Here is a 144,179-nt window from a genome sequence, read left to right as displayed (position 1 = left end):
ACTGGTTGTTAACTTTCTAAGCAGTTCAGAGAACCGGTTATTGGAAGAAATCTCATTTCGTTTTGTTGGAAGAAATGTCCATTTGGGTTCAGTTCCAAGTGTGGAAAAAAACACTGGAAACATGGAGGCTGCTTGGAAAGATGGTTTTAATCAGGGACGTGCAGTCAGGGGAGGCAGAGCCTCACCACTGTCATCATGAAAAGAAAAAAAATGTAAAAGGAAAAAGGCAAGAGCTGAGGTCAGGCTGAGCTAGTTGCTGCCCGAGTCACCATGGATGACTCTGCTTAACTGTTTAAAAAAGCCTCTAAAAAAGCGCCCTCTACAGGAGGCTGCAGGAGAACAACGTGCCTCATCTAGTCTGGGTTTTATGATCACTCGAGCAGAGTTAAGCAAGGGTTAAAGGCCGAAAAATTCCTGATGTAGATGAGGCACGTCATTCTCTTGCCTTCTCTTAGCAAAGGAGAAAAACAAATGCTGTCGCTTTAAATCGGAACTGAGCATGCCTGGCTGTGGAATTCTGGGAGTTGAAGTACACAAGTCTAAAAAAATTGCTGCCTCACCAGTCATAAACCTCACTGCACGTCACTGGTTTTAATGGTGGACAAGACCACATGGCTTGAGGTCCTAGGCAAAAAGGGCCCAAAGTCAATGCTTTGAAAATGTTGAATGAAGAAAAAGAAGCGAAGGGGCTTGCTGAGAGTTCCTGAGTTTTTTATACTCTCTCTTTGGCCCCACCTCTCTGTTTCCTGTTCCTATGTAAGAAATTCTGATTGGTTGTCAGACTTCCAGGAGTGGGGGTCTTAGCTAACTGTATAGGTTGTGTGTCTTTTGAGTCCCAAGCTTGGTTGTGTTCCCAGATGCCCTGTGGTGAGATGGGTAAAGGGCTAATACTATCATGCCTTAATCTCATCACCCTGGAGCTGAAGAGTGAAGATCTTTGTTATGTAGAATAGACTGACTCAGGCATTTTAATAGTCCATTGAAAAATTTGGGGGCTATTAAGAGTGAGTCTGTTTCCTGCCTAAAACTTGTTTCTCCATTTCTAATCCAGGGAAATATAATATTCTGCCTTCTTAATATTTCTCAGGATATTTCATTTTTCTAGCAGAGGGGTGGGTTTTAACTTCCTACAGGTTTTTTCCCACTTTACAGGGCTAATCCTGTAAGGAAGGTAGGAAGGAAACATTCTGGTGTTGTTTGCAGCCTAATTTTTGTTGCCCTGCTTACAGAAACTGCCTCTCCGGTTAACCTTTCTTACATTGTAACAGCTAAGGCGAAGCACCCATTGATGCGAAAGATGTTGAGTTGGCCACTCCTACCCAGTCACACGACCACCGAGCCCTGCCTACCCAGGTGGTCATTAGGGCAGAGAACCGGTTGTTTAATTATTTGAATCCTTCCGCTGCAATAGAGCTATGATGCACAGTTAGAAGACAGAACATCTGTGAGAAAAAATATCAGGGGCATTTCCATTTTATGAGAATGCAGAAGATATCAATGTCCATGAGTTCTGGACTGTTGCCAGTGGATTCAGACATGAAATTGATTCAAAACTGCCCTCATTTATATGAGGTTTGTCTCTGCCTCAGAGGCACAAATTACAATCTCTGTGGATGCACAAGAAACAAATTAGAGATTGAAAAGTCACCATCTGAATTTTTTAAGGCAGGCCCGCTTTGAAGTTCAGGTTAATGAGTTTGTAGACTGCTGCTATAAATACATCCGTGCACGGTCTTACAAATCAATTATTCAGTTGCTGGGAAACAAAAGGATATATAGGCAGGCCTAGTTTCTGAATTGCTCTTCTCTGTTGGAGACTTGCCTGGAGATTCTTCCCACTGGTTTAATTTTGCTGCTCTAATAAGGCTGGTGCTTGGCTCAAAGGGAAAAATAAGGATCATTCTGCCCTTTTGGATTAAGAAGTGCTAAAACGAGAATTCCTTAATTGAAAAATAAATGATAATATGGAAACTCTGGATATCAATCATTAGAATGAAGATGCTAGTTATTTAGACTAATGTACTCAATTGAGAGTGTTGGAAGAAATGTCCTTCTGGGTTCAGTTCCAAGTGGGGAAAAAGACACTGGAAACATGGAGGCTGCTTCGAAAGATGGTTTAATAGTGGACAGGATCACATGGTTTGAGATCCTGGGGAAAAGTGGGATCACATGCTTCAAGATGTTGGACGAAGAAGAAAAGAAGGGCTGAGATGCTGAAAGTCCCTGGTTCAACGCCCTCTCTGGGCTTTGAACTTGAGCTTGTTTTCTGATTGGTTGTCAGACTCCCATGGGGTCATGCAGGGGCAACTCTGTAGGCTGTGTTTTGAATCCAAGTTTGGTTGAGCATTGCTTCTTCCCAGGTGTCTGTGGTGAGATGGGTAAAGGGCTAGTACTATCATGCCTTAATCCCATCACCCTGGAGCTGAAGCGGGGAGAACTGTGTTATGTAGAATAGACTGGCCCAGGCCCATCATGGCCCATTGACAAAGGTGGGGGCTATTAAGAGTGAGTCTGTTTTCTACCTAAAAACATGTTTCTTCATTTCTTATCCAGGGAAATATAATATTCTGCCTTTTCAATATTTCCCAGGATGTTTCATTTTTCTAGGAGAGGGCTGGGTTTTAACTTCCTACAGGAGATGGAAGAGAGTCTTGTTTTTCTCTCTCTTCTGTATGGCTACAGCCATAGCACAGATGCCCAGAGAGGCCCCCTGCTTTGTTGGAATAAATTTATAATCTGGGATGCATTTAAATCCACAGTTATTAAAGGAGTATTAAGGAATCTTGTGACTAGAGAAGTCTCTTCCCATGTTCAGCTGGTTACATCCTTTCCAACACAGGTACAGCCTCATTATAAGGGTGCATGCATGGTTAATCTCATGATTGTACAATTGTATAGGTCTTCCTTGAGGTTGATGCAGAAGGTTCATCTAATATAAATTGTTGAACAATTCTTCTTCAACATTTTAGACCAGTTTACACTTGTTCTAAAGAAGCTGAGCTGTGTGATACTGAGATGGACAATTCTATTGACTTATAAAGCCATATATAAAGTCCTTCACATTTGATCATGAACTATCTAGACATTGTTGACTCCTAGGGGAAACACTTGATAGATTTCCTCCAGGGTGATTTATCCTTAATCTGGTCTTTCAGGTTCTCCAAAAGTGACCTCATCATTTTTATATCTGAGCCTATCCACATTATTTTTGTTGTTGTTTTTATTCCTTTACAAGAGTTAGGTCTTTGCATTATGTGTCCAAAGTAGGATAATTTGAGTCTGGTCATTTGTGCCACAAGTGAGAACTGAGTTGATTTGTTTGACGATTTATTTGTTTGTTTTCTGGGCTATTCATGGTACATCCAAAAGCAGTAATACTCTTTTCTATCCTGCTTCTTGAAGGCCCAACTTTTACTTCCATAGAGTGTCATAAGGAATACTAAGGAATGCACAATTCCAAACTTTGTAGGTATAGACACATCACAAATATCCTTTTTTATGGAAATCAACTTCTCAGTGATATCACCAGTATGACTTCATTCAGAAAGACGTTGTGTTAGGGTTCCAAATAGCATCCAAAAATAAATCAGAGTCCAAGGCAATGTATTGCTCAAAGTTCCAATTTATTAAGAGAGTCATGTTGGCACATCTGGGAAAACCCAAATCTGAAAGCTTCCAGGTTTTCCCCATCTAGTTGAAAGTTCAAGATCTTGCCCCCACACCCACAAGTCCATCACATGGTCCAATCTCCCACTGCCATGCTGGCAGTTCCACCCATCCAGTTCTGGTCAGGTGCAGAAGTGCAGAGACAAAGGATGACCTTGGCTTTCTAAAAGGAATTTTGTTTTGGCTACACATTAAGTAACTCTCTACAATGCCCCCTCCCAATTTCCCACAATAGAAAAAGACATAGTAGAATAATAAAAAGTGTGGCAGGCCAAAGATCCAAAAAAAAACTGCAGGCCTGACACATTGCTCACTGAAGCTTGTGTGCTCATGAAAAGCAAAGATATCACCCAACTAGTATATGAACGTCACAACATTCTTGACACTGATGTCCAGATTATAGAATTGCACCTCTGTCCTTTTAAGTGAGTTTTTTTCAACATCCATCGAAGACCTGCCCATTTATCTAGGTTATGGCTGAACTTATGCCGCAATTAAAAAACATGTGAGAAAACACAGTAAGTGATATTGAGCTGAATACTTGACCTTGTTTTAACAGTGCAGCAGCTACATGAGACACCATTTTGTACTTTACACAAGTTGCTTTCTTTCAACTATTTTCTGCAAGTACCGCCCAAAGCAATATGCACCAATAAAATGTGTTTTATAATGAAAATGAGACTGTTAGAAGATCAACAGTTCTGGATTAATTGGTTACCTTGAAAAATCAGGAAATGGATTTCAGATTTCTGCTACGTGCCCATTGGATACTAAGTCGGATCTCTGTAAAACAGTGAAAACAGGAACTGTTCTCTCTATCCTCTTTCATCACTCCATCACTGGCTCTAATGTGGGAATGGATACAGACCTACATTATCCTGCCTGAAATTTGGGGGAAAGATTCTGTGAGCTCCCTGTTACAGAACCTGAACAAACTGGGGAAGAGGAAATGAAGTGGCACTATTCACTGCCAAATCGTGAAAATCTCTGCTTGGCTAGAATAGTTTTGATGGAGTTTATGTTTCCTGATGGCAACCAAAAAGGCATGGTGTGAAGAATATGTACATGACTTGCTGGTTTAAAACTGCATCCATGAACACATGTACACTCATGTATACAAATGCATTTCCAATCACATTCTTAGAGATAGTGTTTTCCCAAAAATAAGACCCAATTGGAGAAAAAAACCCAGAATGATTTTTCAGGATGCTCGTAATATAAGCCCTACCCCCAAAATAAGCCCCAGTTAAGATCTTCAGCCAGATGGACACATTTGGTACTGTATTTCCCTGAAAATAAGATGCAACCAGAAAATAAGCCCTAATGAATCTTTTGGAGCAAAAATTAATATAAGACCTAGTTTTATTTTTGGAGAAACATGAATAGCTGCATTGTAAGGTTGTTGTAAATAATTTCTGAATCTTCAGTATGCATTGCTTTCTTCTGCTTTATCTCTAATGTCAACCTTTTTAAACACATTTTTTGAAATAGAGCATTTCAATGATGTTCTTGCTAAATGACTGCCGGCTAATGTGTGTTTCTAATGATATTCTGTGGTTTTTCAGAGCTTGACTTGTGATGATTGTTTAGATTGTCAAAGCAGACTACTGTGATATTCCCTGCACATGTGATAGGCCTTCAGGATAAGTCAGATAAAAAAACACAAAGCTATGTAGGTCAGTTCTGCTTTTATGATAAACCAACAGTCTAAATGCTCCTTTGTGACAAAGTTGCTGATCCCAATTTTGGTCATTAAGCAAGGACTATCTGTACTCATACTGCATTCTTGTCTTGGATCCAGGTTTCTTTTATCTGACCTTGGGGGTAGCTCTTCCTCCTTTACCTCAAGGCCATTCCATCTCCCCTCTATGGAATGTTTATACATATTATACAAATTTCTGTTTTATTTTCAATGAATGATAAACTGATGGTCCTAAAACACTTTCCTATTAATCTGGTTTCATTTTTTTTAATTCTGGCAGATAAAGCAGGTAGAGAAAGGTTTTATTGTTAATTTCTTCTTATTGATTTCTGTATCACGATGTGATTACAAAGCAAAGGAAAAAAAGAACAGATATTACGATAGTTAAAATAAGAATCTGGAAATGCAATAAGACAATAAGCTTGTAGAAAAGCAATTTGTGAGTCTTCTTCATTAAGCTTTGATCAATAAAAAACAGTAAACTGGACAGAACCTTATAATTTTAATAAACTTTTTTTAAAAAAAGTAAACATCAGAAAGAAACACACAAACATTATAAAAGAAAAATGGCTATGGTGAAGATTATCAAATAGCATGGAATAATTATCACTTGCAAAGTCAAATTCTTGCTTTAATAATCAGTTTTATAATTATGGAAAAACAACTGGGGGTCTTTTAATTAAGCAGCTTAGAAAGAGGGCTTTTTAAAAACTGCCATTATTTGTGCCTCATTTCAATTTTTGCCTAGTTGCCTCAGTTCTGCTGCATTAATTCTACATACAAAATTAATGTTGCCTATCCCTTTGAACTTCATATCTCATGATATATTTATGCCTGCATATGCAATTATATATATATGGAGTGACCGCAGATTGAACTGCACAACAGATCTACACATTCAATCTTGATTGTAGGTGACTGGCACCCTTGTTTTTGTCTGTCAAAACTGACACTATCCCAAACTAAATGAGTTTAGTTCTTCCATGAAAAAAGAGCTTCTTCCATTATGAATTTTCTCTTAAATTTAGTTGCAATGATAAGAGTTTATCAAAGAAAGAATAGCAATAATAGGTAAAGACTAGCTTTCTAGATCAGGGGTGTCAAACTCGATTTCATTGAGGGCCACATCAGGATTGTGTTTTACCTTAGGGGGCTCGGTGGGTGTGGCCAGGGTGGGTGTGGCCAGCTTGATGTCACTGGTATCAGGGGGTCTGTGGTGGCCCGAGCACTCTGCCAATGAAAATAGAGCTCAGGAGGACTGCATGCAGCCCTCCTAAGCTCTTTTTTTTTTTTTTTTTTGCTGGCAGAGGGTTTCAGGAGGCTGTCACAGCAAAAAATGGAGCTTTGGAAAACCATGTGCACCCATACTGAGCTCCATTTTCACTGGCAGAGGCATCACAGTCTGGTCTTTCGCTGTTTCCAGGGTGACCCCTCAGGCCAGATCTAAACACCCTGCGAGCCGGATCCAGCCCATGGGTCTTGAGTTTCACACCCATGTTCTAGATCATCTGAGAAAGGAGAGAAGACAATTCTGATTAGACCCAGAAGTTATAATAAATTGGTACAAACCAGAAGTGGGTTCCGGCAATAGGTCGGTAAGGGGTAAAGCCACCTTGGCAAATGATGGTATGAACTGATGGTAGAAGTTGGCAAACCGCAAGAAGCTCTGTAATTGTTTCCGAGTTCTTGGAGCCTGCCAGTCCATTACCACCTGTATCTTTGCCGGATCCATTTCTATTCCCGCCTTGGAAACACTATAGCCTAAGTAGTCCAAATGGGTCTGGTGGAATTCTCATTTGGATACTTTGACATACAATTGGGCTTTTAACAATTTGGTCAGAATGTCCCTTACCAATTTTATGTGCTGATCCATGGTCTTCGTGTAAATCAAAATATCATCCATGTAAATGAGTACACCTTTATAGAGATGTTCATGCAGTACCTCATTTATTAACTGCTTGAACACCACCGGTGCCCCCTGTAACCCGAATGGCATCACCTGATATTGGTAGCTCACCAGGGGACAGCTGTCTTCCACTCATCCCCTTCTCGGATCCTGACACGATAATAAACCTCCCTCAGATCTAACTTAGTGAAAACTCCCTCAGATAAAGGCGCCAGTATATCCTTTATGAGTGGCAGCAGGTACATATGCTCTACACACACTCCCTTTATACCCCGAAAGTCTACACATAGACGCAGACCACCATCCTTTTTCTCTCTGAATAACACAGGGGGTGCAATAGGGGATCTTGCTGGCTGTATAAAACCCCCTGCCAAGTTCTTGCCAATATATTTTCTCATATCTTCTAACTCTTTGGGTGTCATAGAGTACATCCTTGGCTTGGGGAGCTTGGTTCCTGACACGATTTTGATAGCACAGTCAGTAGAACGGTGTGGAGGGAGGATGTTGCACTCTTTTTCACTGAAAACCTCAGCTAAATTGGTGTATTCTTCTGGGACCCCTACCAATTCGTCCACACCCTTCGACGTCTCTACCTCCTGCTGCTGATCCCCAACGATCTCCTGGCCTTGTCCACTTCCAGGTGGCCAAGTATAGACTGGATGGCCACTAGATACTGCCTGTGGAGGCCAACGTTGACTTCTGTCATCACTTAGCGGTTCCCTTTGCTATTTGGGTGGAAGCTTTGAAGGCAACTGTGGGTCCAGCTCCCTGCCACTGGCCTGGGTATATTCCTGGGATGCACCCAACCTCAACTTTGGACTGGCTAGACGGAAGCTAGGGATAGCCTGGGAAGGGGGCTGTGATGTATTCCTGCTATCTGACCAGTGATCCCCTCTGTTCTCTTGATAACCAGAACTGCTATCACGGAAGCTAGCCTTCCCAAACCACTCCCTCAGACAATCCATTGTCCGGCTACCCAAGGCTCCATTAGCTCCAATCACCCTCTTCATCTTCAGTCACCCTCCTTTCTCCCCACCGAGTGAGGTGACTCTCCCCCCCCTAGGGAGAAGACACAGGTAGTTCTGAGCTGGTTGTTAACCCAGCACACTTCCACCACTCATTCACTGGCACCACTGGTTGACATGTAGGAATAGCCCCAGTGGCAGAGGCCTGGTCCCTACCAAGGGACTCTCCTTACGTCTTACAGCTACCCGTGTTTCCTCCTTCTGTGTTGGAATGACCAAAGGAGTGACCTCAGGTAGGACCACTGCTGCTGCCTCTGCTCTTTCAGACATCATTCAGACCAAACAGGAACTGTGCGAAGTGAAGTATTGATAGGAGGTGAGAACTGACTTTTCTGTCATGTTCCAGCATTCACGTTGCATAAAAACAGAGATTCAGTTTGGTGAAAAACTTTTATCTCTATCTAAGAAACTATGTGATAACCAGCACTAAATGACAATGATACAGAGGTAATCAAATCCAAGTCATTCTAACCAAGTTAACACCATCACCCATATATGTGTGTGTGTTGTATTTGTGCTGATAAATAAATAGAGACTAGTATAGATCTATTTCAAGCTATTTAGCTCTCATCAGCTAGCCATACCCTTACTGGGATTCGAACCTATTTGGGCATACCAGGGGTTGTGACTTTATATATATTATATTATATTATATTAATTATGTTATGTTATGTTATGTTATGTTATGTTATGTTATGTTATGTTATGTTATGTTATGTTATGTTATGTTATGTTATGTTATGTTATGTTATGTTATGTATGTTATATTATATTATATTACCAGGGGTATATATATATATATATATATATATATATATATATATATATATATATATATATATATATATAGTCACAACCCCTGGTATGCCCAAATAGGTTTGAATCCCAGTATCTCTATCTAAGAAACTATGTATATATTTAGTGTCACAACCCCTGGTAAGCCCCAATTATGGGAGGAAGCTAACAGCTTCCATTATCTGTCAATCGGCTCGTCACAAGAGTCCATCACGACAGAAACCCCACCCAGCTCTATATAATTACCCCACCCAGCTCTACCCACAACTCCACCCAGATGACACCCACCCACCCACCATCACCAATCACCATGACCCACACCCTCAGCCACACCCCCACTCAATGTCATCATAGCCTCTTTCCTGGTTAGCCACATCCGAGCAAAAGAGTTACATCAGACTAGGCAGTTGCACTTGAGTAGAAGAGCCACAGGCAGCTACAGGCTCAATCGACATCAGAGAGGCAACATCAACGTGGCAGCATTAGTGGCATGTAAGCATGGCCAAGGGACATGGTGATGGACAGGTTCCCCCTGGATGGCAGCCTGAGGGCTGACAGTTGCCCCCTGTGTTGGGTGTGAATTCTAGGACCTTTGTCAGTCCTTTCAAGTGGTCCAGCAAATGAGTACTAACATTATTTTTATTTTATTTAGTAACAGAATCTTGCAAACCTGAAAACATTTCTTCTCCTCCTTTACTTTTCCCAGAAAAGAAGGGTGGGTCCCTTCTAAAATGCTTCCCGTGCTCGTTTTGCTTCTGTGAGCTGAGATATCTTCTACATGACAGTTACCTAATCTATGGCTCTTCCTCCTGTCTCCCAAGGTCAATCTTACATATCACTATATTTGTAGACCTAACACATCAAACACTCAGCAGCTTAATGAGTTCAGCTGATGCTGGCATCTTGTCCTTGCCCTTACATTCCCCTCTGGGTGCCAGGTTTCCTGGATTAACTGTATGTCTTAATTATTACATTAAAAAAGATAATTATAACAAGGAAGCTACATTGCTCAAGAAGTATGAGAGCACTAATGACTTGTTTTCAAATTTTTAAATGTGTAGCAACAACATTTGCATACGTACACCAGGCAATCAATTCATTTAGCATATAATCTTAAAGCCTAATGTGGATGTTCCAGATTTATTTCTTAAGTTGAATGTAATAACCTATGGATGATGATCCAGTGTGTATACAAAGTAATCATTAAAATGATAGCATAAAGTGGAACTAGTACCGAAAGAGCCCATATATGTATGTACACTACACTGGTACATGCAGTATCAACATCAATGTAATTACACAAGCAAAGCTTAGCATCCTATAACCTTATGGAATCATACCTTTCTGTCGTGTACAGATCACAAAATATAGTTTTCAAAGAAGGAAAAATTATCATAAAAATCAAAAATTATGTGCTAGATTTTTTCTCTCCATTATTTCTTATTTCTATAAATGCATAGCTTTTGCTTGTTAAACAAAGCACCAGTTCAGAGCCGAGGTGGCGCAGTGGTTAAATGCAGCACTGTAGGCTACTTCAGCTGACTGCAGTTCTGCAATTCGGCTGTTCAAATCTCACCGGCTCAGGGTTGACTCAGCCTTCCATCCTTCCAAGGTGGGTAGAATGGGGACCTGGATTGTTGTTGGGGGCAATATGCTGACTCTGTAAACCGCTTAGAGAGGGCTGTTCTCGAGCCTGGATAGCTACAGTAAATATTTGTTTACATTCTGGCTTTTTTCAGCATATATCCTACAAAAATATTAAAAACTAGATTCAGTCTAAAGCCAATGGTTTCATTACCATTTCCTATGAAAAAAAATGTAATAGAATATATTGGGAGAAGAAAGATTCTAAATTTAATCAAAAGTTATTGCACAGCTTAACTTCATTATTATAAAGGATGGAAACCATTAGGATAACTATGTATTGGGAATTTGAACAATTTTTTTGTACATTGTAAGCATGACTGTGGTTAATTTTGAATTTGCAAGCTAGACCTCACTTTGCCAGAAGGTTCAGAGCTGGAAGGATTCCACATTTAAATAAACTTAGTAGTCTTTGAATGCAATATTCAGTAAGCTTTTGGGTGGTTAAAAATAAAATTAAAAGGAAGCATTATAATGCAAACATAACATTAGTGCATTAAATTTCAGAAACAGTAACTAGTTCTAGATTAAATATTTCTATATATACATCATTTCCTTTGGACTGAATAGTGATTAAATAGAAGAGAAATCTCTGATGAGGAAAACTCAAGTTTTGCATGTATTAATAATATGTTTTTAAACAGGGGGCAAAATGCATATGGAAGGGGAAACCATCCAAATTACAGTTCAATACATGAAATAATCAAATAGATCAGTATTTTTCATTCAAGGTAACACTGGTCACATAAATATACCAGAAATAATTAGTTTTTCCTTCACCCTTCCAATTATAGTTCTACTGACTTCAATGGACAAAAGAAAATTGGAAAAAAAAAGAGAGATGGCAACATGAAGACAGCTGGAGTCAAATGAACATCTTTCTGCCAAAGCTCTCACATCTTAAACACAAATTATCCAAAGCTAAAAATATATTGCAAATAAAAAACTCAGAGTGAGGCCTTATTGCAGTCAAAGTTTAAAACTTTAAAAAAAAAACATAGCAAAGACTCAGCTGCTGACATTTATAACATCTGTTACTCAGGTTACCATTTTTGGGTTGATGCTTGAAAGGAGATGAAATCTTATTTCTGAGGCCGGCAGTATCACCCCGCCCCCTGCCCCCATATGCTTCTGAAGTATGCAGGAAAATCATGACCCTAAACTTCCCTCTTCAGTTGTGCTACAGATACATTTTCAGCATTGCAGAGGTTTCAGATAGCACATGGAACTGATACCTCAAACAGAAAGCACTACTCAGCTAAATAAACTTGCTCTGGGGTCATGTTTCTTGCATGCCACTTATATCAGCAAATAATGTACAGCTGGGAATCTCCTGGGCCCCATGATAAAAAGCATATCTGCTGCCTATTGTGCATGAATATTTAAGCAATTCAGCCTCTGCGTCTTAAAACCTTCTGAAAAGCAATTCCCTCCTGCCCTCTGGGAAGGGGAAAATAAAAATCTATATGGAATCACTGCAAGGTTCAGGAAAAAGTAGGCAAAGAAGAATGTGGCTAGTGAAGAAATCAAGTTGGTGTCCATTTATTTTCTTTCATAGTTAATACAACTACAGCGACATGCAAAATAAATCTTGCCAATTTCATAACAGGGCATTAATGCAGATTCTACCAAACTTTGCTGAAGGGGGGAAAAGCCAGCAATGTTTGCAAATTACTTGTATCGCTTCCAGTATCAATGATTTGTCTAGATCTGTGATGGCGAACCTATAGCACGCCTCTACGGGCACGCCAGCCGTCACCCCAGCCTAGTTCCACCTCGTATGTGCGTGTGCCTCCTGCCGGCCAGATAGTCTTTGGGTCTCTGCCGTGCATGCGTGGGGGTAGGGCACATGCACGGGGGGCACTCACATTGCATTTTGGGGATACACACATATGCTCCCCCTGCATCCTATTTTGGACCTGGAAGGATTCCTGCACCAATCTGGAAGCCAAAGCAGGGTGTGGTGTAAGCCCCCACGCCCCATTTTGGGGCTGGAAAGCCTCCTGCACCAACCTGGAAGCCAAAAATGGGTGAGGGGGGATGCATGGGGATGGGGCCCATGCGCAGGGTTTGGGGGTTTTCGTGCATGCGTGCTTTGGGCACTCGGCACCAAAAAGGTTACCCATCACTGGCCTAGATTCTTTTGTAGTCTGGTTAAAAAAAAAAGAGCAGTTCTTCTCCCGTCTGCATTGTTCCTCTTTTACCTTTTTAGGTCATGGAGAAAATCTATATGGTGGCTAAAAGTCAGCAATGACTTGCTGCCACGTAATTAATCAATCCTAACTTTCTACATTAGACCTTATTAGAGAGTTCTCCTTTCAGGATCATTGCCCCACCTCTTGTCATCACTGAGACCTTCTGTAATGAATGTATAAAACTGAACAGATCACCACTGTCAATTTTTCCTACTGCACAAACAAAACCAGCAAATGTATGTTCTAAGGAGCTGGATACAATTGTTTCTATGGTTTCCCATCACAATGATGTAAAATCAGAGCGCAATACAGCTGTGTGATGATATATTTGTCAGCTCAACATAATCAAGGTGGTGGAAGGGAATTTACCCTGTTTCCCCAAAAACAAGACCTCCCCGGATAATAAGCCCAATTGGGCTTTTGAGTGCATGTGCTAAAATAAGCCCTCCCCCGGAAATAAACCCTCCCCAAAAATATTGCATCACAGCAGCAGCCATGAGGTAACCACGCTCACAACCTCTGCACTTCAAAAATAATAAGACCACGCCGAAAATAAGGCCAAGTGCTTATTTCGGGGGGGGGGGGTTCAAAAGAAAATAAGTCACTGTCTTATTTTCGGGAAAACACGGTAATTCAAAGGAAATTTAATTTAAAAATGAAGCTTTTCTCTCCCTCCAAACCAGGCCTGTCAAACTAGTGGCCCGTGGGCCCGATGCGTCATGGGATCCCAGCTCCGCCAAGGCAAAAAATTTTTTTGTGATATGCCATGATACGTCATGTGACGCGGTCAAGGTTGACACCCGTGTGCCAAACCATCTACTTCTGGTATAAAATATACCTGATCTACCTTTCCCCCCTGCAACTTATTTTAGTTTAGTTTTATTGAACTTGTATGCTGCCCTATTCCCCGAGGGGACTCAGGGCGGCTAACAAACTAAATAGGGAAAAAGGGGAAGTACAAACAACGAAAAGACAGACAAATACAAAACAGATTAAGAACTCATCAACAGCCGCAACAATTTGAGTGGGGCTGGGAACTCATCAGCCCCAGGCCTGCCGGAACAGCCAGGTTTTAACGGCTTTGCGGACAGCCCGAATCTCCATGGGGAGATCGTTCCAGAGGGCCGGCGCAGCCACAGAGAAGGTCCTCCCCCGGGGAGTCGACAATCAACACTGGCTAGTTGATGGAATCTGGATGGAACTTCTGCCTGTAGTACTCAAAAAAAGCACTCCAAGATGAAATTCACTATAGCTAATGTGCAGTAGGCAAACTCTTCTATGACAGATCCGAAAGGGAACCCACCCACTTTTCTGTTCCGTAGGAGAGAAGCCATCGTGCAAACTAACTGGCTACACAGATCGTATCACACTCGTGTTAGAAGTACCAAGGCATTTCCAGGTTGGAAGGATTAGCCGGTAACATCACCATTGCCTGGGGATGCCTAGTTGGGGTTCCATTCATGCCCCCAGCAGGAGTTGGAGCAATGGTTGGGACCTCATCCTGCCCCATCCCAGTGGCTGGGTCTCGAATGCGGGCTGGCTAACTTCCTACCCAGATCTTAACCATGTGAGCCACTGTGCTACTAGGTTACATAGATGAAGGAACTGGACCAGAAACAAGAGCATCTATTCTTCATGCAATGTGTTTAGGTCTCAAAGTGATTGGAAAGACTTCCGCCTAAATTCTTTTTAAAAAAACACTCTCCAGTAGATCATATTTGTCCAAATAATCTCATGTGGTATACAGATGTCTATGCAGTACAATCTGTACTTCTTGAAAAATACCAAACTTAGCCATCCAATATAATTATGAAGATTATTGAGCTTTAGCTGCAGGAAATCATCCTGTTTATAAGTCTGTTATAGGCTTTAAAACAAACTGAAAAATGAAGGATGGAGAACGTATCCTTATCTTATCTTCCCCCGAGCCTCAAGAAGCCTTTGATTTGTTTTTCCTCTTACAAATTCCTGCAGAGAAATATGTCTTTTATTTTCTTGTAAAGTCTCATGTTTTGTATATTCATTAATGGCCAGTTCCTTTTGATGCATACTATAAAAAAGGGGAGGGGGTTGGGAATAATTAAACATTTGGCTTCAGGCTGATTGGCTGATGTCCAGGTCATTATGAGAAAGAAAGATTGAGAAGAAATTCACCAACTGGCAAATGAATGGGATATTCATTGATGTTGGCAACTCTGTGAGCCTGAACATTTTTTGGGAATGACCCAGGGGTTCTGACACAACTAATTTCAGTAAACGAACAGATTCTTAGCATAATAATTGCCAAGACCATTTTTTTAAGATAAAAAAATGATCTTGCAAGTAAAACCATATTAGGATAATTGTACATACCAATGCAATAAACCGTTTTCAAGAACTTAATAGGTCACTCACATAGGTCTTATAATTATTGATTCAAAATAAAACAAAACAAAGCAAGAGAAGAAAAAAGAACAACTTTCCTCCATTTCATCAAGCATGTTGTTTGGTTACCAGTTTTTGTGCATCAATTCTTAAGATTAGGATTAACATCACTGGTTTACATTAAACATAACTGAATGTTTCACTGTCATTGAGCATTATGTGTTCAAGTTACTTTAAAGTATTATAGTATCACCTATCTCTAAGGAGGAAAAGCGAAGATTAGAACAAAGAATTCCTATTAATTTATAATATACATTCATATTTTCAATTGACCATAATGTCACCAATCATCCAGAATTCCAAGAATAGTTTCCCATTATTAATTATTAATCCATATAGTGGTTAAGTATATGTTTTTTTTGTTATACAATTATTTTACTAACTTTTAAATCTGTTCAGGAACAATGGAAAATCAAATATATAAACTCTCAGATGAAATTTAAATTCCTAAATAGTCATCTAGTTGGGATGTTGGTTCCAAACTGGATCAAGCAGCAATTTAAGCCACACTTTTCATGCTTCTTCTCCTTTGTTGTTGTTGTTAGTTGTGAAGTCGTGTCCAACCCAACACAACCCCATGGACAACATTCTTCCAGGCCTTCCTGTCCTCTACCATCCTCTGAAGTCCATTCAAGCTCATGCCTACTGCTTTGGTGACTCCATCCAGCTACCTCATTCTCTGTTTTCCCTTTCTTCTTTTGCCCTCAATCTTTCCCAGCATGAGGTTCTTCTCCAGTGAGTCCTTCTTTCTCATTAGGTGGCCAAAGTATATGAGTTTCATCTTCAGGATCTGGCCTTCTAAGGAGCAGTCATGGTTGATCTCCTCTAGGACTGACCTGTTTGATCACCTTGCAGTCCAAGGCTTCTTCTGCTACTCCTTTTTAAATGGATCAACCTCCAGTTTTTATGAAGCAAACTATGAGTATAGTTTCATGAGAAAAAGTCAACAATAATTATCACATCTTAAATCTAGCTCATATTCATCCGTGGCTTTTTTACATTCTATTTTGTTGTTGTTGAAAACTTGAGTCATATGAAGTGATCCAAGGCTATTGTCTCCTTAGACAATAGCTATTTCATATATTGGTTTTGTTTTGGAAAACTCATTGATTTTCGTAGACACTTAATTGTTTTGAATTTTAAATGTTCTGAATATGAAGAGAAATGAACATTTTGTCCTTTTAGGATTGTAGAACAATTGATTTAGCAAGATTGACAGACTGCTATTTTCTTCCTAGTGCATGATGAACTGAAGAATTCAGATTGCTTTTAGCAGCTGTTATTACTTCCAGGAGTATTACTTTCAGGGCTGTTCAGAAATCTGGAGTATATATATATATATATATAACTGTTTATATGCTTACTTTTCTGTTTTTTAGTTATAGTATCTGACTTAACATTTTTGAAATATTTTTCAAATCACACAAGATTTGAACTCCCGCACCCATTTTATATGATCTGGTTATAAGATGGAGGGGAGGAAAAGTGCAATCAGAGTTGCATTATCCTGCTACTATAGCCTCGCTCAATAAATGTTAGTCTTCCTATGTAGTTGATTTCCAGATTTGGTCTATTTTGTAGGGCTGACATTTTGCAAGAATTCACGTAAGAAAGTAAAAATGCACAACATTTGGCAAGCAAGAACTTTTGATTGTTCCTAATGATTTAATTAATCAATTATATGATCAAAATTATATTTACTTTTGAAGATTCACAGAATCTTCCTATGAAGTTTTTTTTTTTGCAACAACTTTGATTCCTGCAGAATGCATGTCCTATATAGCATTAGCAATAGTACTTAGTCTTATATACCACTTCACAGTGCTTTATAGCTCTAAGCGGTTTACAGAGTCAGCATATTTCCCTGAACAATCTGGGTTCTCATTTTACCGACCTCAGAAGGATGGAAGGCTGAGTCAACCTTGAGCCTGGTGAGATTCGAACTGCCAAATTGCAGTCAGCCGGCAGTGAGCAGAAATATTCTGCAGTACTGCATTCTAACTACTGCAGCTACTACTCGGCTCTTTATATGATTACCTGAAAGTAATGAATTAAAAAAGAATGAAAATGATCAAAAGGTTACATAAAAGTCACTTGACTTTTATGGCTAGTAGTTTGCAACCCATTTTCTTTCCTATAAGTAAAAATATTAATTCATACAAAGGAATGCTTCTATACTCTTATAATTCATCCAGAGAGCAAAACATTATAAGAATCTAATAACTGGACTTCAGCTTTTCCAATTCCTTCCACTGGCCATTTCAATTAGCACTCTTAGGATGCCCAAAACATCTGAATGGCACTAAGTTTCTGTCCTGGACTAATAAACTATCATTTTAGACTGGGCTGTCAAACTCGATTTCATTGAGGGCCACATCAGGATTGTATTTGACCTTGAAGGGGTTGGGGAGGGTGTGGCCAGCATGACATCACTCATGTCGGAGTGTGTGCCTGTGGTAACGCAAGGGCTGTGCCAGTGAAAACGGGCTTCCAAGGACCATTTTTGGCTGGGATGGTCTCCTGCAACCCTCTGCCAGTGAAAATGGAGCTTGGGAGACCCCCACATGGCCCTCACAAGCTCCATTTTCACTGGCAAAGGCACTGTAGGCCAGTCCTTCTCTGTTTCTAGGGCAGCTCCATGGGCCAGATCTAAGCACTTTATGGGCCAGATCTGGGCCCCAGGCCTTGAGTTTGGCACAAACATATTTTAAACAATGAAAACTACCCTTAAACTAATACAGATATGTTTAAGAAGAATCCAATTGTCCTGCAGATTCATTGAAGGAAGGGAGTACATGTAGCTTACATTATCCATGGGGTGAAATTGGAAAGAAAACAATGTGCAAAGGAACTTATAATTAGAAATATGACTCACGTTAGCCAGCTACGTTTTCAGAGTTAATGACTTTCCCAAACCTTCAGTGCCTTCGCTTCAACTTCTGCCTTACTCATTTTCTTTTTTTATCCTTTAGGAGCAAGCTATGATATCAAGCTTATTATCAGACTGAGGGAGGAAAGCAGAATGGATTCAGTCTCTGCCTTCATCTTTAAGCTCTCAGGAGGCAGGAGAACAATAACATCTACATTCCAATTTATTCTCAAGCAAGGGACACATAAACCTAAATAAAAGAGAACACAGAATGATTTTTATTTCAAGCTGCAATACAAATCCATATATTTTCCCATTACAGTCTTCTTCTCTACGGACTGAAACTGAAACTAATCCTCTGAACAGAATGATTTGGAAGAAGCAAGAGAAAAAACATCAGTGAAAAATTATTCAGTTTTAGAAATATATTTTGAGATGATAGACTAACTAACCATTAAAGTTATTTAAAAATTGCTGCATTTATGTTTGCTTTATATTGCTAGTGAAGAACAATCATGCCTGCTGAAAGAAAAGAAAAAACCCCAGGATGTCAGGTAAATTATCTAGCCACTATTGAATATCAGGTTATATCTGAATTTATAAAAATAATCTAATGTTACTTCCTTCTTTTCAAATTCAGTTCAATTGATTTCTCTATAAAATCAAGCTATGCTTCTTGTATTGTTTGAAGCAGCTTTGTGCTATATATTCCTGATAATATTCTCTCCAGAAATATGTAATAAAGCATTTCATTCATTCATTCATTCATTCATTCATTCATTCATTCATTCATTCATTCATTCATTCATTCACATTTCTACCTGCCTAAGTGATCCTGGGTGGTTGAACAAGAAAGGTCTTTAAAAAATGGTGTATTATTACTAAAATAGGTCAAAAAGGTCTTTACATAATCACCAGAAGTCAAACCTGATTTAATTTTTTATTAAATTAATGCAGTTATCTTGATTCCATAACAAAGATCTTTTTTTCTCTAGCAGGTTTAGTTTATGTTGCATAAATGTTTTATTATACAGTGGGATCACGATTTAGTAGGGATTGATTATATTATTGAATTGAATTATTGAATATTGACTATATTCAGCGGACCATCTTGCTGCAGTGATTGGTATAATTGGTATTATACCTTTTTTGGTGTGAATTGTTATATAGAACATAAACGGCTTCATCGGTGTTATTATTCAACTTATACAAATAGCTGTAACGACAAATTGCATATGTAATAGACATATAAGACACCATTGTTCCCAGCTAGTCTGCTAAAAAGAAGATGGAATGTATTATAAATATATCAATCATTTTAGGCCTCTTCATGTTGAAGAAATGATGTAATATTTATTCTTCTTCACCTAAAGTCATTTATAAACCTTTGAAAGTCATGTGTAACTGGAAGGGGAGCAAATGATATCATGCGCATTAAGGTATTGTACAGCAATATATGAGCATTTTACATATATAATTTATGTCACTTTGTCACTATGGCTTCTATCTGGATCCTATGTTGATAAAATAGTGCTTTTCATTTTCATATAATAAATGTAAATAATTCCATTCCCAAGCAAATATTTGTATTTCAGAACACAGTATGTTTATTTGATGTATAAACTTATACATTGGGGTGTTGTGTGTATATATTAAAGAGAAACAACCTATTTTGGGATAAGTCCAACTGCTTATCATTAGTTATGTCCAAAGATTCAATTAAAAACCAATGTATCATTTGAGGGGATAGTTTTGTCCAAAAGAATTAAATAATAAAACCAAGGGTCCTTATTACACTAATTCATATTATGTTAACTGATGAATACATGGATTCACAGTGAACCTCCAAAATGTGCATTTATTAACACTTTTGTTCTTTCCGAGAATTGAGCATTCATATTATTCAGATAAGCCATGATTGTAGTGGAGTATGGCCAATTGGCCAGAATAGTACAGTAGTCTTTTTTGGCCCCAAACAACAAAGAATATCCTGAAGAAATTTTGGTTTGGAAAAGTAAGCTTGTTCCAACATGCAATTCTGATCAAAATGCCATTCCTCGTGGCTGCATATCCTTAAAATATAAGTAAGGTAATCACAGATTTTCTATACAACAGAAAATTGAACAGCTTAAAATAGAAATTGGCCAAGGTAACTCAAATTTATTATGTAGGATCAATAGGGGTAGAAAACAGGGCTATTAGTGGACATTCTTCCATTCTTATGATCACTCTTCTTTTCTATACAGGTACAAGCAATGGGCTCTCATTCTCCATTTTAACAACTAGAAATGTATGGTGATAAAACTGAAGTTACCCTATTATTATGGGGATGAATATTTCATCATTTTTTGGATTAGTCAAAAAATAATGTCTTAAAACTCATCATGGCTGGTTTTATTCTGCACACTGAGTCAAAATCAAACTATGTAATAATTTACAATACATGAACCAAAGTAGGATTTAACCTTTTATCTTTGAGTTATCCATAATATACAATAAACACTTGATTCAACACAACACTAACAGTGAGATGTCAGATTAGAATTTGTCATTTATAATAATTTATATCACTTCCATATTTACATAATTAACACAAATTATTTGCAATAAATCCTCAATTTACAAACCTTAGTTAAATGGACAAAACCATGAATTAATGTATATTAAGTCTATCAACTGCAAGTAAAGCCTAAACCAGTGGTAGTCAACCTGGTCCCTACCACCCACTTGTGGGCGTTCCAGCTTTCATGGTGGGTGGTAGGGGTTTTGTCCGATTTATTTATTTATTTATTTAATTTATTTGTATGCCGCCCAGTCTCAGAGAGACTCAGGGCGGCTTACAAGTAAAAAAGGGGAAGGGAAGGACACACAAAAACAAGACAACATTAAAAAAAGCACAGCATTTACAACTTAGGATGGGGCTGGACAAATTCAACAGCCCCAGGCCTTCCGGAACAGCCAGGTCTTGGTCGCTTTGCGGAAGGCCGGAAGGTTAGTAAGGGTCCAGATCTCCACGGGGAGATCGTTCCATAGGGCCGGAGCAGCAACAGAGAAGGACCTCCCCCGGGGGGTCGCCAGCTGACATTGACTGGCAGATGGAATCCGGAGGAGGCCTAATCTGTGGGATCTTATAGGCCTCAGGGAGGTAATTGGCAAGAGGCGGTCTCTCAAGTAACCAGGTCCGATACCATATAGGGCTTTAAAAGTAACGACTAGCATTTTGAAGTGTGTCCGGAGACCAATGGGTAACCAGTGCAGCTCGCGGAGGATAGGTGTGACGTGGGTGTACCTAGGTACACCCACAATTGCTCGCGCGGCTGCGTTCTGGACTAACTGGAGTCTTCGAACACACTTCAAGGGTAGCCCCATGTAGAGATACTGAAGTGCCTTTTTTTTTAATTCAATTGACTTCCCTACTTTATAAATCACCATTACTGTGGAACTAGTGGGTGGTTAATTTTTTTTACTACTAACAGAGATACAAAAGTGGGGGGTAGGTATAAACAGGTTGACTAGCCCTGGCCTAAACAAAAATTATCCCACATTTCTAATGAACACAGTGTTCATTAGAATTGGTCCAAAATGAATCTTAATCCAGCATTTTATAAGGCATACTTAACAACCAGATTCTCGGATCCGGGGGGAGGAGCCTGTCGCCGAGGAGGGCTCAACCGAGCTCCTCTCAGAGATCTGGTCTGTATATCTAAATAAGATCATAGATATCACCCCTTTTTGGCATAAAGGGGCAGGGAGTAGCTCTGTGTGCTAGGGTCTATTCGTAATTCACAGCCTTTCTCTCTTTTTTTGGCTGTGGACAGAGATTAGATCCAGCGTGAGCGGAGCTTTTATCTCCAGCCAGTTCTTCTCAGCTGCCTTTTTTTGGCAGCCCTAGACAGGCGACCCCCCCCCCCCCAGGACAAAGCAAAGTTGTTTGAAGCTAAGATTAATACGGGCGGGTCCCACCCCTGTGAGATTTATGCTTTTATTACTATCGTAAATACCAGCACCATTTGTCTTAGAGGCTTCTTTGTTTAAACGGACTTCAAAATGGCGATTTCTCTCCGTTGGTGACTGATAGGGGATGTACGTAGCCGGTTTTACCTTCCTGCAGACCGCTCCTTAACAAAATAATTTTTTTTTTTTTTTTTTGGAAACAGAGGGGAGCGAAAGCGCTGTTTATTTGTTTATTTATAATGGCACCCAGGTCAAAATCGAAGCGTCTCTCTACAAATGTGCCTAAAGAATCTGTGAATGAACTTAAAGAATTTACACTGGCATCGCAGCCGTTGTCTCCTACGCCCTCTACTGGAGAATTCTTAACACAGGAATTTTTTTTTCAAATGTTTAATGATTTTAAACAAGAAATTAAGGAATTTGTATTGGAGCTATATGGTGATTTAAAGTCTAAAATTGACCAAATGAAGGCGAATACGTTTGCAGCCGTGTCTGCCCTGTCAGATTATACCGCTGAAATAGAGAATAAATTAGAAAGTTTGGAAGAGGCTAATTCTAATTTGACTACTAATATTCAAATATTACAACAAAAAATTAGAGACACTCAAGAACAGCTCGTTATGATAAACTTTAATAAGAAGGCATTCGCAATAAGAGTCAGAGGATTCCGCGAAAAGGAGCGAGAGAATCTGAAACAGACCTTTGTTGAAGCCCTCAGCCATGCGGTGGGAAGCCTGGGACTTAACTTTGATTGGCAGATTCGGAAAATTTATCGCCAGAATTCGTTGGTAGCGGAACAGCGACAGCTCCCGAGGGACATAATTATATATTTCTCCACAAAAGAATCCAGAAACGCGATCATGCAAAAATTTTACAATAATAATTTGAGAGTTGATGGCCAGGACTTGATTGTCTTCAAAGAAATACCATTTCAGATGTTAAAGGCAAGAAGGGACTATATCTTTTTAACTAAAGAGCTTAGAAATCATCAGATTCAATATAAATGGGAGGCCCCAGCCGGCATTATGGTCACATTTGAGAATCAAAGACTTCGTCTTAATTCTGTTTCGGAGGCTCGAGATTTCTATTACAAGACTTTGAAGGCGGGACTTCCTGATTCACTTGGAAAAGAGGAGAGACAAGCCGAAGGAGAAGGCAAGCAACAGACCACATGGCTGCAAGATGGAGGGGGTAGCTCCCCCTCCTTCGGAGAAGCAGAAAAGCGGAGTTTGAGGATTTAGACATTCTAAAATATTCACTAAAGTTGTGGATTGAATGGGGGTTTGCGACCTCTCTCCGGCAGAAAAAGCGGAATTTATTGGTGGGGTGATATTGAATGTATATATGTAAAATGCATGCAGAATGATTTACGCTGTTTAAATCTTGTTAGAAGGGAAAGTTTGAAGAGATTATTTTAAAATAGAAGGTAAACTGATTCTTGCTGAAACTATTATTTGAATATGTGGAATGATCTATGCTATTTAATTTTTATTAGAAGGGAAAGCTTGGTGAAATTATTTTGAGCTAGATTTTAAACTAATGTTTGCATAAATTTGATAGTGGCAAATATTTGAGAAGCAAGGGATGAGGGTAAAATGCATGCGGAATGATTTACGTATATTGGTGGGGTGATACTGAATGTATATACTGAATGATTTACGTTGTTTAAATCCTATTAGAAGGGAAAGCTGGTCGGGATCATTTCAAGATAGAATGCAAACTGATTTTTGTGTAAAGTAATACTTGATCCACGCTGCTTAAATTTTACTAAGAAGGGAAAGTTTGGTCAGATTATTTTGAATTATTGTTTGAAATTAAGGTTAAGAAAGGGAAAGTTTGATTATTCTTCTGTAAAGTAATATTTGAATATGTGGAATGATCCACGCTGCTTAAATTTTAATAGAAGGGATTATGTTTGAGTTAGATTGTATATTGATGTCTACACAAATTTGGATAAATGTTTATCTGAATACAAGGTTAAGGAAGAGGAATGGGAGAGTCTACAGGAGGTCGGGGTAAATAACAAAGAAGCAAGAGACAAGAATAAAATATAGATAGAATGACTTATACTATTTAAGCATAGATAAAGATGGGGGGCTGAGCTTAACACAAAGAGTTTCTTTTTTTTTCTTTTTCTTTTTTCTTTTTTCTTTGTTCTTTTCTTTTTTTTTCTTTTTCTTTTTTGGTTTTTTTTTCCTTTAATATATTACTTTTATTTTTAATCCATACGAACATAAGATACTTTAGATAGAAGGCAGTGCCAGGTGTGGGCCCTGGGAAGTTGGGAGGAGTAGGGATGGGGATTTATGGGGGGTGGGTGGGTGGGTGTTAACATAGTCGCAATAAGAACAAGAATGCACTTATATACGGTTGTTCTTTTTTTTTCCTTTTTTTCTCTTTTCTTTCTTTATATTTTTTTTTCCCTTGGTTTATTTTACTTTTTATCAGATTATAATAAACAACACTTTTTTTTTTTTTTATTCTCAACTTTTTTATTTTTCTTTAAAAAAAACAAACACAAATATGTCATCATTTGTCAATCATTAAGACATTGAAGTACAATTTTTTTTTTGTTGTGTGTATCCCTCCCTCCCTCCACCCCCCCACCCCCCCTCCTCCTTCCCCCCCCCCGACTTCCCAGAACCCGTACACGGTATGGATTTTTAACTAACACAGTCTAAAATCTATTGAGAAAAAAGAAATAAAGAAATTAATGACATTCTAGATTGACCTTAGCTTCTTCTTACTGAACTGACTTTTAACAGTTTAAATCATTTCTGATCTTAAGCATAGGCTAACTGGAATTTCTTAGTCCCGTATTTATTTTGTATATAGTCAATCCATTTTTTCCAGTCTCGTTTATATCTCTCATTTGAATGATCTTTGAGATATGCCGATATTTTAGCCATTTCAGCTAAGTTTGTTACTTTCAATGTCCATTCTTGGATTGTAGGCAAGTCTTCCTTCTTCCAATATTGCGCCACCAACAGTCTTGCTGCAGTTATCAGGTGCAGAGTCAAATTGGTCTCTACCACTGTAAAATCAGTACATATACCTAGTAAAAATAACTGAGGACTAAACTTTATCCTTCTTTTAAAAACATTTTGCATGACCCACCATATTTTTATCCAAAATGCCTTAACCTTTTGGCAGGTCCACCATATATGATAATATGTAGCATCGAGAGAACCACAATATAATAAACAACACTTGATAACAACCAGATTCTCCTGGGATGCTTGCAAACACCTTCACTATTTTTGCTCTGCACTCAGAAGTGCCCACAGAATGGAGGACTTTCATCAAGATGACAAAGTGACATGTTACACAGTGTGATGCAAGGACTATTTCTTTTGTATATCTGTGTGTGTAATATCATGACCTATATATAGAAGTACTGTATTGGTGCTGGCATGACTTCAGTGCAATTCTCCTTTCTCCTTCCCCACATTCTTTCTACTTTCCTCTCCCTACATTTAGAGACATGCTATCACCAAAGTAATGCATATGTATTATTTACGGCAATGCTTTCTACTCATAATACACAACTAACAATATAACGCTTCTGTATGACACCATAAATGGAATATGTAGACCAGAAGCAACATTTTTATGTGGAATAAAAAGTGACTATAAGTTTTCAATTTGATTATATTTCAAAACCCTCCATACAGCATGTTTCAACTATGCATCAGAATTTAGCTATCATTTATGCCCTTCTTTTAATAGGAGAACTAACATTTGATTTCGAAAGCTGTTCAAGAAAAGCTCAAGAAGCATAATATATTTGTACAGGTTACAGGTTTTGCATGCAGATTAATTGTGGACATCTTAACTTTTCAACATGGGAGACCACCTCTGAAACCCATAATCCCCACTTCCCTTTTAGCAGATGCCAGCACTCTACTTAAATCTTTGGTTTTGGTTTCCTGCCATCTTGAGATTCAGAAAATAGTAAAAATTATTCTGAGTTTGAGGTAGGCTGAACACTGAACACTGCTGGTTTGCTCAGGGACATGCTTTGGGCGGTGCATGCTTGATGTGAGTTACATGCGCATGCGAAGTACTGAAAAAATTGCTTCTGCGAATGAACAGAAGCAAAAAACAAGATGGAAATAGAACCAATTCAGATGCATGGACAGCCGAGTTGCTACCTACTCGGCCAAATTGGTCCGAACCAGTGGGAACCCACCTTTGCTACAAACCCCTCCTCCACCACACTACCCCCAAAGAAAATCCAGCCAGCCCTTGTGAAGAATGCAGACCAGGGGTGGTACTGATTTACCTTCCCTACTGGTTCGCAAATGTGATTGTGCATGTGCTCAGCCTTCCACGCATGTGCTTTGGCTAAAAAAAGTGCCTAAATGGGATGCCATAGAGCCGGGGTGGGTGGGTGGGCGGGGCCAGCCACAATTTCTGCTACTGGTTCAGGGGAACCAGTCCAAACTGGCAGAATACCACCTCTGATTCAGACCCATCATTACTTTGTCCACTGTTCTTAAACTCCCCTAAAACATTAATTGCAACCACCAAAAGGAAGCCATCTACCTCTAATATAGAGAGTAGCAAAACCTTTTGCTTCACTTTTTTTTTTCATTTTCCCTTTATTTGTATGCCGCCCTTTTCCCTGGGGGGACTCAGGGCGGCTCACAGTTCAAAAAGGGGGGGGGAAGGACAAACAATTTCTAACATAAAGGCAATATATCATTATTAAAAACACAACAGTCACACAATTCGAGTGGGTTTAGAATCTTAATCCCAGGCCAGCCGGGACAGCCAGATCTTTAGGGCGGCGCGGAAGGACTGGAGGGTGGTGAGGGTCCGAATCTCCATGGGGAATTCGTTCCAGAGGGTCGGAGCAGCCACCGAGAAGGCTCTCCTCCGGGTAGTTGCCAGTCTACACTGGCTGGATGATGGAATTCGGAGGAGGCCTAATCTATGCGATCGTATCGGTCTAGTGGAGGTAATTGGCAGTAGGCGGTCTCTCAAGTACCCAGGTCCACTACCATGAAGGGCTTTGTAGGTGATAAGTAGCACCTTGAATCGCACCCGGAGATCAACAGGCAGCCAGTGCAGCTCGCGGAGGATGGGTGTTACGTGGGTGAAACGAGGTGCACCCACGATCACTCGCATGGCCACATTCTGGACCAGCTGAAGTCGCCGAATGCTCTTCAAGGGCAGCCCCATGTAGAGCACATGAAAGAGCACTCCTAGAAAGCAGAGGTGATAGGCCTATAAGAATAAGAATAAAAAAGAATTCTAGGAGATGATCCAACACATCTGGAGGGCATCAGGTTAGCACAGGAAGCAAGTAAGGAGGAAAATCTGCCTTTGCTTGAAAGCAAGCTTACTCTGTCAGTACCAAGACAAGCTAGCATTAGGCACGCGTCAGAACAATAAAATCTGCCTACTCATGGTAATACTAGAATGGATGGATACCAGATTTTTCCTCTCTTCCTTGAACTTTAGAGAGTCCTTTAAAAAGAAATTAATTTTCCATCCTGTATTTTATATTATCAAATCAGCAATGAACAACTTCTACATTCTCAGTGGTCTGCTAATATGTATTATGTTGCACAGATTGACTCAATATATATATACCTCATTGTATAATATCTCTGATCTTAGACATAATTGTAGCATTAGGTACAAAACCAAAGAGAATATCAGCTTACCTTGTATTATAACTAATACAATTCTGTTGTATTTATTTTGTACAATGACAATAAAGATTATACTATACTTACCTCATTCTTTTAAAGATCAACAAAGTAGGCTCTATCCATCTCTTTTCATTTTTTTTTTGAATATTTTTAAAGGTTGTTATCACTCTCTGCAGTATTCAGAGGCAGATACAGTCTTCACAATTGGCTGGAAATTGTCCAAGGAAAAAGGTTGGCACAGAATATTATCTCAAACAAGAAGAATCTTGAAGTTCAATTTCTTTTTGGGGCAGCAGCTCTTCAATTCCAGGATGAGATGGTGGAAGAAACAGTTTTCAGAGATGAGAAGGGTGACCCAAGCTTTCTTGTTAGGAAGTGAGGTCTTTGAGAAGTTCTTGAGAATTCACAGGTTCTTGTAGTAGTAGACTAGCAGCTGTTTTAGGCTCAGGTCATCAGAAGCATTGCCACTTAGCAGCACAAGTAGCCTATCCTTTGCAGCTTTGAAGCCTAGCTTTATCTCCTCCTCCTAGTTGATATAGGTCCGTGATGACGAACTTGTGGCAAGTGGAGCCATTTCTTGCCCTGTCAGCTCCAGCTAATTTTGGCCTTCATTTCCGGCTTCAGGGAAGCCTCCTGAAGCCTCCGGAGGGAGAAAAACGGCCTAACGGGCAACCCAGAAGTCAGAAAATGGGCTGTTTCTGGCCTTTGGAGGGCCTCCGGGTGAGCAGGGGAGGCTGTTTTTACCCTCCCCAGGCTCCTAAAAAGCCCCTGGAGCCTGGGGAGGGCGAAAAATGGACCTACCAGGCCCACCGGAAGTTGGAAAATGGGCCTTTTCCAGCCGCCGGAGGGGTGGACGGAGGCTGTTTTCGCCCTCCCCAGGCTCTAAAAAAGCCGTGCGAGCATGCGCGGGTGAGCGTGTGTGTGTGTCCATATGTGCATGCACAGGGGGCATGATGTGGGGGGGGGTGTCATTAAGTTATGGGGCTGGGCAAGTGCGTGTAATAGCACGCATGCTCGTGCTTTTGGCATCCGAGGCAAAAACGGTTCCCCATCACTGATGTAGGTTGCTTGTCATGTTATTACAATATTTCATCTGAATATTTGTGAAGCAAATAATCACCTTCTTTAATGATGTACTTGAAGGTTCCAGGAACTCACTAGCTGCATTAGTGTCTGCATTTGCTGCCTTGTCACTCACTTCCATGACATGCAGATTTGTATGAGCCTTAAAATGCAGGAATCACCCATGATTTGCAACAAATATGTCTTTAGGAGTACCTTACCAGGCTTCTGGTACAAGTCATGGAATTAGCTCTTAGCCTTCTTCTTGATCAGCATTAGGCTAAGTGGCACACACCACTGATTCAATCCATAAGATGAATACCGTCCTCATATTTTCCATTCTTTTTCCTCTCCTCTTGTTTATTACTGTGAATTGCATAAGTATCAAATTTTTAACATATTCCATGATTTATTCTTTGCTCTTGATGATCTACCGTTGATGGAAAAATGTGACATTCAGGGTCTTTCCTCCTTCTCCATTTTATTCAATATCTCCATCTTTGTTTGCATTGTGATGGATTGATATGCCTTCTTCATCATCACACTTGAACCTAATTGCAAACATTTGCAGTTGCTACAGACAGCACACAACTAAACAGTATAACACCAAACAGTATATGAGTGGATATGTGAATGGTATAAGAGGTGAAGTTGAGAGAATGCAGGAAAGGAAGGCAAGAAAAGATAGGAAAAAAATGGGAAAGGGTTAATGTTCAGCATGCCACTTATGTATTTGACACGCTGGAAATGAACTTTCCCACTTTCTCCCAACTTCCAGAACTTCCTCATATAGATGGAACACTGGGCTCTATTTAACAAAATGAAATTCAGTGTAAAATAAGGTTTTACACTTAGGCAAGAAAAAACAAACGTACAGTTACAGATTAGGTCAGGGGTGTCAAACTCCCAGCCCATGGGCTGGATGCGTCACGTGTTGGCCATGCCCCCACCCAATTTAGCAAAGGAGGAAAAAGTCCAGATATGATACCACTGCGAGTTTGATAGCTCTGCATTACATGAAACCTGGCTCAATAGTATCTGTGAGAGGGATCTTGCAGTCCTAGTGGACAATCACTTAAATATGAGCCAGCAATATGCAGCAGCATCCAAAAAAAAAAAAAAAAAAACCAACAACAACACAGTGCAATCCTAGGTTGCATTAATAGAAAGATAGAATCAAGATCACCTGAAGTATTAGTACCACTTTAAAAAGCCTTAGTAAGGCCACACTTCCTAAGTTCAGGGGGCTGGAGGATAAAGCATATGAAGAACGGTTGCTGGAATTGGGTATGTCTAGTGAAAAGAAGGACTAGAGATGACATGATATCATTGTTCCAGTATTTAAGGGGCTGCTACAAAGAAGAGGGGTTTAAAGCACCAGAAGGCAGAACAAGAAACAATGGATAGACACTAATCAAGGAGAAAAGCAACCTAGAACGAAAGAGAAATTTCCTAATAGTAAGAACAATTAGCAATAGCAATAGCAATAGCAGTAGACTTATATACCGCTTCATAGGGCTTTCAGCCCTCTCTAAGCGGTTTACAGAGAGTCAGCATATTGCCCCCAACAATCTGGGTCCTCATTTTACCCACCTCGGAAGGATGGAAGGCTGAGTCAACCCTGAGCCGGTGAGATTTGAACCGCTGAACTGCTGATCTAGCAGTAGCCTGCAGTGCTGCATTTAACCACTGCGCCACCTTGGCTCATTAACCAGTAGAATGCCTTGCCTTCAGAAGTTTTGGGTGCTCCATCACTGGAGGATTTTAAGAAGAGACTGGGTGGCCACTTAAATGGAATGGTACAAGGTTTCCTGCTCCAGTAGTGGAAGAAGACTTCCAAGGTCCCTATTACTCTGTTAAGCTTCCATGTCGGAGTGTCAGACAAGTTTGTTTTGGCAAAAGGTCGTAATTTGAAAGTTCCTAAATGATGTTTATATATCCAGAATATTAAAAATTACTGATGAATGTCAATCTTGGCCTATTTGTATTTAATCTAGCACATGTACAGAAGCTAACGGAATGGTTCTGTGACTCCATAACCAGAGTCCTGAAGATAATTATTTGTTGTTCTCCAGCTGATAGTATTCAGCAAAGCAGTTTTCTTAGATCTGAAAGCTATTTCAATCTATGATAGAATACTGAATAATATATAGATACTGTGGATTTAAATAGCAATTTAAATCATCATCACTACTCTCTATTTCTACATGCATGAAATATTTAAAATAATGGCATTAAAAATCCATTAAGGGGGCATAAAAACTTGGATTGGATAGAAACAACTGAAAGACGGACATTACTCACTATAGTATGAAAAGTTCCATAATAGCATTGCATTATTTCACATTCAAATGTGGTTGCTGAGTCATTGGCATTTTCCTGCCAACACTGCAGAATCTTAACTGCTGCAGCTGTAAGTCCTTTGCTGCAGTACAGTTGCCAGCATAAGTAAACCCCAATTATTTGTTCAGGTTTATTAGACCTTCTCCTGTCTCTTTCTAACCTGATTCTTTATAGTTTTGCCCAATAACACCTGCTGATGATTACTCTGTGAGGTGATTCCAATTAAAAAACCTAAACAAACAAGCAGCCCCAGCCATTCAGAATCAAAGTGATTGCAAACACCTTAAAAAAAGGCCATCGGTTCCTTTGGTTTTATGCTAAAACCCACAAAATTGTACTGTACTTGGCTGCAGTTCTTGGTAGGGGTTCAAGATAGTGATTCAACACAGGTTTTTTCCACCATACTGGTCATACATGCTAATTTAAACCAGTCTTAAAGTAGCAACTCATCAGATGAATGTTGGAGTGAAATGCTATGCTTGGGGGTGGGGGGGAGATCTATCAAAATGGCATGAAGGATTAGGAAAGAGGAAAAGTAATTTTTCTTTTTTAAATTCTAGAGTAAGCAATTCAAACTTTCTGTGGCTGCACCTATTGCAGTAAGCCATGGTTTATAAACCACAATAATTAGCTTGAGGGAGACTTTTACACTCCAACTAAATAAATCACAATTGATCCCATCCTGTTGTAGCAGCACTGGGAATGGCTAATATTTTAGCATTAAACTCCTGAACTTTGCTAGCTGTCCTGATCGTGGAATTTTGGCATACAACTTTCATTCCACAATTTTCACCTGTCGAAATGCTGCTATGCAACTATTAAATAAAACAGGAGCTCCAAAAAGATGAGCTATTGGTTTGCTTTCCAGACAATCACTCAAAGTAGACGACTCAGGCTATAAAACTTATCTTCATATGGATGCGGATAAAGAAACAGCCAAACTATCATTGTATAATAGTTCTTACTGCAAAAATGTCAAACCTAATAAGTCAGGGCTTGAGATACAATCCCAAATTAATATATGTTGCATTTCATTTAATCAATCAATCAATCTATCAATCAATCAATCAGCTCAATACTGGTTTGAATCTGAAATTTAATTTTAAACAGCATTCTTTCATAATTGTTGATTCTGGTAATGTTACTATTATCTGGGATTTGTATATGTACAACTACTTGGAAGTATCTTGTCCCTGAGAGAAGAGTAGTACAGGGATTCATGTTTTAGCACTCTTTATAAACACTTCCAAAACTTACGAAGCCAGACAGGCATTTCTTATAATCTACTGTATATGCTATCAAAGTACTACTTTAAACATGAATTGATCTGCCGCATTAACTAAGCTCTAATGCAGCTCGTATGGTTTTGGCTGGGAATCAGAGGTGATATTCAGCAGGTTCTGACCAGTTCTGGAGAACCGGTAGCAGAAATTTTGAGTAGTCCAGGGAACCGGTAAATACCACCTCTGACTGGTCCTGCCCCCATCTATTCTCTGCCTCCTGAGTCCCAGCTGATTGGGAGGAAATGGAGATTTTGCAGTAACCTTCCTCTGGAGTGGAGAGGGAATGGAGATTTTACGGTATGCTCCCCCCTGCCATGCCCACCAAGCCATGCCCACAGAAGTGATAGTAAAAACTTTGAATCCCATCACTGCTGGGAATGCGATTCAACGAGGAGCCGAGGTGGCACAGTGGTTAAATGCAGCACTGCAGGCTACTTCAGTTCAAATCTCACCGGCTCAGGGTTGACTCAGCCTTCCATCCTTCCGAGGTGGGTAAAATGAGGACCCAGATTGTTGGGGGCAATATGCTGAGTCTGTAAACCGCTTAGAGAGGGCTGAAAGCCCTATGAAGCGGTATATAAGTCTAACTGCTATTGCTATTGCTAAATCTCTTGTAGTTTCAAAAGCATGCTTTATTGACTAGGTTAGTAAACCCTGCAAACTGTGATTTATTTCACAAACCAGGGTTTCACACAATGCGTGAATCCATTTGTTAAATGATTTCCAGATTTAATGAACAGTTGCCATACGTTCTATCAAGATTGATGATGGCTGGATGCAGATTTTATTCTAAGGATGCTCAGGTACCATCTACCAATAATTGGTGCTGTTATCTCCAAACTGCCAATGAAAAGTAAAAACAGATGCTCAAACCAGGTATCATAAATATCTTTGTTTCTTGCAAAACAGTTCATTCATAATTTACATCTCAGGTCAGAGGGAGATGTGGAAGAACAGATAACACAGGTACCGGTTCTTACTGTTTAGAAATTTTGCATAGGAAATTGTGACACTTTCATTGTAGCCACTGAGATAGTGACTGAGCTAAAAGAGAAGTGGCTTATTCATTCCTGATTGGGGAAGTTATCCTGAACATCTTGGCTAGAGCTACCGAACAGTATTTCCTTGTCTAAATAGAAAACAAAGCATAAGCAACGCAGCCATTTTCTAGGCCTACTTCATTTCCTTACCATTGAGAGTGTGTGGTTAGGAATGGAAGATTAGGTAATAATATTTTCATAAAGCAGAAGCTCTAAAATTTTATTTATTTAAGGGAAGCATGAAATGAATGGTGACTTGTGCTACTAATAAATCTCAGTGCAGTTTGCAAGAATGTTTCTGATTTGAAAAAAAAATCCACCTTAGAAAATACAATTCCTTTTCCTTAAATTCCCTTGTGTATATTGGTATTAAGATCATTATGTCATTATTGTGAGGAAACTGTTTTATTGGAAGAAGTTTGAAGTATAACAATATAAATCTTTCTTAATTAAAAATAGGTAGGCTATAACTATTCTTGTTTTTGCAAAAATAATGCCAAATAAAATGTTATAATTTTTTATTTTATTTGGACACAAATGTTAAACATATTACAGACTTTTGATACTTTCATATTGAATGGATACAATTACTGAAATGCCACTTTCATCTCTGCTTCTATTGATAATTTAACATTCTTTACATTCTATTCCAGATTACAAATAAAAGATACAGCTTTTTATTATAGCATACAAATCAGTTTTAAGAAATCTTTACCTAAGGAATGTTTCAATTTTCCTTTTGGAAATGCTAGGTACTATTTGAGATCAGGTACTATTTAAAATTATGAAGCCTCAATGGTTTTTTAAAGACATGACTAGATATGTATGTACTGTCAGTAAGTCCAATACATGCTTAGAAATAATACTAAAAGTAGGAGATCAAATATTATTCATTCATTGAGTAACATAACCAAGGTACAGTAGGTGATGAACTATTTGGTTTGTTTGCAATCTTAATTCTTGTATGAATTACGATATAAAGTGACATTTTATTTATTCTTCCATTTCTTTCCTTTTGTGTTTTGACTGTCTAGATTTTAAGTTGACTAGTAACTGTTTTTCTGTAAGGCTCAAAATAGTGAAAAATATAACAATAAGATAGAGCAGTGTTGCTGGGGAATTCTGGGAACTGAGGTTTACACACCTTAAAGTTGTCAAAATTGAGAAACACTGCAGTAGAAACTCAGTTTCTGTTGTCATATGTTGAAATCAAAACATTAGGGAATAAGCAGTTCATCGCAACCTTCCCACTTAGAATGCGCGGGGGTGCTCTCATTGCATTTGGGGGGTTTGCGCGTCTGCACTTTGGCCACTCAGCACCAAAAAGGTTAGCAATCACTGACCTAGGTTTTTAGGTGCTCCAAATATGAAATGAAGTATAGCTCTAGTGTGTGTGTGTGTGTGTGTGTGTGTGTTGCATTTGTGCTGATAAAGAAATAAATAAATAAAATAAATCAGCACAAATGCAACACAAATGTAACAAGGCAACATTAAAAAAAAGGCTTTCTGTCTGGATGGCTCCCAGAGTGGGTCAATAGACAGAAAAGGGAAGCAGTATGCTCCCTCCCATATTTGGGCATACCAGGGGTTGTGACACAATACACACACACACATATACACATATACATATATACATATATACATATATACATATATACATACATACATACATATGCTTTCAGAGGTAGGCTTAGGCTTGTTTTCTGATCTATGTACACTGCAGATATGATAGAACTGAACATAAATTCAAAGCTGTTCCTTTAAAAGCACATAGCAAGGGGAAGCTCACTGAAAATAGTAACACTTCTAAGTAGACTTACAGGAGCAACTGATTTTTGCATACTACACTGCATTTTTAATTGACATGGTTCTGAAAATGCATTCCCCAAGTGACATTATACTTGGCAGATTCTAAAAGCAAAAATAAAGGAAGTGGTTTTACACCTGTATACTTTGGTTAACCCCGCACTAGTCAAGAAAGAGCCCTCTTTTGTCCTGGGAATAAAGTTAAGGTTAGCTCTCAGAAGAATTTAGCTTCCCCATGCCTATTATGAAAAAGCAGGCAGTCCTTTGCGTTTTCTGCAAGCTGAACGAATACAATGCGGTATGGAGATGGGGTCGTTTATGTATGTGGCTCAGCAACAATAAAGAAACTCAATAAATACCCTTTTGTCATTTAGAAAACAACGGCCGTACAAGATTAGGGCATTTGTGTACGTACCCTCTGTTGTCAGGAGTCACACAGTGGTGGAGGGGAAATGAGTAACTGGCAAACCGTATGGAGGCGCGTCTGTTTGTGTGTGTGGTGTGTGTGTGTGTTTGTGTGTGAAGTGTGATACACCGGGGTCAGGATTCCTCCACGTTTCGCACCCAGCGAGCTGAGTGCTATAAACCCTGCAGCTGTCGCAGCCCGAAGGCAACGCCATCTGCTCCCTTTCCTTTTCCCTAGCCGCCCTCCGTTTGACCCTTTACTACTCAGGCCCTCCCCTCCACCGGCTCCCACCTCCCTCCTGCAGAGACTCCCCTCCCTCCCTCCGGCCTCCCTCGGTCCGTCCTCTTAGGGCGGTCCCTCCTTTTCCCCCATGTGCGGAACCGGCGGCGCGGCGCGGCGCTGGGTGGAGGAAAGCGCGAGGCCTGTCTTGATGCTGCGGCTAGTGGATTTTTAGCCTGCCTCCGGATAGGCGGGCGCCGCGGTGACTTTCAACAGCCTGCCCGTCACGGAAAGGAGGCTCGGCCCGCGAAGGAGGCCGGCGAGGAAGCTTGGAAGGGCATGTGAGTGAAGCTGGGGGGCGCGCACTTGGGGTGCCGCTTTGGAGAGCCGCCGGAGCCCCCGGCGCGTTCCAGGCGCCCCTGGCTGGAGCTGGTCTCTCGCCCCCGAGGATGGCGCTGCGGCTCTCGGCTGAATGGGGCGGGGAGTGGCTCCTGCTGCAGCAGCTTGGGAATGGCCGTTACCCGGCTACAATGGGAGCCGCGTTTCCTCGAGAGGATGATGTCCTGGGTCGGAAATATACCGTCGCTTGCTTCATAGCCCCGGGCTCTCCGTTTTCCTGCGGCAGGATCCCCAAACCGGGGCGCCGCCTCTGGTTGGCGACGTGACACATTGGGTGACAGTGGATCTTTATTGCCCAGCTTGCTATTGTAACCGTTGCTAAACTTGTGCTCTTCGGCTGTTTTGGAATTAAACCTGCCCTAATGTTGTCTGGGAATTATCTGGAAGAAGCACTTTAGAGGGTGGGATATATGTTTGTATCTGCATTGAACATTTCCATCTTGAGGTGTAGATTCAAGCCCCAAAACACACCCCAATATACATATACTGGATTTTAGGGTGGCCCAGGAGGTCTTCTCATAATTCTGTGTTTTGTTTCCCTGGGATCTTTAATGCTTAGTATAGTAGGGTTAAAGGAATATATGTGGATCTGTCTGTCTGTCTGTCTAATCTATCTAATCTATATATCATATATCATATCATATCATATCATATCTATCTATCTATCTATCTATCTATCTATCTATCTATCTATCTATCTCCATCCATCCATCCATCCATCCATCCATCCATCCATCTATCATCTACCTACCTACCTACCTACCTACTTACCTACCTACTTACCTACCTTGTAACATCTGGTATGAAAGGCCCACACCCACTTCTGCATTGTTACTCAGCTGATAGTGCTACTCCTGGCACTCTACCCTCCCCTCCTAATGATGCTTCTGCAGATTGGAGTAAAGAATAAATGCACACTCCTGGAGAATAAGAGACGAGATAATCCTCCTAGAGCGGAAAGGGCGCTAGAGAGGTTTGAGAGAAATTCCTTTCACGTTTGTAAGGGCGAAGAAACTTGGATTGAATGAGAAATGCTTGAAAGATGAAAAAATTGTATTGTATAAGCTGAAAGCTGATAGTTATACACAGCCATACAGCAGGAGATTATCTATTTGATGCATTTATATCCCATTTTCCTAGGAGTGTTTAAGGCAATAGGTAACTTTTAATAGGTAAGCACACCAGTGTGCCTACCATCCCTGTCCTACTGTCCCCATTTATTCGTCCCCATTTCCTGTGTTCATGTCCATGTTTATACTTATACCTTTTATATTTTACATATTTGATGAACGAAATAAATAAATAATAAATAAACAAACATCCTCCCCCCCCCCCCTCAAAAACCTCTGAAAATAGATCTGTGCAGTGCAAAGGCAATTCTGTAAAGCAGTTGTGTCAGTTTGGTAGCTGCCAAATTGTCCTGGGAAAAGATACGGTTGCTTTAAATCAGTGTTTCTCAACCTTGGAAACTTGAAGATGTCCGGACTTCAACTCCCAGAATTCCCCAGCCAGCATTCGTTGGCTGGGGAATTCTGGGAGTTGAAGTCCCGGACATCTTCAAGTTGCCAAGGTTGAGAAACACTGCTTTAAATGGTTTCAGACAGGTACTATGTCTGAGCCCCATGCGCTGAAAAGCATCTTCATGGAACAGAATCTGAACACATTTATGTTAAGTAGAGAAATACACCTGACCCAAAGTATAGGCCTCAAAGCCTGAGAGTAAACTTATACTTGGTTCGCTGTGCCACACTGATAGCTTGCAGTTGAATTTCCCATGTAAATATATTACAGTAGGCCTTCATTTAACAACCATTAGTTTACTAACTGTTCAAATCTACAACAGCACTGAAAAAAGTTCTCACACACTCTGAGAACTGTGCATCCCCACAGTCACATGATCAAAATTTAGGCGCTTGGCAGCCCACCATGTGTTTACGACAATTGTAGCATCCCATGTGGGCCATGTGGTTGCCATTTGCCGCCTTCCCAGCTAGCTTTTGACAAGCCAAGTCAATGGGAGAGACTGGATTTGCTTAACAACTGCAATACTCAACAGCTGCAGTGATTCATTTATCAACTGTGGCAAAAAAGATCATCAAATCAGGTATGACTCACTTAACAACCACCTTGCTTAGCAGTGGAAATTCTGATGCCAGTTGTGGTCCTGAGTCAAGATACAATTTTCTGTGTTTTCAATACATATTTCCCATACACATGTATGTTTTTATCATTATTTTTATGTATGCCTTGATGTTGCAAGTTTTGGGAACAATCGAAAGTTGAGGCAAATGTGCTGACAATCTATGAAACAAACAAAAACACAGTATATAAAGCTGGGCTGCCTTGATTCCTATTTTCTGTGGTTGTGACATAAATGTGAAAGATGTTCTGTTCAAATATAGTAAGGCTCTTCAAAATATTTTCTTAGTAATCTAATCCTTATTGATTGGTAGAATTTCACTGCTACTGCAGTGGTTTATTTTCACCTTTTTATTGTGCTTCCTTTTCATCAGAATACAGTAAACAATGGGCTTTTCTTTATTATTATTCTGACTGGCTGAAGATTTATGGTTACATTGCATACTTTTAAATGCTATAATTTCAGCACGTTGCCAATTTTTAGTAGCTTGTTGAGGTGTTTTAAGAAAAACACTTGGTTCTTATCTCCTGCAATTGTTTGCTTCATTTCTTACATTGTTGGGCATGGAAATTAATGTTTTCCTTTCCTAGGCTACTTAAGACATTTCTGTGTTAGGTGGAGAACACAAGCATTCTATTTTTCTGTTAAGTCTATTCAGTTATCTGCATATAATGCCTTGTTACCTATAGCTGCAGGCAAATTATTAAGTTCAATGTTTCCTTACTAACCCATACTGTTTAAACTTTTGTAAAGAGTTAGGAAAAGATCTTTTAGCTGTAGTTCAGTTTATAGAAAATTGAGGGGAAATAAATAGAATAAACAGTGTTGTGTATAAATTTTGCAATATTTTATCAGAATAGAATAGAATAGGCTGGAAGGGACCTTGGAGATCTTCTAGTCCAGCCCCCTACTCATGGCTTTTAAATACTGTGAGCTTTCCAGAGTTATTGTGATAAGATGAGCAGTCAATAAATTGAATGAATAAATGAAGGAAGGAAGGAATAGGAGATAGGAAATTTTGAATGTTGAAACAGCAAACACCATGATTATTTAGAATATATCCTTGGTGTGTTATATTTAAAATTATGGGATATGGCTCTGTGTGTGTGTGCGTATGTGTCAATGTCATACGCGCACGTGCGCACACGCACACACACACACACACACACAAAACTAAAACTGTTCTCATAATTTTTACCTGAGTGAAATGATGCATCATAGGGCAACATTTTTTTTAAGAAAGGTACCTCAAATGGGTTAATGTACAGAATGCATCCAAAATCTGGCATTCATGACTCTCAGGGGAATGAAATTAAGGAAAATTGTAACTGCTTTATTGCTACTGGACTGCAGCTGCAATGACACAATCATTTTCAACATTCTGTGACAGTTTCCCAGCCACTCTCTCAATTCCTTGCTCATTACCTCACCCAGCAGCAGCCACTTACCTGCCTAATGGGAAGGGGGAAGAAAGGGAGGGAGAGAGGAAGGGAGGGAGAGAGGAAGGGAGGGAGGGAAGGGAGGGAGGGAGGGAGGGAGGGAAGGAAGGAAGGAAGGAAGGAAGGAAGGAAGGAAGGAAGGAAGGAAGGAAGGAAGGAAGGAAGATTTCCTTACTAATTTCCCACAAGGAAATTCCCACTCCGACTGTGTTGATTTTTTTTTTGCCTACCATGGTTATTCTCTTTCTCTGTTTAGGTGAGGAAATATTTATGAAAAGACCCAATGGAGTATTGATTGTCTAATCACTGTTATACATTGGCATATTATTAATTGCCCTGGTTTAGAAATGATTGAACTGAAGGACATACGGAATGGAAAAATATGGTTACAATAGATTTGGAATACAGTTCTTTCAAAGAAAATTAAAAGATGCAGAAAGTATTTAACAAAAAATGCAAATATAGATGTCACAACAGATATTAAATTATTTATTACAAAAGTAGAAATAGAGAAATATTTTATTTGGGTTAAGAAGATAAATCTTACAATTATTGATAAGTTCTGAGAAAGATTACAAAAAAAAGCAGTTATCTCGAACCAGAGATTATAAAATGACATAATAAAAGGAACATGGTCTCATTTAACATTTTGTCAGTTGCTCTGCTCTCTCAAATCTCTGAAAACACACATGATAAATTTGTATTACCTTAGAAACCTAAAGTTTTAATTAAGTTATAATTAACTTAATTATCTCATAAAGTTAAAATGGATGATTGCATGCAATTGACTTCAAAACAGATGAAAAAAGTACTTTTAAAGACATAGCTTGTATCTAAAATTTATAGTAACTAGAACTGGATATCATGTTGGTTTCCATGGATATTAATATAAAAGAATTATGCATTGAGGGTTAAATGGCAGAAACCCAATTTACGAACTTTGCAAAGACTTTGGGAAGCTTATAAATGTGATTTGCTCACAGTGCTGTATTCGATGAGCCTTTAATCTGATAGTATTTATTTCTTCCTTGTTAATTAAGGTCCATCACAGTGATTGTTCTTCATGATTATGTGGGTTGCAGAACCTTTGAGGTACCTTATTCAACACATCTGGGAGCCATAAAAGAGTTAATTTATCTTGAAACGGGTTTTCCAGTAGCTGAGCAGTCTCTGTTCTACCAGGGAAGAGAGGTAAGGAAGAAGTTCCAATGGACATTCTCCCACCTGCAGTCAGAGGTTGGTTCCTACCGGTTCGGATCGGTTCGGCCGAATTGGTAGTGGTTTGACAGCCTGGGTCGCTGGAACCCACAGCGACCCAGACCTCCTACGCCCCCGAACCGGTTCTCCTACAGGGCCGCCATCTTGATTTTCAGTTCTGCGTATGTGCAGAACAATTGTAATTGCACAAATGTAATTTTTCTTTTTTTAATGTTTTGCACATGTGCAAACCTATTTTTGTGCAAATGCGCATGTGCACGTAGTTTGTATCTGGCAAGCATGCGAGTGAAGGGAGCGCACACGCGCAAAACTTTTGCACGCACCGAACCAGCAGAAATACCGGGAGCAACCCACCCATGCCTGAAGTCACATGCCTGTCCTTGGCACCATTGTCACATCTATGGCTGTTTGCAGCATCCCTTCACCTTGTTTTGTGATGGTTTTGCTGAAAACCACCCAGTTTTTGGCAAAAGCACATCATAGTGAACAGTGGGTTTGCTTAACAACTGTGGTGTTTCTACTTATAACGGCAGCTTTTGCTTAACAATTGTTGTAAAAAAAGGTAAAATGAGGTCGGTCACGTGATCAACTCATGATCATTACAACTTATGACTGTAATGGTGATGCTGCATTAGGGTCACAACTGAATGTGAAACAACTAGTCCTCAACTTGCAACCATTTGTTTAGTGACTGTTCAAAGTTACAACGGCACTCGAAAATGTGACTCATGACCGTTTTTTAAAGTTATGACCATTACAACATCCTCATGGTCACATGACAAAAAACTGGATCTTGGCAACTGGCATATATTTATGATGGTTGCAGTGTCCTGGGGTCATGTGATCACCTTTTGGGACTTTCTGACAAGCAAAGTTAATGGGGAAGCCAGATTCATAAGTTAGTGTTACTAACTTAGCAACTGCAGTGATTCACTTAACTGTGTCTAGAAAGGTTGTAAAATGAGGCAAAATTCAAGTAGTCTTCAATAATTTGTGCCAAAAGTTCTGTTGTGAAGCAAGAAGTTGTTAAACTTCTTGCTTCACAACAGAACTTTTGGCTCAGTTATGATTATAAGTTGAAGACTACTTGTATGGACATTTCTATCTTATTAACGGGCTTGTTGCTTCACAATATAAGCAATAAAAGTACTTTTTTATCAGCATATAATATTCTATATCTCAAAGATTATTTTAAAGGTGGCATTTGGTAACTGTAGCTATTTATTGATCGGTATCATATAAAGTAATTAATTGTTGATGCTTATTTAGGAACACAGAACGTGAAATAATGTTCTTTTTCTTGTAGTTGTTCAATTGGACCACGGTTGGGAACCTTCAATCTTCCCAGAATCAAGTATTTCTAAATCTTTTGTCCAAGGGCCTAAAAGGAGGAGGTATAGTAAATTATAATATGCTATCCATTCATTTCTTTACCTGTTTATCTTCCCTTATTCATGTTTTTGTAGTTTTAAAAATTGAAATATTCTAATGAAAAAATACAGTAGACATTCTTGTGTACTGTAAATGAAATTTATTTATTAGTAATTTGATATAGAAATAAATATCTCAAATTCTAGCAAAAGCTTTAGTCTGTTTCATGGGCGTGTGTTTAGTTTGATATTGCTGTTCAAATGTAACATCTTACAATTTTTTTTTTTTTGCCATAACCATTATTAAATTTTTAGGTGCCCATGCCAAAGTACTTGTCCTATACGTGTTTATGAGATTGGATTTGTACATCACATAAACCATAATATACATGATTCATTTTAGGATAGTAAACTAGTTTGAGGTCATAGTTATATTGGCTTTTGTATTGCTCCTATAGCAGTGATGGCAAACCTTTTCGGCATCGAGTGCCCAAACTGGAATGCATGCGCATGCAAGCGCCCCGGAGCACCGGAAACCCAAAGACCAGCTGGCCAGCGTGTGCATGCCTGTTTTTTGGCTGTTTATTGCCGTTTTGGGGGCTGTTTTCACGCCGAAAAGAGAAGAGCAGCTGGTGATGGCACGCGTGCCCACAGAGAGGGCTTTGCGTGCCACAGGTTTGCCATCATGGTCCTATAGCAAAGGCATTTATACGAATATGGACACTTAGATTTCTGATTTTCCAACTTATTCCTCCTTTGTTTTTATTCTACGCCAAGACCTTTATAATCAACCCTAAGAAGTATAAATGCAATTTCCATTTATATATATCTATATAAAAATAATTAAGTCAGGACTTGACAAAATAAGCTACAGATAATTTATTCATCTTTAATATTGGCTGTTTCTGGTGTTTTCAAGAAACCATGGCTTTACAGGCTGTAGCTTTCTGTAATGAGTGTGGATGTTACTGTGTATTATTTTTATGCAGGTTTCAACATTGGATTTCTCTAGGGAAATGTTTGCCCTGGATTTCCTTTTTAAAATATATCTGGGTTTGATCCCACTATTTTTAATCTCCACAATACAGCTCATACAGTAGTGGCTCTGGAGCAATATGAAAAATTAAGATGAGGCGTATCCATTTACTTGGCTTTGATTCATAAGTGTTCATGAGAACTACAAGAACACTCATGTTGCTCATAATAGGGAAGCAGATTTGGGATTTAAAGGGTTATTTCTTTTTTCACTTTTGTTTATACGTTTTATTTTAATTCTCTGATTGTTATTACTATTTACTTGATTTTTAACCAGCCTTTTCACAGAACAGCTTCCAGTAAGTGAGATTGAGCTGTTACTGAGATTCTTCCTATAAACACCTGAGATCAATTCTGTAATGAAAAGTATGTTTTCCAGTATTTCAAATGCAGGAGTACCAGTTTTATTTTATTTTATTTAGGTCGCTTTGGGCAAACTACTCCTCCACTTGTTGATTTTCTTAAAGATATTCTAAGAAGATACCCAGAAGGAGGGCAAATTCTCAAGGTAATTAAAAGTATTGTACCTATCTAATATTGTTGTTGTTTGTTAGTTATGTAACGTTGTTTGTCAGTTCAATCTTTCTACTATTTCCAAAAAAATGTAGCGAAAGGGGCATAGACATTAAAGCAGTGGTTCCCAAACGTTCTCAGCCCACCGCCCCCTTGGTGCTACAAACTGATCCTCAGTGCCCCCTATCCAATGGTGGAATTCAATTTATTTTACTACTGGTTCTGTGGGCGTGGCTTAGGGAGGTCATGTGACTAGGCAGTTTGCATGATGGAAGGAAGATAGTAACAGTAAAATTCAAAACTAACAATTAATTGCACATTTATTCAAAATCCAATTTAAAAACCTTTTTAGTTAATGTTAATTCAACAACATTGTTGAACATGATCCAGTGATACCAGGTTTTCAAAGTCTGATAGTCATTTATCAAGAAGCTTAGTCACTAGTAACTTAGTAAACTCAGTAAAATTTAGTAACTACTTCACTGTTCAGTAAATTCTTAATATGATGGATGGGCTTGATGAAGTGATACCAGAAAAAAATGTCTTTTCAAAGGAAGTGGCCATGCAGGAAGGCCTCTGCCGTTGCATCACTAGGTCTCCCTGCAGCCCCCTTTGCGTGCTCGCCTTCCCTCAAAACCTGCTCCGCCTCACCTTTGGCCTGCTCCGCACTTAATGAAACCGCCGGGGCCTGGGCCGAAGCAGCCGGGGGATGCTGCAAGCTTGACATGCAGTGCGTGGGTGGGAGAGAAATAGAGGCTCTAACGGCGGGTTGGGTGGCGCCCTTCTTCCGTGCTGCAAGCTGGCAAGGGCTGCTGCTTCAGCGCAGACCGACAGAAAAAGAGAGGCAGCCCGTCTTCTGCCTCCTCTTGCAAAGAGACTCCTTAGCCCTCCAGGACCCTCCTCTCTCTCTCTCTCTCCCCCTCTCTCTCCCTCCCTCCCTCCCTCCTGGGCTTAGGAACCCACCTCTCCGCTCTCCCACTTCTGGGCTGCAAAGCAGACGGGGGGGGGGGGGCAATACGCTCTGGCTTTAGCCTCAACTCCCCGAAGGAAGCTCGGCTCCTATGTTGACTCTGAATCGCTTTTTTCAATCCAGGTTTTTAAAAAGTAAATAAATCAGGGAGGAGGGGCAGAAAACGGAATAGCCAGGCAAAGCCCTTGCTTTGTGGGTAAGGATTTTGAGACGAGCTCCCAAGCTGGGAGAAGGAGCCTTGGGAAAGAAACGAGTTGGCTTCTCTGCTTTGCTTTTAAATGCGTTTCTCTGTTTTCTTCCCTATCGCTGGTATGAGGCTCTCGCTGGAGGCTGGATGGCCTTTCTGGGGCTTGTTATTCACATACGCACTCTATCCCCTTCTATGGCCCTGTCATTCCAAGTAGAGTCTTGCACCCTGCTAGGGGGCCACCTCCAGCACTCCTCTGCCACCTTCCTTGCCTCTTAGTGTCCCCCTGCCACCCCCCTTGCCTCTTAGCGCCCCACTTCCACCCCCCTTGCCTCTTAGCGCCCCCCCCCTAAGTCATCTCCCCCCCAGGGGCAGTACCACACACTTTGGGAACCACTGCATTAAAGGATATTAAGTTTAGAATTCTAGATGGTTGTTAAATTTAAAAAAATAGCAATAATGCTAATAGGAACAGGGAGCTGAGCATGCTGGCTGGGGACTTCTGGGAGTTGAAGTCCACAAGTCTTAAAGTTCCCAAGTTTGGACACCCTTGCACTAACCTGAATAGCACTGTGTATCCTAGATAGATTTATAAATGCACTTTCCCCACAGAACTAGCTATTATTTGCATACCTAAAATTTGGTACTAAGATTTCATAACAAAATTTTGAGAATCATAACTTACTGATTTGTCATATAAAGGGTATTGTTTCATTTCAATGTTTACTTTAAATGTAGAAGCAGCATTATAAAGAGAAGGTAAAAAACAACCTTTTTCCACACGTAAATGTTTTGAAAAGAAGCAGAAGAATTTGAAGTACTGATAAGAAAATATTTGACCCATAGAAAATATTTGTGGCAAAGAGAGAAGATAAAGACAGTGCCAGCACTGACCTTCCATAAGGTTTTGCCTTATCTAAGGATTTATGTAAAGTTGTGATTAGTTACCAGATTAATATCCTTAAACGGATTCTTACCGAATAGCCAACAAATGTTATTTGTCACTCTAAAGGGCAGGGTATAGCCCAGTTTAATTTATAGTAAAGCAAATGCCAGCTGGAAGTTATAGAGTATTTTCTAGCAGAAAGATCAGTTAATCGGTGGAACCAGTTATCCAAGAATGACCAAAATACCTATCCAAACCTATTTTGTTTTGGCAGCAATCTTGGTTGAAAAGTTTTTGTGTTCATGTATGTGTATCTTCAGATGATGAAAGGAAGACCTCACAGTATGTACACCAGTGTTTTTTTAACTTGGCAACTTTAAGATGTGTGGACTCTTTAAGAATTCCTCAGCCAGCTAGTTTGTTGCCAAGTTTGAAAAACATTGATCTACAGTAAGTATCCAAGAAGATGGGGGTCTTTGGGGGGGGGCAGAGGAAGGGTGTTCAGAGGTTGCTTTTTAAAATCATTCCTCTAAACCAGTGGTTCCCAACCTTTTTTTGGCCATGCCCCACCTAAGCATCTCTAAAATCCTGATGCCCTCCTGTGACATATAATTCTTACTTTACTCAAAAAGTGAACTCTACTCATGCGGAGGAAGCCTAAGAGGCCATTAACTTGGTTTAAACAAGGTTCAAATTTCCCCCATTAAAAATCAAATTGCCCCCCCTGTGGGGCCTGGGCACGTTGGGAACGACTGCTCTAAATACTTTGCTTAGCCCTAGTGAATAAATATGTGTTGTGGATATTTTAATTCAGATCATGGAGTATAGAGTTTGATTCAGCAATCTCACTGACCTTTCAATTCTATTATTCTTCTGTGATTCATGATTAAGTACTTGAATATTCTTGCTTTCTTTTCCTGTGCATTCCTTTCCCTTTTATAATTTTTAGATTGCAAGATTGAGATCATGGACTACCCTTTTTTTAAAGTTACAAACTGTCTTGCATTTCCAGCTGCAAATCAATCATTTAATCACTCAGTCAATAATCTGAGGTAAAATATTTTTCCAAATGTGTCATCATCGCCTTTGACAAAAGAGATGCCTATTGGTAATTTTAATACAATTTTAGTGTAAGTGTGTTTTGCAACTTTGCTTCTTCATCTTTGTCCCTGTGTCACAACTGTAGTACTCTAATCAATTGACCTTTGGATTAATATGAATTAGAATGTTTTAATGTAATATTTGATCCATTCTGTTTCCAGGAATTAATTCAGAATGCAGAAGATGCTGGGGCTACAGAAGTTAGGTTTCTCTATGATGAAACTCAATATGGAACAGAGAGCCTCTGGTCTAAAGACATGGCTCAATACCAGGGTAAGATCTCTTTTTCAATTCTATTTTCATGTCTGAATTATTTGTTTTCTTACATCATCATGAAAATATGCAGCAGCTGCCAAAAAAGCCAACACAGTTCTAGGCTGCATAAATAGAGGGATAGAATTAAGATCATGTGAAGTTTTAATATCACTTTATAATGCCTTGGTAAGGCCACACTTGGAATACTGCATCCAGTTTTGGTCGCCTTGATATAAAAAAGATGTGGAGACTCTAGAAAGAGTGCAGAGAAGAGCAACAAAGATAATTAGGGGACTGGAGGCTAAAAAATATGAAGAACGGTTGCAGGAACTGGATATATCTAGTTTAATGAAAAGAAGGACTAGGGGAGATATGATAGCAATGTTCCAATATCTCAGAGGTTGCCACAAAGAAGAGGGAGTCAAACTATTCTCCAAGGCACCTGAGTGTAGAACAAGAAGCAATGGGTGGAAATAATCAAAGAGAGAAGCAACTTAGAACAAAGGAGAAATTTCCTGGCAGTTAGAACAATAGCAATAGCAGTTAGACTTATATACCGTTTCATAGGGCTTTCAGCCCTCTCTAAGCGGTTTACAGAGTCAGCATATCACCCCCACAGTCTGGGTCCTCATTTCACTCACCTTGGAAGGATGGAAGGCTGAGTCAACCTTGAGCCGGTGAGATTTGAACCGCTGAACTGCAGATAACAGTCAGCTGAAGTGGCCTGCAGTACTGCACCCTAACTACTTGCCTCCAGAAGTTTTTAAGACACAGGGAGTTGGACTAGAAGACCTTGAAGGTCCCTTCCAACTCTGTTAATCTATTCTATCATAGCAAATTGTAAAATTCCTTATGTGGGAGGGCTCTGCCCGTAAAGATAGCAAGCGTAGCTCCTTGAGGATGTGCTCCAGCACAAATCCAAAAACTTGGAAGACAAAACCTCTAGTTCCAGTGACCAACCCAGATTGGATCCTGCAACATTAATTTGGGACATATATTCATCTTCATTCGTGAAAGATAGTAATATTGAAAGAGAAGCTCATAGACGATTGTACTATAATTCCCTTTGAGATATACATAGTTATACTTCTCCTAACCCCATTTCTAGTCTGATGGAAGAATCTTACATTGAGATTTTACTAGCAGGTAAGGAGCCCAAAATAACTCTTGCCATTGCAAAATTCATTTTCACAGCTTGTAAAATTTGCACATTGTTAAAATACCTTATGCTGCATTGGTAACCTAACATTTTTGAGTGTACGTTGCTCTTTTCCCTCTCTAGGTCCTGCACTTTATGTGTACAACAATGCTGTTTTCACTCCCGAGGACTGGCATGGTATTCAAGAGATAGCAAGGAGCAGGAAAAAAGATGATCCCCTCAAAGTGGGGAGATTTGGAATTGGTTTTAATTCAGTTTACCACATTACTGGTATTTGCGATTATGTTTTTGAATGCTTTAGAATTAACATTAAGCCGTATTATCTCTGTATGCACTGGGATTTGCGCTGGTTTTTTTAGAAGTTTATTTTAACATGAATTTAGTAAGAAAAAAATGTCTACCAGAAGATCTCTTTAAAGACAAGAGTGAATAGAAGATGTCTAAAGTATTGGAAGACCTGAGAAATTAGGAATAGACCTTCATGAAGAAAAAGTCTCTGTGTGGTTGCCAGTTGTGGCACATAGTTTAAAAAAAAGGGAGAGGGGGATAAGGCTTCTGAATTGTTTTGTCATTCTTAATGGGGTTAGAGCCAGTATGGTCTAATGCTGTGAGGGTGAACCCATGGCACACATGCCCAAAGCGGCATGTGAAGCCATGTCGCCTGGCACACGTGGTCTTGTCTGTTTGTCTTCCTGGTTTTTGGTGTGCATGCATGCATGATGATCAGCTGTCCTTCGTGCGCTTGGCAGTGCCGAAAACCGGTGTGTGCGTGCATGCTGGCCAGCTGATTGTTGGGTGCTCATGCACGCTAGAAGCCAGAAGTTTGGTTTTCTGGAGCGTGATCCCTTCGCGAACGTGGCAGTGCTGAAAACCTGCCTGTGCATGCGCACCGGCCAGCTGATCATCAGGCGTGCATGCGTGATAGAACCCAGAAGTTTGACTTTTCCAGAGTGTGATCCCTTTGCGCATGTGGCAGTGCCAAAAACCTGCCTGTGCATGCACACCGGCCAGCTGATTGTCAGGTGTGCATGTGCACCAGATCCCGGAAGTTCGACATTTCTGGAGCGCTATCCCTTCGTGCACATGACAGTGCTGAAAACCTGCCTGTGCATGCATGCACACCAGCCAGCTGATCGTCAGGTGTGCATGCGTGCTAGAACCTGGAAGTTCGGCTTTTCTGTAGCGTCGCCCTGGTGAGCATGTGTGTGTGCATGCAATGTTTCTGCGCAACCTTTTCGGCACTTGATGCTGAAAAGGTTTGCCATCACTGGTCTAATGGTTAAGGTACCAGGCTAGAAAGCAAGAGGTTATGAATTGAAGTCCTGCCTTAGCTATGAAAGAAAGCCAGCTGGGTGACCTTGGGCTAGTCACTTTCTCAGTTTATCTCGCTTCACAGGATGGTTTGTTTGGGAAAAATAGAAGGAGGAAGGTGTGTTGGATAAGAAAAGAAAGAGAAGGAGGGAGGAAGAGAGAGAGAGGAGAGAGAGAGAGAGAAGGCTTCAAAGTGTTTATTTTTGTACTTAATGCAGACATCAAAGTACATATTTCTGCTTTTATCTTGTAGATGTTCCTAGTATATTCAGTGGTGACCAAATTGGAGTGTTGGATCCTCATCAAAAACTTTTTGGACCTTCTGAGTCAGGCCAGTGTTGGAACTTGAAAGATGACCTCAAAGAAATCAACGAACTAACAGACCAATTTACACCATTTGTTGGTGTGTTTGGAAGCACAAAGGAAACCTTCAAAAGCGGACATTTCCCTGGCACCTTCTTTCGTTTTCCTCTTCGCCAGCAGCCTTCCCAGCTGAGTAGCAATCTATACAACAAGGATAAAATCCTAGAATTGTTTGATTCATTCAGAGCGGACGCTGATACAGTTCTTCTATTCCTTAAAAGTGTGCAAGATGTGTCCTTACATGTTAGAGAAGCTGATGGAACCGAGCGGCTTATTTTTAGAGTTACAGCCAGTGAAAACAAGGCTTTGAAGCATGAAAGACCCAACTCTATCAAAATTTTGGGAAGTGCAATAAACCAGTATTGTAAAGGCATTCCAAGTAATAGTATAACATGCGTGACGTACCATATAAACATAGTTTTAGAAGATGAGAGCATTAAAGATGCACAGAAGACATCTTGGTTGGTATGTAACAGTGTTGGCGGACGAGGCATATGTAGCGAATTGGACTGCTTGGCGGATGACTTGAAATATATCCCAACTATCGGTATAGCCATGTCTTTATCAAGCAGCGGAGAAGAAAAAGGAGCTGAGGCCCAATTATCAGGAAGGGCATTTTGTTTCCTTCCGTTACCTCCTGGTGAGGAAAGTAAGACTGGCTTGCCGGTTCACGTTAGTGGGTTTTTTGGTCTAACAGACAACAGAAGAAGTATAAAATGGCGAGAACTTGATCAGTGGCGAGATCCAGCGGCCTTGTGGAATGAATTTCTTGTAGCCAATGTTGTCCCGGAAGCCTATGCAACTTTGATACTGGAAGCCATTAAGCAGATGGAAACAGAAAAAAATTCAGATTTTCCTTTGTCAGCTGAGCTAATTTACAGATTGTGGCCCCAAAAACACACAACAAAAGTTCATTGGCAGCCAATTATAGAACCTCTTCTGAAAAAGTTATTCCAGGACAAAGTTATTCATTCCATCAGTGGCAACTGGGTAAAGGTAGAGGAGGTATATTTTTCAGAAATGGACGAGAGTTTGGAATCTACTCAAGCTGTGTTAAACTACCTTCAGGAATCGGGAAAAGAGGTTGCTAAAGTGCCAGATAATATTGCCAATGCAATCAGTCTTGTGATTTCGGGTATAAAAGCTGTCAAGAAAGTGAGTCCAGGAACAGTACGACACGTGTTAAGGAAATCTGAACACAAGGGATCTGCCGATGAGAAACTTTGTCTCCTAGAGTTTGTGCTTGGCGATGGAAATTATAGCGAACTTATTGGATTGGAGCTTCTGCCGTTACAAAATGGGAATTTTATTTCATTCTCTTCGTCGGCATCAGCTCAGGATGCAGTCTATATCACTTCAGAAACTTACCCAAGGTACAACCTGTTTTATAAATGGTGTTAAAAATAGTTTCATTGAAATATTGATAGTACTACAGGCAGCCGTCAGCTTACGATCAAAATTGAGCCCAAAATTTCTGTTCTGTCAAACGCTTGTTAAGTGAATTTTGCCACATTTTACATCCCTTCTTGTTGTTAAGTAAATCACTGTAGTGGTTAAGTTAGAGACACTATTAAGTGAGTCTTGCTTCCCCATTGGCTTTGCTTGTCAGAAGGTTACAAAAAGTGGGTAGTGAACGCTGGCACATTGCACCCATCATAAATATGACTCAGTTGCCAAACGTCTGAATTTTGATTCTGAAGCAGTTGTGTGAAAAACAGTCATAAGTCACTTTTTTCAGTGTTGTTGTAACTTAGAATGGGCACTAAAGGAACTGTTGTAAGTCGAGGACTACCTGCATTTAATTATAATGTTTAATAGTTTAGTCTGCTTTTACCAGCAACATTTACTTGTGCAGACTGAGAAGAAAGCTTGCCCTGTGCTTTCAAGTGGCCCACTTGCCCCCAAGTGTTACTTGTTACCTGAAGTAGAGACGGGATTAATTTGTATAAAACCTTTGGCTTACATTCAGGGATGTCAAACTGAAGGCCTGGGGCCCAGATCTGGCCTGTGGGGTACTTAGATCTGGCCCGTGTGGCCGCCCTGGAAACAGCAAAGGACTGGCCTGCAGTGCTTATGCCAGCAAAAATGGGCTCTCAACCTCCGTTTTCAGCCGCCACAGCCTCCTGCAACCCTCTGCCAGTAAAAACTAAGCTTGGGAGGGCCAAACTTGAGCTCCCTTTTCACTGGCAGAGGGTTGCAGGAGGCTATGGCAACCAAAAATGGAGCTCAGGAGCCCGTTTTCGCTGGCAGAGCACTTGGGCCACCATAGGCATCCCTAACAGGAGTGATGTCAAGCTGGCTATGCCCACCCTGGCCCCTCCACCCCGCCCCCCTGAGGTCAAACACGACCCTGATGCAGCCCTCAGTGAAATGGAGTTTGACACCCCTGGCTTAGATGGAAGGAGTAAGTCCCATCACACTGCACACAAGCTATTATCTTCACTAGCGCCTGAAATATTCTATAGCAAGAAATCACAAGCTAGAACGAAGCTATTGGCTGAAATATAATCCTGTTTGTGAACTACAGGCAAAGTTGTGATTTATATTAGTGCATTTAGAACTATCTTTAGTTGATCCTGAAAAAGGTATGTAGAGTAAGGGCTAGTTGGTATTTTTATGGGAGCCCATCAAGCCCTTCCCAAATCTGTAGGTGATATTGGGAAATTAAAAAATAAATAAAGAAAAAAATAATGGTATATGATTTTCATCTTTTCTGTAAAAACATACTCAGAAATTGAGTTAACTAGAGGAAGTAGTTTATGGAGGCTGAAAAAAATTACCTGGTTCATTGAGGGAGTTGGCAGGTTTTGTGAAAAGGAGCAAACCTTTTTATTCACTCAGATTCTATGAAGAATCCCGATATTATTACATGACTAATATAAATTATCAAGTTGATCAATACTCTGTTTTTAATGACTTACTAGGTCCCTCTTCCCAGGTCTTGAAGGAAGATTACTTGCTGATAACCTGAAGCCTCAAGTTTTATCTGCTTTAAAAGAAGCTTCAAAAAGTAGAGGTAATATATGTATATCTTGTAATTTTTTTAAAAAAAATGCAGCAAACTGAAGTAGTATTATTCGGTTACAAAGAACATTACAAAAAAGATAGAACTCAAAAAGGAATGTAAGTAAAAGGAAATCACTTTATGTATCCATGTCAGTTGATTATCAACTATTCTTGTTCACAATAGCAATTTAATTGGTTTATAATGAAATGAAAAACACGTTCTGTCTGTAAAAATGAAATCAACAAGAGAGTGAGGGTGACAGAAACCCCAGCATGAATTGGTTAAAGGCAAAACAGTATAAAGTGCAATTGAACCGGAGAAAGTCTGATTACATAATCTATTTAAATTACCAATTCAAATTTGTGGTTTCGATGATTCCTTAATAAAAATGCTATTTTTTTTTGATACAGAAGTTGAAAGATTCTGATAATTAGCATTGTTTGGACAGTCACCTGGGAAGCATTTCTGTGTATTCTGGTTCATACAAATTCATATATTGTAGGAGCGAAGAATCCCCAAATAAATCATATTTCCATAATGCCAAAACAATATACGGATTAATATCACTTGGATTTGTTTGGCACTTCAGAACCATTAGATACCCCCAGTCAGTATATGGCATTATTATAACTCCAAATAACAAATGAAACTTTTCCCCCCCTGAAAATGCATTTTATTGTATTTTAGCCCAACAACTTCTTTGGGGAGTTAAAGGTAGGATGGTTGTCTGAATGAATTGCTGACTGCTGAATTGAAATCTAACATTTGTGTGTGTTGGTTTACTGAATATTCTGCTCGTATTGAATGTCAGATTCATATTCCTTTCCATGCTGGTTGACTTGTGCTTTTCAAATTTAATTGACTAACTCTACTTAAAGCATATTTGAGAAATAATTGATACCATTAACTTGTCATGCTTATAATAGTATTCAGAATTGCATTATTAAATATATGATTCATGTTTTATGTACATTCATAATGAGCAAAATTGGACTAATAATTAGCCTGGGACTTTATAAGATAGATGGGCAGAAATTTAGCTAATAAAATTGAGGATTTCATCTTAACTTTTAGAAGAGATGCAGATGAAACTAAAGAAAAGTGAAATGTGTGTATGTGTATGTATGAGTGTCTTTGTCATATAAATTTCAGGTTTTGTAGGAAATATACGATATCTTGATATTCAGAGGTAAGCAGTATAAAAAGTACCATGATTTTATTCATGAGCCCTTATTATAAATGATTTAAATATGGCACTTAAAAATTAGTCATAAATAGGTTTGATATTGCTGTTTACAATTCTTTCATTTTGAAAGTTAGATTTGCACTAAAAATATACCTGCAGAGTTTTTTGTAGTTTTGGTTATAATGAAAATTAATAGTTTACACAAGTATGAATCACTGTTTATAGCATTAATCAGATTTTTAAGCTTTACATTGAAAATCATGGTACAGTTGTGCAGATATGTTCATTTGCTTCCTTGGATTTAATAGTTGTACGAGTATATCTAAATAATCACAATATCACATAGACATTAGTTCTGCTGTGAATGGAAGCTGTCCCTCAAGACATGAAACCTAATTAGGATATATTGCTGAGATGCATATCTAGGTAAACATTGATAGAATTCCATTACTTAAAATTTGCATTCTGTTAAACTTTCCAGATTAATGTAAGAACACAATAGGCAGATCAAGGAAGAACAATAAAAACTTGGAAAGTGCAGTGGCAGAAAAAGGTATCTTACACACTCTGTTATCTGTTAACTTGAACAAAATACAATGAATTTTGATAGCCTCAAGAGTCTGCATATGCCAGCGGTTGCCATTTTTCATGCTATGAAAAGGTACATGACTGAAGAGCAAGTGATCTACTTGATGAAAAAGGAGCATGAAAATTTTGTTAGAGCCAAGCACATCATTACATGCCATTTTGTGGGTTACAATAACTACTGATCTCTCTTGGGTTTCTAGCATGCAAGATATAATCAGATAGTATACTTCTGCCTAGTATAGAATTAGAAGGCTACCCGGGTGCTGTTTTTGTCATTTGTTTGATTTTTTTGTGAGGGGGGAAAACACAAAGAAAGAACGTTCTTTGATTTATTTTTCTAAAAGATTTTCCAAACTACTTTTCAGTATTACTAGCCTTTTTTTTGTTTGTTTGTTTCATTTCAGGAAGACAGTGTACTCAGTTGCAACTTCTAAATCCTGAACGATTTGCACGGCTCATCAAAGAGGTTATGAATACTTTATGGCCCAGTTCAGAGATTACAGTGCAATGGTTTCCTACTTCTGATAAGAATCACCCACCTGTTTCGTGGCTCAAAATGGTATGGAAGAATTTGTATATACATTTCTCTGAAGATTTGTCTCTATTTGATGACCTACCACTGATTCCGAAGACATTACTAGACGAAGAAGATGCAATAGATCTTATAAGATTAAGAGCTCCATCGCCAATTATACTAGATGATGGATCTGAAACGCAGCTCCCAGAATGTTTACCTGAGATAATTGAGCAACTTGGTGGGATTGTTCTTAAGAAACTTGACCCCTCTATTCAACATCCACTTTTAAAGAAATATATACACCCCCCGTCTCCACATATAGTTTTACAGATAGCGGAAAAACTTCCCTTACAGAAATCGGTAAATCAGGTTACCTCATTGCCAACGTCACACAAAAATGCACTCAGAAGCTTCCTTGCTAGTTTGACTGATGTTACTGAAAAAGAGAAGAGAGTCATTAATGAGCTAATGATATTTAGGAAAATTGAGCAACCTCTTGATGAAGGCAGCGCTTTCACTGCTCTGAAAGTTTGTAAGGTACTGCATCACAATGCCAAACTTCCACCAGATGTAAAATTCTCTGTTTCACTGGTTGACAGCAGTGATGAAGCCACTATTCGTTTAGCAAACATACTGAAAGCAGAACTGTTGAGAACCACGGACTGCATAAAATTTATTTTAAAAGATATGCAGAATGATTTTTATTCTCCTGATGAAGCAATACAAATTATGCTATGGATTCTAGAAAATTTGACTTTCCTCAAAAATGAAAATACGGAGGTGCTGGATTGGTTGAAACCATTGAAATTTATTAGAATTTCAGAGGAAAAAATGGTGTCTGCCAGTGAACTTTTTGATCCCGAGGTGGAAGTATTACAAGACCTGTTTTATGGGGAAGAAGAGCTCTGTTTCCCCCCTGCAGTTTTTAAAACTTCTCCAGATATTCTACACGCTCTGAGATTAATAGGCCTAAAATCTGAGAACAGCTTAGAAGAGAAAGATATTTTATGTGTAGCCCATAAAATTGAGAAGTTGAAGGACTCTACTAGTACAAGTCAGGATTCACTGATAAAAAAAGCGAGAACTTTGTTAATGGTTTTGAACAGACGTTCATTACTGCATTCACTTGAAACAAAAGCCACATTGAAAAAAATTAAATGGGTTCCAGCTTGCAAACAAAGGCCTCCAAATTACCCAAGTTCATTAATTTGGAAAGGTGATCATTGCTATTTGTGTTCACCACCAGAAATGTGTGATATATCCCAAGCTACTTTAATAGGTTCTTCTGTTCCCCTTGTAGAAAGTGTCCAGCCAAGTATTGAAAAAGCACTAGGGATCACCATCAAACCTAATGTCAGGTCAGTGTTAAAACACTTCAAAGTGGTAGTGGACTGGCACAGTTCCAAGAAGTTTACTGACGAAGATTACTATCAGTTTCAGCAAATCTTACTTGAGATTTATGGTTTTATGCACGATCATTTAAGTGAGGGAAAAGAAGCTTTTAAGGCATTGAAATTTCCTTGGGTCTGGACTGGTAAAACGTTTTGCTTACTATCTCAGGCAGTAATAAAATCCCCACCCGATCTTGATCTCCAACCATATCTTCATAGCGTGCCAAAAACCATGGCTAAGTTCCATCAGTTGTTTATCAGTTGTGGGTCAATTGAAGAACTGACCCCAGATCATGTCTCCATGGTAATTCAGAAAATATATCTCAAAAGCGAACAGTCTCTTACTGAAGAAAAGAGTAAGCAAAATCTTCACATTATGTTGAATATTATAAGGTGGCTGTACAGTAGCCAGATTCCAGCCAGTTTAAATACGCCGGTTCCACTATATTGTTGCAAAAAACCTTTTAAACTTACGATGAAGCCAATCCACGAATGCTGCTACTGTGATATCAAAGTGGATGACTTAAATGATTTGCTTGACGATGCTATGGAGCCAATAATTTTAGTTCATGAAGATATTCCCATGAAAACTGCAGAATGGTTAAATGTGCCATGTCTCAGTACTAGGTTGATTAATCCAGAAAATATGGGGTTTGAACAATCAGGCCAACGAGAACCGCTCACAGTAAGAATTAAAAACATTTTGGAGGAATATCCGTCTGTGTCTGATATCTTCAAAGAGCTGCTTCAGAATGCCGATGATGCCGATGCAACACAGTGCAATTTTTTGATTGACATGAGAAGAAATAATGACATAAGGGAAAACCTTTTGGACCCAGGAATGGCGGCTTGTCATGGACCAGCCTTGTGGTCTTTCAACAATTCTGAATTTTCCGACTCAGACTTTCTAAATATAACACGGTTAGGCGAGTCCCTAAAAAGAGCAGAGATTGACAAAGTTGGAAAGTTTGGTTTGGGATTTAACTCCGTTTATCATATCACGGACATTCCCATCATTATGAGCAGAGAATTTATGATCATGTTTGATCCAAACATCAACCATCTCAGTAAACATATACGAGATAAATCTAATCCTGGGATCAAGATAAATTGGAAAAAACAGCAGAAGAGACTTCGAAAGTTTCCTAATCAGTTTAAGCCATTCATCGGTGTATTTGATTGCCAGCTACCTTTGACTGTGGAGGCACCTTACAGTTATAAAGGGACCCTTTTCAGGCTCTCCTTTAGAACTCAGCAGGAAGCTAAAGTAAGTGAAGTCAGCACCACCAGTTACAACACTGCAGATATTTATTCTCTTGTGGACGAGTTTAGCATTTGTGGGCATAGGCTGATCATCTTTACTCAGTGCGTAAACTCAATGGTCTTGAAATATTTGAAAGCTGAAGAAGCCAACCCTGAGGTGGCTCAAGACACTGTGACTATTAAAAAAAAACTATGTCCATCCAAAGCAATTACTACCCCCTTTACAAGCGTTCTAAAGGAAGCTGCTAAACTCATGAAAACTTGCAGTATCAGCACAAAAAAGCTTCCCACTGAATCGCCAAAGTCTTCATGCATACTACAAATAACTGTAGAAGAGTTTCACCATATTTTTAGACGTATTGCTGATTTGCACTCCCCGGTTTTTAGAGGGCCGGAAGACGACACTGTTTCGTTCTTTGAAATGGCTAAAACGGGACAAACCAAAAAGCCCACGGATGAACTGCCTCAGAAAACAGTAGATTCTACCACATGGCTTCTGTGTGCTTGCATGGATACCGGAGAAGCCTTAAAATTCTCATTACATGAAAGTGGACGAAGACTAGGATTTGTCCCGTGTGGCTCAGTAGGAGTTATGTTGTGTGAAAGACAGGATCAAAAATGGACCGTGAAATCCAATTTCTGCAACTTGGGAGAAGTATTTTGCTATTTACCTCTTCGAATTAAAACAGGTCTACCTGTTCACATCAACGGTTCCTTTGCCATTACGTCAAATCGAAAAGAAATCTGGAAAACTGACACAAAAGGAAGGTGGAACACTGTATTTATGCGACACGTTATAGTAAAGGCCTATTTGGAAGCGGTGGTAGTTTTACGCAACATGGCTATGTCTGGTGAGCTAGAAGATTACAATTGCTTTGCAGTGTGGCCTGATCCGGATTCAGTGCATGATGATTTTTCAGTTATATGTCAGGGATTTTATGAAGAAATAGCCCACCCAAAAGGCAAAGAAGGAATCAGAGTGTTTTCTGATGGTTCATCTTGGGTGTCAGTGAAGAATGTCCGGTTCTTGGATGACTCGTTGTTGAAACGACCTGACATAGGAACTGCAGCTTTCAAGATTTTTCTTAAATACCTTAAAAAAACAGGTTCAAAGAATCTTTGTGCTGTGGATCTTCCTTCTTGGGTCAAAACAGGCTTTGAAGAAGCAGGGTGTAAGCAAGTGTTACTAGAGAATACTTTTTCAGAGAAACAATTTTTTTCTGAGGTATTTTTTCCCAATATTCAAGAAATTGAGGCAGAACTTCGTGATCCTTTAATGCACTATGTACTGAATGAGAAAATTAGGGAATTTTCAGAAATACTTTGCGTTACTCCATGCATTCCGTGTTCTCTGACTGAACATCCTCTGGTGGTACCTTCCAGACTGATCCACCCTGAAGGTCGAGTTGCAAAGCTTTATGTTAAAAAAGATGGAAGGTTTCCACATGGAACTAGCCAAGATTATCTTAATCCAATAATTCTGGTCAAATTAGTTCAGTTAGGCATGGCTAAAGAAGATATTTCGTGGGAAGACTTGTTAGAACGTGCAAATTCTGTGGCAGAAATCAACAGGACTGATCATGCGGGAGCCTGCTTGAGAAGCAGTATACTATTAAATCTCATAGATGAAAAACTTAAAAACAAAGATCCAAGAGCTAAAGATTTTGCTGAAAAATTTCAAACGATACCATTTCTCCCGTTCCTCACAAAACCCGTAGGCTTCTCCTTACAGTGGAAGGGCTCCGAGTTTGAACCTGAAACTATGTTTCCTGCAGTGGACCTCTACACAGTTGATTACCAAGATATACTTTGTCTACTGAAACCCATACTTAATGAAAATTCTCATTCCTTTAAAGGATGTGGGACTATCCCCTTGGCTGTCAAAGAATTTTTAGGATTGCTTAAGAAACCAACTGTGTCTATGGTTATAAAACAATTAAAAGAAGTCGCAAAATGCTTTGATGGAATTACTTTGTATCAGGAAAATATCACCAATGCTTGCTATAAATATCTCCATGAGGCCCTACTGCAGAATGGAACCACAAAAGCAACCATTGTTGAGGAATTGAAAAATTACAGTTTCATTCTAGTTGAGAATGGTTACGTTGACTCCACAAAGGTAGCTTTTCACCTTAATTTTGAGGCAGCACCACATCTTCACCAGCTGCCTAATAAATATAGAAATAATTTCCGCGAGCTCTTTGAAAGTGTAGGAGTACGTCACGCTTTTATGGTGGAAGATTTTGCTCTAGTTCTTGAAGCAGTCGATCAGGAAAGAGGAGGGAATCCACTCACAGAAGGAAATTTTCAACTTTGTAGGAGAATCATCAGTGAAGGAATATGGAGCCTTATTAGGGAGAAGAAGCAGGAATTCTGTGAAAAAAGGTATGGAGAAATTTTGTTACCGGATACTCGCCTTGCCCTTCTACCAGCCAATTCTTTGTGCTACAATGACTGTCCTTGGATAAAAGTGAAAGATACAAAGGTAAAATATTGCCACGCGGACATTCCTAGAGAAGTAGCAGTAAAGCTTGGGACAATACCTAAACGACACAAAGCCTTAGAACGCTACGCATCAAATATCTGCTTCACTGCTCCTGGAACTGAGTTTGGACAGAAAGAAAAATTGACCAGCAGAATTAAAAGTATTCTTAACGCATATCCATCCGAGAAAGAAATGCTGAAAGAGCTTCTTCAGAACGCCGATGATGCAAAAGCTACGGAAGTCTGCTTTGTGTTTGATCCTCGGCAGCACCCAGTCGATAGAATATTTGATGAAAAATGGTCCCCCCTTCAGGGCCCGGCTTTGTGTGTCTTCAACAATCAGCCCTTTACTGAAGATGACGTTAGAGGGATCCAGAATCTTGGTAAAGGCACTAAAGAAGGTAATCCATGTAAAACTGGTCAATATGGAATAGGGTTCAATTCTGTGTATCATATAACTGATTGTCCTTCTTTCATTTCTGGAAACGATATTCTTTGTATCTTTGACCCTCATGCGAGATATGCTCCAGGGGCAACATCTATTAGTCCCGGACGCATGTTTCGGGACTTGGATGCGGATTTCAGGACCCAGTTCTCTGATGTGTTGGATCTTTATTTAGGAGACCACTTTAAACTAGACAACTGTACAATGTTTAGATTTCCACTTAGAAATGGAGACATGGCAAAGGTTTCTGAAATTTCTACTGTGCCGTGCTCTGACAGGATGGTACAGAATCTTCTAGACAAGCTGCGTACGGATGGTGCAGAACTTCTGATGTTTTTGAATCACATGGAGAAAATTTCTATCTGTGAAATAGAGAAAACAACGGGCGCCCTTAATGTTTTATACTCTGTCACTGGCAAAGTAACCGATGGGGATAGACTGAAACGAAAGCAGTTCCATGCTTCTGTAATTGACAGTGTAACAAAGAAGAAACAGCTGGATGAGATACCTGTGCAGCAGATCACGTACACTATGGTTACGGAAGACTCCGAAGGCAACCTTACAACTTGGCTGATCTGCAATAGGTCAGGTTTCTCAGCCATTGACAAAGTTTCAAAGAGTGTGGTATCAGCACATAAAAACGAGGATATTACGCTTTTCCCTCGAGGGGGAGTTGCAGCATGTATTACTCACAACTATAAAAAACCACATCGGGCATTTTGTTTCTTACCTTTGTCTTTAGAAACTGGGCTTCCTTTTCACGTGAATGGACACTTTGCTCTGGATTCTGCCCGGCGAAACCTGTGGCGTGATGACAACGGAGTTGGTGTCCGAAGTGACTGGAATAATAGTTTAATGACGGCACTGATAGCACCGGCCTACGTTGAACTCCTAATCCAACTGAAAAAGCGTTACTTCCAGGGAACTGATCCAACCATGTCAGTTTTACAAAACGCGTCTGTCCACACTATGAAAGACACTTTGAAAAAATTTCTATTATTCTTCCCAGTGAATAGACTTGACTTGCAACCGGATTGGTATTGCTTAGTGAAAGCCGTATATATCTGTATTCACGAGGAAGCCAAACGTCTCCTTCCTGTTGTGCGAACTCCAAATCTCGATGGTTCTGATTTGCATTCTGCAATTATCATCACTTGGGTTAATATGTCTACCTCAAATAAAGCCAAGCCATTCTTTGACAATTTGTTACAAGACGAGCTGCAGCACCTCAAAAATGTTGAGTACAACATCACGACGCGCAAGACTGTAGCAGAAAATGTGTATAGACTCAAACATCTTCTCTTAGAAATTGGCTTTAACTTGATTTATAGCTGTGATGAAACTGCAAATCTTTACCACTGTCTTGTGGACGCTGACATTCCTGTGAGCTACGTAACTCCTGCTGATGTTAGATCCTTCTTGATGACATTTTCTTCTCCGGATTCTAATTGTCACATTGGGAAGTTGCCCTGTCGCCTTCAACAGACGAATTTAAAACTTTTCCACAGTCTAAAGCTTCTTGTTGATTACTGTTTTAAAGACGCAGAAGAAAATGAGATCCAGATTGAAGGATTGCCGCTGCTCATTACGCTTGATAGCGTGTTGCAAGTATTTGATTCAAAACGCCCAAAGTTCTTAACAACTTACCATGAATTAATTCCATCTCGCAAAGATTTGTTTATGAACACCCTTTACTTGCGGTACAGCAATATCTTACTCAATTGCAATGTAGCAAAAATATTTGATATCTCCAGTTTTGCTGACTTATTGTCGTCTGTGTTGCCAAGAGAATACAAAGCAAGAGGGTGCATGAGATGGAAAGAGAACTTTGCAACTGAATCCTGGCTTAAGAATTCATGGCATTTTATTGGTGAGTCTGTAAATGACAAAGATGACCAGGAAGAGGCAAAAACAACATTTGAAAATGTGATTGAGATCCTGAAGGATTGGACATTGCTTCCGGGCACAAAATTTACTGTCTCCTCTAATCAGCTCGTTGTACCAGATTGTGATGTGCTGCTTCCTCTCAGCCTTATGCACATAGCTCTCTTCCCAAATTCCCAAACTGATAAAGTTTTCCATGCTTTGATGAAAACTGGCTGCATTCAACTTGCATTGAACAAAATCTGCTCCAAAGACAATCCTCTAGTTCCCCTGCTGTCAGGACATACAGCAAATATAGATAGCCCCTCAAGCATCTTAAGAGCTATACATTATATGATTCAAACTTCAACATTTAAGACAGAAAAGTTAGCTGAAAATGACTTTGAAGCCCTTTTGATGTATTTCAGTTGCAACCTAAATCACCTGACTTCTGAAGATGACATAAAAATTTTGAAGTCCCTTCCTTGCTACAAATCTATCAGTGGACGATACATTAGCTTATCAAAATGTGGGGTATGCTATGTACTTACAAGGAGCATTCCCTCCATTGAAGTGGATAAATGGACACAGACCACTTCAGTTGCTTTCCTGGAAGAAAAAATCCACTTAAAAGATTTGTACACTGTGCTAAACTGTGTTCCAGTAGATGATCTTGAAGTGTATTTAAAGCACCTTTTACCAAAGATTGAAAGCCTTTCCTATGATGCAAAGCTAGAACATCTGATTCATTTGAAAAATAGGCTTTCTAGCATTGAAGAATCATCGGAAATGAAGGAGCAGCTGTTTGAGAAGTTAGAGAGCTTTTTGATCATTTATGATGCATGCAATAGACTAAAACCTGCCAAACATTTTTATGACAGGACTGTAAAAGTCTTTGAAGTTATGCTTCCTGAAAAATTGTTCATACCTCAAGATTTCTTTAAAAAATTGGAACAGCTCACAAAACCAAAAAACCGTGCTGCTTTTCTGACATCATGGGTAGCATTGCTTCGAAATATGGGACTAAAGCATGTTATTTCCCAACATCAGTTATTGCAGTTTGCTAAAGAGATCAGCATGAGAGCAAACACAGAAAATTGGACCAAGGATACTCTGCAGAATACAGTGGATGTCCTCCTTCACCATATATTTCAAGAAAGAACTGATTTATTATCTGGAAACTTCCTTAAAGAATTGTCTTTAATTGCGTTTTTATGTCCAGAACGCGCACCTGCTGAAATTGTTAGATTTCATCCACAATATCAAGAGGTTAATGGCACGCTTCCTCTTATAAAATTTAGTGGCGCCCAAGTAAACCCTAAATTCAAACAAACGGATGTTTTGCAACTTCTTTGGACTTCATGCCCTATACTTCCAGAAAAAGCCACACCTTTAAGTATCAGAGAACAAGAAGGAAGCAGTCTTGGTCCACAAGAACAACTTGAGCAGGTTTTAACAATGCTTAACGTTAACTTAGATCCTCCTTTAGACAAAGTTATAAATAACTGTAGAAATATATGTAATATAACCACTTTGGATGAAGATATGATAAAAACGAGGGCTAAGGTTCTAAGGAGCATCTATGAATTTCTTAGTACAGAGAAAAAGGAATTCCGGTTTCAGCTTCGAGGAGTTGCTTTTGTGATGGTTGAAGAAGGCTGGAAGTTATTGAAGCCTGAGGAAGTAGTAATAAATCTGGAATATGAATCTGACTTCAAACCTTACCTGTACAAGCTTCCTTTAGAACTTGGCACATTCCACCAACTATTTAAACACCTAGGCACTGAAGATGTCATTTCAACAAAGCAGTATGTGGAGGTTTTGAGTCGCATATTCAAGAACTCTGAGGGAAAACAGCTTGACCCGAATGAAATGCGTACTGTTAAGCGGGTTGTTTCTGGCCTTTTTAAAAGCCTTCAGAATGATTCTGTCAAAGTCAGAAACGACCTTGAGAATGTGCGAGAACTGGCTCTTTATCTTCCAAGCCAGGATGGTAGATTGGTCAAATCAAGCATCTTAGTTTTCGATGATGCGCCACATTATAAAAGTAGAATACAAGGAAACATTGGTGTCCAAATGCTGGTGGATCTTAGCCAATGTTACTTAGGGAAAGACCATGGTTTTCACACTAAGCTGATAATGCTGTTCCCTCAGAAGTTGAGGCCTCGCCTTCTCAGTAGTATACTTGAAGAACAGTTGGATGAGGATTCACCTAAAACTTGTCAATTTGGAGCACTGTGTTCACTTCAGGGCAGGCTTCAATTACTGCTGTCTTCTGAACAGTTCATTACAGGGCTTATTAGAATCATGAAGCATGAAAATGACAACACGTTTTTAGCCAATGAAGAAAAAGCCATCAAACTTTGCAAGACTTTAAGAGAAGGCTTGAAAGTGTCTTGTTTTGAGAAGTTGCAAACAACCTTGAGAGTTAAAGGTTTTGCTCCCATTCCTCATAGTAAGAGTGAAACATTCGCCTTTTTAAAGCGATATGGAAATGCAGTAATACTACTCTACATACAGCACTCCGATAGCAAAGACATAAATTTCCTTTTAGCTTTAGCAATGACTTTGAAATCTGCCACTGATAATCTGATTTCTGATACTTCCTATTTAATTGCAATGCTGGGCTGCAATGATATTTACAGAATTAGTGAAAAGCTTGACAGTTTAGGGGTCAAGTATGACTCTTCAGAACCATCAAAACTTGAACTACCTATGCCTGGTACCCCTATTCCATCTGAAATCCATTATACTCTTCTCATGGATCCAATGAATGTGTTTTATCCAGGTGAATATGTTGGGTATCTTGTTGATGCAGAAGGAGGTGATATCTATGGATCTTACCATCCAACATATACATATGCCATAATAGTGCAAGAAGTAGTAAGAGAAGATGCTGAAAACTCCAGTTTTTTGGGGAAGATTTATCAAATTGACATCGGATATAGTGAATACAAAATTGTAAGCTCCCTTGATTTATACAAATTTTCAAGACCCGATGAGAGTTCTCAGAGTAAGGACAGTGCCCCATCTACTCCAACAAGTCCTACGGAGTTTCCAGCACATGGACCAAGGACAATTCCCCCTCTTTTTCCTGGCAGGGAGAGTCATAAATCATCATCCTCGTCCAAACATCATTCCCCCAAAAGGACTAAGGCAAATTCTCTACCAGAAATTTTAAGGGAAGTTACCTCAGTGATAGAACAAGCCTGGAAGCTTCCAGAATCCGAAAGGAAAAAGATTATAAGAAGGCTTTATCTTAAGTGGCACCCAGACAAAAATGCAGAGAACCTTGATCTAGCCAATGAGGTTTTCAAGCATTTACAAAACGAGATTAACAGACTAGAAAAGCAGGCATTTATCGATCAAAATGCAGACAGGGCATCCAGGCGGACATTTCCATCCTCAGCTTCTCGATTTCAGTCAGACAAATTTTCATTTCAAAGATTTTATACTTCGTGGAATCAAGAAGCCACAAGCCATAAGTCCGAAAGACAACACTCTAGAGAAAAAAGTCATTCCTCTACCGGCCCTTCATACTCACAGCGATTTTTTGTGCCGCCTACGTTCAAATCTGTTGGAAATCCCGTTGAAGCACGTAGATGGTTGAGACAAGCTAGAGCAAATTTTTCAGCGGCCAGAAATGATCTTCACAAAAATGCCAATGAATGGGTCTGCTTTAAATGTTACTTATCCACTAAATTAGCTCTGATTGCTGCTGATTATGCAGTAAGGGGTAAGTCAGATAAAGACGTGAGGCCGACTGCATTAGCACAAAAAATTGAAGAATATAGCCAACAGCTTGAAGGTCTTACAAATGACGTCCACACACTGGAAGCCTATGGAGTGGATAGCTTAAAAACTCGCTATCCAGACCTCCTTCCTTTCCCACAGGTTCCAAATGACAGGTTCACTTCGGAAGTTGCCATGAGAGTCATGGAGTGCACAGCATGTATTATCATAAAACTTGAAAACTTTATACAACAGAAGATTTGAGAGATTTGAGAGATGTTAAAGATACGATGGGTTCATGCTATATTTTTCACCATTTTTTTAAAAAGCTACTTTTTAGTGGCATGTTCTTGTAGGTATGACATGTCAGATGCCTTTGTTTAACAGGAATGGAAGTCATTTGTTTATCCTCAGAGAACGTAATTGCTATAGCTATGATAAGAGTACATTTGAGTTTACTTTTGTTAGCAAGAAGTAGTTACTAAATATGAAGGAATAAAATGTGATTTAATTGTGTAGTTACTGTACTTCAGAGAATACACAGGTTTTAGCAGATTGTAATAAATATATTCTCTGTTGATTAGGGAAAAAGTAAGTCAGCCTGCAGACTTAGGTAAGCGAATCTGTCCATTTCTAGAAAGCAGCAGAGGCTATCTTTATAGCTGAGAAGTGTTGTGCAGATGAAGTCATGAATCTTTCCGTAGCTGCTTATGATTACATGCCGAAAGTTGTGCCATCCTTTGCAACATTTCCATGAGAACTTTAATCTCTTTCACTGAATGCCATGTTCTGTCCTCAGGCATGCGGAGTTAAGAATATAGAGACTTTGTAAAAATCTGAGCCTATTACCATATAGTGGAATATGTATTTAAATATTTATCAGAGACTGGGCTGTAAAATATTACACAATAAAGTGGTACAATTAAGAGGGATAAAGTGCACTTTATATAACCAAAGTGTTGGACCAGTGTTTCTAAATCTTTGCCATTTTCAGATCTGTGGACTTCAATTCCCAGAATTCCCCTTGCTACCTGGGGAATTCTGGGAGTTGAAGTCCACACTTCTGAAAGTAGCCAAGGCTGAGAAACACTGCTTTGGACTATGGTTAGTAAAATTTGCTTGTATATATTCATCCAACTTTTTCCCAAGAGGTGTCATTTTCAGTGTACTAATGGAAGACTAAGTATATTATTCTTTTTTAAGAAATTCAAAAATCTATGGAGAAAATTTCTGCTGGAACAGTCTGTATACATTTGTTTGTTATGGACATTCATTTTATTCCAAATGGAATATGGTTATACCTCTGCTGCATTCTCACATGCAAAGATTATTGTGGACTGCACATCATTTTAATCCTACTTGTTTAATGACTTTTCAACACAGTATATTTTCTGTATAATTTATTTTAGGTGCTTTGGATATATTCACGTCTTTGGTTGGATGAGAATCACATGTATATTACATATCATTTTCTGTAGGAGTTTTTGAAACTGCACACCAAACCATCTTTTCAGACCTTGCCTTGATTTAGCTTTGTGTTTGTTTTTTTTTTAACGAGTCACCATTAGAAATAATATAAAAATTAATGTATTTTGGTATTCAGTGGGGTATTTTTTTAAAATACATTTTAAATGGTGCTGCAATGTTACGCTTTTTTATTTTTTGTCTCACACAGTGTCACATAAAGAAATTTGCGTTTTTTGGTTCATACGGTTTCTTTTATAAATTGTTATACTTTTGATAATGCCATGTAAATTATTAAATATTTGTAAAACAAACTTGTACCAATAAACCTGTTGTAGTTAGTATTGTATTCCATTGTATAATGGTTGTAAATTTCACTGATTAGTACACTGAAACGATCATTTCACTTGAAAGTGTAATTTGCAAAGCAAAACAAAGAATAATTATAGAGAAAATAAAATAAAAACAATTGCAATACAAAAAAAAAGGGGGGGTAGCTCTTGAAACAAATGTAAAATGGTGTTTGGAAAAATAGCTCAGCAAATTCTAGGCTTTGATTGCAAAGCCATGTGATTATTTCCGCTGCTAAGTGCCATAACATAAAATTTAATAATAAAACTCAAAAAAACTCCTCAGGCTGCGTGTGTGTTGGTTTTTAAATCATTTGTTTTACCAGTAGTGCTCAGGAGAGAACACACCTGCCCACCTGTCAGCTCAACACTTTTAATTATTTTGTTGTTTTGCTTTTGTGAGAAGAAAATGGCAATTTCCAAATGTTTGCCTTATCTTTCAGTTTACTGGAAGGGACCTCCTGAATGAGCACCAAACTGTAATTCATGGGTTTGAAATAGGGAGGGGTGTGTCTGTCCGTCAATTTGAGCTTCCAAAAATTAAAAGTGAGTAAGTTAGGATAACAAACACCCCCAAAAATATATCCATTCCTGTTTACCGCTTTTGCAGGGTTGAAACTTTAGTATTAGAACTACTGGAAATGGAAAGGTCCGTTTAGGTGATTCACTGAAGGAAACATTACCATGTCTCTTGCTTTTGAGAAAATAGGTCATATCTTGGATTTGCGCTTTATGTAGTATCTCAATTCCCATACTTTTGTAAAAAAAAATGTTTTCTGTTCATTTATTCTTTCATGCATGCATGCAAGCAAATAAATTCATGTAGCAATCTCCCTTAAACAGGCAGCAAAAAAGAGTAATACATACACACTGTAAAATAGTAGAAATAATCTATATATAGTTGAGGCACCCTTATCTGTACCAGCGTAAAAGCAAACTGCACATACCAGACCCCTGTATTTGAAGGAAGAACCAAATCTTTAGAGTATTGTGAAAGTCCAGGAGGAAAACAGGCAGAACAAACATACCTCCTGGCTCTCATCAAATTACGTTCCTTCCCAGAAGGGACCTAAGGTAACGGTTCCCCCGCACATGTGTGCCAGTCATTTCCGGCTCTAGGGGTAATGCTCATCTGTTTCAAAGCCGAAGAGCCAGCGCTGTCCAAAGACATCTCTGTGGTCATGTGGCCAGCATGACTAAATGGCAAAGAGATATAGTGCGCTGTTAACCTTCCCACCAAAGTGGTCCCTATTTTTCTACTTGCATTTTTACGTACTTTTGATGTGCTAGGTTGGCAGAAGCTGGGACAAGTATCGCAGTGGTGAAATTCAATTTTTTTTTACTACAGGTTCTGTGGGCGTGCCTTGGTGGGCATGGTGTGGCTTGGTGGGCGTGGCAGGCGAAGGATACTGCAAAATCTCAGTTCACCAACAAAAGGGCGAACGACAAAACCGTGCCCGACTAAACCGTGGTGACAAAACCGTGTGTTCTAAAGCGCTCCGACGAATGAGCGCTGAATCGCGCCGACAACAGCGCGGCGACAGAAGCGCGCTGTAAAACTAACCCTAACGCTAAACCTAACGCTAAACCTAACCCTAAACGTAACGCTAAACCTAACGCTAAACCTAACCCTAACCCTAACCCTTACCTTAACTTAAATCGCCCCTCTGTCGACTGAAATCGCCCTTCTGTCTCCGCGCTGTTGTTGCCGCGTTGTCGGTGCGTTGATGACATCACGGTTTTAGCAACGCGGTTTAGTCAGTGCGGTTTTGTCGTTCGCCCTTTTGTCGGGTCATGCAAAATCTTCATTCCCACCCCACTCTGGGGCCAGTCAGAGGTGGCATTTGCAGGTTCTCCGAACTACTCAAAATTTCTGCCACCAGTTCTCCAGAACCTGCTGGATTTCACCCCTGAAGTAATGGGAGCTCACTGTTATGCTAGGGATTCAAACTGCTGAAGGGACCTGAACTGCTGAACCGCTGAAGGAACCTGAAGTGTGCCTAACGTGTGAAATCTGGTGGGATAAGCAAAACTCACTATAGGCAAACATTCCCACAATTAACTTGGGCCTGGATTATTTGAGGCTATAAAGATGACAACTGACATCTTGAATTGCTCCTGGAAACCAGTGCAGCTCATGTAGCAGTAATATTACATGGGCATCATGTGCTGTGCACAAAATTCTACAGTATACTCCATTCAGGAGTATGTGTGACTCTGAGCAGTGCCTCCTGATACAGGAATATAATTGATGTAGCAAATGCGTTGTTAAGTCTCCTGGCTGTAGTGCCAACTTCTGCTTAAGCCACATGCATGAGTCCATAAGGACCCCATATTGCACACCATCCTGTCTCTGGGAATGTTACCTCTTTCAGAGTTTTTTTTAAAATGGAAAATCACCAGGTGGCTGTGGAGTTTATGTGTACATGCACTAAAACCCACAGCCACCCAGTTAGGTTTATGGGTGGTGGTTCAGATTCTCAGAATGGAGATGTTGCATTCTAAAGGAGGAAGAGACAATGCAGTTTAGGTACTTTGTGTGAGAGAAAGAGGGTGAAGATGGCTCCTCCCTAATAGTTCCCTTATGTTTTATGGTGCACGTCTGTTTTAATTTGGCAAGATTTCTGCTTATAGGTAAGGAACAATAAAGACATCTGCTTAGAACATGGGCGTCAAACTTGTGCCATCATGTGAGGTTTCACAACGTTTTCCCCATTTGCTGAGCTGGAATGGGCATGGCCTGCGCATGGCCATGCCCATTTAGAGCTGAGGTGGCGCAGTGATTAAATGCAGCACTGCAGGCTACTTCAGCTGACTGCAGTTCGGCTGTTCAAATCTCACCGGCTCAGAGTTGACTCAGCCTTCCAACCTTCTGAGGTGGGTAAAATGAGGACCCGGATTGTTGTTGGAGGCAATATGCTGACTCTGTAAACCGCTTAGAGAGGGCTGAAAGCCCTATGAAGCAGTATATAAGTCTAACTGCTATTGCTATTGCTATGGCGCATCCGGCTCGTGGGCCACCAGTTTGACACCCCAGCTTAGAAGAATGGCAAGGTGTCTTTCTTGGTTTTTGGAGCCTAACCATTGGCTGGAAGCCTTTTTTTCTCCTTCCAGACTCACAGCTTCCAGGCCCTGGAAAAGACGTCACTTGAACAGTCTGAGGCAGAGATCTATACCTGAATTTTATCAGCATATTGATGATACTTCACCTATGCTGATAGACATGTACCAGAGGTTTCCTGTAGATTTTCAATAGAAACTCAGAGAGCAAATTGAGGATGAGGTAGGATTTATTACAAACTGACACCATTAAGCAGCAACAGAGAAAACTCAGTCATCAAAGCTCCCACAACCAGGCTTTGGGGCTGAGCACAAAGGCTGAAACACAACATAGGAAAAACGGGGAGGCTGCTTTCCCCAGGAAGAGCTCATTTCCTGTCCTCCACTCTATGTTCCCATACCTACCATATTTTTCGGAGTATAAGACACACCTTCCCCCCCCTAAAAAGGGGGGAAATTTGGGTGTGTCTTATACATTGAATGTAGCCCCACACACCCACCGGCCCCTGCCCTTTGGCCTCTGCTTCCCAGCAATTTACCTCCTTGCAGCAAACGGGAAAATGGGGCTTGTGGAGGCGGCAATAGGTTATGGCAATCCCTGCAGCCTGAAACAGCTGATGATCGGGAGGCCCATGCTGAAATTGAAAGTGAAACTTGCTGTTTGCTGCAGGAGGCAAATTGCTGGGAAGCAGAGGCAGATTTTTTTTTTCTTGTGTTAATCAGGCTGTTTGCTGTTTGCTGCAAGGAGGTACGTCAGTAACTATAAATGCCTATAGAATGTTCAAATTATTACACTTATTTTTTAAAGACTGCTTTATTATTGTTCAAGACAACTTAACAAAATGAAGAAGCTTTTAAAAAAAATGTTTGATCTGAAAAGGCCCAGTGCTATTGTATCTTCTTTTAAATACCGGAGAATAACTATACTTCCAGAAAGCCACATCAATTTTAACAGCATCTGTAAAAGTATTGTCTGAAATGTAACACCACAAACAGTGGTGTTTCGGAGTATAAGACACACCTCCCCCCCCCCCAAATCATTGGTATTGATTGTTGTTTGTTGCAAAGAGGCAAATTGCTAGGAGGCAGAGGCAGATTGTTTCTCCTTGTTTTCCTCCCCAAAAGCCAGGTGCATCTTATACTTCAGAGCGTCTTATACTCTGAAAAATATATTTTTAGTTACCGGTTTGGGGGTAGCTGTGAAATGATTAACAAATCCAACCAAGGAATAATTTCAAAGTAGCTAACTTGGCAGCTTTTCCCCCCGCTGTTCCCTTACTTAGTTCCAACTCTTTAGACATAGCCACTGTCAGGTATGCCAAGACAAATTCACATTTGTTTCCTAGCACTTAGTAACTCTACTAGAGGATAACCCAAAGAGCATTCTGCTTATTGATAGGGTTTGGGGCGAGTGAAGATGAAGAAACCTAAAAGAAAAATAGTGTTATGAGAATACATAGGGCTTACAGCATAATCCTACTGCCCTATACACAACATAAATAACAGCTTTATTTTTAAATTGAAACACTTTGTTTGGATTATTGAGATGTTTAGTCATCTTGACTCATTTGGCAGGTTACCAAAATATGCAGATTGTTCAAAGTTTCTTTTTCACATTTCTGTTAAAGCTTGATAAATAAGGAAGGTCTTGAAACAATCCCCTGAAAAATATCAGTAGATTTTGGCAGTAAATTGCTATTCTATCACTGATGACCTTGGAGTTCTTACAGAAGCAAAATAGGTGATTCATTTAAACAAGACTTTAAATTGTTAAAACTCAACAGGCACAGTGAACAAGATTAAAAGTATCTGCAACAAAAAGATTCATAAAATAGCTGCCGGAGTGGATATGGATGTTTTCTTAGAAGACGAAGATAATAAGACTGAAAGGAAAGCATCCTATTCAAGAACCTGAATTCTTTTCTACTCAATTTTTGTTAAATACAGGAGGTAGTCCTCAACTTATATTTATTTAATGACTGTTTGAACTTAACAGTGGAAAAATGGATTTACGATCGGCCCTTGAACTCAAGACTGCTGAAGTGCTCCGGTGGTCATGTGATCAAAATTTGAGTGCCTGGCACCCAGCATGTATTTATAACTCAGATCAGGTCATCACCATTTGGGACCTCCCCAAGGGGCTTCCAACAAGTAAGTCAATGGGAGACCCTAGATTTTTTTAATGATCACAATGATTTGCTCAATGATCACAGCAAAAAAAAAAAAAAACCTCATGAAATCGGTTGTGATTCACTTAATGATTGCATCACCTGGCAATGGAAATTCCAGTCCCATTTGTGATAGACAAGTTGAGGACTGCATGTAGTTAAAAAGCCAAAGTAACAAAGCAGAAAAGATAATATAATCAAGAAACCTAAGACGAAGAGAAAGGAGGAGTGCAAGCTACAAATGACAAATCATATGTTTATCCACCTGATATCTGATAAAACCTAAAATCAGTCATGTTTTCCAAGCAATTGAATTACATTATCCAAATCTTCCATTTGGTGGTTTTACAAACCAAGAAAGGATGCCAAGGGAAATCCAGTTGTGTTCTAGTGCTTTATTGACAATCACGACTGTGTTGTAAGCAAGTAGAAACTACATCAGCCACCGATAAGTATAACCTTCCATCTGGGCAAGCACAAATTTCATAGAGTCCTTCAGATGTCCCGGATTCTCCATTTGTTCCTTGAAGCAAATCTGGCAGTAGCAAATTTTGAGCATCAATGATCTGCAAGAAAAAAGCACACACATCTACTTTGTAGTTGTAGTGTTAACAGAGAGAACTCTTGTTCTACAACATTTACCAGGTAGAACTATCCAATTGGTTTCAAATATACCTCCAGTAACAACTTCAGTCTATAAAGGAGAGAGAAATGTTTAAAAACCACTGGCAGAATGGGCCCACTCTTTCCTTGGATTCATTACTGAGCAATTTGATGGAAGCTTTACTATGAGTTTTCAAATGAAAGTTCAAAGTCTCCTTTACATTATTCAATATGAGCTAACATAATATTTTTTATATATAGCCTGGGAAACCACTCTGAAAGCACTGTCAAATTGTTGATGTAAATTTCCTTTAGGTGGTGCCCACAAACTTAGCAAAGTATTTCAACTTGACCCTTCAGTTAACCCAAAAGAATTGTGTTCCAAATTGTAAACATTTCAGCACGCGGCTGCTTTCCTTGATTTAAAACATTTATGTCCCCCGTTTTTTCGAAGAGCTCTAAGGCGAAAGAGATATATTTTTGCCACTTTTTAAAATTCACAACAAACATGTCAACCTGAGAAATAGTATTTGGGTCAAGGTGTTCTATTTCAGTATATGAAGAAGACAATATTGTCTGTTCTTAATTGGAAAGCCAATCAGCACCTTTCGTTGGCTGTATAATACTTTATGCACATAGAAAGTTTCTATTACACATTTCTAATGCATTTCTAGTGCATTATCCAGGGGGACTTTATTGGTAAAGCAGAGATTCTAAGGGTTGATAATGGGATTTTAAGAAGATGATGTGCCATTTCATAAGTTGGCTACTGCAATGAGTGTCACTGGTTACAAAATATTAATTCACCAGAAGACAAACTGGTGAATATGTTCCCCCTTAGCCTCCCAATCACCTTAATTTATTTCTGCCTTTTTAAATTTTATCTCTCCCTTCAGCATTACCACAGCTTTATACTGCTCAATCAAATTGTGCAAAACAGGAATCTTTCACTGAAACTGTTCAAATCTCTCTGTGCAGGAAATGTCAGGATTTTAAAGACACGAAACATTTGGCAAAGTAAGGATTTTAACATGGGAAATTAATAACATTAAATAGAGAACACTGCATTTAAGGGGAAAAAAAATATCCCTTTGAATCCTATGTCTCCTCTCACTCACCCCCCTCCTGCATACTGTTGAGATTTATAATATCCTAAGAACATCTTAAGCCTTTATATAAATTATATATTTCTAAAGGATCAAATAACCTTTGTCACAAATCTGAACTTTTCAAGGTCAGTAGCAGTGGTGAAATTCAAAATGTTTTTACTACTGGTTCTGTGGGTGTGGCTTGCTGGGTGTGGCTTGATGGGCGTAGCAGGGGAAGGATACTGCAAAATCCCCATTCCCTCCCTACTCCTGGGGAAAGGATATTGCAAAATCTCCATTCTCACCCCACTCCGGGGCCAGCCAGAGGTGTCCGGTTCTCCGAACTACTCAAAATTTCGGCTACCGGTTCTCCAGAACCTATCAGAACCTGCTGAATTTCAACCCTGTGGTAATCTTTATTTCCTGGAACTAAAACTGATATTTTGACTCGTGTAGCAATCACTCCCCTTGAATACCAACTGTAAATAGGAAATGTATTGATGTTAAATAAATCTTTTAACATCTCACCATCCCATTGGTACTATGGAATGCGATATCCAAATGAGAGAGTCCGATAAGATCTCCATTTTCTGCTTTGATGTGAATTCCTCTCGGAGCATTCATGGTGAGAGATCGGGTTGGTGATTCGAGTCTGAAACCAATCATAAGAAGCGTTATCTTAACAGTGCAAAAACGTATCTTCTATTTCAAAAGATGCATGTCTCTTCAAACAATAGCTGGGTTTTGTAATAACATCTTCAAAGCGATTCTGGAGGGAGATTTCCCCAATGTGATATCATCCTGCCATCTTAAATTCTTATGGTAAAATGATAATCTCAACATTAACTTTCCTAGGAGAATTAATTCTTAGGAAGTTCTCCAAGCCTGATCTATATCGTCATCTGTGTACAGCAGCAATTCTCAATCTAAGCAACTTTTAGATGTGTGGATTTCAATTCCCAGAATTCCCCAACCAGCTGGCCTATAACATGGCAGCTTAATCATCTGGGTTGACTGAGTAACTTTATGATTGCAAAGGGTCACACAACCCTTTTTAGAAACTAGACTCAAATTACATAATTTTCTATAATGAGATGAGAGGTAGTCGCTGTAGGCTTGTATATATATTTGGAAGCAGTGAAAGCCCCACTTTGAGCAGCTGGCGCTAAAAATCAGTTATTCCAATTTTCTATTAAATTGGAAAGTACATCAGCCGTGTTAATGTTATTATGCAAATGACACAAACTGCATCATTTACTTCACTTTACATCATTTTACAGATTTGACAAACTATGTAAATGCAACAGGAATTTTACTACTTACGTTTGATGTCTGTTGCGCTAAAGTAATTGCTAATCTTTTAAAACCTAGCCCGCAAATTAATTCACAAATCCTTAAACCTCAAATGTCAAGTAAAGCTATTTGTTATTTTTTTAAAAAAAATCATTTAGACAATAGTCATAACAACATGTTATGCCAGAAAAGAGGCCAGGAAAGAACTGCAAAACTTTTGATATGGTTTCTAGGTTGTTTGAAAACTTAACCGCAATGAAGTTGTACGGAATCCAGCTTTTGCCCAATGGATTTCTATGGGAGAGTTAATACCTGTACATATTTTAAGAAAATAATGCAACATGTGAATTTGTTAGAAGTGACTTGCTTTTATATACCTATTTGATTTGCTTTTTAATGCAGGAACATTACCAAAAAACAAATGGATGTTTTGTTTGGATGGAACAATTTTTCAAGATAGCATTATTATTTTTTTCAATTGGCAAACAGCCAATCAGAGACAATACTGACCCTCAACCAACCCACGGATCCCCCCACAACAATTCTCTGTTGACCCTGACCTGATGTAATCTCATCTCAAGACCCATCCCAAGACCCTCACTTGAAACACCCACACCTGAGGCCCTTATGAACAGAATAACACTGATACTGAAGGTGTTACCTAGCCTGGTAATGAAATGTTGTGAAATTTCTGAAACCAACCCACAAACTCAGAGAATGAACCTTCACCCTCATTCTACATCCGAGCTACGGATAGTTGCACTATTGCACAAGCAACAAGCTTGAGCTGAAGTAAAAAAAATAGACGTTTGAACCTTAGAAAATATGGACCAAGTTTGGAATAGAAATGATACTGATGTATCTTCATCCAGGGCCCCCACAGTTTTCAACAATGAAGAGTCATTGTTTATATTTATCTGCTGTTTCATGGAATCTACTGCTTTAAATCTTACAAGTAGTATATAAACAATCATTCACACCATTCTGTCTTCAATTAACTGGCTCTGTTTGTTTAGGGTTGGATATCTGATTTTATTCCTTTGAAAATTTCTAATTTCCGCACTGTATGTATGTATATATTGATTGATTGATACATATTTTAGTATGTTTACATATTTTCTTGTTACCATTTCTTGCATATGATTTTATATATGCACACACATTGATCAGGTTTTGGTTTAGTTAATGTATTAATGTATAAAACAAAACATTCTAACATTTTAAGTAAATAAGGATCACTAGAAGGAATTCAGGTAGTTCTTGACTTAACTCTACAACCACAATTGGGACCACAATTCTGCTGCTAAGCAAGACAGTTGTTAAGTGAGTCATGCCCAATTTTATGACTTTTTTGCCACGGTTAAGGAAATTACTGCAGTTGTTAAGTGAAACTTAGTCATTAAATGAATCTGGCTCCCCCCAATTAACTTTGCTTGTCAGAAACTGGCTGAGCTGGTTGCAAATGGTGATTACATGACTCTGGGCGGGGATGGAATTCAGCTGGTTTGGACTGGTTTGGGCGAACCGAATGCTAATTTTACATCTGGTTTGCCAAACCGGTAATTGCAAGGACTGGCTGGCCCCTGGTCTCCGTGCAGCCTGTTTTGGATGCCAAGTAAGTGCAGGGCCCACGCAGAGGCTCTGGGAGGGTGAAAAATGGGCCTCCAGGAAGTTCCAGAAGTCCAGAAACAGGCCCATTTCTGGCCTCTGGAGCCTGGGGGAGGCTGTTTTTGCCCTCCCGAAGGAAAGCCTCTGGAGCCTGGGAAGGGCAAAAATGCCTGCCTGCCATGATGCAGGAGGCCGAGTAGGCCACACCCACCATGGCCGCACCCACCCAGCAACCGGGCAGAAAACTGGTTGCTAAAATTTTTGAATCTCACTCCTATATACAATCATCACATATAGGGTACATGTCAAGCTCCTGAATTTTGATCACATGACCATGGCAATATTGCAGCTGTTATAAGTGCGAGGATTGGTCGTAAATTCCTTTTTTCAGTGCTGCTTTGAATGGCCACTAAATGAATGGTTGTAAGCCAAAGACTTCCTGTATGAGATTAATATACCACCATCTATATTTAAAGCATTTGCACCATGGATGCCTTCACAATATGTGTACTTTTCTGTAATTCAATGCAAGTGATCCCTCAGAATTTAGTAGCACTGCCTTCTCACATTGCTTCTTTAGCTGTCTTACTATACAATATGAAGGTGGAAGGTGATCTTAACAATAGGATTATTTCATCAATATTGACCATCCTTGCCAATGTTAAAGTTCTCAAAATTGTGAATATTCTTTTTCTTGGAATTTTGAATATTGTCCTGTATATTTGGGAACTAAATGAGAACTGCTCCTATTATCTGTTATATTACGTAGCTACTCAGTTTTTAAAAAATAAATAAATTAATGAGTGGTGTGGTGACCTAGTGATGAAAATGCTTGCCTCCCATACGGAAGGTTGAGAGTTCAATCCAAGCAGCAGATATTCTCATCTAGAGTGCAAAGAAAAAATACCTGCTGTGAACTCAGTGTGGTATCAGGAAGGGCATCCGGCCAATAAATGCTCAGTCCCACCCAGTCGCCCCAATTTTACCCCGAATTAAAGGATAACAGGGTCGTAAAAGGGAGTTTTTAAATTAGTTTTCAATAACCAATGTGGTAATGTGGAATTTGATTCCTTGTTTCTCCCTAGTACTCCTTTTCAGTGGTGGGTTCCTAACCGGTTTACAACCAGTTTGCTGAGCGCGCGCTTTGCCACGCGCTCATGCACAATTGAATGAAAATTAGTCAGAAAAAAAGGAAAACAGCTGGGAAGCAACAATTCAAGCTGCTGCCCCAGATCAGCTGGGCTTCAGAAACTGGAATAAAGGTAAGTATTACTCAGAGTTGGGCAGGCGGGCCCACTTTTTTAAAAACCAGAGAACTGGTTCGCTCTCTGTTTGAAGGCAGCACTATCAGTTCAGGAGAACCGGTCCGAACCAGCAGGAACCCACCTCTGCTCCTTTTCCTATTGGGTTCTTTTTCCGTATATTACTGATTACTTACCGTGTTTTTCGGACTATAAGAGGCACCTTTTTCCCTCAAAAAAGAGGCTGAAAATCTGGGTGCGTCTTATACATTGAATACAGCATTTTTTTTGCCTCCAGAAACCCCGTCCCCTTCATCAAAATGGCCATGCAGAGCCTTTAGGAGGCTTTCAGAGTGCTCCTGGGGGCTGGGAAGGGCAGAAATGAGCAAAAAACAGCCCGCAGGAGCACTCTATAAGCCTCCTAAAGGCTATGCATGCCATTTTCTTTTCAAAAAAGGGCCTGTTTTTTTGAAAAATGGCCCAATTTTTGCTCATTTGGGGGGGCACCCTCCAGGAGCACTCTATAATGCCCTTTAAAAAAAAACAGGCTGTTTTTCGGAGGCCTGCCGAGTGCAAAAACTTTTTTTTAAATTTGCCTCTTCAAAATCTTGGTGTGTCTTATACTCTGGTGAGTCTTATACTCCGAAAAATATGTTATCTTACTGCTCTACAAATCTAGCGTTACTAAGGAATACAGCAAAAAAAAAAATGAGAACAATAATAAACGTTTACTCATTTTGGAGAGATATTCTTACTTAAGTGTTAGATTTTTGACATCTTCTCCCACACCTTGAACAAGTGGTGTTTCTACAGAATGTTCGCAAAGGGCACCTTCTGGACCTGAAGCAGAAAAAAAACAAATGACTGTCACTTTTAAATGTCAAATTAAGTGCATTATTAGTGGAAAACAAGTTTTTTGTAACCACTGAACAAAATATCCAAAGCTAATTGAAAGGATATACTGTCTTTTAAGCATCTAAGATTCCTCCATATTTTAAGTACTCTGATATTTGTCCCGGTTTAAATATTTGGGATTCTAATGTAAAACTGTGGGCTTTGGAAGTTTTGTTAGAATAGCACATGTTTAGGTAAAGGTAAAGGTTCCCCTCGCATATATGTGCTAGTCATGCCTGACTCTAGGGGGCAGTGCTCACTTCAGTTTCAAAGCCGAAGAGCCAGCGCTGTCTGAAGATGTCTCCATAGTCATGTGGCCGGCATACTAAACACCGAAGGCGCACGGAACGCTGTTACCTTCCCACCAAAGGTGGTCCCTATTTTTCTACTTGCATTTACATGCTTTCGAACTGCTAGGTTGGTAAAAGCTGGAACAAGTAATGGGAGCTCAATCCGTTATGAGGCACTAGGGATTCAAATCACCGGACTGCCAACCTTTCTGATCGATAAGCTCAGCGTCTTAGCCATTGAGCCACCGCATCCCTTAGCACATGTTTAGAAGATGTTAAACCCAGACATTCTCATAACTGAAATGGAAAATTAAAGATATATGGAAAAGAAATATTGGATATAAAAGTTACCAGGCAGTAAAAATCCTGCTTAGAGAGATAACCTAACTGGAGCAATTTACCCACTGGGTAACAAAAAGCTATTTAACTTATACATATTCCTCGACTTACAAGCACAGTTGGGACCATAATTTCCATTGTAAGTCATTGCCATTTTAAGTTGAATTGGACCTGAGTTTGCAACAATTTTTACAACAGTTGTTAACCAACTGCATGGTCATTAAGTGAATCCAGCTTCATCGATAGGTTTTTTTCCCCCTAAAATTGCCCCCCCCCCAAAAGGCCAGCAATTCATATGATGGCACAATGCTGTAACTGGTCTTAAGTCAGTGGAGGATTAAGGCTCACTGGTGCACTAAGCACTGACAAATCTTGTACATACTGTACAAATCTTCATTGGTTTTTTTTCTTTCTCAACTTTTTGGTGCCCCCTTGGGCCTGGTGCTGTAAGCATGTGCTTAGTCTGCCTAATGGTTAATACACTACTGTCTTAAGTGCAAGATGGTTGCCAAGGGCCCAACTACAATCACGTGCAGATCCCAAGTTATTTTTTTTTAGAGGTCATTCTAACTGTAAATTACCGTTAAACAAAGGGTCAAAAGTTGATAACTTCCTTTAAAAGGGCCTCCCCATTTGCTAGTCCTGTTGACCTGATCTACCTGTTGGCTAATATGGAACTATACTATATTGCCAAAAGTATTCGCTCACCTGCCTTTACTTGCATATGAACTTACTGTAAGTGACATCCCATTCCTAATCAATAGGGTTCAATATGATGTCGGTCCACCCTTTGCAGCTATAACAGCTTCATCTCTTCTGTGAAGGCTGTCCACAAGGTTTAGGAGTGTGTTTATGGGAATTTTTGACCGTTCTTCCAGAAGCGCATTTGTGAGGTCACACACTGATGTTGGACGAGTTTACGTGTCCTACCACTTCGTGGCTGAGTTGCTGTCGTTCCCAAACACTTCCACGTTCTCATAATACAGCTGACAGTTGACTGTGGAATATTTAGGAGCGAGGAAATTTCACGACTGAATTTGTTGCACAGATGGCATCCTATCACAGTTCCATACTGGAATTCACTGAGCTCCTGAGAGCGACCCATTCTTTCACAAATGTTTGTAAAAACAGTCTGCATGCCTAGATACTTGATTTTATATACCTGTGGCCATGGAAGTGATTGGAACACCTGATTCTGATTATTTGGATGGGTGAGCAAATACTTTTGGCAATATAGTATATGTTAACCTATATGTAAATTTGTTTGGCTGAAAACCTCAAATTGTTCTGTACATGGGAAAGGGACTGAATCAGACAACTGTAACCGATTCAGTTCTGTATTTTTGCTGACTCATTGTATACTTCAGCCTACCACTCTGTTGAGGAGGCCAATATGTTATGATCCCTTATTAAGAGGCTGTATTAAGAGGGTTTTTTAAAAATAAATTTTCTCCATAATTTGACAATGGCGCATTTCCTTCACCATTCCCCAATCCTCAGAAGCCAATTTGCAAGTGAGTAAATACAGTTTTAGAAGTAAGGTACCAAAGGTGATAAAAATCTCACTCTCGGAAATCTGCTTGGTTCATAGATCGAAGCTAGTTTCCAAGCCAAAGAAAAACTGATGTGCATTATTGTCAGATCCAAAGATCGCATAGGTCTTTCACACTAGGTCATTCAATATGTTGCACAAATAATTTTTTTTTAAATTAGAAATGGTGGTAGACTTTAGGAGAAATCCTTCCATACTACAACCACTTACAATACCAAACAACACAGTATCAACAGTAAAGAGCTTCAAATTTCTAGATTCTATCATATCTCAAGACCTAAAATGTACACCTAACATCAAAAATGCCATAAAAAAGCACAACAAAGAATGTTCTTCCTGTGCCAACTCAGGAAGCTTAAACTGCCCAAGGAGCTGCTGATACAGTTCTACAGAGGAATCATTGAGTCTGTCATCTGCACCTCTATAACTGTCTGGTTTCTGCAACCCAACAAGACAGACACAGAAAAAACAATTACTACCAACCTGCCTTCCATTGAGGATCTGTACACTGCACGAGCCAAAAAGAGGGCCGTGAAAATATCTACAGACCCCTCGCATCCTGGACATAAATTGTTTCAACTCCTATCCTCAAAACGATGCTATAGAGCACTGCACACTAAGACAACTAGATATAAGAACAGTTTTTCCCATAACACCATCACTCTGCTAAACAAATAATTCCCTCAATACTATCAAACTATTCACTAAGGCTGCATTACTATTGCTATTAGTCTTCTCATCATTCCTATCATCCATCTCCTCCCTCTTATGACTGCAGGACTGTAACTTTGTTGCTTGTATACTTACGATTTATATTGATATTGATTGTTTCCTGATTGCTTATTTGTATTCTTATGACTATCATTAAGTATTGTACCTTATGATTCTTGACGAATGTATCTTGTCTTTTTATGTACACTGAGATCGTATGCACCAAAGACAAATTCCTTGTGTGTCCAATTACACTTAGCCAATAAAGAATTCTATTCTATTATAATTCAATGCAGCACTTCATTCATCAGCCAAATAAATGATTTTACAACTTCAGTATTCAACTGAGCTTGTTGCCTAATTTTGACTGATAATTCTATGTCCACATCCCATAATTTTCTTAGCAACAGCAGAAATAATCTGCTATATCCTTGTTCTGGGAAGATTTTTCCGATGTTCCAGTGTTGCCAGTGGTTTTCCATCCAAGGATTAACCAGATCTAGCCCTGTTTTCTTCCTTCTTTTTTTTAAGATGCTACCCAGCATCTATTTAAAAATGAATTACAAGTAAAAAATAATAATTACCAATTAATCAAAATAAATATTTTTAGACCTCAAAGTAAAACACAATTTTGAAGGTGTTTAATGTAACATTTTAGCTAAAAATATCAGTAATAAAATAATCAATGCTCTCTTAAATTCATTAATAAACAAACTAGCTGATAATCTGGCATTGACTGGATATTTACTGTATTTTTCAGAGTATAAGACCCACTAAGATTTTAAAGAGGTAAATTTAAAAAAAAAATTTGCACTCTGCAGACCTCCCAAACCCTCTGCAAGCCTCGTTTTTTGTGAAAAATGGGTCATGCAGAGAGTTTGAGAGGTCTGAAAAGTGTTCCTGGAGGCTGGGAGGGAGGCAAAAAGAACAAAAAAGGACCATTTTTTTTGCTTGTTTTTGCCCTCCCCAGGCCCCCTAAAGGCTATGCAGGTCCATTTTTGTGAAGGGGTGGAGTTTCGGAAGCCAAAAATGCTGTATTCAGTGTATTTTTCCCCTTACCAGAGGGAGTCCCTTGTGGAGTACGATGAAGCCATTACCATGGCAACTCCAGTGTGCTGAACAGTAGAAGTCATTTTACTGCAGTACAGTAGAAGCCATTTTAAGCCACAACAGGCTGTATCTTAACAGAACACACACCCTGAAGGGTTGTAGGGGTGTCTTACCTGCACAATATTTTTCTCCAGAGGGTAAGTCATCTGTGTACCACGTTTGGTTGAAATTGCTCAAGGTGTTCCAGAGTTATGCTGGAACATACACACACAGAGCCGTTTTTATATACATTACTGTTATTTATATAACCAGTTTCAGATTACAGTCTTCATCTTCACATTAACATTTTTTGTAGTTTTAGACTTGCAAACAAACCTGTGACTCGAAGTTTCTCTGTACCAATTGCAGTGTCACTGTCATGCGCAGTAAAAAGAGGTTTTTCATCAAAATTCACAGAGTTGATCTGAAATAGTTGACTATGAAACTGTACCATATCCAGATCTAAAAAAGATAAAACATTATAAAATGGACTTTCTTTGTTCATGTTTTAAAAATACATACCTAAGCACACATCCTCAATGTTGCAGTATATAATTATATAATTGGGATGCTAAATGTGTAATCTTATGCTCAGTAATTTGTGAGTAAGACTCATTACATTGATCAGTCGAGATATATATATATATATATTGAACTACAGTGCAAGATTAGCATCTGGTTATGTTATCTCTGTCTGGTTCCTTTGATTAGAAAAAGCAGAGTGTTTTAAACCAAATGGAAAGACAAATTTTGTAGATATCAGCATGCAAAAATATAAACATAGCTCTTTGTGAATATATACAATGTGGATAAAGTAAGCTAAACTATAATTCCAGATTTGATATAACTTGAAATTCTTAATATGCAGCATCTTGTCTCTTTACACAGAATCTTTAATCCAAACGGCTGTATTTTGAATGATGAATTTATATCTAATTTATATTTTTTTATAATTTATATAAATTTGATATTAATATCTTCCCAGGAATTAAACCACTAAAGAAATTTATAAATGAAAGGAAATTATTCATATGTTCTTTTTTTGATAATGACATAAAAGTATTTTTATTTATTTTAGGTATTTGACTAGCCAGGGCAACACACACACACACACACACACGATATTATACGAGATCATAAATATATATCAGATATTGTACAGGATCATAAAAAGATACACATTCATTTCTTTGGATATAAAACTTTCAAAATCCAAACTAAAGCAAAATATATTACACCTACCTACGCTTAATCTGCCTGTGACATTTCCATCACTATTGCGTGCATTCAAAGTCACATTATGAGAAGACTGCAAAAGTAAGGGTGAATCCTAGGATTAAGAGAAAAAAGAATGTAAATATTTAAAATTTTGGATAGACCTTACTGAAAAGTAAAAAACACATTCATTTTTTTCCAACCCTTACAATGATATATGATTAGAGGTGGGTTCCTACAGGTTCGGACCAATTTGGTCGAGTAGGTAGTAACTACTTGGATGCTGCCCACACATCTAAACTGGTTCTATTGTGGGTGGCGCCATCTTTATTTTTGCTTCTGCGCATGCGTAGAACAATCTCCATTGCAGAAATGTAATTCCCTCCCCCCCTTTCTTTTTAGGTGTAAATGTGCATGCTCGCCGGACCGGCAAGTAATACCGGTAGCAACCCACCCCTGTATATGATGTATATCTTATATGACTTACAATGATATCTCACCGGCTCAGGGTTGACTCAGCCTTCCATCCTTCCGAGGTGGGTAAAATGAGGACCCGTATTGTTGTTGGGGGCAATATGCTGACTCTGTAAACCGCTTAGAGAGGGCTGAAAGCCCTATGAAGCGGTATATAAGTCTAACTGCTATTGCTATTGCTATATGTTATGTTATTTATGTTATTTATGTTATGGTACGGTAAGGATAGGATCGGATCTGTGAGTAGAATGCAGTACTGAGGATACTTCTGCTGACTGCCAGTTGCCTGCAATTTGGCAGTTCAAATCTCACCAGGCTCAAGGTTGACTCAGCCTTCCATCCATCCTTCCAAGGTGGGTAAAATGAGGACCCAGATTGTCGGGGAAAATATGCCGTGACTCCGTAAACCACTTAGAGAGGGCTGGAAAGCACTGTAAAGTGGTACATAAGTGCTATTGCTATTGCTATAGGATAGGATAGGATAGGATGGGATGGGATGGGATGGGATGGAACAAGCAGGACTGCTAATTAGAATTCCTTACAATGCTTGGCTTTATTCTTTTGTGTGCTGTAGTTTCTTTTTTTTAATCTTTCTATATTTCATGTCTGCGTAGTTCTTGACACTATTTTAATATCCTCTGTCAGGAAATTCTGAGCATTTCAACAAAGCGAGGGCATTTCCAAAATTAAGCTGAAGCCTAATGTCTGTGAAATCTACCCTCCTACTTTTCTTTGCTCCACAGGGGGGGGAAAAGTCTTTGCACTACCATCCTACATCTACCTTATGGACATGGAGCACAAGAGACCTTGTAGGAAGAGGAAGAATGCTGGCATCTGAATACACATTGTGCGTATCCTGTTTGAATTATTTGTGGGAATGTCCCTACCTACATTTTACTTCTTTTACTAAGTGCCACTTCAGTTACTGCCAGTGTTCTCATTCCTAATGGCTCACTGTAGCATAACTCTTGATTACAGCTCTTATTTAATCACCAAGTGTGTGTTTCGATATCACACCAATTTTGCATCTACATTTACTTCACCTGTCACCATGGTTCTATTAAAAAAAAACTGTTGAATTTAATCCATATGTTCCACAAATCCAATCATTAGCAAATATAAGGCCCAAGTAAATCATCCCAGATTTGATTTGAATTAGATATCTGAGAGTCAGCAAAAACATCCACTTGGGTTTAAAATTCAAGATTCAGTAACATGCCATTTCAATTTTAACCCCCTTGATATTTGATTTGAAAAAAATAGTTTCCCTATCTATTGTAATGGAAAAGTATCAACATGCCCATAGAAGCTTAATGTTTTTGGAATAGGAAGAGCAGAATTCCTGTGAAAGTAATTCAGCTGAAGACCTTCAAAACTTTCACTTTCACTACTTGCCCTAGTCTCAATATATTTTAGACTGTGTTTGTTAAAAATCTATACCGTTTATGGGCTCTGGGAAGTCGGGGAGGGAAGGGAGGTAGGGTGTTAGGAGGGGGGATATATAGTATGTGCTAGATTTTAAAGTAACGTGACGGCACTTGTATACTGTTGCTCTTTAATTCCACTGTAAAAATAGGACAAGCTGAATATATTAATAGATTGTAGAAATACACCGAAGGGAGGAGTAGGGGGATAGAAGAAAGAGGGGTAGCGAGGGTGGGAGAGAGGACTGGAGGGAGGGGGAGAAGGAAGGGAGGGAGTGTATCGGGAGAGAGGAGTGGTAGAGGAGGAGGGGAAGTAGGGTAGAGGGGAATGATGGAGGGAAGAAGGAAAGTTGGGAGGGGGGCGAAAGAAAGGGTGTATGGAGGGTCGAAGAGGTACATTGGGTTTCTATTTTGGGGGGTATTGTCGACAAGAGGAATAGCTGTGTTTATTGTTTAATGTTATATGGCCCCGGTTATGCACAGTATATATGTGACTGTACGAAAATGAAATGGAAAATAAAAACACATTTACAAGTAAAAAACTTTCACTACAATATTTTTTTGAAATATTTGTCTTCCGCAGATGTAGCAAGCCCAACCCATCTTAAATCTAAAATTTACAAGACAACCATCTGCCCGGTTGCACTGTAGGGCAATGAATGCTAGGTAGCAACAAAAGGGACCCAAAGCTATTTCCATGCTATGGAAACGCCAATGCTCTGTTGGATATTGGGCATCTCCCTTCTTGACCACATCACAAACGACACCATTTGACAACATTTTGATGTGGCACCAATTATAGAGAAGATGAGAGAAGGCTAACTCCGCTGGTATGGACATGACCAGACAGCAGCACCTTCCACCGTGACCAAGACTGCCCATCAACTAGAAGTCAATGGCCGGCGACCTCACAGGTATTCAAAACGGAGATGGCAAGATATGCAAAGATATGCAAGCCACGGGCCTGTGCCCTGGAGACACAGATCACTGTGCAAAGTTAGCATTCAATGCAGTGGTGGGATTCAGCCAGTTCGCACCTATTCGGGAGAACCGTTTGGTAACTTTCTAAGTAGTTCAGAGAACTGCTTGTTGGAAGAAATCTCTTTTTGTTCTTTTCCACTTTACAGGGCTAATCCTGTAAGGAAGGCAGGAAGGAAACATTCTAGTGTTGTTTCTAGCCTAATCTTATTGACCTGCTTACAGAAACTGCCTCTCCGGTTAACCCTTATTACATTGTAACAGCTAAGGCAAAGCGCCCATCAACCTGAGTCACCTTGAGTTGGCCAAGCCCACCCAGTCACATGACCACCGAGCCCCACCTACCCAGATGGCCATTAGGGCAGAGAACCGGTTGTTAAATTATTTAAATCCCACCACTGATTCAATGATCCAAAAAGCGGACCCTGCACCTGCGGGAATATGCTAGGAAAATGTAGCAGGTTGAGGATAGTGCTGGAAAACACAGCACTATTCAAATGATTGTGCAAAGAATTTCAATTGTGCTGAAGCAATGTGGAAACCAAATTCATTTTTTTAAAAATCTTCAAAGGGGAATATCTTGCTTTTCCACTTGCTTTTCTGGAGTGCTTGATCCCTGGGCTTTCTTGAATGCCAGGAGAATTGGAACATCCCCCATTGGAAAGCTCGGTCATTCCTGGGAAAGACTCCCTCAACACTAGTAGGTCTCAGCTGCGTTAGGAAACAGCATTTTCTAAAAACAGTTAATTTGGACAGGGGTTTATAACCTTTAGCTTGGTTCACTTTTACTGACAGGTGTAAACATACCCTAACAATGCAGAATTTAAATGTTAAGGTTCGATACATGAATGCACTTTCATTCTATCAAAGAATACATACTGACTTGCCTCTCCCATATTGCGAGAGCTAAGTTGAATGCTCATTTGTGTTAGCAAGATAAGCACAGATGTGTACTATTCCATTAGTAGAAAACCAAAAATGTTAAAGTTATGGTTAGATATGTTCAAGGAGCTGCAAACTGAGAAGATGAATGATGACTAGTTAAATTTTACCTTGGCGGCACAAAAGAGCCCTAGAAATTCAAAATATGGGGAAAAAACATATTGACTAGCTATGCTACTGAATCAATCCAAGAATTAGCATTCTTTGTGTATATTTGTTGAAATGGAAAGAGAAATTACAGAACTGAATATTGCTGGAACAATGCCAGAATCAGCAGGAAAAAAAAAACATCAGATCTGTGCTGTGTTTCAAAGTAAACACCCTGAAGTATTTTCAGGCATGTGGTATATATTGCTGCTTTGAATCAGGCCTCTCCTTCAATTTCAAAGCAAAACTGCTTTGTAGGGCTGATTTTATTGAAATTCTATCAAATCAAAACAGGCTCTGCATAACTCTAGTAAATATGATTTTTTTTCCAGACCATCCACCGCCCATTTCTATGTGTATTTCATCAGAAATAAACCTTGTTAAAAATCAGTGGGATTTGTCTCCAAATAGCTGTGCATAACATTGTATTGTTACCTTTCTAGAGTGAATTTCTTTGGCATGTAATGGATATAAAAATTCAGACTCTCCTTCCAGACGAAGCCCATCGCTATTAACCTGTAGGTATCCCATTCCAGCCTGCAAATGCAAAACACATTTTAAATATTAGTTGTCTAAGTCATTGTCAAATTCTTTTCAAAGATGCCACATTAATCTTTTCCCAAATACTGCATGATTTATTCAAGGCAGACATCCCCGATGAAATAGAAATTCAGAAGATAAATATGTTTTGGGTGGAAGAAAGGTGATCATAAAAACATCTTTTCACAGAAGGTTTTGATCAGGGGTGGTATTCACTTACTTTCCCTACCGATTCACAAATGTGAGAGCGTGCAAGTGCACGCACGCTTCGCTTGCATGTGCCCCGTCCATGCATGCACTTGGCCTTCCGCGCATGGACTTTGAGTATGCGCCTGGCTTGCACGCAATGCATGTGGCTTGAAAACGTGCCTAAATAGGATGGTAGAGAACCAGGGTGGGTGGGCAGGCCCATCTGCCATTTCCACTACCTGGTTCAAGCGAACCAGTCCGAACCGGCTGAATATCACTTCTGGTTTTGATAAGAGCCATCTTCAAGAATATCCAACCAAGAGGGACTGCACTTATAAAAAGGTGCTGCACACAAGGATGTCTTCTCCAGCCCAGATACCAGCAATGTGTACACAAGCCCTCTTCAAAAAGCTGTAATTCAAAGAAGCAATGTAAGTTGCCTGACAGCAAGGCTAGAGGTTGTCCATTTCCTCCTCTTCTCCTTTTCTGAGTAACCATACATTATTGTTATTTGAAATGGCGCCATACATTCATCATCGTTGGCATGCAACTAAATCTACATGGTATCTCTCCCATTAAGGATTTAGATATTTGAGCACTTCATTAGTAGCACTTCATCAGATGAAACATCTCAGTAACGGACTCAGAAATGACAGTCACATAAGAATTGAAGAATACATTTCAAATAATACCAGTCAATGAACACAATTCAAAGCATGTTAACAGTGCATTAAGTAAGGCTTACTCTAAAGTATATTTAAGACTGCAGCCTCTGGCTGAGATTATATACAAGCAATGGTGAACCTTTTTTGGCTCGCGTGCCATAAGTGGGGATAGTGCAGGGGAGGTCGTGCTCGGGCGTGCCGCACCCATAATGCAACACGTGACCGCCCCAGTGTGCATGCGCGCATGAGAGGCGCTTCCCCTCATTTTTTGCATGCTTTTTTCGCCCTTCCCAGGCTCCAGGGGCTTTATAGGAGCCTGGGGATGGCGAAAACAACCTCCCCTGCCCCCCCCCGGAGGCCCTCCAGAGGCTTCAGGGGCCTTCGGGAGGCTTTCCTGAAGGCTCCGGAGGACTAAAAATGACGCTGCAAGCGTAGGACCTTTTTAGTCCTCCGGAGTCTTCAGGGAAGCTTCTGGAGCTTTTGGAGGGCCTCGGGGGGGGGGGAGGCTCTTATTGCCCTCCCCAGGCTCCCATAAAGCCTCTGGAGCCTGGGGAGGGCAAAAAATGGCTTTTAAAAAGGCTGAACTCAGCTGGCCAGATTCAGACATCGGGCTAAAATAAAATTTAAAAAACACATAAAGACTTGGTGTGATATACAAACTCAGCTATTGAAATAAGATAAAACCACAGGAAAATATCACATTTGCTGAAAATAACTATGTTAAAACTAGGTATTGTATTGTGTTTTTGTTGATTTTTATATAGGAATTCCCCAGGATTTGAAAATTATTTCCAAAATTCCTCTAGGGTAAATACACTGAAGGTGTATTCAACCGGTTCTTTCCAGCTCAGGTGAACCGGTAGCGGCGGCTGCAGGAGGCTCCACCCACCCACCCCGACATAAGGCACGAGCACTCCGCACGTGCAGAAAGCGGTGCCCATGTGCAGACATTTGCGAACCGGTAGGGAAGGTAAGTGAATCCCACCTCTGTGAAGGATGTTTTACAGAGCAGAGAAAACCTTAGATGGGACAGTAAGAATATAAGCAAAAGCAACAGCAAAAAAACAATTAAAGTGGGTGGGGGGGACACTTACTGTTGAAAACCACATTACTTTAAGAATCCAAATTGTCAGAGCAAGATTCACAACTAGGATGATGATCAAGAGGAGGAGAAATAAATAAAGGCAGCGTTTTCTCCAGCCATAAATGCCAACATTGTAGGTATACTGAGGGTCTGGTCTCTGTACGTCAGTACCTGGGGTTGCTGAAATATACTCTTCACGTACCATCTGCTACAGGGGGGGAAAATGATACAATTAACCAAAAATAAATATTTCATACAGGGCATTCTACTTCCGGTTTGAAAACGGAACAACTATTAATTAAAAGTAGATTTCTAAGAGGTAAGAATTTAGCACGCTGGGTTGTTCTGCTGACCCTCCCCCAGACAAAATAGTGGGGCATAGCTGATTAATAAAACATGAATTATGTAATTTCATTTAATAATCATTATCTTATTCTATGAGCGATTAAATATTTGAAATAAGGTATTTGAGGGCAAAGAAAAAAAATTACAAATAATTCAGGCTGGCATGGAATAAAAAGCAACAAAAAACTTAGGTAAAGTTTCATTTGAGTGAGGCTACAGATTGTCCTCACATGATGATCCTAACTGGGATTGACAACCCTGCCAATAAGCAATGTGGGGGAAATGACATGTGACTGCTTTGCTTAACACTGGCCATTCCAGCAATCACAGCTGCTGTAATAGCAATAGCAGTAGACTTATATACCGCTTCATAGGGCTTTCAGCCCTCTCTAAGCGGTTTACAGAGAGTCAGCATATTGCCCCCAACAATCTGGGTCCTCATTTTACCCACCTCGGAAGGATGGAAGGCTGAGTCAACCCTGAGCCGGTGAGATTTGAACTGCTGAACTGCTGATCTAGCAGTAGCCTGCAGTGCTGCATTTAACCACTGCGCCACCTTGGCTCTTGTAGTCACTTGTAGCTCAGTGACTCCCACAGCCTTGTGAAACATGCACAACATTAGGATGCAAGTCACTCTTGAAAAAGGTAAGGGACTTTTTATATTCCCTAATATATATATATATTAATATATTCTGAAAAGAATATATTTTGATAAAAAGGAATTTGTGTCACTAGAACATAGAACCTGATTCTTAAGAGCTGAGTATGCCATTCCCTAGATTCGTGATGGCGAACCTCTGGCAATCATGCCAGATGGGGCACTCAGAGCCCTTTCTCTGGGCATGCATGCCGTCGCCAGCTTCTCTTCTGGTTTCTGATGCGCCGGCCTGCTGGTCTTTACAGACACTGGAAAATAGCCTGAAAACCAGCCCAAAACACAGCCTGAAAACGGCCTGAAAATGGCTCAAAAAACAGCATGTGCACACTGACCAGCTGGTTTTTGGGTTTCTGGCACTCCGACACATGCACATGAATACACGTTCCTATTTGTGCACTTGGTGCCAAAAAGGTTCCTCAGCTCTGTCCTAGATAAAACATTAGGGACACCAGTATACATATGTCTGAATTAAGCATCTATTTGGTGCCCAGACATATTCAAGAATTATATATCAGAAACTTATTGGGGCTGACTGGGTTATGCAGTTGGCATTCCAAGGACGCAATATTAAATACAAATGATTAGAAACATTTGCTGGCATCAAGAGAAGAACCTATAGATTTACTGCAGCCCTAAGTACTATGTTTCCCCAAAAATAAGACAGGTCTTATTTTTTTCCCCTGAAATAAGTGCTTGGCTTTATTTTCAGGGAGGTCTTATTATTTTTGAGGTGCAGGAGGCGGCAAGTGTGGTCACCTCATGCCTGCTGCTATGTTGCAATATTTTTGGAAAAGGCTTATTTTTGGGGGAGGGCTTATTTTAGTGCATGCGCTCAAAAGCCTGATTGGGCTTATTATCCGGGTAGGTCTTATTTTCAAGGAAACAGAGTACTGCAAACCCAGTCCTAGATATTCAATTGACCTTTTACTGACGGTGTCCAAACAAAAATAAGTTATGCGGTAGCATTTTTAAAAATAAATCATTAAGGGAAAAAAATTATAAATTATAAGTTACTTCCCTATTACCCCATTGGTCCCAGATGAATTTAAGGAAATCTGGAGGGCGCCACATTAAGGGAAGTTTCTTTAGATTATTCCTAATGAATGCCGGAATTGTGATCCACTAATGGAAACAAGTTTCCTTAAGTTATAATATTAAAGTGCAACAAGTATTTGTGGAACTAAAATGTAACTAATGCATCATGCAAGCTAGTTAACATGACTGACTCAGTCTCCATGAAAAGACAGCTGAAATTATATGATTATATACCAAAGTCCTTATATGGCAGAAGTATCCATTATTAAGTAACATGATCATTTTTCCCCATAAAAGATCAGCCTTGCAGTTAGAGCAGGGGGGAAAAACCCTGGAAACCAGCAAGGAAAAGAGGCAGCTCATTGCATGAAAGAACACTATCCCCCCCCCCACAAAGAAATAACATTTGCAATTTTGATATTGCTATTTATTTCACTGCACATATGCAATGCCACAGACACAAAGTTAGAACCAGATGTTGCCACATTTACCCAGTTACTATAATCTAAACTACAAAAATAACTTGTGTATTGTATTTCAAGTTAATATAATAGCAATCTAACAGTAGGAAAAAAGATAGAGGGGCTGCAAGAATTATCACTTAAAAAAACACAACCTATTAATCCTTTACATTAATTGTTTCATAATTTATAAACACCCATGCAAATAAAGTTCGCCTAAAAGACTTACCTTGGAAGATTTTAAATATCAACAGCAGAAATTGCAGATCTAACTCAGATCAAACGCCTTCAGCCTGACAATGAATTTCTACACTTGTACCCACAGTGGAAAATATTTTAGGCGTGGCTGAACTTGTTTACATGTTTGGTCACATTTCACATTCCACCCCCTTTCACTAGCGGCACAGACGGGGCTAATTTTACTCTATGACAAACTAGCTGGTGCTGCACTAATGCTTTAGGAGGTGAAAGGCTGGATATAATTTGCATTTTCAAAATAGCACACACCTCTTATTAGAATGTTACTCACACTACCCTGAAGAGGGGAGAAAAATCCTATCGAACTGTTAGCTATTTTAAAAAAAAACACTTAATTTTGCTCATATTCAGTTTATTGAAATAAAAGTTCAGAGATTGTTGTATATATACAACAACAGCACACAACTTTTGAGGAAACACAAACACGCAAGTAATTTAGAACAGGGCTGTCAGATTCCTGCCCCATGGGTCACATGCTGGCCACACCCACGCCCGGTTTAGTGAAGGGGGAAAAACACATCCGTCACGTGACTCACAATGTGAGTTTGACACCCTGGATCTCGAAGTATATGCTTACCCAAACTAGGTAAAACCAAGGCTAAGAAATAAGTAAGCTCCGGAGAAAAACTATATCTGATTTAACTGAAATATATACTGAATGCAATTACCCTACAACTATTATTTCCTAATTTTCCTGTTCTGTGAAATTAAGATTTATTAATAGTGAGAAACCTTCTCAATTTGGAGCAATGTGCAAATGGCTGGGCTAGGGGTTTCAAACATTTATTTATTGAACAAACTCATGCAGTCTTTATTTAGCAAACCCAACTCGGAAGGCTCACAAGAGTTATATGAAGCATTAAAATACAATAAAAACAAGGAAGGAAGAAAGGAAGGGAGGAATGGAGGGAAGAAGGAAGGAGAGCACATGTTATCAACATTTAAGTACAAATTTTCCCTTCACTCACAAACACATACAGTATATACACAGAGAGACAAAATGATCTTAGCTTTTTTCCCTTTCTCAAAGCCAGGAGTGGGAATCTTTCAGTGGCAGGTCAGGATATCCATTTTGGGTGGTGGCTGCGGCTATAATAATTGGGTAGATAATATAAAGTGGATAAAACCAAGATTTTCTGTGGATTTTTGCCTGGAAAGGCTGTTGGGGGGTGGGGCGAAGTTTGTGAGTTTTTCTATGAGCCAATACTACAAAGGTTTTCACACAGTGAATCACACCTCAAAATGTCAGGTTGCTAAGTCTAATCTTTAGCAATAACTATAATAAAAATAGCTTCAGGGGCTGCAAAAACAGACTTCAGCATTTTTAAGAAGGACATTGGAAACACAAGAATCATTCCTTCTCAACAATTTATTAGTTTTCTACTCCCATTAGCAGCAGGAAAATTATAATGCGGTTTGCTCCAACAATTGGTAGGCTGACTGGTGAGAATTTTCTGCTACTAATGACATGCTATAAGGAAGATTTCTTCCTGCCAATTCTTAGATCTTTTTGTTTATAGCTCTCTAACTGCTGGCAACTTAACAGGGTACGCCTTCCTATGATCAATTGTCTTTCAACAATATAGATAGTCTTTAAATTACGACCAATTGTTTAGTGACCATTTGAAGGTACAGTGGCACTGAAAAAAGTGATTTGCAACCTGTCCTCACAATTAAAAGGGTTGCCGTGTCCCCAGGATTGAATGATAGCAATTAGGGCACTTGGCAACTCTTGTACATTTACAATGGATGCAGCATCCAGCAATCTTACGATTGCTATTTGAAACCTTGCCAACTGGTTTCTGACAAAAACAGTCACTGGGGAAGCCTGCAGGAAAGGTTACAGGTTGCAGTTCACATGATGTTTTGCTTAACAACCATGACAATTTGTTTAACCACTGTGTCAAAATTGTTGTAAAATTGGATGCAATCATGGGTGATGCCTCGCTTTATGAACCGCTATTGAAACCGTCTTATCACTAACTTGTCAAAGAACTGGGGAGGGAAAGGGAGAAAGAATGCAGATGTGCCAGAGATGGATCATTAGAGCCAAGAACCCACCAAGGCTACTGATGCAGGTGTCTGACCAAAAAGTGAACAGTTCTCAAAACAAAAGGATGATTCATAATTGGACAATGTACCAACTAAGGGGGGGGGAGGAGAAGCTATTGTTTAACTACATATACATTGAACGAGAAAAATCAGAATTGGTTTTGATTCTTCAGTACCAAAATGGGGTCTCCAATAAAAGTTTGCTTTTGGGATTTCAAAGTTCCTGAGAGTGTCTACTTTCCTTGGGTTTGCTAGTCGGACTGTTGACAAATAATTGAAGGCTGGGAAATGGGCACCTTCTCATGTGCCATTAGGGCTACTAACCCCCTAACAATTAAAAGCAACACACAACCAAGCACCATATAAATACAATGTGTAGACCAGCCCAGTCCCCACATTTTGGCGAGAGAGAAGTTTCCTAAGGATGGGCACAGAATAAACCTTTGGTCCCGTGATAGACTGAAATTAGATCCTGAAACACTGCTTAATAATGAATTTTCCAGTTCTTACTGTGGTTATAGATCAAGTACCTGTAACCAAACTGAATTTCTAAAATCTCCACTTGAGAGAAAAAGAGTCAGCACAACATTATGTTATATTGGGAATAAAAGCAATTTTAAATGAAAAACTACTTGCATTCAATAAATAACAAATTTTACTTGAAAGGGATAGACTAATAAAAGTTACCGAGTTTCCTCACTCTATGCCAGTAACCCAAATTTTACATATTTGGAAATCCTGCAAGAGAAGGAATTTAAGTACACTTTTAATCACATTAGCTACAATGTTCAATTGACAAAATAAGGAAAAAAGCTTAGAGATTATTAAATGAGTTTGGATAACTGGAAAACCTGCTCAGTATTTTATGAGCTTTAATATTGCCCTAATATGGATATTAAAAAGGGCTGTTATATTTCTGCTGATTAACACATTGGCCTCCCCTTGATTAACAGTTTGAATTGCCTAGCCAAGTGGAAGTGTAGCTTGTGGGAAAAAACCCGTAAGATTCCCATTCTTCTGACCCACAAGCTAAATAAAGTATTTTTTGGAGTATAAGACACATCTTTTTCCCTCAAAAAAGAGGGTGAAAATCTGGGTGCATCATACATTGAATTCAGCATTTTTGGCTGCCTGAAACCCCACCCCCTTTGCAAAATGGCTTCGCATCGCCTTTAGGAGGCTTCCAGAGTGCTCCTGGGGGCTGGGGAGGGCAAAAAATGAGCAAAAAATGGGCCACTTTTGTTGGTTTTTGCCCCCACAGCCCCCAGGAGCACTCTATAGGCCTCCTAAAGGTTCTGCATGCCCTTTTTTTTGACAAAGGTTCTGCATGCCCTTTTTTTTGGCTTGTTTTCATGAAAAATGGGCCGTTTTTGGGAGGTTTGCAGAGTGCAAAACTTTTTTTTAAAAAAAATTGCCTCTTCAAAATCTTGATGCATCTTATATTCTGGTGCGTCTTATGCTCCGAACAATACGGTAGGTCAAAACAGGATGCCAGTCCTGATGAATTTTATTTCCCTTTCATTGGGAAGAGTGGGAAAGAAAAATAAAAGCAGTCTATAAATGGATATTTAAGAATAAAAATAAAAGCTGCACCCCCACTTTTCACTCTCCTGGTTTTAGAGGTGAAGCAGAGACAAAAGTGATTCCTCTGCAAATGTTCATTTCTACTTGACTCCCAACCAAGGCTTCCAACAGTGAGCAAACTGAGGCCCCTGTTAGGTAGTTCCACCTTCCATTTAGTAGCCCTTGGAAGTGACTAAAAGAGTATCACGAAATTGGATATTGTGGTGTTGGAGTAAATTTTTGAGAGTCTCTTGGACTGCAAGGAGATTAATCAGCCAGTCCTAAAGGAAATCAACCCTGACTATTCTTTGGAAAGACAGATACTGAAGCTCAAAGACTTTGGCCACCAAATGGGAAGAGAGGACTCCTTGGAAAAGACCTTGATGTTGGGAAAGATTGAAGGCAAAAGAAGAAGGGGACAGCAGAGGATGAGATGATTAGATAGTGTCATCAATGCAATGGACATGAGTTTGGGAAGATTCTGGAAGACAGTAAAGGACAAGCAGGCCTGGCATGTTGTGGCCCATGGAGTTGTGAAGAGTTGGACACGACTTAGTGTCTGAATAATAACAATAAAATTGGGTAACAAATTGGAGTAGACAGTAGTATATTAACCATTAAGCAGACTCAGCACGTGCTTAGGGCATCAGACCCAAGGGGGCACCACAAAGTTGAGAAAGAAAGAAAAACCCAATGAAGATTTGTACAGTATATACAAAGGAGTGGGGCAACAAGATTTGTCAGTGCTTAGAGCACCAGTGAGCCTTAATCCGCCACTGGGGGTAGAGCAGTGGGGCACCAGGTACTTTTGGGCACCAGGGATTGGTTCCATGGAGAGAGGTTTTTCCGCGGACCAGAGGGGGCGTGGTTCATAAAGCCACGGATGGGGCTATGTCCTTTGCACAGCCCACTTTCTGGCATGCCTCAGCCTGATGCTGGTCCACGGACTGGGATTGGGGACCTCGGAGGTAGAACATGAAAATCGAATTCCCCTGCCCACTACTCACTTACTCCTAGACAGGAAAATGTGTTATAAGTTTTTTTTTAAAGTGTTACTTGGCTGCACTTTGGGAGAAGGGCTCCCATCTTCCCAGCAGCCTCTGAAGAAAACTCTAAAATGTACAAAACAGTCCTCTATTTAGGCCAATAAACCACTACCATAAATGTAATTCAAAACTGTCTTGTCATTAACTGCAATTTATAGTTACATTTGACTTAGGGTTTTATATTTATTTATTCATTTGTTTGTTTGTTTATTAAATTTGTTGCCACCCATCTTACTGCAAGGTGGATCACCTAGACCCGTGATGGCAAACTTATGGCATGGAGCCGTATTTGGTGGCATTCATGCGCGCACTGGCCAGCTGATTTTTCACATTTCCGGAGGGACAGGGGAGGCTGTTTCCACCCTCCCCGGGCTTTAGGAAAGCCTCTGGAGGCTGAGGAGGATGAAAAACGACCCCAATGGGCCAACCCGAAGTTCGGAAATGATCCATTTCCGGCTTGTGTGTGGCCATTGGGGTCGTTTTTCGTCCTCCCCAGACTTCAGAAAAGCCTCTGGAGTCTGGGAAGGGTTGCGCACGCATGTGTGTGTGTGTGGGGGGGGGGGGGGGTTGCATGCACATGCACAGTTGGACACGGAGATTGAGTGGGCACACACGTGTGCACTCAATTTTGGCATGCCGTAAGAAAAAGGTTCGCCATCACTGACCTAGACATATATATGTAGTTTCCACGGAAGCAACTTAGAAATGATTTGCCCTTGCCTTCTTCCTGGATTTTCTCCATCCAGTTCAGGGGTAGTCAACCTTTTTATACCTACCGTCCACTTTGTATCTCTGTTAGTAGTAAATTTTCTAACTGCCCACTGGTTCCACAGTAATGGTGATTTATAAAGTAGGGAAGTAACTTTACGGTTAGGAATATAATCTAACGGTTGGGTTGGCAATATATAAATCATGTAACAATGTTGTACCTGTTTCTTTAAAGCATACTGTAAAATGTGATTAGTTGCTGTTTTCCTCAATCGGCCATAAGAGGGAGCCAGAATGACTGTTAGCTCTCTGTTCGTTAGATGCTGGGCTGATCTGATCTGAGTGCCGTGAGCTATTGTAAGTTTTGCAACTGTTAGCAAACTTTGAGTACCGAACTGATTATATGATACTGGACTATGTTATTTGGATTATCCCTTAACTGAACGATATTGATGACTGACTGTCTTATCCGTGTATGACTTGGACTGTTTGATGGACTCTGATACCTCTATTCCATGAAAGTAAAAGCCTATTTAAACTGCAGCGTCTCTGATGCTGGTTTGTGTGTTCTCCAACACAACTCTCACAACGCTTCTCTGAACATACTCGCTCTCCCAACTGGAGCTTACCTAACATTTACTTTATAAAAATTTATATAGCAGAGCAGGGGTGGGTTTCTCACCCCGTTCCAACCGTTCGGTTGGAACGGGGCCGGCGGCGACCTCGTGCACGCGCACAGTGCACGCATGTGTACTAGCGTCTGTGTGATGCTCCAGCTGCTCCTGGAGGATCACGCAGGTGCTGTATGCGTCCTTGCGCATGCGTGGAAGTGCAGAACTCATCAAAACCGGGTAAGGAGCACGGGCGGGCGGGTGGGCCCTTCGCCGTTCCCGGAAGTTACTTACTTCCGGGTTCCTCAACCAACCGGTTCGCGGGGACCGCCGCGAACCGGTTGAAACCCACCCCTGAAGCAGAGTTACAGTAACCCCTACCGCCCACCATGAAAGCTGGAACGCCCACTAGTGGGCGGTAGGGACCTGATCTAGTTCACAGCCCTGGCATTTCATCTACCATTCAAGTTGTAATCAGATCTGTGCTTGCTTAACCATTTCAGGATCAGTTAGGTGCTACCATCTGCTCTTACCATTTGAACACAAGCATGTTTTCTTTTAAATGTGAAAAGCAATGGGCATTGCTTATCACAGCACAATTGCAGTATGGTATTTTTAAGGAGACTAAAATACTTAGAAAAGGAAATATTACATTTCCATAGACACTCGGCACAGGGAATAGCCATAGAACTAGATGAGAAAGCTTGGCCTAAAAGAACTGACCACAGAATTGACCAACAGGTTTGCCAGAAGACGATTTGTTAAATGAGAAGCAGAATCATTTTAACTTTTAGAGCTCCCTGGACGAAAGGAATAAAATGTAGCAGAGATGCAAATAATTTCTATATATTAAACTGGAGCAAAGTTGTACATACCACCTTAATCAAGGGTAAATACAAAGATTGGGAATGTGTTGGACTACATTAATCTTCCCAAAATCTGTAACTAGGATTCTTGTGTTGAAGAGCAACCCAGGAATAGAGAAGATTGTGCTGGACAGGTGGGGCATTTACAATCTACAATCTATAGCTTTATAAAGCCTTAGTAAGGGCCACATCTGGAATACTGCATCCAGTTTTGGTCACCACATTACAAAAAATATTTTGGGACTGTGGAAAAAGTGCAAAGAAGAGCATTGAAGATGATTAAAGGCCTGGAGACTAAAACACATGAAAAATGGTTGTAGGATTTGGGTTTGGCTAATCTAGAGAAAAGAGGGATGGGGTGGGCTGGGGGACATGATAGTAGGATTCCAGTATTTGAGAGGTTGCCACAAAGAAGAAGGGGTCAACTTGTTTACCAAAGCACCTGTAGGCAGGACAAGAAACAATGGAGGAAACTAATCAAGGAGAGACGCTACCTGGAACTAAAGAGAACTTCCTAACAGTAAGGACAATTAATCAATGGAACATCTTGCCTTCAGAAGTTGTGGGTGCTTCATCACTGGAGCACACATAGATACAAATTCAAGGTAAACCACACCAAACTCGATTGCACAAAATACGACTCCAGCAACAGAGTGGTCAGTGCCTGGAATGCACTACCTGACTCTATGGTTTCTTCCCCAAACCCCCAAAACCTTAGACTGTCTCACCCCATTCCTAAGAGGGGATGGGGTGTACATAAGGGGCGTACATAAGCGCACCAGCGTGCCTAAAGTCCCTGTCCTACTGTCCCCATTATTTGTACCCATTTCCTGTGTTCTTATTTATGTTTGTTCTTATTCCCCTTATCTTATACATAAGTGACCGTGACCCGTCAAAACCGCGGAGGACAAAATCGCGCTCGACGAAAGCGCGCATTTGACGTCATCACAGCGCGACGAAAAAAATTAAAAATTGAAATAAAATTAAATTAAAGCAAGCCGATTCACATAAAGGTAAGGGTTAGGTTTAGGGTTAGGGTTAGGTTAAGGGTTAGGGTTTAGGTTTAGAGAGTTAGGGTTACGTTTAGCGTTAGGTTAAGGGTTAGCGTTAGGTTTAGCGTTAGGTTAAGGGTTACGTTTAGGGTTAGATTAAGGGTTAGGTTTAGGGGTTAGGTTTGGGGAGGTTAGGGGTAAGGCTTTCGCTTTATTTTTACATTTTTCGATCACAGCGCGATGTTTTTGTCGCGCTGTGATGATGTCAAATGCGCGCTTTTGTCGAGCGCGCTTTTGTCCTCCGCGGTTTTGTGGTGGAACCATAAGTGACAAGCTAAATAAATAGATAAAATTAAAATTAAAAAAATTAGACCGTCCCTTGTCTGAAATGGTATGGGTGCTGCTTGAGCAGGGGCCTGGACTAGAAGACCTCCAAGGTCCCCTTCCAGCTCTATTCTAATTGATAGATAGATTGATTGGGGCCTCCAGACATACAACGTTAGATGTTAACTCTCTTAAATCCCACCGCATCCTCAACCCACGACTTCTCCGCTCTCCCGCAACCCTAAAACTTGCTTATTCCGAGCAAGCCCCGTTAGTGCATTTTACTCCTCAATAAGTCCGCTTAGGAGAGTCAACGTGGCAGAGAGGACCGGTCTTTACCTGCTCTTCCCCACGAGCGTCTTCCTCAGGGGGGGGCTGAAGGAGGGCGAGCGGAGTCATCGCATCTCCCTACTTCGCCGGGCGAGAGTGTCGTGCGCGCCTAGGCTCCCCAGCCTTCCTTCGGCGACGGTTCCCTCCCCTTCCTCCCCCTCGCAGCCCAAAAGAGCTCGTCCAGAAACAACCCGCGGCTTTTTCGTCTGGTCGGCGCAGCTCCGTACATAGCGTAGGAGGGGAAACGCTCCTTCAGCGCCCGCCATTCACCGCTGGAGAGCAGCGGGCGCCAATTCTCTTGCCCCGCTGTTCCTTTAGCCAGCAGATTCCGGCCGCTAGTGGTTTAGCCAACGCAGCCAGCGGCTCTGGAGAAAATGCACTTCTTCCCGATCTTTTAACAATCCCAAAGATCCCCCCCCCCCCCAAAAAAAAAGGCAGCTGGATTTTGTTTTTCCTTGAAGACGTTTCGCTTCTCATCCAAGAAGCTTCTTAGTTCTGGCTCAGAAGCTCCTTCTCAAAAAACAAAACCCAGTTTGCCTTTGAAAAAGCACCTTTGGGACAACCATGACCTGGATCCGGGGTCTCCAACCTTGGCAATTTAAAACTTGGTGGACTTCAATTCCCAGAATTCCCCAGCCAGCAAAGCTCCAGAATTCCCCAGCCAGCAAGCAAGCTGCTGGGGAATTCTGGGAGTTGAAGTCCTCCGGGCTTAAAGGTGCCAAGGTTGGAGACCCCTGACATGGATGACTGAGAATCTCCATAGGCATGCCCTTTAGCAGGTTGCTCACACTTGGACGCTTTTTGCTGTCCAACAGCAAAGAATCTGGTGGTAATTCTTGCAATGTGCCCACTCTCTGTAACTTGAACTTATTGGAAAGAAATTGTTGCTGTATTAATTTTGACCCGGAGGGTTCATTAGTTCCTTCTGATGGCGATGCAGCGTTCTCTTGAATTTATATTATGTTATTATCTCTTGTATTCATTAAACATGAAACTCAGTCAACTGTTTTATTATTATTATTGAGTTTATGATTATGATCATGAACATTGATCATCGCACAATCTGTCAGATGTTCAGGCTGGGTTTGGGATTTTTGTTTACCTCTCGAGCCCTTACCAAGGACCTGGGATAGGCAGATCTGGATGTCTGACACAGTTCCAGATATCGTTGCAGGATGGAAGCTGTCCCAAGTAAAGCCGTCTTCTGCAATTGACTGATGATGAATTATTATTGTTGTTGTTGTTATTGGAGAAGGCTTTGAGGAAATGTTGCTCCTGGTGAGTGGACACATCCCTGCAGTTTTGATGGTAAGAATGAAGAGTAACAGAGTTGGGAGGGACCTTGGGGGTCATCTAGTCCAACCCCCTGCTCACGCAGGAGACCCATACTAGGGATTCGAACTACCGAACTGCCGACCTTCTGATTGACAAGCTTGGCGTCCTTAGCCCTGAGCCACAATTAAGAAATGGGTTTTCCATTGCCTTAAAGGCTGGCAGGGAGTGACCGGCCCGAGGTTACCTAGTCTAGTACCTTAACCACTGCACCAGTCTAGCTCTCACTCTGAATTACATACCAATGGGAATTAACAGAAAGATAACAGAATGTATGGTGCAATATTAGAACGTAGTTACACAATATTCTGATGTACTCACTTCACCTTAACATGGGAACAAGTATTTTACTGCTGAGAGCGTCTTGTTGGAGAACATGTTTCTGGCAAACATGTTTGGAAGTGGTTTGTTCTTTCTGGTGCTTCTTCCTGGAGCTGTGAGAGAGTGACCCAAAGTCCCCCAGGTGCCTAAATCAGAACTCAAACTAGAACTCACAGTACCCTACTTTCTAGCTCAGTGCCTTTAACCACCCATGCCAGCTCTCAGTTTCTATGTTTAATTCCCTAATTCTGTTCCAACAATTAATTTTGTTTAAAGCATAACAATTATAAAACAACATGGATATATAATGCTGGTCTGGATAGATTTTAATTGCAGAATATGTCAGACTCCATGGACGAGATTAAGGAATCAAGAACTACACCAAAGTCCAGTAACTGTCTTTATGCTAATCTGTGTAAATATAGAACCTCAGATGCTCACCCTCATTTATAGTGAACCCATTAACGCAGTAGCTGTCTGAACAACTTAAAATATAATCTTTCCCAAGTTTCTTGCCACCAGGTCTGAATTGCCAATTAACTTTCCTTCTGTCCCTTGATTGCTTTTATCTTCTTTCCATTCTATTCCTTCCAATCCCTTATTGTTTTAAGGTTGAATGGGTTTTATGGATTTCTAATAGATGTATATTGTGAGCCGTCTAGAGACATAGAGACCTACCGATCTTGGCAATAAATCAGTGAAAGCACATGTATAAATTGGATGCCCACAATCTGCTAAATCGCAGCATTTTGGTTTTTGAAACTGCAGCCATGTTTGTACAACACGCTAAACTGAAACCAAGTAAATTATGTTGTGTTATATGAACCAGGTCATAGGGATTTGACTTTAAAATGTGTCCATATCAGACTGTAAATGTCTGAGAAGTAAAAAATAAAATCTGTAGCCCAATTTACAATCCTCAATCTATTGTGTAAGGTGGGTGCCATATACTTGGATGAGTAGCGAAACACCTTCAAGGAAAAAAGCCCAGTTGGCTTTTGGGGAAAAAAAGCACTTTGGGGATTCCTTTACAGATGACTTTTATTTAGGTGCTTAGAGATTTTTTTTATTGCACTGTCCTCTGCATGTTTTCAAATGCAGTTCAGATATTCCTCACTGCTGTTACCTTCACCCTACTCTGAGACCTGGGCAGGGGTGGGCTGCTGGGGGTTCGCATGGGTTCGGGTGATCCTCTAGTTAGGATCCTGCCCAGTTCAGTCAACCCCCAAATGCCACCCCTGGCTGGCCATGCCCACCCCACCCACCCACCCCTCCCTACCTTGCTCCTCCTAGGAGGAGTCTCCATGTGGCTGTTCATCATGCCAAGTAAGTGCAGGGCCCACACAGAGGTTCAGGGAGGAGCAGAAATGGGCCTACCGGAGATTCTGGAAGTCTGGAAATGGGCCTGTTTCTAACTCCAGAGGGCCTCCGGAGCCCAGGAAAAGCAGTTTTCGCCCTCCCAGACATTCAAGGAAAGCCTATGGACCCTGGTGAGGGTGAAAAACAGGTCTACCGTAAGTTCCGGAAGTCCATAAATGGGCTTGTTTCCGGCTTCCATAGGGCCTCCGGAGTCCGGGGAAAGCAGTTTTCCCCTTCCCAGAAGCTCAAGGAAAGCCTATGGAGTCTGGGGAAGGTGAAAAATGCTCCCCCCGCCCATGGTAGGAGGGCCATGCCCATCACACCCACCATGGCCACGCCCACCCAGCAACGGGGCAGCGAACCTGTTGCTGCAATTTTGAAGCCCACACCTGGGCCTGTGCCATCAGTGCCTGAGGTTTTAAGCCATTCAAATTGACAAAATGTTTTTGTTCTTTCTACTTTGAAACATTCGCAACCTGCAGTACAGTCTCTTTTTCATTAATCTTCATAAAGCTAAAGGGGAGTTCTGTGCTCACAGGACCCTTCAATTATTTTATACTCTACTCAGGAACAAAAAATTGAACATAATTAATCTCATCACTTTCTAGTCTCAAGATCAAACATAGGATCTGTTATCCGTTTAATTTTATTCTCCCCAAAATACAGGAGGATTTCAAGTGGAAACCCACAAATAGTAACAGGGATGTGAAATCCCCTCCCTCTTCATATAAAATGATGTGTCATTGGGCACAGTAGTTTCAATGTTTATTTCAAACAACATTAATGTTTCTCTTGAGTGAACTCTTCTGCTGACTTTCTGCTTCAATTCAGTAGTAATTCATGGAAACTATAGTTTCGCCTACCAACGTTTCTTCAAGATCCATCCAGAATTCATAATTAACAACTACTCAGTATTGCAGATTGTTTCTCATTACAACTGCGCAGTCATCCAGTGCTGAACTTAATGGAACTATCATCAATTTTATTATTTGCCATTTAAACAGAAAGGAAGCCCCAGTTTGATATTAATGCACCAGGTTAGAAACTGGAAAATATGATTTCTAGCTCAAAAGAGGCAACTGGACCAGAGGTGGGTTTCTCTCGGTTCGGCCCGGTTCGACTGAACTGGCAGTGGTATTTTGGCCTGGGTTGTAGAACTGGCAGCGACCCAGGCTGGCCACGTCCCTGAACCAATTCCCGGTCACTGCTGCCATTGCCGGAATGTTGTTTAGTAGTGTATGCGCGTGCACAGCTCACTGTAAATTGTTCTGCACATGCACGAAGAACAATTTACATTGAACAGGTGTGCACAAAGCGAACCAGTAGTAAAACCTCTGAACTGGACTTTCTGGTTTTTCTTTGAAGATGTTTCGCTTCTCATCCAAGAAGCATCTTCAGCTCTGAAGGTGTTCATCCCAAATGCATAGTAAATATCTATGGAGATTCTCAGTCATCCAGGTCGTGGTTGCCCCAAAGGTGCTTTTTCAAGAGGCAACTGGACTTTCTGGTTTTTCTTTGAAGACGTTTCACTTCTCATCCAAGAAGCTTCTTCAGCTGTCAGAAAGCACTTTTGGGGGCAACCATGACCTGGATGATTGAGAATCTCCATAGACATTTAGCTATTTGTTCTGGTCCCTCCTTGGGCATAAAGCCAGTTTTATTGAGTGGAAAACCTATAAGTAGGGAGCCTCAGTACTTTTAAGTATGATGCTGATAATTTTATTTAATCTTCTTAGGAGGAATGGTTCTTTCAGAGTGTTGATCCTTGGTCTCCTTGTGATGATAGAGGAGAAGGAGAACGCAAAACATTCCATTACTAACCTGAAGTTTGAGTTCTTTGGAAAAGTTGGATCATTAAGAAGAAAAACAGAACCGTAAGAGAAAGCCATAGTAAAATAATTAATTATTTTTTTATACCTCGACTAGATGTTAAAGTCAAACTATGGCTGCTGTGAAGTTCTCACCTGCACTTTCTTTTCACTGCATCCTATATCAGGTAATTTGGTGCACTGCAGTCAGCCTCAGCAAACTGGAACATCTGAGGGAATTAAAATAGTGAAAGAACTCTTGAGATTACATTTTAATTTAGGAGTTTGAATAAGTATTAATGGATTCCATCATTTTTACATACTCCACTATGACTTATTCCTGATTTCCAACACTCAAGCTGAGAAGCGCGGTGAGATAAAGGTTATTCCCTTTCGCAAACAAGATGAGCATCTTCAAAAGATTTCCCAGCAGTACAGTAACCCAGTAGTTTCAGCAAGGTCATTTCCTATGAGAAAAGGAAGATGCTGGCAATGCGAGATAATTTGTGTGCTTCCTTTTTTTTTCCCCCAGAAGAGCTGCTAGGACAAAAATAAAGCATAGAGTATGTGTAGCAAACTTGGCAATCACAGATGGCACCAGGCTCTTTAGAAGTGGACAAGCAATTAAGCAGGTGTGATTGTCTCATGTTTCCACAGCAGCACAGTTAAAAAAAAGATCGAAATAATGACAACAGGCATAACAACCAAGCAGAGGAAGATTCTGAATCTCTGTCTGTCTGTCTGTCTCAAGGAGCCGAGGTGGCGCAGTGGTTAGGGTGCAGTACTGCAGGCCACTTCAGCTGACTGTTATCTGCAGTTCAGCGGGTTCAAATCTCACGGCTCAAGGTTGACTCAGCCTTCCATCCTTCCGAGGTGGGTGAAATGAGGACCCAGACTTGTGGGGGCGATATGCTGACTCTGTAAACCGCTTAGAGAGGGCTGAACGCCCTATGAAGCGGTATATAGTCTAACTGCTATTGCTATTGTCTCTCTCTCTCTCTCTCTCTCTCTCTCACACACACACACACACACACATGCATATGTATATATAATATCTTATATCTCATAGATAACACCAAGATCGTGAGAAGTGATAGTGTATCCCACACAAAATAGAGACTGGAAGGGAGATAACAGAGAGCGAAAGAGAGAGAGAGAGGAGACAGGAGAGAGAGAGAAGCAGAAGGGAGGAAAGAGAAAGAGAGAGAGAAGGTGTGGAAAGAGGGGAGAAGAGAGGGACGAGAGCAAGGGGAAATAGAGAAGAGAAAGATGGTAGAGGGAAGAAGGAGGTTAGGGGGGAGGATGAGAGGGAGTGGAGAGGGTTGAAAATGAAATAGACTATAATATGGTGTATGGAAAGCAGAAGAGCAATAAAATTGATTGGGGCTTGATGGCAGAGGGATCAATGTTGAAAATCCAAAAAATGTTGGTTAGATGTAATGGTATACTTTGGGATTATTATATGTATGTTAAAAAATAAAAAAAAACTTTTCAAAAAAAGAAGTGATAGTGTATAGTACCACTCTATATGGCACTAGTGAGGTCACACTTGGAATACTGAATCCAGTTCTGGAGTTTTCTGTATGCTTTTTATTTCCCTCTGTTTCTACTCCTTCATTGTCTTGCCCCCTACTTCTTTAAATTCTTCTGTAGATATGCTTCTCTGGATTCAGAATTCTATTTAGGCTTGATTGTAATAATTGTAATGATTTATGCATATTTTTTATAATTTCACAAGTCCAAAACCAAGTTTAGAGTTTATATTTGAGTGAGTTTGTCATTTCTCTACTTTTCTCCTTTCTGTCCAAAATTGTTTCAAATAAATAACTTTTTCGGGGGCTGGTGTTTCAACCCTTCATTATCCCTTTCTTTCTTTTTTCTTTTGAAAAATCCGATCTGACCGTCAATATTATTTATGTTCTCAAGATTTCTTTGCCTTTTCCAAGTTGATTTATAGTTGTGGGTTAGATAAATTTTTCTACCGTTGCGATTTCTCCGCGGGGGCCATGAGGCCAATGATGAAGGAAGACACGGACACGAGTTCCCTCCGGGATGAGACGACCCAGAGCAAAGTCTGGAGCCTCTTTATTGAGCATCCACAAAGAAAGGGTGGAGTGCAAGGTCTATGTGGGCAATCATGGTTGTACAAGTCTATGGTATTATGGTAACTCATTTACTGCCACACAGACCTCTGACCTAGAGAGGCTCCTAGTCAGCAAATAAATCTTGTACTAGCATGCAAACTTCTGACCCCCCAACATTAATACTTAATACTCAGAGTCAGCAGGTTGTAACCTCTGCCCTACTTAGTGCTGAGAGGTCTCGGGGAGTGGGGGAAATGGGCCTACTGGAGTCTGGAAGTCTGGAAACGGGCCTGTTCTGGCATCCGGGGCCAGGGAAGCAGTTTCACCCTCCTGGAGGCTTGCGGAAAACCTCTGGTGCCTGGGTAGGGTGAAAAATGCCGTCCCACCATGGTGCAGGAAGCCGACTAGGCCAACGCCCTCCATGGCCATGCCCACCCAGCAACGTGGGCAGCGAACCCATTACTGCAATTTTTGAAGTCCAAACTCTTTTGGTTTATCTTGAGTGCAGAGGTCTTACACCAATCTATATCATTATATTTTTTCCCACATACATCGATTAATAAAATTAATAATGGTTCAAGAAGGTTTCTTTTTTAAAAAAAAAAGAAAAAAATCTATTCATTTTATATATTCTTTTTGTCTTCTGCAGTGATTAGTGTGCCTATATTCTGCACTCATTAATGTCTTTTTTATATTTAACTTGTCGCTTTAAAAGCTCTTGAGACATAATGCAGGAATAGATAGAATGCATCAATTAGCACAAAATAAAAAGGAGAATTTTGCTGCAAAAAGAAAAGATGTTCCAAAGAGAAAAAAAATCTAGAGAACATTATATACTTACGTGCACATTGAATAAATCACAGAATCTATTTCTGGAACAATGTTAATACATCTATCTACACGGTGTGCATAGTGCTTTTAACCATATAAAAGACGAGACAATGAGTAAAATAGACAGCGGAGGAATAAGAGAATAATTAGCCTCTTATGATACAGATCTGAGTGACTCCAATACGTTTTAAGTACTGTCAGAAACATTACTGCTTAACCCCACAAATGTCTACTCAAAAGTAAGATTACTACCATATCTTTTCGGAGTATAAGACGCACCAAGGTTTGAAGAGGGCAAATTAAACATTTTTTTTTGCACTCTGCAAACCTCCCCAAAACGGGGTGTTTTTTGCAAAAAACTGGCCCCCCTTTTTTTCCCCCAAAAAAGAGCATGAATAGCCCTTAGGAGGCTTGTAGAGTGCTCTGGGAGAGTGGGTCCCCAAAATGAGCAACAAATGGCCCATTTTTGCAAAAACCAGCCTGCTTTTTTGTCAAAAAAGGGCATGCATAGCCTTTAGGAGGCTTGCAGAATGCTCCTGAGGGCTGCCACCCCCCAAAAAACGAGCAAAAAATGGTCTGTTTTTTGAAAAAAAAAATGACATGCATAGCCTTTAGGAGACTTATAGAGTGCTTTTGGGGGCGAGGGGGTGCAAAAACAAGTAAAACCCAGCTTCCTTAAGGCTATGCACGGCCATTTTTGCAGAGGGGGGGGGGTTTAGGGAGGCCAAAAATGCTGTATTCAGTGTATAAGACACACCCAGATTTTTTATCCCTTTTTTTGTGTGTGGGGGGAAGAAGGTGTGTCGTATGCTCCAAAAAAATATAGTAGTTTTTTATTTTTAAACTGGAGGTGGACAGATGCCTCCTTCTGCCACTGAAATAAGTCAAATTGCCAAAAAATATAAGTAAAAACTCTAGTATTTAAGGAATTACTATTATTCACATGAAACAGTATGAAGAATAATAATTCCATGAAATATAATTTCCATGACATTAACAGAATACGAAGCTTCTTCCCTGGTACATTGTACTGCAAACTAGAGTATTCAAAACTTTTTCCAGACTAATTCTCAAATATAGCTCCTCTCCCTGAAATCCCACTGTATATCGGACATTAATACAATCAAGTGAGTCCAGAGGTATTTCACAAGACAAGTACTCCACTCCTCTGCTCACAATAGAATACCTTATGCCACCAGGCCTGAAATTTTTGGGCTTGGACAACCTATGAACTACGTCCAACTAAAGTCTGACCTAAGTATAGTACATAAAATGTCTGCTACAACGTTCTACCTGTCACTGACTACTTCAGCTTCAACTGCAATAATATACAGGCAAACAATTATACAAGTTCCAAACTGACTTCAGCAACAGAGCGGTCAATGATGGATGCACTACCCAACCTTTGTTGTTACACTCCTCAAACCCCCATAACTTTAACCTTAAACTGTCTACTGTGGACCTCACCCCATTCCTAAGAGGTCTGTAAGGGGGCGTGCATAAGTGCACCAGCATGCCTACCGCCCCATTTCCTATTGTCCAGATTTATTGTCCCCATTTCCTTTGTTCATCTCCGTGTTTATATTTATACTGTTATCTCGTACATGTTTCACAAACTGAAACAAGCTAAATAAATAAATATACAACCATGAGTTGTGGAATAGCTCCTTTCTTTGAAACTCTCTAAGACCAAAATCTCTTTAAAAAAACCCAGAGTTCTTTCTGTCTTCTTGTTCTGTTATTAATATTGTCCTTGGCATGAATCCAGACTGATAAAACGTGTGTAGCTCTGGAAGTCGAAAGGCTGAGAAATCCAAGGATAAGAGAAGCACAGCTACAAGGCTTTTTAGCAACCAATTGCAAATTGTTTTCAGATCCAGCATATTTAAATTCATTTATTTTGGATTTACACACTACAGTGGATGTCAAAATGGAGGGTTTTCCCCCCTTCTGTTTTCCCCCTCCTCAATTCTACCTGCTTCTCCCCAACTTTGGAGCAAAGTGCCATAACTCTAAGACCACTATTGATAAATCTTCAGTTGCAAGCAGATTTGAGTTATATGCTCAGCTTCGATCAATAAAACATTTTAGGATAATAGCAATTTTATCTCTTCCATTATCTAATTAAATTGACTAGATATCAGGTATGACATGGTCTTTTTCAATTATTATGATGCACTAAGCTGCATAAATTATATTCAAATTATTCAAAGTATAGATTAATTAGACTATTTACTTGTCTAGACTGTTATCACTGTATTCGATTTCAGTAAAAAGATATGATGGGCTCAAATATTTTTTCATTTTGCATCAGTACCCTATTGTGTTCCATTATAAGAAGAAAACATTTCATCAGCAAAATAAACCCAATTTTATATGGAGAAAATAACATAGTAAATCTTCCTCTCACTAAAGGTATGTCTCTTTGTACCTGTATCCAGAAAAAAACAATGTCTATACATTTTCTCTAACTTGATACAATTATTTTCTTTATAATTACCCTGTAGGTTGTCTCTGCATTATGCAAATTTACCATTAGATGAATATAAGGAAAAAACACAATTCAACTTGAATCATCTCCTCCAAGTTATTAGAATAAAAAAGGGAAAAATACAATTTTATAAGAGTGACAATTTTGATAGATGAGGAATTGATTCTAGACAATTCATTGTCAAGTCAATTTTCAGAGCTTGTTTATTTTGCTGTTTATTTTTTAATTAATATAGGGCCAAGATGATCTTATATATGCAATCTTGATTTTGGTTGCACTGCCTTAAGGATTTTGCAGCTTTTTATTGTGCCTAAGGCAGGATTTCCTCATAATATTCAGGGAAAATTTAAAGGAATTATTCCCATTCTTATTCAAGCAAATCCCTGTGGGAAAAAAATCAATAGTGGTGGCCATGAATATGTTATTGAAGACCAAGCCTTTTGTATGTGCATTGTATGATCCCTCCCCCCAGATATCACAAAAATATTTTCAAGACGTGAAAATATTTGAAGGAGAATAGATTCTTGATATTAGGGAGAAATTGGCAGTGAGAAGTTACTGTTGACACTAGTCCAAAACAAAATGAGAAAAAGTTGAGGGTGGCATCAATGACACATTCTTACTTTTGTATGATTTTTGTTTGCTTGTTCAATTCAGGAAAGCCACATTAATCACAAATCAAGTGATTTTAAGTATGTACAACATGTTGAAAAAAATAAATTTAGTAAACTACGACTTCATAATATACAGTGTAGAAATATTCTGTCCTAGAGTTAATTAAAAGAGCACATTTTAAAGAATTCCTAAACAAAAGGATTGGGATGCATTCAGATTTTGGGGAAGATACTATCCCAAAGGTATGTGTGCAGCCACAGAAAAGACACATCTAGAGGTTCTACAAGGTAATGTAACTTTAATAATGGGTCTGCAGTATATTGTCTGTACTAGATCAATAGGATAGTCAAATACAAGAGATGAAGTCACACAGATAATCAAAGTTCTTATGAAGGACCAGGACTAGTGAATACACCTGAAGCACATTGAATTCATTGACAAGGAACCAGACAGAAGCATTTACATCAGGAGTGGGTTCCTGCCAGTTCTAACCTCTTCTATAGAAGAGGTTCCACAAATCTACAGTGCCATTTAGAACCAGTTCCAGCTCCCTGCCCCTACCCGTCCGAACATCATCAAGATGAAGAGCGAGAGGAGGAATTCTGGGAGTTGAAGTCCACAAGTCTTAAAGCTGTCAAGTTTGAACACCCCTGGTTTTTTTTTTAAGGGTTAGGGGTGCAAGGGTCTTGCAACTTGACAGTTTTAAGACTTGCGTGCTTCAAATGCCAGAGTTTCTGAGCCAACATTTTGGTTGCTAAGCAAGAGCGTTGTTAAGTGAGTTTCACCACATTTTACAAGTTGGCCACACCCACCCACTCACATGGCCAGCAAGCCACTCCCATAAAGCAGGCCACACCTGCAGAAGAGGTTCTAAAATTTTTTGAAACCCACCACTGATTTACATGTTGTAGTGTAGCACTGGGGAGGTGAAAATAACCATGGCCTGATGAAGATGCAGATGTCAGCATGTGGAAATGTGTTGCTATTTGATTGGATGCCCCAGATTATCAGGCTACCCAAGTGTGAGGCATGTAATTATGAATTGCAACCAATCCATAACTTCTGCTGGGCTCATCAGCAATGTGGGTCATTGACCACTGCCTTAATGCAGGAACAAATGACTTTGTCCTCCTCCCACTCTGAGTCCATTGTTTTCTGGCCAGAGGTGTTATAAGCTTTCAGGAAAAAAATGTTCTCAATTGCTTCATTCTATTCTAGCAGCAGCACAGCACTGGTTGACTGAGATGCCTGGCATGCATCTCTCCCACTCACTCCCCCCCCCACAACTATTTGTTAGCAGTTGCTGGTGTTTTAATAATCTACAATGGCCCAACAGTGGCCCATTAAGTCAATGAGCCACTATCAATCCTCAACGTTCATGCCCCATTCAACCCTTCCATATGCCAGTGAGTATACTTTTTGTCTCTGCTCAAGCTAGGTGAGGTCCTTCTTTTCCACTCTCTACCCACCATACTATTTTCCTCCCCCTCTTTTTTTTAAACACTGGAACATTTATGCTTTGCTTTTATGCAACTCAGCTGTCATTTCTTTCTTGCTAGAGAGTTTCTATGAGCCTACAAAGGAACGCAGGAACCAAAACACAACTTGTTCCTTATTGCTTTCATTATTGAAGTATCAAAGGGGGTACCATAAGGGAGGGAGGGAACGAGATAGGGCAGTGTTGACAAACCTTTTCAGCACCGGGAGTGTGCATGTGCGTGCCGGAAACCAGAAGAGAAGCTGCCTGGTGAGCATGCGCGCCCTGGGAAGATGATCTTCCCATTTCTGGCATGTCCGTGCGCACCGGTTACCCAGTCTTCTGTTTCTGGCATGCATGTGCATGCGAAGACCAGCTGGCTGTGCGCATGTGCATGCTGGAAACTGGAAGAGCAGCTGGTGCACATGCGTGTGCCGGGAACATCATCTTTTGGTTTCTGGCACCTGCATGCTCACCAGCAATCTGGTCTTTGTGTGCATATGCATGGCAGAAACCGGACAACCAGGTGGCCAGTGCGTATGCACATGTCAGAAACTGGAAGGTCATCTTCCTGGTGCGCGCATGGTGAAGACCAGCTGGCTAGCACACCGGAACCCGGAAGAGCAACAGTCAAAAGCTCACGTGCCCAGAGAGATGGCTCTGCGTGCCACTTCTGGCACGTGTGCCATAGATTCGCCATCACGGAGATAGGGTCAGCATTAGTATTGAAGTATTAGAGATCATATGGGAAAAAGCAGAGGAGACATCCATCCATATGACATTTGGGGAAGCAAAGCAAAGACAGAGAGGATTTAGTAGGAAGACAGAAAAGGAAGGTCCTCGCAGACCAGTTCATATAGAAATCTCCATTGCTGGGAAGGACCAATCAGATCTTGGCGGGTTTATAGTTTTGACTAAGCACCACTTCAACCCTATTGTCAAGTCATTGGAATCTGAGCCAGAATTTCTGAAGTGGGGTCAAGGAAGTGACAAGAACAGGAGATAAGTAGCTTAAGTGGCAGGGAAAAATTGCCTTTAGTGCATGCTTTGGTTTACTCCCGGAGTTATGGTCATATGTGCACAAAAAGTATGTCATAAAAGAAAAAAAAATTATAACGGAAAAAGAGTAACTAAAACTGCTTTGGTAGTTCACTTGCATGTTTCAAATGGCCTGCTGCACAGCAAATTGCTTTTGAAACTAAAAAAGTTAGCAAAGAATTTCAAGACAATGGGTGGTTGGGAAGAGAAAGAGAGAGAGTGAAAAGAGAGGAAAGAAAAGAAAGAAAGAAAAAAAAGAAAAAAAAAGAAAAAAAAAAAAAAAAAAAAAAAAAAAAAAAAAAAAAAAAGAAAAAAAAGAAAATAAAGAGAAAGAAAAAGAGGAAAGAAGAAAGAAAAAGAGGAAAGAAAGAAGAAAGAAAAAGAAGATAAGAAGAGAGGGGGGAAGGTGGAGGAGAGAAGAAAAAGAAAAGAAAGATAAAAGAGAAGAAAGAAAGAGAAAAAACAGGAGAAGAGAAAGAAAGAGAAAGAAAAGAAAGAAAGAAAAAAAAGAGAGAGGAAAGAAAAAAGAAAATAAAAAAGAAGAGATAGAGAGAGAGAGGAAAGAAGAAAGAAAAGGAAAAAAGAAGAAAGAAAGAATGAATGAATGAAAGAAAGAGAAAGACTCTTTACCTGTATAATGATGTTTGGATCAAGGCTATAATCCTTTTAAAGTCCCCTTTTTTCTATAAGCAATTTTGCACATCTGGAAAGAGTACAAACCAGTGCGTTTATACATGCCCATTACTCACTAGATAATGCCTCCAGAGATACCATAATTTCCCAGGTGCTATTATTAGCAGTTTAGAGATATTTGTGAGACCATAATCACAACCCCTTTCATCTGAACATGGGAGTTCAAGTGAAGCATGAGATTTCTTGGTTATGATCTGTGGAGAGGGAATTTGTTGATTCAGTCACAGGGCTATGGAAGACGGAAATTAAACATTAAAAAATGACAGTTTCACTTTCTAGAAAAGATTAAGTTCACTGATCTTATCTTTGGGGTACCTGAGGGGGGAAAATACAGGGAAATAATAAATACCTAACAATAAAGTTCTCCAAGAAGGTACTCTTTGGAAGTCCTGGGATTACAATTCAGGAACTTCCCAGCTGGGATCCAGGGGTGGGCTGCTGGGGTTCGCAGGGGTGGCTGGCCTCCCCACCTCACCCCTTCCCTGCCAGAGTCCCTCATGCGGCCCATTTTGGTTGCAGGTAAGTGCAGGTGTGCGGATGCTCGGGGAGGGCAAAAATCGGATTACTGGAAATTGGGAAGGCCTGTTTCTGGCCTCCAGGAGCCTGGGGAGGCTGTTTTCGCCCTCCTGGAGGCTCAAGGAAACCCTCCGGAGGCTGGGGAAGGCAAAAAATGCCCCCGTCCCGCCATGGTGCAGGAGGTTGACTAGACCAGCCCACCATGGCCACGCCCACCCAGCAACCTGGCAGAGAACCCCTTGTTGAAATTTTTGAAGCCCACCCCTGATTGTTACAATATAGTTAACTGGACTCTGCATTGAGGAAAGCTCTTGCAGATTGAAAGTGTTTACAATTAAATCCAACCTGGGTGTCCTAATTTTAGGAGGGAGGTTTGCTGCCATCCTTTGAGTTTAAAAAAACACAGTAAAAGTCAGACCTTTTCTTCCATTTGATCAGTTTAGGATGAAAGTCGTGTTTAATTCCTAAATTCTCTTTTGAGTTCAGATGGGTGCTGCTGTGTATGTTTTAACTTTTATATTATCATCAATCAATTTTATGATGGTTTGCTACTCGGAGTCCTTTATTGAGATGGCCAGCCATACAATATACATACATGTATACATACAACTTTAAAAAAAGGTAAAGGTTTCCCTGTCCAGTTGTGTCCCACTCTACGGCGTGTTGCTTATCTCTGTTTCTTGGCCAAGGGAACCAGGGTCATCCAAAGACATTTTGCGTGGTCATGTGGTCAGCATGGCTATACACCAAAGCAGGGGTGATATTGACTTCCCTTCCCTACTGGTTTGCAAATGTGAGTGCATGCACCACCTCCACGCATGTGAATAGCCTTCTGTGCAAAAGAGCCTCAATGGGATGCTGTAGAGCCAGGGCAAGTGGGCGGGGCCACCCACAGTTTCCACTACTGGTTTGGGTGAATCAAGCACATGAAATGATGTTAGTTTCCCACCAAAGTGGTAACTATTAATCTACTGGCATTTGCATGCTTTCGAACTGCTAGGTGGGCAGGAGCTGGAATAAGGAATGGGCACTCACCCCTTGGTGCAGCTGACAAGCTTGTCAAGAACCAGATGCAAATATCCTTGTAGAGCCAAACATAAACTCCTAACAATGGGGCAAGAAACATTAAGTTGGTGTGTGTGTGTGTGTGTGTGTGAGAGAGAGAGAGAGAAAGAGAATTTAGAACAGTGTTTCTCAACCTTGACAACTTGAAGATGTCCTGACTTCAACTCCCAGAATTCCCCACCCAGCATTCGCTGGCTGGGGAATTCTGGGAGTTGAAGTCCGGACATCTTCAAGTTGCCAAGGTTGAGAAACACTGATTTAGAAGCATAGATCTTTTTACATTCCATAAAATATTTGGACTTTCAAAATAGAACGCCAGTGCCCCCTGGTGGTGGCAAAGCCTAAATTATATTTTTTTTTTAAAGAAACGCAAATAGATTAGGACAGTGATGGCAAATCTTTCTGGCTGAAACTGGAACTTATATGTGTGTGTGTGTGTGTGTGTGCGCGCGCGCGCACGCGTGCATGTGTGCTGGAGTCCCGGAAACCTGAAGACCAGCTGGCCAGTGTGCATGCATGCGCTGGCCACCTGGTCTTCGGTTTTTTGGCTCACACATGCCCACCGGCCAGGTGGTCTTCGGGTTTCCGGCACTCCGGCGCTAAGACCAGCTAGTGTGCTGGAAACCATAAAAGCAGCTGGCGATGGTGGGCGTGCCCAAAGAGAGGGTCCATCACGGGATTAGAAAACCATTGTTCTGTTTTATATTTATGTTAGACCACCGCTGTAAAACAGATAATGTCAGCGATCTTTTAAACAAATAAATCATATTTGACCATTCTATTAAATGATAATAAAAATAAATTTCATGTTAAAGGATTGTGATGCTTCTCACAAACTCCAGATTAAGAAGAAAGCAGTAAAGAATTTAGGAGAGCTGTCCGATGTATTTTGAACAACTCCAAATAAATGGAAAAAATAAATCTCCAAAAGAGCATCCATGGAAAGATACATGGGGGAAAACATCTCTAAGAGGGAAGCTTAGTTTTGTTCAGACAAAAGTTATGATTTATCCCATGGAGGAGGTGAACATTGTAAAGATGCCAAGGGAGCTAGTTTGATTCAGATTCAACCCCCTCCCCCAATGACTTTGACAGAAATCACAGGGTGACTTTGAACCAGTCGCAGCCCTAGACGGAGATGTCAGAAAAACTACTAGCTACCAATTCACATTATACAAGCATCATAGATTACAGTCCACAGCTTTTAACAGATTAACAGAGTTGGAAGGGACCTTATAGGTCATCTCATCCAACCCTCCCCACCCCTGCTGAAGCAGGAGACCCTACATCATTTCTGACAAATGCCAATCCAATCTCTTCTTGAAAGCCTCCAGCGATGAAGCTCCCACAACTTCCGAAGGCAATTTCTGTTCCATTGGTTGATTGTTCTCACTGTCAGAAAGTTCCTCCTTATTCTAGGTTGAATCTTCCTCAATCAGTTTCTATCCATTATTCTTTGTCTAGCCTTCTGGTGCTTTGGAAAATAGCTTGAACTCCCTCCTCTCTGGTTGCAGCCCCTCAAATATTGGAAGGCTGCTATCATGTCTCCCCTGATCCTGCTCTTCACTAGACTAGCAATGCCCAGTTCCTGCAACCGTCCTTCATATGTTTTAGTCTCCAGTCCCCTAATCATCCTGGTTGCTCTTCTCTGCACATTTTCTAGAGTCTCAACATCATTTTATAGTGTGGTGACCAAAACTAGATGCAGCATTCTAGGTGTGGTCTTAACTAAGGGCTTTATAGAGTGTTATTAGTTCTTCACTTGATCTTGATTGTATCCCTCTTAAATTCTGAAATGAAGAGGCCATCCTGCAGTTGACTAAATCTGATTATATGTCTATCTGTGTGATATATATATTTGCATTTATTTATATTTCCACCCTTTGAGAGAGCAGCTTAAAAAGCAAATATTTATTCATGTGATTTTGTTGATATTTATTTTGAGATGAGGGAATGTTGAGCAGCTAAAAGCAATCTTCTCTAATCTGACATACATTAGGAATATTGATTATAGGTTGGTGAGAAGTAGCTGGCTGGGTATTGTGGAGGGGGTTAGTTTGAGTGCAAAAGCTTTTTCCTTTTTTTCCTTTAGAATTCAGTTCAGATAGTCCTCACTTAACAACCTTTGAAGCTAACAAAAAAGTTGCTTACAACTAGTTGTCAAAGTTACACCTGTCCCACTCCTCCCTACAAACACCATGGTCATGTAATTGCATTTCCAGATGCTTGCCAACGAGCTCACCTTTATGACCAGTTGTAGAGTCCCGTGGTTGTGATGCCATGAGGTGCAATGTTTCTGCCATTTTTTTGGCAGAAAAATGCCAATAAAGCTCATTGTGTATGCTTTGATTCACTTACTGAGCACGTTTGACAACCGTGGCGGCTTATTTTACAAGCGTCATAAAAATGTTCATAAAATCAAGTCAGGCCATGTGGTGACCCGCTTAACAACACAGTGTTTTGTGACAAAACTCCTGGCTCATTTGTGATCATAAGGACTACTTGTATTTCAGGAGGACAGAAATCAGAGTATATAATTGAAATTTAATGTGTCAACCTTCCTGAAGTAGAAATCAAGTTACTTTCAGGATGAAGAATTATTTCTATTCTATTCTATTCTATCTATTCTATTCTATTCCACTCCGTATCCGTATCCGTATCCGTATCCGTATCCGTATCCGTATCCGTATCCGTATCCGTATCCGTATCCGTATCCGTATCCGTATCCGTATCCCTATCCCTATCCCTACCCTATCCCTATCCCTATCCCTATCCCTATCCCTATTCATTCTATTTCCACTCCATGTTTTCTACCCTGCCATATGTCACCAGACAAAATGTTTGGTCAAACCTAAAATAGGTGGAGAAAAATACCTTCAATGGTTATACCCACATATTACTGGATGATATACATGCCAAGCATGTAATCCCAAAGAGGGTATTTACCGGTAAGTGGATTTTATATGAATTCCAAGCTTCATTCATTTTTTTCTTCGGTTTTCCCTTTCTAAAGAGCCTGACCGGCATAATGATGGTTGCTATATAATGACTACGTAGAGGTGTCTGCTCATGTGGGAGGAAAACCTTATTGGAGGTTTTGGACGATCCAAAGATTCCTTATTCCTGGTAGAAGAGGGACATTTATTCACCAATCTCTCCCGGCCTTTTCAATCAATGGCTAGGTAAAGGTTCTCCTCGCACATATGTGCTAGTCATTCCTGACTCAAGGGGCTGGTACTCATCTCCATTTCAAAGCCGAAGAGCTAGTGCTGTCCAAAGACATCTCCGTGATCATGTGGCCGGCATGACTAAATGCTGAAGGCGCACGGAACACTGTTCCCTTCCCACCAAAGTGGTTCCTAATTTTTGTACTTGCATTTTTTTACATGCTTTCGAACTGCTAGGTTGGCAGAAGCTGGGACAAGTAACGGGAGCTCACTCCGTTATGCGGCGCTAGGGATTTGAACCACCAAACTGCCAACCTTTCTGATCGACGAGCTCAGCAACTGAGCCACTGTGTCTCTTAATCAATGGCTAAGCACCACTTATTTGCCAATGAGTCTGCTTTTTTTTCCCTGCTGTACAGAATTAGCAAACTGTGCAACTAAGAAGAATTTCAACAAAAGGCCAAATCTGCTTGTAGATAAAACAATGCAGGTTTTTCTTATTAGAAAACTAGAGATCCCCCTCCCCTCCCCAATCAATTGCATGGTTCTGTGTTTTGTGCATGTACCAGGCCAGTGGTTCCCAAACTTGGCAACTTTAAGACTTGTAGACTTCAACTCCCAGAATTCTCCAGCCAGCAGAACAAGTCTTAAAGTTGCCAAGTTTGGGAACCACTGTACTAGGCTACTGGGCTAAATATAATTTTATTTTTTATAATGTTTAGAGTAATATGAGTGGAGATGGAATCAAAGGCTCTTACTAGAGGTTATAAATGTAATCTGCATTTATAAGCATTGCTTCAACATTGAATAAATAAGTAAGCAAAATAAAAATTATAATTCTAACCAAGTTAGTTGGAAATGGTTTCTTATGTTGGAAGAAATGTCCTTCTGGATTCAGCTCCAAGTGGGGAAAAAGACACTGGAAACATGGAGGCTACTTGGAAAGATGGTTTTAATGGTGGACAGGATCACATGACTTGAGCTCCTGAACAGAAAAGTGGATCACATGATTCCAGATGTTGGGTGAAGAAGAAAAAAGACAGCGAGATGCTGAAAGTTCCTGGCTTATGCCCTCTCTGGCCTTGAGCTTCAGCGTGTATTTTGATTGGTTGTCAGACTCCCACGGGATCATGCAGGGGCAACTCTCTAGGCTGCGTTTTGAGTCCAAGCTTGGTTGAGCATTGCTTCTTCCCAGGTGCCCTGTGGTGAGATGGGTAAAGGGCTAATACTATCATGCCTTAACCCCATCACCCTGGAACTGAAGGGAGAGATCTTTGTTATGTAGAATAGACTGACTCAGGCATTTTAATAGCCCATTGACAAAGGTGTGGGCTATTAAGAGTGAGTCTGCTTCCTACCTAAAACATGTTTCTCCATTTTTGATCTATATATAATATTCTGCTTTTTCTATATTTCCCAGGATATTTCATTTTTCTAGGAGAGGGGTGGGTTTTAAGTTCCTACAGTTCCAAATAAGTTATTACATAAGTCCAAAGCCAGGCCATTTGGTAAAATATTATGTAAATGTGTGAAGAAAATCTTTAAATGTACATATTTTTTTTTATATTTTTTTATTTTTTGAATACATTTTATTTATTTCATTTTCATTTTCATTTTCATTTTATACAATCACTTATATACTGTGCGTAAAAAAAAAGAGAAAAAAAAAACCCAACATGACACTTCATTCCCCCATACACCCTCTCTTCTCCCCCTCCAACTTTCATTCACCCCTCCAGCATTCCCCTCTTCTACTTCCCTTCCCCCTCAGACATCTCCCCTCCCTCCCTCACCCTCCTTACATTCCCTCTCACTCCCTCTTTACTTCTCCCTCCTCTTTCCCTCTTCTCCTCGCTTTGGTGTATCCATACATTTCAGTTTGTTTAAAAAAAAAAAAAAAAAAAATAAAGGAGAAAAAGAAAAAAAGGAAAAAAGAAAAACGAGCCGCAGTATACAAGTGAATTCTTATTGTTCTAAGAATTGAAACTGTAATTCCACCCTCCCCCCTCCCCCCCTATAATCCCCCCTCCCTAACCCCCCTTACGGCTTCGCAGGTCCCATACCCGGCATAATTCTTTAACAAGCATTTGAGTATAATAAGGCCAGCTAACTTTAAAATTAAAAAATAAAATAAAAGTAAAGCCAAAGAAAAAAAAAAAGAGAATAGTAAAAAATACAAAATAAAAAAAACACACACACACACACAAAAGAAAGGAGAAACAAGAAGGGTCAATAAACCCACTACGTTAACACAGCTTCCCATTATCTGTAAATCTTAAACAATGTTGCTCATTCCAAATTTCGGTTATTTACTACTTGCAGGGTTTCAAACTGTATTAGAGCCAGGTAAGTTGATCAATTAGGATTCCCCAACTAAAAGTCTCATTGCTTTGTCTATCTATTCAGACCTTTAATTTATCTCTTTTTTATCCGAATATCCAAACCTTTCTATAAAACCATTAAACTCAAGTACTTCTTTCATTTTTCATTTCCAACACCTCCCTTTCTATCCTTGCCCACCTCCACATGTAAATTTTTTTACCTTCCACCATGCCTTTATCCATATCCACATATATATTTTATCCGCATCCATTGCTCCTCCCATATTTACTCCACTTTCCTGAACACTCTCCGACCAATCTTTCTTGACCTTATATTGAAATAGCAACTCAAACAAACATCAGCTTGCATTCTAGCCCCAGGTAGTCTAATTAAGCTTTTGCTACCCTTCCCTCTCCCACGCGCCTCCCAACTCCGTTCGTCCCAGACCACAACTCAAAAAGATCGCAATCTCCGCTCTCCTCGCCTAGGAAAATAATTCATGCGCAATTTGAGTTAGAGTTCAGACAAATCTTATATACAATATGTGTCCACAATCAGCAACGCTTCTTTCAGTCTCCATGTCTCATCATCGATATGCAACTTTTCCATTTTATCCCAGACGGAAATCATAAAGCTTTAAGAACATCGCTAAGTCTTATTCTTTAGTCTTCTGCCCTTCCGGAAGAGGAAAGCAACACCCTCCGCCTTGTAGCCACGTGTCTCGCTGTTTGTCTTCTCCTTCTCCTTGTCTCTCTCCAGTCCGGATGAATCAGGAAGTCCCGCCTTCAGGGTCTCGTAGTAAATTCTCGGGCTTCACAGACAGAATTAATGCGGTGTTTTTGGTTGCCAAATGTAACTGTAATACAGCTGGGACTTCCCATTTGTATGGAATCTGAGAATTTCTGAGTTCTTCGGTTAAGAAAGCGTACTCTCTCCTTGTTCTTAATATTTGAGATGGTATCTCTTTAAAAACAATCAAGTCCTGTCTATCAATTCTCAACCTCTTGCTGTAAAGCCTCTGTATTATCTCATTTCTGGATTCCCTTGTGGTAAAGTATATAATTATGTCCCTCGGAAGCTGTCGCTGTTTTGCTACCCACGAATTCTGGCGGTAAATTCTTTGAATCTGCCAATCAAAGTTAAATCCCGGACTTCCCACCAAGCGGCTGAAAGCCTCAAAGAAGATCTGTTTCAAATTCTCCTGTTGGTTTTCACGCAATCCTCTAACTCTTATGGCAAAGGCAGTCTTATTATAATTTATCATGACAAGTTGTTTTTGAGCATTTTCAATTTCCTGTTGTAACGTTTGAATTTTGGATATCAAATTAAGATTAGTTTCTTCCAAAAGTTCCATTTGTCCTCCGTTTCAGCAATATAATCTGTCATGACTGTCATTACTCCGATCATATCCTTCTTTGCCTGAGCAATTTTAGCATCAAATTGATCATATAAATCCGATATCAGTTGATTAATTTCCTGTCTGAAATCATTAAGCGTTTTGAGAAGAAATTCTTGTGTTAACAAATCTCCCGTGGAGGGTGTAGGAGGCAAGGGTAGCGGCTTCATAGCAGTTTTTGGAGATATGTAATTAAGGAAGCGCTTCTGTTTAGATTTGGGAGCCATTCCAGAGTAAAAATAAAAGACAAGCAATCAAGCGAGCCAAAAATCAAAGTCTCTGCTCCCCTCAGTTAATCTTTTAGCAATTAGTACGGAGAAGCCTTCAGGAGGGTAGGGCTGACTAAGTACGTCACATCAAACACAAAAGCTACGAGATCGCCATCTTGTGACGCAGCTAAAAAAGAAAGGGAGCCTTTTGCGAAATTGAAGCTGGTATTTTAGATAGTAATAGAAGAAATTCCTCAGGAATGGTCCCCGCCCGGATTGACTTTTAAATAGCTTAGCTTTGTCCTGGGGGGGGGGGGCAATCTGCCTAGGGCTGCAAAAAAGGCAGCGCGGGAAAACTGGCCGGAGTAAAGGCTCAGCTAATGTTGAACCTCTTCTCCATTCACAGCAAAAAAAGCTATGAATTACAAAGAGATCCTAACGACTGACCTTCTCCCTGCCCCTTTCTGCCAGAAAGGGGAGATATCTATAGATCTTATAAGATATACGAACCAGAATCCTGACAGGAGCTTCGTTGAGCTCCCGACGGCGGCAGGCTCCTCCCCCCGAAGCCAATGTTACATATTTGTTGAATACCTTTCTAACTCATTTACTTCACTCATGTAATGGGCTAGTTTCCAGTTCATTCCTGGATGCCATTCAAGATTCTGTTATTAATCTATAACCCTGTTTACAATTAGAAGCTGTAGTTCCCAAAGGTGCACTGTGTTTCATGCATTGTTGCCCAAAGACCATACGTTGTCATCAGAAACCTTGCTTCTGAACAATGTGGTGCAGTGGTTAGAATTCTAATTGACTATTCACTTCAGAAGTTCGATTCTGAATGGTTCAAGGTTGACTCAGCCTTTCATCCTTCTGAGGTGGGTAAAATGAGGACCCAGATTGTTTGGGAAAATTGGTAAACCGCTTAGAGAGAGCTGCAAAGCACTATTAAGTGCAGAAGTGGGTTCCCACCCGTTCGGACAAATAGGTAGTAACTTGGCGGCCTGGATCACTGGAACCAGCAGCGACCCAGGCCTGCCACGCTCCCAAACCAGTTCTTTTACAGCGGGGCCATCTTGTTTTTAGATTCTGCGCATGCGCCGAACAATTTCATTGCAAAAATTGATTTTTCCCCATTTTTTATGGTATTGCGCATGCACAGACCTTTATATTTGCAAATGTGCACGCGTACGGAGCGTGCACTGAACCGGCAGTAATGCTGGCAGCAACCGACCCCTGATTAAGTGGTATATAAGTGCTATTGCTCCTCTAGCATGGTGGCCTGTTGAGTCTCGTGGGTGGCTATTTGGTTTTGGACTTCTATAAAGTTCCTTCCCTGAAATTGATTTAGAGTGGTTCCTTTTTGATACCAGGCAAAGTTCCCTCCCTTCTATCAAATCTCTTAACAGGGATGGGCTTCAAAAATTTCAGCAGCGGGTTCTCTGTCTGGTTGTTGGGTGGGCGTGGCCACAGCGGGCATGGCCTAGTTGGCCTCCTGCACCATGGGAGGAGCCCTGTTTTCGCCTTCCCTCCGGCTATGGAGGCTTTCCTCAAGCCTCTGGGAGGGAAAAAACTGCCTCCCCAGGGCTCTGGAGGCGCTCCGGAAGCCAGAAATGGGCCCATTTCTGGCCTTCTGGAACTTCCAGGAGGCCCGTTTTCCCACTCCTCAAGCCTCTACACAGACCCTGCACTTACTGTACCTCACATTCAAAATGTGAGGCCGCCTGGAGACTCCTGGGAGGGGGTGGGTGGGCGGGGCCAGCCAGGGGTGGGATTTGCAGGTTCTCCAAACCAACCATAACGTTAGCTACTGGCTCTCCCGAACCCAGGCAAACCTGTAGCAGCCCACCCCTGTCTTTTAAGCATATGTAAGTTTCCAATGTTGTTTTATTTTCATGCTAAAATTAATTGTATCCTCCCCTGCTTTTAGTGGATTATTTTAATTTCTGACATAAAGTTGATCTTTATGAATTTTGCAGGTGTTTTCTTGATTTCTGGGACTGACCAGAAAAACAAGAAAATAAATGCACTTGAACCATTGCTTAAAACAATATAAAGATATGATTTTGATTAAAGAGTAAGAATTCCAGGACATCTGAAATTTTGGAACAATGTAAAAAACTAGTTGGCTCATCCTTATAGATTGTTATGTTTCAGCAGCTGTACTCAATAACACCTTGAGGTTCTCCTATAGTAGCACTCAAGATATTTATATTTGAGAGTTCAACAATATATGGATATAAATGAGGCAATGGGACGTCATAATACCAGTGCAATTATGCCTGGGATCATGTGCGCCAGCTTATGCGGTTACATTGTCACCATAATATATTGCATTATTAAAATGTCACAAAAATATACTCCTGGTGAAATAAACTTCTCCAGGTTGTCTTTGATTGTAAAAATCTCCACACTGGTAATATTTAATGCATAACAGGATGTGGATGCATCTTAATTTAGCCAAAGTTGTCATTTCTGTAATTGTAGGCTGTGTTGCCAAGAAAAACAAATGGTAAAATGAAACGCATGAACTACGCACCTTAGAAAGATGACGTTCAACCCAAAATGTAATTGCTCAAGGTCATAGGAGACGTGAAGTTATAAGTTGTCTGTCCGTGCTGATGATATAGTGTGTGTGTGTGTATGTGTAGATGTATCTCCATCTGTATCTCTATATCTTTATATCTATATCATCTACAATATCTCTATCTTTTTCTCCATCTCCATATGCATTTGTATGCAGTCTTGAAAGTATATCAGTAGGCACATAAATATACACATACACAAATGTAGACAAATGTAAATTTTATTTTGGATCACAATTATCCAATGACAAGGAAAAGGTTTTTGAGACTGTCATAAAACAATTTTTTCCAACCTGATGACTTCCAGGTCTGCTGAAATGTTAGCTTCCAGTATTCTCTGCAGAAGTCTTCTATAGCACCATTTCTTCTATTTTGATGGAGATAAAACTCTTGACAAAGAGCTTGCTATGCTCTTTTGCTTATGAAAGCCACGTCCATATTTTAAAATTTCATGATTTCTCCAGCCTTTACAAAGTACTCATCCTTTTTATTTTTAGCAGATTTGAGTGAAATAAAACAAATGTGAAAAATCTTCATCTGACAATACAGTGTAGACTCCTGCAGCTCCTTAGTACAACAAATGAAAATACTGAGCAAGTGACATGTAGATTTTAACAATGCCATGAGGTGGAGCTGAAGTTCCAACCAGGGGTGGGTTCCTGCCAGTTCTAACCTCTTCTATAGAAGAGTTTCCACAAATCTACAGTGCCGTTTAGAATCGGTTCCAGCTCCCCCCCCCGCCCGTCCGCACATCATCAGGATGAAGAGCGAGAGGAGGAATTCTGGGAGTTGAAGTCCACAAATCTTAAAGCTGTCAAGTTTGAACACCCCTGAGGGTTTTTTCCTAAAGGGTTAGGGCTGCAAGGGTCTTGTAACTTGACACTTTTAAGACTTGCACACTTCAATGCCAGAGTTCCTGAGCCAACATGACTGGAGGAGGAATTCTGGGAGTTGAAGTCCACAAATCTTAAAGCTGTCAAGTTTGAACATCCGGGGGGGGGGGGTCTAAAGGGTTAAGGGTGCAAGGGTCTTGTAACTTGACAGTTTTAAGACTTGCGTGCTTCAAATGCCAGAGTTTCTGAGCCAACATTTTGGTTGCTAAGCAAGTTCGTTGTTAAGTGAGTTTCACCACATTTTACAAGTTGGCCACATCCACCCAGTCATATGACTGCCAAGCACTCCCACTCAGTCACTTGACTGGCAAGCCACTGCCACCTGGTCACATGGCCCGCAAGCTACTCCCACACGGTCACATGGTCAGCAAGCCACTCCCACAAAGCAGGCCACACCTACAGAAGAGGTTCTAAAAAAATTTGAAACCCACCACTGGTTCCAACTATTTATTTTGTTTACCTATTTGTCCAACAATTCTGTACAAAGCTTATTGTAGTCCAAGTTGATGCATGAATTTGAATAGAGAACTTGCAACAATAAAACTAATTTTGTGAAAAAATGGTCCCCCCCCCTCAATTGTTACAAGACAATATGGGGGACTGCAGGATAAAAAGCAAAGACATTTTTAGGTTGACTGTTCATCTAACAAAGAAAAAACTACTCCAGTTTGAATTAAAAGTATATTAAATTTCATTTGTATTGATACATTTAAAAAGGTGCCAATATATCTTTTTACTCCTAATAGAGCCAGGCATCATCAATTAAAAATAATCAGGATTAAAGGTGATTTGAAAGACATTCAGTAGACCAGTGTTTTTCAACCACTGTGCCGCGGCACACTAGTGTGCCGTAACATAGTGTAAGGTGTGCCGTGGGAAAAACACTTTATATATAGTCAATATAGGCACAGAGTTAATTTTTTTAAACATTTTCTAATGGTGGTGTGCCTCGTGATTTTTTTCATGAAAAAAGTGTGCCTTTGCACAAAAAAGGTTGAAAAACACTGCAGTAGACAAACCTGGAGAGCATCTTCACTTGAGGTAAACAAAGTTGCAGAAAAGAAAAACAAAAAGTTAAAAAGTTATGATATTGGTATAGTTACTTACCAAGCACATCTAAATTAAATTAAAGTAACCAAAATATCTTTATAATCCCCAGGGAATGTCACAACCTTTGAGCACCATTTAATGCTTGGAAATTGAAAGTTGAAAAATTTGACTTCCCCTACTAGACATGTCCATTTTACTTGATATAAGGCAGGGACCAGCCATTGGAAATTACTGATATTTATATTCCCTTTCCAAAACTCAATTTCAGTCTCACTGAAATTTCAGACTGAGTTGCTTTACGTTTTTCATGAATAATTTCATAATGCTGTTTCAAAGGCCAATGAAGTTAAATATACTCTGCCTCCCACACTGTAGCCAGTGTGAACTCCAGCGAGTTTGGTTTGTCTTTGCGATGGACAGCTAAGAATAATTTCTCAGTTTGGCTACAACCCAAAACGTTGCTTATACTGTCTGCGTAAATAAAATAATTTGGCTGGAAAGTGAAGACATGAAATCCAACATCTCTGGAGGACACAAGGTACTGCTGGATTCGCTCACTGATCACGGTGTGTACATTAGAAGGGAGATAGATGATAAGCACAGAAGACATCATTGGTGTCCACGCACAGTCTGGAATTTTAAACGTGCAAATTTTAAAACTGCATAAGAGCCAGACCACACAGTAATCCGAGGGAACAAGTTAGAACGTTGCTTTATCAACAATGCCTTGGTCACTTTCTTCTTCATTCATGCTCTTCCACAAAAGAATGAGCAATCACAAGATTGCCCCAACTGACCTTAGCTTAAGCCTTGATCATTGCAGAGGTGGTATTCAGCCAGTTGGGACCGGTTCACCTGAACCAGTAGCGGAAATTGTGGGTGGGCCTGCTCATCCATCCCGATTCTATGCTGCCCTATTTAGGAATGTTTTTGAGGCTGGGCACATGTGCCGAAGGTGCAGTTGCGAGCAGAGTGCATGTGTGGACGGCCGGGTGCGTGCGCAGAAGGGGTGCGTGCGCTCGTGCGGCAAACCGGTAGTTACAAAATGTGAAACCCACTGCTGGATAATTGGGCCAAAGCATAAATGGGTAGTATCAGCAGTGACAATGCTATTAAGCAGCTCTGTGCTCAGGTAATAACTGACGATCATAAAAAAAGCCTACAACAGTGCCCAAACTGGAGTGCATGCCAGCATCCTGGAAACTCAAAGACCAGTTGGCTGGTGCACATGTGCAGAGCCGAGGTGGTGCAGTGGTTAAATGCAGCACTGCAGGCTACTTCAGCTGACTGCAGTTCTGCAGTTCAGCTGTTCAAATTTCACCGGCTCAGGGTTGACTCAGCCTTCCATCCTTCTGAGGTGGGTAAAATGAAGACCCGGATTGTTGTTGGGGGCAATATGCTGACTCTGTAAACCGCTTAGAGAGGGCTGAAAGCCCTATGAAGCGGTATATAAGTCTAACTGCTATTGCTAACTGCTATAAGAGCAACCAAGATGATTAGGGGACTGGAGACTAAAACATATGAAGAACAGTTGCAGGAACTGGGTATGTTTAGTTTAAGAGAAAAAAGGACTAGGGGAGACATGATAGCAGTGTTCTAATATCTCAGGGGTTGCCACAAAGGAGAGGGAGTCAAACTATCCTCCAAGGCACCTGAGGGTAGAACAAGAAGCAATGGATGGAAACTAATCAAGGAGAGAAGCAACTTAGAACTAAGAAGAAATTTCCTGACAGTTAGAACAATTAATCAGTGGAACAGAAGTTGCCTCCAGAAGTTGTGAATGCCCCAACACTGGAAGTCTTTAAGAAGATGTTGGATAGCCATTTGTCTGGAACGGTATAGGGTTTCCTGCCTAGGCAGGGGGTTGGACTTGAAGACCTCCAAGGTCCCTTCCAACTCTGCTATTGTATTGTATTGTATTCTTTGGGTGCGCTCCAGCCAGCTGGTCTTTGGGTTTTCGGGGCTCCGGCATGTGCGAAGATCATGTGTGCTGGAAACCAGAAGAGCAGCTGGCGGTGGAGTGGGTGCCCAGAGAGAAGGCTCTGAGTGCTGACTCTGGCACGCATGCCATAAGTTTGCCATCATGGGCTTACAATGTCCCAGTAGAAAGAAGTTCTTCTGATGTTCTTTGCAGAATACTGTATGTAAGTGAATGAGTTAAATCTCTTATCTTCAACAATGCTGAAATAAAATTTCTCAAATGGGACGTTCCTAATTACATGCTTGACATTTGTTTCCCCACATCACCATATAAAAATGATGTCTCTTTGTCAGATCTTTTCTGCATAAAGAATGTGAGTATTACAAGTGCCGGCTGGTGCAAAGAACCGGGACAAATGGAGTCAATGATAGAACCAATTCAGTTAGTTTGATGTGTTTCCAGATTTTAATTGGATTTCCTATGATTTTTTTTATTACCTTGGGTACACCGTATATTAATTATCTGATTAAGAGGAGAAAATCATGCATGATACAGTTAGAAGAGTAGCATTTCTGTCAATGGAGCACATTCTTCTTTTTAGCAGAAATGCGGATAATCTAGCACAGTAATGGCTAACCTTTTTGTCATTGCGTAGTGAAAGCGCATGTGTGGGGGCGTGCCAGCGCATGCATGGGCCCACACCAATAATGCAATGCGCGTATGATTCCCACATGCCCTGTTTTGGGCCTAGTCGGCCTCCTTAAAGCCTCCTGGGAGTAAAAATGGTCAAAAGCCCAGTTTTGGGCCTAGTCGGCCTCCTTGAAGCCTCCTGGAAGTAAAAATGGTCCACGCCCAGTTTTGGGCCTAGTCAGCTTCCTGGGAGCAAAAATGGGCTGCATGGGAGGGAGGGCGCCCTCCCCCCCCTGGTGTTTTGAGCCTCCAGTCTCCTGAGAGCAGAAACAGGCATCTGCACACAACCCTGTGCATATGCATGCAACCCCGCACATGTGCTCACGACCCCTGCGCAGGCACATGCACCCTCCCGCCCCCGCACATGCATGCCCTTCTCCCGCATGCACTCCGCCCCCGCACATGCGTTGCAGAGACCGGCATGCGCAATAGAGCTGAGCTGAGCGGTGGCTCGCATGCCATAGGTTCGCCGTCATGGTTCTAGCATGTTCAGGGAAGGGGATATTGAAGCAATTTTAACTTCCTTCTGCAACCTTCAGTTTCAGCCTTGTTCCCGGAATTGTCCCTGTAGTAACTATGGGAGCAGAAGACAGAGATAATTAGTGGGGAAAGAGATTAAATTAAAAACACCTTTTCTTTTGCTTTGGTGAGTAAGAGATCATTAAGCCCTACGTAGGATCTCTGGGGCTCTAAAGTTCTACAATATTCCAACCCATTATTATACAGGTGGCCCCTGACTTACAAACACAATCGAGCATGAAATTTTTGTTGCTAAGCGAGATAGTGGGGGTATTGCCCTACTTCACGACCTTTCTTGCCACAGTTGTTAAGTGAATCACTGAGTTGTTAAGTCAGTCACATGGCTGTTAGGTGAATTTGGCTTTCCCATTGACTTGAAATTCCTACCAATATTGAAGAAAAAAGTAGGATACATAAACAGTAGGAGAACTCCATGAACATGGCAAAATCTTGTGCTTCTTTTGTTTTTTCTGATATTAACACTAAGCATACAAAAATAATTCCATGAAATGTCAGACTCAATGTGGGAATTTCCACTATGCATTAGAAAATCTCAAGGCGTATTCCTGCTTTCAGGAATTAAAAAAAAAAGCTTTTAAAAAATTATTTGTCTGAGTGGCTTGATTGAATAAATATAAGGGGAACATATTTTTCTTTGCTCTGTATTTACTTTGAAACATGTTTTTGCGTAGGACGTACTGTTCACATGATCTGAATTGTTTTAGAAAGATGCTTTGGCATGTGTTGGAATAAAACTCAAAAGTTAGAATTATTTGGAAACTTCAGTTTCAGAATGACAAGCTATTTCAAAATCCCAAAGCTTTTAGGATTAAAGAAAAGATACAGCAGTGACAATATTCTTAGGATATAACAGTATTATCTTTTGAGGGTCTGATTAATATAAACAAAATTATGGAAGTTTATTTTTATTTAACCTGCCTAACTTTCGTTTTTACTGTTGTGTACTTACAGTTTCCTCTCTGGTCCGTTTGGCTAGAGGGGCGTGTCCTTGTTTCTGATTGGTTACATGTTTAACAGCTGTGAAACAGGGCTCAGCTGTTGCCAGTTAGCTAAAACGAAATGTGAAGTGCCACGTTTGGCAACCTGTTAGAAATAAACTGTTAGCTGACTTGAAATCCTGGCTCGCCTCTGTTTGTCTGACCGCTTTCTCCCAGCTAGAACACTTATATTCTCTGTTATCTACATCATAGAAATGAACGAGCTACAGGCAGCTAACAGCCTATGAATGCAATTGCTATTTAAACACACCCCTCTAGATTTTAAGCAATGAAAATTTATTTGCACTATTAGATTTCCCCGCTGTCTTTTTTTTTTTTTTGATTCCCAAAATGACTTGAGGTAATTATCTGAAAAAGCTTGAGATGCTGCCTTAATGGAAGGGGGAAGCTCTCTCTCTCACACACAAACACACCATTTTAAAAACTACATTTACAGCTGACACATTATAAAAGGAAAAGAAAAGGCATTGGGAGAGGAAAAGTGCATGGAATTTTTGATATTCTGTCTGTCTTTCTATTAACTTTTACTGTTCTTCCATGTCATTGTTTTATTATCTGTAAAATATTCATTCATTCATTCATTCATTCATTCATTCATTCATTCATTCATTCATTCAGATCTCACTTTATGATGAAGCCAATTATTTTTAGATCCTGTTAAAAGAAAGGATGTTTTGATATGATACAGGTTAAGTATGATAGATTCCCCAAGATTTATTTCCGCTTCTACCAGAGGTGGGATTCAAAAATTTCAGCAATAGGTTCTCTGTCTGGTTTGCTATCCGGTTACTGGGTGTGACCATGGTGGGTGTGGCCTAGTCGGCCTCTATACCACGGGCGGGAGGTGTTTTTGCCTTCCTCAGGTTCCGAAGGTGTTCCTCGAGCCTCTGGGAGGGCGAAAACTGCTTCCCTAGGCTCCGGAGGCCCCTTTGGAACATCAGAGAGGCCCGTGTTACCCCCTCCCTGAGCCTCCATGAGGGCCCTGCACTTACTACGCATCCAAAATGGGCTGTGTGGAGACTGGGAGGAGTGGGGAGCATGGGAGCGGTGGGGTGGGGTGGGAGGGGCCAGCCAGGGGTGGGATTTGGAGGTTCTCCGAACCAGCCATAACGTTAGCTATGGGTTCTCCAGGTAACCTGTAGCAGCCCACCCCTGACCGAGTATCACCTGCTGCTAGGAATGGGATGTTTAGCCAAATTCCCAGCTAACAGTTCAAAGGCCGGCAGTTTGCCCATGTCCCGACACATTTCTGAAGACAGTTTTAGCGCTCATTTTGAAAATGGGTCACAGGTACAATTTTAGGAAATCTGCCTCTCATTCCTCCAGCGTTCTTCCTGGATCTGCCAGGAATCTGTCACCTGTCTGCTCTGTTGTTTTTCTAAACAACATTAACCCATGTAATATAAAGAACCTGTGCAAAACTTCACAAAGCTTTAGAAAGCTCTGATCAGGCATTATGCAGACAGGTGTCTCTGTAGAAGCCTAGTGTCTACTTCTAACATTGCTTTTTGTCACTTGCATATAAAAAATAGACTTTGATCTACAGCTATAGCATCTGCAGAGCAGTATGTCCTGAAAGGCAATGAGCAGACAGGTTGATACAAGTCTTTCATTGCTCTCTTTAAGTAACTAGTTGTTGTAGTGAAACAAAAGGGCTAAAATAGATTTAAAATTCGCCATTAAATTCGCCATTTAAAATGGATCCTGGTTAAAGTCTTCATTAAAATGTTAATGATTAAAATATTCAACAAAGGAGTTCTGAGCACACAGTTGTTTTTCAGTAAATATCATGCACAAAACATAATTTTTTTTGTTAAACCATGTCATTTTCTTGGAAACAATAATCCCATTTTGTTTAGGCCAACCTGTGGAAGATCTTTGTAGTCTTTCTCAATTCTGCTCATTCAAATCTTTTTATAACTGAAGGCAATAAATCTGAGAGTGGGAGTGAGTCCTACTAAAGAAGAAAATAGGGGACTTTCCATGTTAGTCTTTCACAACCTGGTCAAGAATCTTCTTTTGGAGGAGGAGCCAATGTCGTAACGACATGACGTGCGAACTTGGAGCTCCAAGATCACAGTCGATACTTTTGCTGCTGGACAGTATTTTTGGACCTAAACCATCCCGAAGAGATGGTGACAGGGAAGAGTACGTCCTGCTGATATTAGGGACACTGCAAAGTCCCTGATTGATCCAGGAGAATCTCTTTTTGCTGGTGACAGAAGCGCAGCCATTGAAGCTGCGGAAGTTGGGACAGCTCCGGAACGGGAGGAAAACGGAAAGAGAAAGTGTGTCCATCTGGTGAGGAAATCGTATTATTATAAAAGAGAATATCCCCAAAAAATTAAAGCTAAATTAAATTTGAAAACAGAAGCGGTAAAATTAAGCTACATTAGACAGTGTGTTATGCTTTTTTATTTTCTTTTATGGATGGAACTTTTGCAAATGTTTCCTATTCTTTAAATTGAATGAATTAGTTTTTCTTCTTCTACTTTTTATATTCTTTTTTTATACATATGGATTAAAATCTTTTTCCTTATTTTTATAATGCTGGATTGGATGATTTTTTTTGCTTCATTTAATAATTTTGTTTTCTTTAAGCTTGGAATATAAAGAAGATATAAAAGGAATACAAAGAGGGCTGTAATAACAGAGGGAAAGGAAGTAACACTGCCACTTGGAGACTGGAGGCTTGGAAATATTGTTTTTTTTCTTTTTTCTCTTTGATCATTTGACTTTGCATTTCAAGATTCTTCAGCTTGTTTACAGAGAGAAAGAGGGAGAAATGGCTGCAGGGAGAGCGGCGCCCGAGAGAAGCGGGTAAAAAAAAAAAGAAAGAAAAACCTTCCGATGGCTGAGCCTCTTGGCCCGGGACTGAGCCTCCTCCTCGCCGCGCTACCTGCAGAAAAACGGTGTGTGTTAGTGCGCGCACGTGCAGGAGGGGAGGGAGCCGAGCGGAGAGAGGGAAACCACTGCCTTCTAAAGGCCACATCGGGAACGACACTTCAGAGAAATAAAAACTTTTTTTTAACGGCATCCTTTTTAAAATTGTTTTATTTCTTTTAGAAAATCAGGACTTTTTGAACACGCTGTGGGACACGGGACAAATTATTAAAAATCGTGACTGTCCCACCGAAAGCGGGACGTCTGGTCACCTTAATGTATATGTTTCTATGAACAATCCAGCTTTCCACCAACCAACTGCCTTCCAGAGTTTTGGATTAAAGAGAGATGCCCTCAAGTTGAGCTCAGTTTTAATCTTCAAGCAGTTCCTTGGCAGGCAGAAGAACATATATGAAGGGTAGCAGATTGGAGAAAGGTAACAGAGCCAATGAAAGAAATGAATTAAAAGTAAATTAAATCCTCCTTCTCATCATGTTCCTATGGGCTTAATGGACACATAATGTAAATCCCCACTTGCTCTACTTATATTACGGATGCAATTTTGTAATACTTTCAGCATGAACCAGATGAGATTAAAAGTTTCCTCTTGCAAAGACAACCTTGTGTAATTACAGCTGGTAAATGGTAAGTGAAGCTAAGGATGGAAGGTTTTTCTTTCATTCTTAGTAGCTCTTTAAATTGTTAAGACTCAAGACAATAAGTGCTTAATATTGATAGTTTCCACAACCATTTTGGGTTGTTTGAGGTTAAGAATGTAGGTAAACAGAAGTTTCTGAGGTGAGAGAAAATAGGATTTTGAGGTAACAAAAATTTCTGAGGCAATAAAAAGTACATAGAGTCAAATTTATGGCAACAATAAGGCCATCAGGTGGAGCTCAAGTCTTTTTGTTGCCCAAAGAATATATTAATGCTTTATATACACAGAAGCTGCATGGACAGACATTATTTCAGGTGGCCTGATGCCATTCTCTTGATACTAGGATATTCAGCTATGAAGACCACATAACTTTGCTTTCTGTTACCATTCTCAGCCTGTATATACCTTCATACTCTCTGGGATACCTGTTTCACTTGTCTGAAGGCCCTGAAAATCCCATTGTAAAATAAACTAGGCATTGCTAAAATACAAGGAGAAGATGCAGTGAATTCCTGGGTCATTGCTGATTAATGTACTTTACCATGAAAGTTATTTCTGAATTAGAAGAACAAGATAGCCACACAGATTATGCCCAATTATGTCTCTGATTTTCTTTTTCTGCCTTCCCAGTCCTGATACCATTGAAGGACAATTCATCCACGTGTTTATATCAAGGTTGGTGAGGAAGATTATAGGGCTGAGGGAGAGAAAAACTGAATTTGCTGACTATGTCTCATTTTCTCCTTGTTTCAGCAATAAATGCAAAAGTAATTGTGAGATAGCTACATGGTTCTCAGGCAGAGAATTTCTCATCATTTGCTACTTGGAGTTCATTTGTCTGGACTTCAAGGAACCTGGACCTTTTCATAACAAAAAATAGACCTAGCAACATTTTAAAGGTTTTTCTTCCTTTCTTTCCCTCTTCCCTTTTGCATCATGTTTTCAGTCTGAAATGCTTTAAAAAAACCCTGTTCTGAAAGCTCTTTTAGCAGAAAAATCTGATACAATTCTTTAAATAAACAATAACTGTTAATTGCTTAAGTTTGTTATGATCTCAGGATTAAGAATAAACTTGTAAAATTTGTTTTTAAAATAGTCTTAGGAACGAGGAACATTCAAGTAAAGCAATCAATCCAATCCAATTCATTTTGTGGGAACATATTAAATCGTTTTAATAGCATGTTTCTTATGTGCTTTACTGTTGCAAGCTGGCGCATGTTTTTAAAGAAGTGGAATAAGGACAAAAGTAATTAGGACGTACTTGTTTTCTTAGGAGGCTTAATATATTTATTTATTCCTCAGTTACTTCTAACGCTAGTTTGTTTTGTTTGTGGCAGAACAATCTTAAGTTTCTTGAAGGGCCATCCGAGAATGGGATAAGAATCCCACTTTAGCAATGCAAAGCAGCCATGGGGAGAATTTGTCACAATCTCCAAGATCTACTGCCAGGGAATTTTCAATTGATAAGCGGTTGACACATTCAAAATTGGACTTTGGGGGAGCAAAAATATAGGCTTCTGGCCACAAGGCCTCAGATTTTTTCTCTCCCTTATTTATGATGTCTCTAAGATACATTTTGCCTTTCCATTGATTTTAGAAGGAAGGGATTTTTTTCCAAATGTGAGAACAGATAGGTGAAAAACCACTTCTTGATGTACTTGTGATTCAGAATGTGGATTTTATTAAACTCTGAATTTTTCTCTTGATAAGATTCGGCTTCCAGGCAGTTAGGAAGGAATTTCTGTGAAAATAATGAAACCATAGGTATGGTTCTGTGCAGTAGCCATCAAGCTACAGCTCATGCGTGACCAGTTCACTGTCCATCTCACCCTGAACATGCAATTGTTTGACACAATATTTCAGCAACTCTGTCACAACATTTCCTGCTCCTCATGGATCACAGATTAGTGCCTTAATCTAGGTTGATGCTAGGTGAATTACGATGACGAGATGTGATAGTTTGAATAAATTTGGTGCAGCACTAGCTACATTACTTAATATGAGGCAACCAGATCAGCAATTAAGATAGTTAGCAGATAAAATAAAAACGTAATTGAAGTACTTTGTAATATGTAGCTTGCTATTGGCTTAGCATCCTTTAAGAATCAGGGCACTTTTGGCTAAATCCACAAACCAAGGTTGAACAAACATGGCCTAGTGTTATAGGTAAAGGTTCCCCTCACACATATGTGCTAGTTGTTCCCAACTCTTGGGGCGGTGCTTATCTCCGTTTCAAAGCTGAAGAGCCAGCGCTGTCAGAAGATGTCTCTGTGGTCTCTGCTGGCATGACTAAACGCCAAAGGTGTACGGAATGCGGTTACCTTCCCACCAAAGGTGGTCCCTATTTTTCTACTTGTATTTTTACATGCTTTCGAATTACTAGGTTGGCAAAATCTGGGACAAGTAATGGGAGCTCACTCTGTTACGCGGCACTAGGGATGTGAACCACTGAACGGCCAACCTTTCTGATCGAAAAGCACAGATTTGTGGGTGTGGGGACAAAATCTTGAACTTTCAACTGGGTGGGTTAACCGGGAAGCTTTCAGATTTGGGTTTTCCCAGACATGCCAACATGGATCTCTTAATAAATTGGAACTTTGAGCAATACTTTGCCTTGGACTCTGATTTACTTTTGGATGCTATTTGGAACCCTGACATATACACTTATTCAATGACTCATCATATGTTCAATTTTGCAACCTGTCACCAATTTACGCTGGTTGCCAAACATCCAAACTGCAATCACGTGACTGTGAAGATGCTGTGATGACATGTGAGAATAAACTTTGAACCATCACTAAGTGAATGGACTAGGCGTACACAGAGGTAGGATTCAGCCGTTTTGGACCAATTTGCGTGAACCAGTAGTTCCAGCCTTTGCGCTAGTCTGTCCTATATTTCCTTTGTTTGAAGCCCAGACGATAGGCACCGCAGAGCAATTGCCACGCCTCAGCTGTTTTACTCACCAGAGCTTCAGTAGAAGATAAGTTTTAGAGCTGTTTTGAAATGAACTGTGAGCATGCAAAGCGCATGCTCAGCGAACCTGTTGTTACACTTGTTGAATCCCAGCACTGGGGCTACAATATTGCATTGTGAAAGTAACTGAGCAAGGCCACATCTTACATTGGCTTTCAGGTAGAAGATTCATTCTTTTTGTGTCATGCAGAAGTTTTAAAGCAAGCCCCCAAATCTCCTTGCGTTCACAGAAGGTGTCATGGTTTTTTCCCCCTGTGCTGATTTACAACAGCTTCAAGGAGCTTCCAATCTCTTATTCCTTATGTACCCCCCCTCCCCCACCAGCCACAAACTTTTGTAAACTGGAAAATGAAGGCTGATCTGAGGCTAAAGTAGTGATGAAATCCTTCATTAGTACCTCATTTGTAATTTATATCCACTGAAGTAGCTGACAAAGAATCAAGTCACCTATTTCTTAGAAAAGCAGCCTTTGAGGTCACTGAACTGGATTAATTATAACCATGTGTAAAGCAAAGCCTGTCTCTGTGTCAATTATCAGCATTTGATAACTAAAATTATGACCAGCTCTGTTCTTCTTCAAGATGTGGCCATTTATCTTTTTTTTTAAAGCAAATATGCTCGCTAGAGAATATACGGTAGATAACTAGCAGTGCTTATTATTTATTAAATATAATTTTGACCTAGGACATAGAAACTCGGTTATATAAATGTAAGCTGCGGGAAGCGAAATCGACTTCTGCAAAAATAAACTTTTGGCCTTATCCTTCTGTCTTTAATTATTATGGGTTTCAAAATATCTGCTCTATTCACCAAAGAGCTATTGAAATGTAAAGTAAAACTGGGATGGTGAGGTTAGTTTACTTCTGTTGGACGAGAGGAGGTTATAAAGGCTACCAATAGTTAAGCTATGGACTTAATACATGAATCTCTTTTTCTAATTAATTCAGTCTTTGTGTTTAAGAGCATTCTGCTTCCATCAGAGGTGGCATTCAGCTGGTTCGGACTGGTTCGGGTGAACTAGTAGTGGTGACCTGCAGGTGGGCCTACCCACCCACCCACGCTGGCTCTATGCTGTCCTATTTAGCCACGTTTTCTAAGCCTGCGTGTGCTCATGAAGAGAGCGTGCATGCGCGGGGCAAACCAGTAGTAAACTTATGTGAAACCCACCTCTTGCTTCCATCCATCAAAGTGTCCATGATCTTTCAGACTTGGAAGAAATATGAATTGCATTTTCTAATGCATTAATGTAAAGAGCTTCCCTATATAGCCTAGTTTTTGTATTTATAAGATTAATAAGCCATTTTTAAGATAAATCCTCCCAAGGCAGTGTAAATCAAAAGCTAAAAACTCATGAGAAAGCAATATGAAATTAACAACAATTTCAGTAACAGGTGGCCTTCATCTTACAAATAATTGTTTAGTGAAAAAAATGGCTTATAACCAGTGATGGAATTCAAATAATTTAACAACCAGTTCGCCCAGGGTCAGGTTGGCTGTCATGGGATGTGTGGCTCATCCCTGTCCTCCAGCTCCACCGCACATGCAGGACAAGTCTCCTGTGAAGGCCAACCTGATCCTGGGCAAACTGGAGGTGGAGCAGGGAGAAGAAAGAGGGAAAGCAGCCTTCTCCTTGAAATGCACAACTCACTTAACCACCACCTTGCTTAACAAAAGAAGTTTTGGTCCCAGCTGCGGTTGTAAATTGCGGACTACATATATGTGTGGTTCAGAGGTGGGTTTCTACTGGTTCGCACCAGTTCAGGTGAACTGGTAGTGATAATTTGGCCTGGGTCACAGAACTGGCAGTGACCCAGGCTGGCCATGCCCCTGAACTGGTTCCCTGGTTTTCACTGCCATTGCCCGCATGGTTTTTATTAGTTTCTCATGTTCTTCGTGCATACGCAGAACATTTTACATTGAACTGTGCACACGTGCGCGAAACAAACTGGTACCAATGCCGGTAGGAACCCATCCCTGGTGTGAGTAGACTTTAAATAAGTACTCGGATACTGCATAAAGCAAGAATCCCCAATCTTGCTTGAAAATGGCAGGATGTGTAATACTTTCATATAATTTTTATTTAAGGATTTTTTAAAAAAAGAATAAAAATAACAAATTTTTGAAACAGAAAAATAAGGAAAGGAAAAGAAAGAAAATGATAACTTTAGAAGTCTTTATATTTAGAAGTCTTTTTTCCTTTCCTTTTCTATCCTTCTTTCTTTAGAAAACATAATTTTTTTGGCTGCTGGATACCATTGATTTATATGTCATAGCCCACCTAACCACAATGTAGGGCACCAGCAGTCTTTGCTATGGAAATAATACAGAGGTTAATATTCAGTAAATTGAGACCTTCAGGATGTGGTCATTTCCTCACTACAAAATGACTGATGAAGAATCCAATAATGTAATAGTAGGAAAAATTTTAAGGATCATGAACCACAGAGCAGTGAAGGCATTATAGAGAAAGTGGAGTCAGGCTATTATTTTTGTTTTCTTTTTATCTTCTTTTGTTTCTCATATTGCTATATGTATGAAAACTACTTGATGCCAGCTTTCACTTTCTTGTCCATTTTCAATTAACAATTGAATGATATGAGGAGTCTGCAAGAGTTTGAAAATATTGGACGAGAATTTAAGAGCTAGATACTGTCCAATGTTACAGTAATGTATTACACAGGTGAATTGTGCAATTTACCTGTTACAACCTAAAACAAGACAACCTGCCTTGTCCCTGTAAAACAATGTTTCTCAACCTTGGCAACTTGAAGATGTCTGGA

At 40.2% G+C, this 144,179-nt stretch overlaps 2 protein-coding genes across 5 annotated transcripts; one reads left to right on the top strand and one right to left on the bottom strand.

Moving 5' to 3' along the window:
* The first annotated feature begins 44,025 nt into the window (after positions 1-44,025).
* On the top strand, positions 44,026-68,424 carry SACS (sacsin molecular chaperone). Of its 2 annotated transcripts, XM_032220151.1 has the most exons (7): positions 44,026-44,111; positions 47,422-47,533; positions 48,798-48,944; positions 50,239-51,721; positions 53,273-53,364; positions 54,043-54,069; positions 55,534-68,424. In XM_032220151.1, exons 2-7 carry the CDS (start codon positions 47,518-47,520, stop codon positions 67,086-67,088), a joined length of 13,320 nt encoding a protein of 4,439 aa, XP_032076042.1. In that variant the 5' UTR covers positions 44,026-44,111; positions 47,422-47,517; the 3' UTR covers positions 67,089-68,424. The 2 variants fall into 2 exon arrangements, with proteins under 2 accessions (XP_032076042.1, XP_032076043.1); XM_032220152.1 differs by lacking the exon at positions 54,043-54,069.
* Positions 68,425-72,735: 4,311 nt separating this feature from the next.
* SGCG (sarcoglycan gamma) lies at positions 72,736-103,547 on the bottom strand. 3 transcript variants are annotated; one of them, XM_032219973.1, is made up of 8 exons: positions 103,491-103,547; positions 92,243-92,440; positions 90,190-90,291; positions 85,817-85,904; positions 84,911-85,036; positions 80,455-80,539; positions 76,086-76,209; positions 72,736-74,432 (listed from the first exon to the last, which is right to left on the bottom strand). In XM_032219973.1, the coding sequence occupies exons 2-8, from the start codon at positions 92,435-92,437 to the stop codon at positions 74,262-74,264; spliced, it is 891 nt and encodes a 296-aa protein (XP_032075864.1). In that variant the 5' UTR covers positions 92,438-92,440; positions 103,491-103,547; the 3' UTR covers positions 72,736-74,261. The 3 variants fall into 3 exon arrangements, with proteins under 3 accessions (XP_032075864.1, XP_032075861.1, XP_032075862.1); XM_032219970.1 differs by lacking the exon at positions 103,491-103,547 and adding an exon at positions 94,961-95,049; XM_032219971.1 differs by lacking the exon at positions 103,491-103,547 and adding an exon at positions 94,961-95,047 and having other exon boundaries at positions 92,243-92,437.
* Positions 103,548-144,179: the final 40,632 nt, after the last annotated feature.

Source organism: Thamnophis elegans, chromosome 6 (assembly GCF_009769535.1).
Source record: "Thamnophis elegans isolate rThaEle1 chromosome 6, rThaEle1.pri, whole genome shotgun sequence".
Lineage (NCBI taxonomy): Eukaryota > Metazoa > Chordata > Lepidosauria > Squamata > Colubridae > Thamnophis > Thamnophis elegans.
The sequence above is the reverse complement of the archived record's forward strand: the minus strand, read 5'-3'. Positions and strand labels throughout refer to the sequence as shown.

Coding starts and splice junctions, on each gene's coding strand:
- SACS (XM_032220151.1), top strand. Junction 48,945..50,238: donor TTCAGTTTACCACATTACTG/GTATTTGCGATT, acceptor TTTATCTTGTAG/ATGTTCCTAGTATATTCAGT. Junction 51,722..53,272: donor ACTTCAGAAACTTACCCAAG/GTACAACCTGTT, acceptor ATGACTTACTAG/GTCCCTCTTCCCAGGTCTTG.
- SGCG (XM_032219973.1), bottom strand. CDS start 92,437: ATGGTACGTGAAGAGTATATTTCAGCAACCCCAGGTACTGACGTACAG. Junction 85,905..90,189: donor AAGAAATTCACTCTAGAAAG/GTAACAATACAA, acceptor TCTTAATCCTAG/GATTCACCCTTACTTTTGCA. Junction 80,540..84,910: donor AGAGAAACTTCGAGTCACAG/GTTTGTTTGCAA, acceptor TTTCTGCTTCAG/GTCCAGAAGGTGCCCTTTGC.